The sequence below is a fragment of the Nematostella vectensis genome, chromosome 15, assembly GCF_932526225.1.
Source record: "Nematostella vectensis chromosome 15, jaNemVect1.1, whole genome shotgun sequence".
Taxonomy (NCBI): Eukaryota; Metazoa; Cnidaria; class Anthozoa; order Actiniaria; family Edwardsiidae; genus Nematostella; species Nematostella vectensis.
The window spans coordinates 3,816,588-3,959,034 of record NC_064048.1 but is presented as its reverse complement, the minus strand read 5'-3'; the positions used below and the strand labels follow the sequence as shown (position 1 = coordinate 3,959,034).

The 142,447-nt window shown below is 41.4% G+C and overlaps 11 protein-coding genes and 2 long non-coding RNA genes across 14 annotated transcripts in view; 6 read left to right on the top strand and 7 right to left on the bottom strand.

The window, feature by feature from the left end:
* LOC5515670 overlaps positions 1 to 3,948 on the top strand; it is a 17,071-nt gene extending 13,123 nt beyond the window's left edge. The window contains exons 13-18 of the mRNA XM_048722696.1: positions 735 to 871; positions 1,431 to 1,524; positions 1,881 to 1,925; positions 2,330 to 2,401; positions 3,002 to 3,049; positions 3,314 to 3,948. Coding sequence (XP_048578653.1) covers positions 735 to 871; positions 1,431 to 1,524; positions 1,881 to 1,925; positions 2,330 to 2,401; positions 3,002 to 3,049; positions 3,314 to 3,405 — 488 coding nt within the window. The 3' untranslated portion in view covers positions 3,406 to 3,948. The remainder of the gene's footprint in view (positions 1 to 734; positions 872 to 1,430; positions 1,525 to 1,880; positions 1,926 to 2,329; positions 2,402 to 3,001; positions 3,050 to 3,313) is intronic.
* A 513-nt stretch (positions 3,949 to 4,461) lies between these two features.
* Positions 4,462 to 16,551, bottom strand: LOC116619953 (prosaposin). Of its 2 annotated transcripts, XM_048722697.1 has the most exons (17): positions 16,395 to 16,551; positions 14,751 to 14,971; positions 14,073 to 14,135; positions 13,690 to 13,801; positions 12,758 to 12,858; positions 12,062 to 12,124; positions 10,786 to 11,001; positions 10,542 to 10,604; positions 10,119 to 10,233; positions 9,072 to 9,145; positions 8,240 to 8,305; positions 7,032 to 7,143; positions 6,356 to 6,513; positions 5,755 to 5,814; positions 5,600 to 5,677; positions 5,225 to 5,329; positions 4,462 to 4,791 (listed from the first exon to the last, which is right to left on the bottom strand). In XM_048722697.1, the coding sequence occupies exons 1-17, from the start codon at positions 16,435 to 16,437 to the stop codon at positions 4,753 to 4,755; spliced, it is 1,689 nt and encodes a 562-aa protein (XP_048578654.1). In that variant the 5' UTR covers positions 16,438 to 16,551; the 3' UTR covers positions 4,462 to 4,752. The 2 variants fall into 2 exon arrangements, with proteins under 2 accessions (XP_048578654.1, XP_048578655.1); XM_048722698.1 differs by lacking the exon at positions 5,755 to 5,814.
* Positions 16,552 to 17,167: 616 nt separating this feature from the next.
* LOC116619954 lies at positions 17,168 to 19,333 on the top strand. The gene is made up of 10 exons (XM_032385326.2): positions 17,168 to 17,238; positions 17,322 to 17,437; positions 17,571 to 17,737; positions 17,838 to 17,901; positions 17,993 to 18,064; positions 18,177 to 18,385; positions 18,478 to 18,669; positions 18,796 to 18,817; positions 18,894 to 19,044; positions 19,124 to 19,333. Exons 1-10 carry the CDS (start codon positions 17,183 to 17,185, stop codon positions 19,281 to 19,283), a joined length of 1,209 nt encoding a protein of 402 aa, XP_032241217.2. The 5' UTR covers positions 17,168 to 17,182; the 3' UTR covers positions 19,284 to 19,333.
* On the bottom strand, positions 18,380 to 20,615 carry LOC116614521. Its single transcript, XR_007306736.1, has 2 exons — positions 19,455 to 20,615; positions 18,380 to 18,733 (listed from the first exon to the last, which is right to left on the bottom strand). It is a non-coding gene; the product is annotated as an uncharacterized LOC116614521 (long non-coding RNA).
* Positions 20,616 to 20,788: 173 nt separating this feature from the next.
* LOC5515668 (collagen triple helix repeat-containing protein 1) lies at positions 20,789 to 23,350 on the bottom strand. Its single transcript, XM_001635700.3, has 4 exons — positions 23,270 to 23,350; positions 22,660 to 22,746; positions 22,167 to 22,310; positions 20,789 to 21,527 (listed from the first exon to the last, which is right to left on the bottom strand). Exons 2-4 carry the CDS (start codon positions 22,744 to 22,746, stop codon positions 21,165 to 21,167), a joined length of 594 nt encoding a protein of 197 aa, XP_001635750.3. The 5' UTR covers positions 23,270 to 23,350; the 3' UTR covers positions 20,789 to 21,164.
* A 271-nt stretch (positions 23,351 to 23,621) lies between these two features.
* Positions 23,622 to 26,217, bottom strand: LOC5500369 (zinc finger protein 391). The gene is made up of 2 exons (XM_032368799.2): positions 25,782 to 26,217; positions 23,622 to 25,138 (listed from the first exon to the last, which is right to left on the bottom strand). The coding sequence occupies exon 2, from the start codon at positions 25,118 to 25,120 to the stop codon at positions 23,903 to 23,905; it is 1,218 nt and encodes a 405-aa protein (XP_032224690.2). The 5' UTR covers positions 25,121 to 25,138; positions 25,782 to 26,217; the 3' UTR covers positions 23,622 to 23,902.
* Positions 26,218 to 35,864: 9,647 nt separating this feature from the next.
* On the top strand, positions 35,865 to 36,844 carry LOC125560740. Its single transcript, XM_048723073.1, has 2 exons — positions 35,865 to 36,596; positions 36,803 to 36,844. Exons 1-2 carry the CDS (start codon positions 35,865 to 35,867, stop codon positions 36,842 to 36,844), a joined length of 774 nt encoding a protein of 257 aa, XP_048579030.1.
* A 10,770-nt stretch (positions 36,845 to 47,614) lies between these two features.
* On the top strand, positions 47,615 to 68,604 carry LOC5515636 (very low-density lipoprotein receptor). Its single transcript, XM_048722735.1, has 17 exons — positions 47,615 to 47,820; positions 49,576 to 49,704; positions 50,076 to 50,198; positions 51,320 to 51,451; positions 51,755 to 51,877; positions 52,335 to 52,589; positions 52,936 to 53,052; positions 53,842 to 53,967; positions 54,718 to 54,837; positions 55,498 to 55,623; positions 56,307 to 56,498; positions 57,379 to 57,574; positions 59,902 to 60,308; positions 62,246 to 62,444; positions 63,584 to 63,735; positions 64,526 to 64,734; positions 65,943 to 68,604. Exons 1-17 carry the CDS (start codon positions 47,739 to 47,741, stop codon positions 65,985 to 65,987), a joined length of 2,733 nt encoding a protein of 910 aa, XP_048578692.1. The 5' UTR covers positions 47,615 to 47,738; the 3' UTR covers positions 65,988 to 68,604.
* A 2,174-nt stretch (positions 68,605 to 70,778) lies between these two features.
* Positions 70,779 to 79,118, top strand: LOC5515635 (wee1-like protein kinase 1-A). The gene is made up of 13 exons (XM_001635738.3): positions 70,779 to 71,490; positions 72,139 to 72,223; positions 72,490 to 72,601; positions 72,792 to 72,849; positions 73,352 to 73,473; positions 73,898 to 74,044; positions 74,705 to 74,809; positions 76,010 to 76,155; positions 76,593 to 76,642; positions 76,913 to 76,970; positions 77,194 to 77,283; positions 77,699 to 77,754; positions 78,116 to 79,118. The coding sequence occupies exons 1-13, from the start codon at positions 70,961 to 70,963 to the stop codon at positions 78,240 to 78,242; spliced, it is 1,686 nt and encodes a 561-aa protein (XP_001635788.3). The 5' UTR covers positions 70,779 to 70,960; the 3' UTR covers positions 78,243 to 79,118.
* Positions 79,119 to 88,606: 9,488 nt separating this feature from the next.
* Positions 88,607 to 91,584, top strand: LOC5515667 (DEP domain-containing protein 1B). Its single transcript, XM_001635737.3, has 3 exons — positions 88,607 to 89,385; positions 89,852 to 90,500; positions 90,879 to 91,584. Exons 1-3 carry the CDS (start codon positions 88,718 to 88,720, stop codon positions 91,212 to 91,214), a joined length of 1,653 nt encoding a protein of 550 aa, XP_001635787.2. The 5' UTR covers positions 88,607 to 88,717; the 3' UTR covers positions 91,215 to 91,584.
* An 811-nt stretch (positions 91,585 to 92,395) lies between these two features.
* On the bottom strand, positions 92,396 to 137,583 carry LOC116619961 (ubiquitin carboxyl-terminal hydrolase 47). The gene is made up of 38 exons (XM_048723072.1): positions 137,337 to 137,583; positions 135,381 to 135,622; positions 134,716 to 135,006; positions 133,663 to 133,890; positions 132,836 to 133,103; positions 132,232 to 132,455; positions 126,800 to 127,189; positions 125,964 to 126,190; positions 125,131 to 125,209; positions 124,709 to 124,775; positions 124,089 to 124,228; positions 122,285 to 122,374; positions 122,035 to 122,088; positions 121,327 to 121,368; positions 120,651 to 120,748; positions 120,358 to 120,415; positions 118,753 to 118,977; positions 118,227 to 118,376; positions 109,175 to 109,254; positions 108,967 to 109,018; positions 108,657 to 108,736; positions 107,811 to 107,979; positions 106,901 to 107,005; positions 106,568 to 106,666; positions 106,170 to 106,278; positions 105,642 to 105,757; positions 105,107 to 105,226; positions 101,805 to 101,940; positions 98,067 to 98,129; positions 97,364 to 97,539; positions 96,783 to 96,863; positions 96,392 to 96,510; positions 95,949 to 96,067; positions 95,278 to 95,408; positions 95,060 to 95,107; positions 94,530 to 94,660; positions 93,855 to 93,926; positions 92,396 to 93,180 (listed from the first exon to the last, which is right to left on the bottom strand). The coding sequence occupies exons 1-38, from the start codon at positions 137,566 to 137,568 to the stop codon at positions 93,090 to 93,092; spliced, it is 5,202 nt and encodes a 1,733-aa protein (XP_048579029.1). The 5' UTR covers positions 137,569 to 137,583; the 3' UTR covers positions 92,396 to 93,089.
* LOC116619962 lies at positions 129,095 to 131,519 on the bottom strand. The gene is made up of 2 exons (XR_004296946.2): positions 130,463 to 131,519; positions 129,095 to 129,428 (listed from the first exon to the last, which is right to left on the bottom strand). It is a non-coding gene; the product is annotated as an uncharacterized LOC116619962 (long non-coding RNA).
* Positions 137,584 to 138,207: 624 nt separating the features above from the next.
* LOC5515665 lies at positions 138,208 to 142,141 on the bottom strand. Its single transcript, XM_032385320.2, has 2 exons — positions 141,758 to 142,141; positions 138,208 to 139,915 (listed from the first exon to the last, which is right to left on the bottom strand). The coding sequence occupies exons 1-2, from the start codon at positions 142,052 to 142,054 to the stop codon at positions 139,592 to 139,594; spliced, it is 621 nt and encodes a 206-aa protein (XP_032241211.2). The 5' UTR covers positions 142,055 to 142,141; the 3' UTR covers positions 138,208 to 139,591.
* Positions 142,142 to 142,447: the final 306 nt, after the last annotated feature.

The window sequence follows — 142,447 nt, the reverse complement described above, 5'->3', positions numbered from 1 at the left end:
GACCGTTACCACCAGTAGAGCGTAAACATCAATATACTATAAACATATAGACCGCAAACACCAGTAGACCGCAGGTACAGTAGAAGGTATAAATAGACCGTAAAAATATAGACCGCGAACAACAGTAAAACACCAGTAAAGCGTTAACATAAAGACCGCATGAATAGAACGTAAAGATATAGACCGCAAACATTACACCGCAAACATCAGTAAACCGTAAGCATTGAACGTGAACATATAGACCGCAAACATTTAGTAGAATGTAAACATATAGACCGCAAATATTACACCGCGAACATCAGTAGGCCGTAAGCATTAGTAGAACGTAAACATATAGACCGCAAGCATTACACCGCAAACATCAGTAGACCGTAAGCATTAAGAGAACGTAAACATATAGACCGCAAACATTAGTAGAATGTGAACATATAAACCGCAAATATTACACCGCAAACATCAGTAGACCGTAAACATTAGTAGAACGTAAACATATAGACCGCAAACATTAGTAGAATGTAAACATATAAACCGCAAATATTACACCGCAAACATCAGTAGACCGTAAACATTAGTAGAACGTAAACATATAGACCGCAAACATTAAGAGAGCGTAAAAATATAGACCGCAAAAATTAGTAAGAAGTAAACACCAGTAGAACGTAAACATAAACACCGCAAACATTAGCATAAAAAAATCTTCAGGCTTTAATGAAAGTGACTCTTGTCGCTTGTAGCCCCGTTGGAGATGGAGCTTGATTTCCGTCCCGGTGCAAACCACACGGTCATCTCCGCCTTCGTGTCCCCCAAGAGACCGCGATACTTCGTGCTGCCTTCATCCTGGTTCTACGGGATTCCTGACATCGTCATTGACGTAAGTTTATCCACAGACGCTTGCATGACACAGGCGCATCGCCGTGCGTGACATAGGCGCGTCACCTTGCGTGACATAGACTCATCTCCTTGCGTGACACAGGCATAGTGTAGCGTGAGATAGACGCATCGCCTTGCAGGACAAAGGCGCATCACCGTGCGTGACAGACTCATCTCCTTGCGTGACATAAGCATAACATAGCGTGACATAAACACATCACCTTTCGTGACACAGTCACATGTTCTTGCGTGACACAGGCGTAATTTACATTGACATTGACACATAAACGTGACACATAAACGTGACACATAAACGTGACACATAAACATCTTCTTGCTTGACATATACATCATCTTGCGTGACATAGAAGCGTCACCAGCGTGACATAAATGCATCATCTTGCGTGTCATAGCCATGTCTCCTTGCGTGACAATGACACCGTCTTGCGTGACGTAGACTCATCTCCTTGCATGACACAGGCATAATCTAGCATGACATTGCGTGATACAGAGATATCTCCTTGTATGACATGACTGACTATCAGGTGATTGTGTTATAGGTCACGCCAGTGTACGGGACTGTCGCCATCTATGCGTCACGCAAAGATCCAACACCAGGACCGGACAGCTACCTCTACAAAATCGACCCGCTCAGTAAGCAATTTCAATGTCGCGTCACCCATGTCACAGCATGCATGTCACGTTATAAATGTCACGTTATAAATGTCACGTCACCTTTGTCACATCATCTATGTCCTATCGCCCATGACACATAATGCAAGTTATGTCACGCACATCGCGTCACCCATGCATATCATGCATGTCATGCCACTCATGTCAAATCACCATGCTCAGATCACTTTTGTCACACTTGCGCTGTAACGTAGCCGTCATGTCACGCCTCGTATTGTGTATATTGCAACCAAGTATCACGTCGGGTCACGTTACACTTAGCACATCACGCATGTTACGTTATATGCGAATCTCACTACTTTCTTCTTTGTGTTTAGGTGTAGGCGAGACAATGAAATTGAGAGTTTCTGACCCTTGTCACGGTGAGTAACGTGATCTCATTTCGCAAGGCAGCAGCTGAGTCCTTAGTAACGCAATCCCAGATCAAACCAGCCTACGTGCTCCGATTGGACATGTATCACGAGATGAAACCCAATCCCATATCTACTGTAATTAGGGTATACATGCAGAAAATGTTTGTGTTTGCTGTGTTAAGGAAGGAAACCGCACAGTAAGCCATGAGCGATACATTCCTGTTTAAGTCACGAAGAGTAACGCAATCCCATCTCAAGCCAGCGTACACGTGCACGGTAAATTTAAGTGTGTCAATAAGAATAACGCAATCTCTCTCCATATAAAGAATGTAACGCAATCTCTCTCCATATATAGGGTGTAACGCAATCTCTCTCCATTTATAGAATGTAACGCAATCTCTCCCCATAAATAGGGTATAACCGGACTGATTGTCCGCCAATCTACCTGGCGGTCTATGGAGGCGACGCGGAGTTCAACTGCGCAGGTCAGAGGGAAGCTTATTTACCCCCATCCCCCATTTTGGCCACGCCCAAAATAATGACATTTTATGTACCTTACATGAAGAAATTATTACCGTAAAGTACCGTACACAAATGGGTGATGCTGCAGTATTCAATAATGCATTCTAACACATATTCATATTATAATATCATAAATATTATAATATTAATTGTCCTGTGAAAAAATCTTGTCAAATGATTTCCTACTCCATACGTCCTTTCCTCCTTTAATAGCTGTAAAGCGCTTTCAAGGCAAAAAAAGTCAACTCCCAATTGCTTATTATCAAAGGGCCCGGGATAAAGCCAGGGCTTCCTCAAAGTCAACAGTGCTCGCAGAGTAGTGGGTCCATGTACGCATGTTTGCGAACTTTTTTCAACTGTGTACAACACGCATTGCATGTCTTGTATGGCGCGTACCCAGCATGCCTTGCGATGCTAGAATGTTCGCCATATAAGAAAAAATACTCGTTTCCTCGTTTTTACAAGGCTTTTATAACGCATGAATCTTAAAAAGTACTGATGCTCCGTAGGGTCATTTTATTTGGCAGGGGGCGATTTCATGTTTCTTTCTTTTATTTCAACAGAGGAATCGTGCATTGTCCCGAGTCAGATCAAGTTTAGAATTAACCAAGGTAACATGCAGCTACATGTCTTTTTTTTTTCGGGGGCAACATGCCTGTGACCGAAGGGGCTCTGGGAACGAGTTTGTGTTCGGACCTCGTTTTCGAGATGGCTGTAAACTAAAACGTAATAATCCCGAATCCTTCATGTTAACGCGTAAAAGAAACAAAAAAACCGTAAGTAGGCAGTTAGGGTGTTTCATATGAGGAATCGGCCACTAGCCCACAACATTTTCTCATGCAAACCGGATCAACGGGTTTTCAATGTGATTTTAGGTGTGTGGTCAAGCTCAAGTCTCGTGACACCGCTTGGGTTGTTCAGCTATCTGCTGGCAGCGATGATAGTGGCTCTCAAACACCTTACATAACAAGGAAACGAGGGCAAACACCTTACATAACAAGGAAACGAGGGCGAACACCTTACATAACAAGGAAACGAGGGCAAACACCTTACATAACAAGGAAACGAGGGCAAACACCTTACATAACAAGGAAACGAGGGCGAACACCTTACATAACAAGGAAACGAGGGCATTTCCTGGAGGCTATGGAGACATCTGGTGTATATATTACTAGCTTTTATACTATAAATTATCATTTTTTAGCTACCTATATGTTTTTCTGTTGTCGTGATCGAGTATATATCTACCATTAACCAACGCCTACCAGTCCCAAGTAGTGGGTCATTTCTTATTGAAGAATAAGATACCCAATCCACACCCCCCCCCCCACCTCTCTCGACAAATCCTGTCCGTATACGCGCCTACCTACATCCATCCTAATATACCTTTCATTCATTATGTTATACAATCTGATTTGGCCACCTCCCGAGTCTTCAAATATATATTTGTTATTAAGGCATTATTGTCAACTACAAGTCCAAGTCGAAAATAAAGATTATTTTAGCGATCGCTTGTCGTGTATAGCAGTAGTTACTCGTTTGACGTGCAATCAAGTACATAGCAGTAACCCATTGCCGATGATGAAATGATGGGAAAAAAAAAGTTTCAAACAAGCTCATTCCAAATAAAATTTTATGGTCTAGAATTCCTATAAGTACTAAACGAACAACAGTAACCAAAATATCAAATAGGACTGTTCAAATTTTAATGCGGTAAGCTTCAATTTGTAGCTCGACGGTCAAAAATAGACGTTTTGGGGTTATGGTTTATTTTTAGGAATCTTTATCACGGCTGCGGTTCTATATTTCTCAAATTTACGCTTATATTTATAATTATTTTTTTTGCCATTTTACAATTAAAGGATTTTCCATCATGTCATCGCCGAGACTCAAACCCTACCTATCACCTACCTGTATTTGCGGACAATAATAGGTACAATATAAAAGATACAGAGTACGTGATGCCCAACTGATCCCATACAAATGTATGAGAAATGGCCTAAAAAATTATATGACAACGATATGTGTAATATTTTTTTATTAAAGCAAACCCAAGCAAAACCCAAAAAGTACCATTTTGATGAATTGTGGTATCACTAACGAAATTAATAGAGCTGCGCTCAACTAGTAAATAGCACACTGAAAATCATCATTCCCTTATTCCCGCTGTGATTTTACTTTTCACTAAACAGCTAAATGGTTTAAATTCTTCGCTAATTATGATTGACAGCTGATAAAAGCGGTGCTTGATTGGATTGGCTAATGCTTATATAATCTTTTTTTTTATTCTGATTGGTCGCGGCTTTGTTGAACTTCACTCGTTCCATACGTACTTCTTGCAGTAACTCAGAGACTGAAAATAAAATCACCAGACGAATTAGACAAGGCATAATCGCTGGTTGAAATAGATAATCAACTGTTCCGCGAACCTTAAGCTTATAGTTTTCTGCTGCTTTCCCTTAAAACCAGATTGCAATGCTTTGATGCCCGGCTGATTTCCGCCGCCTTCCCATATATCCCTCGGCCCCTCCCCCCTTAGTATACTTAAATTACTTATCTCCATCGTTCCCGATTGTCTCCCAGCCCCCACCCATCCCCCCTTAGTATACCCACGTCGCATCGCTTTTCGGCTGCTTTACTTATCTCCACCGCCCACTCTTATGTCTCCCCACCCCTCTCCCCTTAGTATACTCAAATTGCGTCGCTTTGCGGTTGCTTTACTCATATCTCCACAGTTCCCTACCATGTCTCACAACCCCCTAGCCCTCTCCCCTTAGTATACTCACGTCGCATCGTTTTGCGGCTGCCCGACTGGAACAGCGGTACACGGCACCAAGGTGGCAGCGTATGTCAGTGAACTTGAATGACAGCTTGGGACACGCTCCGATATCCTAATGTAAGGAATAATTCATCCAAAGTTAAGAACTCCACGTGTGTGGTCACGTATTGTGTGTCTTGTCAAGTATAGCATGGTCACGTGTCTTTCGCGTGCATGGCCACGTATGTGTGGTCACAAGACTTTAATTTGCATGGCGACGTCTGTGGTGTTACGTGTTATTTCTGACGTGTGTAGTGCGGTCACGTGCCACTCATGTTCATAGTCACGTGTATAAGGTTACGTTGCCTATTATGCTTGGTCACGTGACGTCCACGTGAATTACCTGACAGATCTGTTTGGAGTTCAGGTTCTCGATCAACTTGAAAAGCTTGGGCAGGTTGTCATCAATAAATGCCGTGCACTGAAATTTCAACAAAAACGCGACTTTTTCTTTACTTCTTAAAACAATAACATCAAAGTCTGATAATTAATTTATACCTCTTTGTAGATAGGCAGCATGTAAATGCAAACCAACTTCATCAATGTTTCAAGACTTTTCTGTAAAAAAAAATGTTAACGGCGTCTTTTGTTTAATTGACGACGAGGTTAAGGTTTAAGCGGCAGCGGCGGATCAAGAGGACTGGTGTCCCCTCTCTTTTGGGTGGGGTCTTTAAGGGAATTTAAGATAATGACCCTTACCCCCTTCGAGAAAACCTGGATGCGTTCCCAAGTTGCATATTGTGTGTGTGTGGGGGGGGGGGGGGGGGGTAGAGAGTCAGCGAGGGAGTGGAGTGAGTGAGAGTAAAGCCCCATCTACACTAACAACTTTTAGTTGACAATTTTTATGTTACAATTTTTATTTGCTAGTGTAGATGGAGCAAAGTCGGCAATTTTTATGTGGCAACTATAGTTGTTCAAAAGCTAGCAGGTTTGCTTTTTCTCGGCAATTAAAAAATGTCACACATGGAATAATGTTAGTGTAGATGCCAACGAATATAGTTGTCAACTAAAAACTGTTAGTGTAGATGGGGCTTAAAATGGAGGATAGTTGGAAAGAAAATATCTCGTATTACAAACCTTAGATAGGCGTACATCATACCTGAGTTCGGTTCTCAGCGGCGATTTCCTTGAAGCCGTCAATTACAGCAATGCACACCTTGCATGATATGTTCCCTTTCACGGTCATTATGGATGAGATTCTGTCAAGCGACGTACTCGCTATCACGGATGATACCATGTCGAATGGCTTCCTCATCTCTGCAATGGATACAGAGGAAAGAGCGTGATATTAGCTGATGATATGTCATTTACGTGTATGGTGTTTGATAACGTGATCACGCTTATCCGCGTGTAATGGCCACGCTCATTCACCTGTAATGGTCACGCCCTTTCACGTGTATGGTCACGCTAATCAACGTTCATGGTCACGCTTATTCACGTGTATAGTCACGCGTATTCACGTGTATGATCGCGTTGACCCACGTGCACGGTCACGCTCATCCACGTGTAACGTTCACAACCATCCAAGTGTATGGATGAGCGTGACCATGCACGTGGGTGAGCGTGACAATTCACATGTATAGTCACGCTTATTCAGGTATATGATCACGCTCACCCACGTGCACGGTCACGCGTATGTAGAAAATAAAGGATAAAATGAAAACAAGTCGCAAATAAGGGAAACGCTTAAAACGCTCATTTAAATCCTTCTATTAGGGGCGACCAAAAAACGTTCAAAAGTGAGTGGTCACGCGTATTAAAGGGAATAGCTTTACCTTGCAAAAGGTTAGACGCTGGACAGACTTTGATGAGTTCGCAGGCTTTTTGGGGGCCAAGTAGCATCAACAGGTTGAATATCCGCTCCCCCACAGTGGCGAGTTTGTCACACTGCAGAAAAAAAGGAAAAAGGTACAAAAAGAGGGCATAATTAACAATAAGAACAATTACAACGACGACGATTGCAAAGGCAACAACAGCCGCATATGGCAACAACTGAAGCAGAAGTTAGAACAACTATTGCAGCATATGGCAACAACTGAAGCAGCAGTAAGAACAACTATTGCAGCATATGGCAACAACTGAAGCAGCAGTAAGAACAACTATTGCAGCATATGGCAACAACTGAAGCAGCAGTTAGAACAACTATTGCAGCATATCCTATACAATATCCTAAAATAATTATTCAATTACTTCTCGTTTTTTTGTGCCCTTATAATGCACATACAGTCAAAATAAATGATACTAGCGCTAAAAAATTAATATTCGATAATTTCGCCGTTTTAACCCGGGCCCAAATACAGAAACAAAAATGTTGCCGTCCTACAGTCCGTTTCTTAACCCTGGAAGCGCTTCAACGAAACATCAACACCATCACACTGCCATAATGTGGCGAATGGTATAGGTTCATGCAAACCTATCTACCACGCTGCCTCAACGGCAAAATGATCGAAGGGTGATTTTTGAGAACTAGTATCATTTATTTTGCATGTATGTGCATTATTAGGGCACAAATAAACGATAAGTAATTAAATAATTATTTTAGAATATTGTTTGTCATAAAGGGCTTATTGTTTGTACGGAGGCGCTAATGTTTGTAAGAAGCATGCAAATGACTTTCACAAAATACTATTGTTTGCACTTGCTGTAATAAAAATGTTGATGAATATTTCGTTTACTGTATTGATTGCGAGGTCTTGTATTATTGATATTTTGTTTGTGTTATTGTTATGTATCAACGCGCAAATAAAAATAGATTTTTTATTCCTGGTTGTCGAATAGTGTAAATGAATGTGAAGAAAATGCAATTGTGTGCACTCAATTATGTAAAGTTCGTTAATGTATTTCCTTTTAGTTCGAATGATTTTACTTTCGCTTAAATGACAGTACATCGGCGTAAATGTTTGTAATTTAGGCTAAAATGAATGCGTATTTCTTGGTAATGAAAAGAAAAAGGTGTAATGGGTAGTTAGATCATGGTACATACCTGGGTGCGGTAGGGGCTATCCGGAATAAGAGCGCACACTCGCTTCAGAGATTGCAGGGCTTGTTCCTAAACAGATAGGATCTTCATCATTGAAGGCTATGGATCAAACTAATGCGACACTTTTGTTCTGAATACTGGAATACTTTTGAGAAATGTAATTGCTTTTATATTGTTTTTCTTTGTTTGTTATTTTGCTTTTGTTATTTGCTTGAGAATAGAATTGAAGGATTTACTTCGCTAGTTGAATGCACATCTCGTTTGCATTATTGATTTTTTGCGCCACTTTAAAGATTCGTCTGACAGATTCGGATTCATATTATTTAACAAAACAGTCTTGATCGACAGAATGGAGGTCCGTAGGCGTTTTATGGCAGCGCAACCATGGCGGATGGCGTTATTCCTCCAGATAGTAAGAGGAGTATTCCTCCAGATAGTAAGAGGAGCTGTTTTCTGTAATTCAAAACTTTAATATAAGTAACAAAAGCAATTTTAACAAAACCGGGAAAATAAAAGTATTCTCGACATTTTGTAGAAGTATTGGTAACATGAAATATATATTCCATAAAATCTAAAAAAATCGCGACAGACTTTCAAACAGGTAACCTCCCCCCTTCTAATCCTAGATCCGCCACTGCATTGGTATGCATTGGTATACATTGGTATACATTGGTATACATTGGTATACATTGGTATACATTGGTATACATTGGTATACATTGGTATACATTGGTATACATTGGTATACATTGGTATACATTGGTATACATTGGTATACATTGGTATACATTGGTATACATTGGTATACATTGGTATACATTGGCCATTGTCTTACCGCTGTGGCGTTATTCTTGAACACTTCTGTCAAAAGGCCTACGCAGAACTTGCATTCCGTTTTGCTTTCTTGTGCTGCAATGTAAAAGATACGGTGATAAGAAACAATTGATATATTTGTGTCAGTAATAAAAGATATGTTTTATAACCTTTCATCAAGCGCGTACCCAGGATTGGCTGAGGTGCGGGGGGGGGGGGGGGGGGGGGGGGGGGGGAGGGCAGTCATTAAATATCATATGGAAAAAGCATAGTATTTGAAGATTCCTTCAGAAGAAGAAATGACCCACTTTTTGGCCGCCAAGGGGGGGTGCACGCGCACCCTTCGCACCCCCCTGGGTACTCGCCTGCTTCATAGCCTTTTTTGCAATCTGTCTGTCCGTCTGTCTCAGGCCTAGTTTAGACGCCGTTCTTTTCGTGTACAATGCATGCAAATAAAACAATTCGATAGTTCTATGCTCTTTTGCATTTCGACAGTATACATAAACTACATAGTCAATAGTTTTATACAGCCACATGTATTTATACAAGTACCGAGCGGGGCTTAACTTTCTCAGAGGGTAAGCTCTATCGGACAACCTCAGTGATCTTACACGGCAAGAATGATAGGATTGGTTCGAATCTGCATCAACACTGAGGAGTTTTAAATGGATCCAAAAGCGGTATTAAAGCACAAAGCAACGATTCTTCGTTCACTCCCTATATCATCTAACTGTACGCTCGACTTACACAACCATGTGACTAGGCCAAAATCCAATCAAAGACTTCGGCCTTTGAAGTTCGCCAGGTTTCGTAACCATTCCCCTCAGGCACATAATGTATTAAAATCTCAAAATAACCATCTAAAAACAAAGTTTGATACTTTATTTGCTAAATTCAATCGAAAAAATCGCATTGCCTTCCCCAAATCCGCCGATGGAAATTGATGCTTTTTGTCACTTGGTCCTTTCCTAGGATGGCAAAATGGCGGCTGACGGAGGCTGTTTAACTATGATGAAATGAACAGCGTTTGTCCTAGGCGTCACTGTCTTCACTGACATTTAATTGTCACCTTCCAAGTTCTTCCCTGTACACAATCCAATCTCCGCGCAGACCATTTCAGGTTGGAGCCCTGATACGATTGCATTTATAATTGCATCTGAATATTCATCCACCAGTGCGGTGCACTAAACACAAAACACAAAACTGTCTTAGTTCCACTTTAGCACGACGATCTTGACGTTATGTTTGGGATTCATGTGGCTGGCGTGAGGCAAGAGGGGCTTGGGAGAGGCAACTTGGAAAAGAGGGTTTCGGGTGACGTCATATCATCAACCACAGTAAACCCAAAAAGAAGGCTAAGGGCTATAATGGTTACTGTACTAGTACTTTAGGGTATAAGCACTGTGCACCTGTTATGCACGTTGACGAGATTGGTGCTTTTGTGTGACTTGGCATTGTTTGGTGGCGTCCCTTTTTGAATTACAACACTTACCTCTGATTTAATCGAGGATGGCAAATAACTGCAAACTTTATCTAAAGCCTCCTTTATTTCTTCCTGAAATATCAAATAAGTATCAAGGGAGGAAAGATGCACAGCACCGAGCTTTCCACTTTAAATTCTCTGGAATTTAGATGTATCAACAAAGCTTCGTTATTTCTGAAATTTAAGTCTGGGTTTTTACTTTTTAAATACATATAGGTCAATTTTGATAAATCCTTTTTTTTAATGGTCTAACCTCTGTAGCGTTCTCTTTAAGGGTGTCGTCCAGGTAACTCATAACAACCGTGCAAACTTCACAGGTCACGGAATTAAGCTGAGGCGCTTCCTCTAAGCCTTCTGTTTGTCTTTTCTGGGTGCACAGCCCTAGCTCCTTGCAGATGACACTTGGATCCAATTCCTGGACCAGTAGCTGGATTATCATGGGTCCATATTCCTTCACCAGGGCATCACACTAGAAATTTAAAACGAAAGATAGCGTTAGACGTGAAGAGACCATGTCAGGTTTTTATGGGCCACCTTGTAAACAACAGTCCACCAATGAGGGGGGGGGGGGGGTTGGGATATGAAAAAAGCACAGTCAACATAATTGTTTTCCTCCGTCATGCGCTTAATATATTGAAATAATCATAGATTTGCTACCCTTTACATGGCACACAATAAGTGGAATTCCACGCACAGACTCTATGCGTGACTAATCGAGCATTTGCGCGCCGTGGGTAATCGATGAGCCTTTGCGCGCCATGGGTAATCGATGAGCCTTTGCGTGCCGTGGGTAATCGATGAGCCTTTGTGTGTGGGTAATCGATGAGCCTTTGCGTGCCGTGGGTAATCGATCATTTGCGCACCGTGGGTAATCGATAAGCCTTTGCGCCCCGTGGATAATCGATAACCCTTTGCGCGCCACGGGTAAACGATGAGCCTTTGCGCGCCGTTGGTAATCGATGAGCCTTTGCGCGCCTTGAGTAATAGATGAGCCATTTCGCGCAGCGGGTAATTGATAAGCCTTTGCGCGCCGTGGGTAATCAATGAGCCTTTGCGTGCGTGGGTAATCGATGAGCCTTTGCGAGCCGTGGGAAATCGATCATTTGCGCACCGTGGGTAATCGATAAGCCTTTGCGTGCTGTGGGTAATCGATGAGCCTTTGCGTGCCGTGGGTAATCGATCATTTGCGCACCGTGGGTAATCGATAAGCCTTTGCGCGCTGTGGATAATCGATGAGCCTTTGCGCGCCGCGGGTAATCGATGAGCCTTTGCGTGCCGTGGGTAATCGATGAGCCATTGCGTGCCGTGGATAATCAATAACCTTTGCGTGCTGTGGATAATCGATGAGCCTTTGCGCGCCGTGGGTAATCCATGCGCCTTTGCGTGCCGTGGGTAATCGAGCCTTTGCACCTTTGATGGTTTTGTGTGTATATTAGTTCGATCAGAAAGAGATTTAAGGATAGATGTGGACCACACATCCTATTTTTATGATAATGTATATGAGCCTTGTTTATGAAAATCGTACTTACTTCGCTTCTGATGGAACTTGGTAGATAGCCGCAGACTTTGCTCAAGGCCTCCTCTATCTCTTGCTGATGTGAGATAAGAATATAATCATCAACAACAAGGTAAGGTGCATTGTTAATAATAATGCGAATTTCAAAGAAAATTATAATCATCAGAATTTCGCTTGTGATATGCGTCATGCGAGTCATAATGAATTAAATACAAGGAATTAGAATAATGTCGATGAAACATATTTAAACAGCCTATGCTTCTGTTTTGTTAGAAGTCTGTTTGCATGGGCGAATCTCGCTTTTCGCTTAAGAATGGGTTGGCTCAGTGGCAATTAAAAACAAAGTAAATACTATTTCATTTTATGCTGGTACTTTTAACGCAGCTTAAGAGATGGGTAGGGGCATGTATCTAAAAGGATACCTTTTTATGGAATCTTTTTCACATGTCAATTTTCTTTGACAGTCCAAGGGGTTAAAGCCCTTAAACACTCCACCTACATATGCTATAGGTTTCTGCCCCCAAAATTGTCGGATTTCTCAGCACCAACATCTATCACTTTTAGCCAGTGCTTTGACATAATATAAAAACAATGTCATTTCTTTTCAGCTCACGAGGTTTTTTTTAGCTCAATTCCCTATTTAGTAAAACGGCAGCTATTGATCTAAATGGGGACGATGATAAATAGGAAGTTGGTTGTATTTAGTAACCTCAGTAGCGTTGTCTTTCAGCTCATTGTCCAGTTTTTCCATCACGAACTCGCACAAGGCACAGTACGGTCCACCACCAGCCGCATCTTTAACCAGCACAGCTGTAAATAAACACTCGGGAACATTAATGCCACAGGTATCCCGAGAAAAGCGCGCCAAATAATCGCCACAGGTATCCCGTACAATAGCGGGCTAAATATCACCCGAGGTATCCCGTACAATAGCGCACGGAATATCGCCACAGGTATCCCGTACAATAGCGCGCTAAATATCGCCACATGTATCCCGTACGATAGCGCGCTAAATAATGCCACAGTTATACCGTACAATAGCGCCCTAAACATCGCCAGAGGTATCCTGTACAATAGCTGGCTAAATATCGACAAAGGTATCCCATACAATAGCGCACGGAATATCGCCACAGGTATCCCGTTAAATAGCGCGCTAAATATCGCCAAAGGTATCCCGTACAATAGCGAACGTTATATCGCCACAGGTGTCCCGTACAATAGCGCGCTGAATATCGCCACAGGTATCCTATACAATAGCGGGCTAAATGTCACCACATGTATCCCGTAAAAAGCGCCCTAAATAGCGCGAAAGGTATCCCGTACAATAGTGCACGTTATATCGCCACAGGTATCCCGTACAATAGCGCGCTGAATATCGCCACAGGTATCCCGTACAATAGCGCGCTGAATATCGCCATAGGTATCCCGTACAATAGCGCGCCAAATATCGCCACAGATATCCCGAACGATAAAGTGAGCAATATTACCTCAAGCATCCCGTCGGTAGCGCACGGAATATCGCCACAAGTATCGCGTACAAAGGTGCGCCAAACGAACGTCACAGGCAACCCGTGCAAAAAACGCGCAAAATATCGCCACAGGCATCCCGTACAATAGCGCCCGCCTCCCCTCACAGCATACCTTGTTTGACACCAGAGCAAAGTCCTAGTGATGTGCACACCATATCAGGGTTGAGCTCTTGAGAAAGGATCTTCAAGACTTCCTCCTCGTAAGTGTTGACAAAGCTGGCGCACTAAACAACGTGGAAGGTATAACCAATAACCCAATGAAAATGTGTAAACCGTAGCAGGCCACGTCAGATTGGGGGGGGGGGGGGGGGGGCACAATACAGAAACATAAAGAAAATATTGGGGGCACAACCACGCCTCTCTTCTGGTCATTTTCTAATAAAAAAAATTGGGGGGGGGGGACGTGCCCCTAGTGCCTCACCCCCTGCTAAGGCCCTGGTAAATATTTAACAAAACAGAACAAAAAAAACATGAAAATATCAATGTTTGCGATACCTCTTTCGAAATTGATGACGGCAACAAACTGCAGACTTTGTTAAGAGCAACTTTTATCTCATCCTGCAACGAGTTGAGTGTTGAGCTGAATTCATATGGATATATAACACAGCAACGTCATATAGATTTGACGTCACGCAACCCACAATCAATTGTCACACACAAAAAATTAACGGCAAAAATGGCGTGTTTTGAAAGCCAAAACCAGACAACGAATCAATGTTGTCAAACCACCAAGCACAAAAGCCACTCTATTTTTCAATGCCTGCGTAGATTGTTTTATGCCACATACTGGCGATCTTGCCCTCCCCCTATTTCGTCGAGAGATTCTGTAAGCCGCCATTTTGTCATCCTAGCAAAGTACCAAATGGAAAAAAAAAGCATCTATTTCCATCGACCGATTTGGGGAAGCCAATGCAATATTTTAGGTTTAATTCGGTAAATAAAGTTTTAGACTTTGTTTTTAGGTGGTTATTTTGAGATATTGGCACATTATGTACCTTAATATATTAATATTAAATGAAAACAATAACAAAGGTGTGGCTGACAAGATGATATTAGTGTCTCCAGACAAAGGAAAATTTCATAGGACCCAAACGAAGAGTTGCCGCTTGCTCCTAAAACAGTATTTATAAAAAGAAAAGGAGTTTCAACTCTCAAATAACTCTCAATACCAACCTGAGTAGAGTTTTGTCCAATTAAGCTTTTCAGCTCAGACATGGCGAACTCACAGATGACGCATTCAGCAGACTGCTCAGGCTCAGGGGATTCCTGTGCTATGTCATTACCACGAATTATTATGGGACCTGGTTCTAGTAGGCCTGGGATAGGTTTATACCTCTTGGGTCCGTCCTTAAGAGCGGAAAAGACGTCATTTACAGGCGGTGGGATGGCAAACGCTAGAAAAATATAAATGTGTGTTCAACATCACAATGTACGACCACTATTATCACAACATGCGTTATTACTATTGTCGTTATCATTACAATTTATCAATCTTATTTATGATAATTACCTTTATCGTAGCAGCCACAGAGTAGCACAATAATCATCATTCTCACAACCACCATCCATTCTCATCATCATCATTACCAATATCACTATCGGCATTATCATCATCTTAGTCGCCCTCACCATCATGTTCATAATCGCCATCAACATAGACATCACCATCATCACCATCATTCATCATTATTACCACAGTCATCATCATCGTCATCACCATCACCATCACCATCAACATCATCATCATCACGATTTCACACCACCGACACCATTACCACCAACCCACTATGTATCCTTGGTATCCTTGGTTTCAAGCAACTGAATTTTCTCCTGACTCCTGACGATTTGTCGACCTGGTTATTATGTCGTCAGAAATATTTGAAGTAAACAAGAAACCGTGAATATTTTGTGACGGAAAGACTACTCGCGCGTTTGGTACCTATATTCCTAAATGCTTCCAAATTCGATTTCCCGATATTTAGGAATATCCAGGATATCCTAGGAAATCCAGGATATTCTAGGAAATCCTAGGAGGTCCCAAATCTTGGGAGTTCATTTCGCACGGGTAATCTCGGATAGTAAGACGGGTTTGGGCAGATCACCATGAGCTGGTAATAAAAGCCAAAAGCAGAGGCTAGGCGCTTATCCGCCGAAGCGCATATATAAAAAAAATTCGTTTTATTTTCTGATAAAAATACAATGTGCAAGGAGCAAGAAACCTCCCAGAACCATAATAACAATAATAAAATGATAAAAATAAAACATAGGTAACCGGTACTCTTCGTAGCTTTTTTCAAGAATTTTTGAAATCAACATATGTCTCAAAAACATTTAATTAAGTGAATTTTATTGTATTCCCCGGTCTAGTCAATCGTTAAAAATCGATATCGACACAAATCGATACAAATCATTGATTTTTTTCGATTTATCGGTTTCTAAATCGGTATCGATTTTTAACGATCGACTAGACCGGGTGTTTTCCCGTATTTATAATGCAAAGATGGCAATAGTAAGAGACTTTAGGTTGTTCTTATCAGGTAGCAACTCAGACCACTGTCAAATGCAACTGCCGTGGCTGTTATGATTAAGAGAACGAAAAGCCTAATTCACGTGACAAGATAGTTAGGATTACTGACCTACGCACGTACAAAGAAAAGTTTTAATTTTGACCATCGTCACGAAGACTTATTGCGTAGGAATATATGTCAATTCCTCGGGGTCACCAGCATTTCATCTACCAATAGTATAGTGCTCGACATAACAGCAGTATCGTAATTCTGATATTATGTATTCTAGTAATTTTATGCCTTGGCTTACCCGGAACGGCGAGAAACACGAGCAGCAAAACCTTCCAAGCCATTGCGCAGAGTGTAATGCCCAAGGAAATCCGACCCGTTACCTTTGAGCTAACCGGAAGTCATGACCGGAAGTGTGGGTCCCTCGATGACAGCTTACGGATTTGTTGTTTTCGGTTCTCGCACATCTGTCTAACGCCAGGGTTAGTCAGATTATAACACGCACGCACGCCGAAGAAAGAAATGATACTGGAAATATCTTCATTTGTGTGCTTCATAAACAGTACAAAAAGGGGAAAAAGGAAAGGAAATAAGTATAAAGTACACGAGAACGTAATAGGTGCGCGCGCATCGCGTGGACCGCGGGTGACAGTAGCCTCGTCCCCCTCGTCCCCCTTCGCTTCTCGGCGGGCCTATCACGCTTTACATGGCTATGACGTCACTGGCCCTTTCATGCGTCCGCCATATTGGAAAGTGTGAGTCTGCGCGCAAAGCATTATGGATCTGTCAGCAAGGTAAAAACCTGGGGACGGGGCTAGGTTGACAGAGTTCAGTGGAGATTATGTATTACCTTAGAGGATGTACCAAGGCATTGTTTATATAACCGAACAATTGTAATCGGGCATGCGATCATCAAAATTTTGGTGTGACCATTCGAGGAAGATAAGCAGATAAGATTGCCAAAATCACTGCGTTACGAAGCACATTAACGCTGTAGTCCTTCATCGCATGTGAAACAATCTTTAATTTTAATTGGAACTCATCCCTTGTACACAATCTGTATAAGGACCAAATAAAAAGTATGTATGTATGGGCCTAGGGAGAACCGGCATTCTTGTTAATGGCCTTGAATACACTATTGATTGGTAGGTTTCATTTTTTTTGCAACCAATAATCTTATGATCTGGCATTAAACAGGACATATGTAACTTTTATCCCTTTTTTTAAGGGTGATGTGTACTGACTGGAAGTTCATGGCGTGTATTCTCGGAATTAATAGTCCCTATGCCTTGTACTTCTGCATTTGGTGCGAGTGCAGCAAAAGGATGATCAGAGACTTTTCTAGTAAGTTTATTTTGTTACTTATATAATGAATGTTATGTAATGAATATAATGATTGTTGATAATTTTGTTTTTATGAATTATTCCATTGTCAGCTATATTATAAATAACTAGATAAATTTGATAAAAATTTCAGTCCCACAATGGCCCATAACCAGAACCTTAAACCAGTGCCGTGCACGTGTTGGGTGTCCAAATGCCAAGGGAGTTCAATGTTTACCTCTCGTGGACATTGAATTTACCAAGGTCATACCCGACACCCTGCACCTCAAATTGAGGATCATGGGAAAACTTCTCAACCAGGTAAAATTATGCTTATTTAACAATTTGGCATTTTCACATTAATTCAAATCTCCATTGAGCCATTTTTTTAAAAAGTTTCTGGTATATATTAAACTTCTAGGTTGCTTGCTGGGCTATAGAGCAGAATGTTAAAAAAGCCATGGAAGAAGCAATAGAAGCTTTGGGTAAATAAAAATTTCATGTATAGGGTAAATGGGTATAGGGGATGTCTTATGGTGATTATCATTTTGTTTTCTTGCCATATTGTATTTGCAGGTGTGAGGTTTTGTTTCTATGATGTCCAGGATGACAGTGGCAAAACAACAACCAAGTGGAGCTCTTTGGATTGTAAGTAAATAACTGACTTAATAGAAAAGACTGTTATAATAACTGAAACTAATATGAAATTACTATAAAGTTTGGTTATTTATTTTCTTTGATACCTCTTTTCCTTATAAAGGTGATGATTTGGAAACTATCATTAGGGGGCTTGATCTTCATGCCTTCCTAGGAGACATGGAGAACAAGTCCATCACCAGCCTTGACTGTCTGACCAAAGCCCAGCTAGTGGAGGAATGTAGGAAGTTCCATCTGCGGTCGACAGGCACCAAGGACTTCCTACGTGCCACACTCAAGGATCATCTTGACCGCAACAACATAGTGTTTGAGGTATGATTTTTATTTTCATTATAAAAAAGACCAGCACACCCAGGATACTACTGTGTATAAAGCTAATTTAACAATTGCTTTGTGTTTTGTAGCCATCGTCCACTCCTACTTGTGAGAAAACAGTTCTTAGCATATCAGAGCTGACACAAGTGTGGAAACGTTTGATGGTCCTCACTGATGCTCTTGGGGCAAATCCTGGAGATGAAGCACATCTTCGAGCAGATGCTTTTCAAGAAAAGGCCCGCCAATGGGGAACCAAATTTAGAAAGGCCACGTTTGATGAGGTAATTCTACATCCCTGTGGTTAGTTGAACTGGCAGGACACAAGCCTTATTTGATCATATGTCACTGAAAAAATAAAAATCAGTAGATATATTATTTTAATTGTGCTTTCTTTTATCTCTCCACAGGATGTAATTCCATATATACATGGTAAGATTAAAATGAGATTCCTTAAGTGACTTGGGATCTCCGAGACCAAGTAATTTTATGCATTTTTTCTCTACAGTTCTTGTTTATCATGTCCCCCAATTTTTGGAGATTCATGGGATGATCCACCAGTTCAATTGCCAGACAGTGGAAAAGAAAAACCACATGCAAAACAAGACATTCCACAGGGGTAGCCAGAAAGGGGGGAAAATAGCAACTACACTGTACAGGTAATTCCAAGTGAAAAAAAAAAACGTCATGTTATCTAGACTAATCGCTTGCTACAACTGTGTATTTTTCTCTCTATAGATCATGGGGAGGGAAAACAGAAAACTGTTCAGTAGGGCAAATAATTTGGAAAGGGTCAAGAGAAAATATCAAAAGCAGTGAAGACAAAGAAAAAATGTATTTATTTATTTATTATATTTTTGGTGCTATTTATTACTGTTGTAAATATCACTATTTATAACTTGTATAACTATTTGTACCCACATTATTATATAAAGGCATTAAAAACATTAAAACAATCTGTATCATTCCCTGGATCTAAATTCCCCCTCTTTATTTTCGACTGGAAATTCAGTGAAATCGGTTGAAACAGATGTCAACAATTAGTTTATATAGAGAGATTTTATCTTACCGAGCCATAGTTGTGAAGCATATTCCGTCTACGCCGTACGAAGCTGATCTCCAAAAAGCTCAGCGGGGGATACTTGCGCTCTAGCGGTCGACACATACTAGGCCTTTCTTCCTCTGACCCATATTCAGAGATGTAAGTACAACGGGGGCACGAACTATGATGATAATTAATCCTTAGCTCGTATCCTCATGATATCCACATCTTCGAAGATGAGTCAACTTCACATATTGTACTCGAATCTGGCCGATTGCCGAGCCATAAACTCCGTACCAATAACCGTGCTAAACTCGACAGCAGTGCACGGGAACCGAATATTACGGGTCCCTGAAAAATCCAGCTTTCGTGAGTTAGCAAAAGAAAATGTCCCTTTACCAAACAAAGAGGAAAAACCTTCCTTTGAAAGGGGGACTTTCACTTGTACTCTCCGAATGAGTCCCGTGTCATTCTCGGGTGTACGAAATTGGAGCTCATCGAACAGTGCATGTCGAATCAGCCACAATTCTTTATCCTCGGAGCAAAAAATGGGAAGCTTTTCTTTTGCTACCTCACTACTGTCTGGGTTCCCAGCATTCACGGCTAAATAGCATGACAACTGCGGATTCGGTGAAAGAGAAAACGGAGACTTATATCTATCGCTGTAGCCTTTCCATTTCACAAAGGCATAGTCTCCCTCAACGTTTAAAACTCTCTCTATCTCCCAGACTTTTTCTTCTTCCTCTTTCTCTTCTTTCACGTACGTATCAACTGAGGAATGGTCTAAATATTTGACCAAGCGATCCGGTTTCTTTATAATTCTTCCACTACGAGTCTTTAGGGAATCAGTGTTTGCCGCCATGTTTGTTGGAGAAGCGCGAAAGGGGAAACTCCAGTACTTCTAAATATGGGCATATATGACCATATAAGGCACAGCGGACGAAGGACACTATCCGTGGGGAATATGTTTGATATGGGCTGCTCACAATCTCGTTCCCAGGGCCCTCCCCCTTTCCTGTCATTTGGGTCGATGGGAAATGGCCCTGGGATCAGCCAGTGCGTTCTACTTGTTGATTGGTCTGCGGATAAACGGCTTATTTATGCAAACTGTGCGTACAATTCTTAGTTTACTCTAAATCGAGTAAAAACGGCCGGGACTTCCGATTCTGCCGCCATCTTGTTTTGAAGACAAGCATTGAATTATTTATGCTTATGTATAACACCCAGAAATCCTGAGTGTAGAAGGAGTCACGTGACCGGCCGATCCCGGGGCCATTTTCCGCGACCCAAATGACAGGAAAGGGAGGGGGCCTTGGGGATGAGGTTGGGATGCTTGTACAATTAAATCTGAAACCATTAAATTTGAGGAACCTTTTGAGAAGGCAACCGTGCTTTGATGATTTAAACCATATCGACATTATTTATGAATTTTATTTATTATCACTATGATTATCTTTTATTTTATAATATAGAAATTGCACAAAATATTGATATATTGACAATCGGTTATTAAGCAGTACAAACATAATATTTTTCCGATCCCACTAACAACAATACGGTCTCGTTTTAGGCTGTTGGTGTTAGTTTGGCTATTGGCGATTTCAATATGGAATTATGGGAGGTATTACGAAGCTTAAAAATCCCGCCCTTTCGCTAAATATATTCCCTAACTTAGAAATCCGGGCTTATTCCCCTAGCATATTCTCTCAAGGAATTAGATGTCTGACCTAATTGTTTTTAAGCTTGTGGAGCTGGGACTTCTTCCACGATGATCCTCGTTGATGACATCCACCCAGTAGAGGCATCCGCATTCCCCATATTCGTACCAACACATTGCCCTACCCACAATCCCACACGAACTTGCCCCCGAGGGATCCCCTCACAGTAGCCTCCAAAGTGTCGATGCTCATGGAGGTTGAAGTTGGCGACGACTATGGACGGGTGTTGCACTGCGTCTATGGGGACTGGGTTCGAGCACTCGTTTTGGTTGAAGGTAATGTACCACCGTCGGCAGCATTGCTGACAGAAAGCGACACGAAATTCACCATCGAACGCGACACGTAGAGACGTACTGTCGTTTAACTTGTTGAAAACGCATTCCTAATAAACACGAAACAAACTTTGTGGTCCTTTTTTTCATATTAGTTACTTTTTTTTACAATAAGTGAACTTAATTGGCACACTAGCATACACACATTTGGACCAGTCGGGCCAAGACGGGAAGCTAGAGTCTATTGCCCGTGCATGGTTGCCGACTTGCCCGGGCCGACTGGTCCGAATGTATGATGTGCTAACGTTATTTCTTTTTACGGTATCGACTATGAATTGCTTGATGTTCTATGATAGAGATGTTGCAGGTCTCGAAACATTGAGCGGAGGGGTCACGATCTGGGCAAGATACATATATAATAAAAAAAAATTTGGGGGTACAGCAACGCCCCTAATGGTCATTCCCTTATAATTACTCTATATACTTCTATTTTAGGGGGGGGGGGTGGGGTGGGGGTGGGGGTGCCCTCTGCTATAACCCTCGTCCACCACTTGATCACTCTAACACTTGATCACGTGTGACACATAGTTCTATTAGTGGTGGATCCGCTTTTTACAGATATTTTCCAATTTATAACGAGGCTCAATAATTTGTTTGAGTTTCAACATGATTCGAATCCAAATGTTTCAAAAGGGTAGTTTAATGTTTCCCTAAGAAGGGCTAGCCTCACTTTCCATTGAAGCGCTCACCTTGATAAGCCCGCTGTCTTTGCCGTCGTTTAAATTCTTCCACGCGCATTGCTTCCAGTTGACATGCGCGGGAGTACCTGGTGGTCCAGCAGGACCGGCAGGGCCAGGGGCCTGGGCTATGAACGTTATCGGCCCAAAGCTATGCTTTGAAGATAGGGAAAATCAAAGTTAAATAAAACTTAGTTTAAAAGAAGAGGAGATGAGATTCATATAAACGCTTTCTAACTACTCGCATTTGGTCCCTACAATTCTCATTTTGCGAGCATGTAAATTAAATCGAAAAATAAGTCAGCGTTTATGTTGAACGTCTTTCTGAAAAATTGAGCAGCCCATGTGGTTTAGGCTTAGCGCAGATTTTTTACCCTCCTATAGTATACAAGAACTAGAATAGGTGGCCAGAAACAAAAATCAATGCATCATGGATAGGAACGTACAAAGGTGACAGGGGGCGAGTTTGCCCCTTCAAATAAGGTTTCAGTATCATATATACTACCTTTGCTATTACTGTATCAGGTCCGGGCTGGTTGGCGACGTAGCTCAAACCCAGTAGGAAAATACAAGTAGAAAGGATCACCTTCATCTAGAAAAGAAAAAAGAAGACAAGAACAGCATCAATAAAAGTTGAGAAACTGCCTAGAAACTAACTAGTGTTAGTAACTAAAAAAATATTTTTTTGGGGGGGATCCTTTTCTTCGTTAAATAACACTACTTTTTTACTTTGATTCAGCCCCCCTTGTTCCTCGTGAAGCACTTGCCCTTTGCATCAAAATCCAGGTAGGAAAAACAGGTAGTCGGAGTTGTTTAACTGTGCAGTAGTTCCTATCTCATTATGTTTTTATAAATATATATATATATTTTTCCCCCTCCACTAGAAATGCCATCTATCCTTTAAATAATGTCTGAGTCATTGTGTTTATCATAAAATGTTTGCCTTTTGTGGGTACTTCTCACGACCTATATATAGCAGTATAGGAGTCGATGGTCGGCTATACATGGTTTTACGGTATTTAAGGTTTCAAATCATGCTAAGACAGCTTAACTTGATTCGCAACTTAGAAACTTAATCATTATTCTTTAGGGTGATAATCTTAAATTCCTCCTACCTTGATGCTTCAGACCAACGAAGTGCAGTCTAACAAGTACACCAGTGTTTTTCTGCCCAGTGCAGACGTCTATACCCAGCCTTTAAAACAACCAGTAATCCAAAACCATGCTTTAAGCGGATATTCTTATTGAATTTTATCCAATAGCGGACACAAAATTATTACAAGAAAGGACAGATTCTCTGCACGAGGAAACGAGCAGAGTAGGAGCTCTTTGATAACGATAAATAATTCACTATTTACAGCACGTTTAGATGTGCATGCCCTAAATCGCGTCTACACGGGTAGCTATCCACAAGCACGCTTATCCAATAGAATAGAAGGAATAGTCCCAAAGCAAAAGCATGATCTGTGCAAGCAGAAAGAGACAAATTTTTTAATAACTTCTTGCTAGAGCGTCTTTAGATTAGCAAAAATATATTATAGTTTCTTGTATAATCTTTACTTTTGAAAGTCACTCATGGCTTAGAATACAGTTTCAAAGTGACAAAAATATAAAAATATTAAATAATCAAAACGGGTAAAAAGCACTAGTATAAAAATTGAAGAAGCATACTTTAAAGTTAGAAGTTATTATTTGTTATATGTTATTATTTGAAGAAGAAATAAGAAAAAAAAGAAAACTTTATAATATCACAATGGTATCCCTTTTGAATGTATTCGGCGATGGTGGTCTTTCATGTCAAATGAGCGCCAGAAACCCTTGCCACAGTAAGCACACTTGAATGGTTTCTCAGCACCAGTATGGGTTTTCATGTGACGCACAAGTGTACTTTTTAAGGTAAACTGCTTCTTACAATTAACACAGATGAAATTCTGTATTTTGACTTCGGCTTTGGTACCACTTTTTAGCTGTTTAGGCCTGTGAGTCCTCAAGTGATCATTTAGGTGCCCAACTTGGCGAAAGCATGAGTCACATTTAGAGCATTTATATGGCTTCTCACCCAAATGAATAAACTGGTGATGCTTCAAATGGGTTCTCTTGCCAAACATTTTACCACATTCATCACACTTGAATGGCTTTTTATCCAAATGTGTCCGTTTATGTGCTGAGAGATAACTTGATTGGCGAAAACCCTTGCCACAGTGTCTGCATTTATATGGTTTGTCGTACGAGTGAATCTCCAAGTGAGCCTTGAGATGTACAGCCTTGCGAAATCTCTTAAGGCAGAATGTACACTCGAATGGGTAGTCTTTGTGGTCTCGATGATTACTGTCTTTTGAAGTTGGCATTCTAATGTTGTTAATGGTGATGCTGCTGTTAATGCCAGTAACAATTGTGGTGTTATTATCACCGTTGTTTTTGGTGTTGTGGTGGCTACTGTGATTTCTGACAATGCCACTATCCCTTATAATAAAGTTGTTGTTGTTGTTGTTGTTGTTGTTGTTGTCCTTGGCAATGCTGGTATTCACCTTGTTGTTTGTTGATGGCAGGTTGTTATCGTGGAAGGTAAGACTGATCTTATTGTTGTTGTAGTAGTCATTGTTATTCCTGTTGCTGTTCTTACTATTGTCAGTTCCCATAATGATGTTGTTTCTGATGCAGCAGCAGCAATTGTTGTTGTTTATATTATTCTTGCAGTCGCTGTTGCTCCTGTAACCATGGCTGTTATTGTTGTCATCATTGTCATTAATAATGTTGTCATCTAGGACAAGATCCTCCTTTTTAACTCTCTGCTCTGCATTATTCCTGTCGCCATCCTGATTGCATTCCTGCCAACTTTCTGACATAGAAGGACAGTATTTTTGCTGCAAATCTTGCAAGATGCTAAAATATTCATCTTCAGTGAAATCATCCTTCCTTTCCTGCTTGACCCTGATCATCTTTAGTACAACATCACCTGTACTCATTTTGAGACGTTCTTGAATCTGGTTGAAACAAATATAGATAACACAGTTTATTGCTGGCTAGGGGGGTAAGCTGGGCATGCTACATGGGAGCAGTCAGCAGCAGTTGTGACATGAAATTTGATGGTGTAAAGTGACTCTTGTCTTTTCTCTAATAGGAGGGCTGCAGTCAACATCCACCCCTCCCCCCCAACCACACCACCACCACCCACCCCCCCTTCCGAACACCACCAACAACAAACACACGCACAAGCCCTTTTAGATTTGCCACACATTGCTAACAACAAACTAACAGCTAACAAATTATGGGTTCTAAAATATGATTGTTCGTCCTCGGGATCCAGGACTTTACAGGAACATTGCACTAAAACAACCCACCCCCACACACCTTGGCTAAACCTTATTTCACTCCTTTTTCGCGTTTATTCTTTAACAATTTCTCACTTGTTGTTCGTGATTTTTCTATTACATATACAACATATTGTTTTTGCCTGTTCATTGTTGTCGTTGTTACATGATTAAAACTTTCACGGGAAGAGGAACCTTATGACGATAATGGCCGTCATTTTTTTTAATCCAAGGCGACCCTTAACTCAAAAATCATAGCATGCACACAACAAGGCATGTGTTTTTAGAGAGACGGGTTAAAATATACATAACTTACCGTACACGGGCAAAGATATCCCTATCAATTGTCGTCCACTGAAGGCATTTTCGGTCAGCGGTAGGAGAACACAGGATACCCATGCATTCATGCAGGTTTTTAGCTCACTGGTGTTGTGGAATCTCTCCAAAATATCCAAATAACCAAAAAGTAGAAGAAACAGAGCTCGTAAGACTTAGTTCTTATAGCAAAACCACGAGAATTCCTCTAAACTAGATGCTCTTAGACCTTGTACTCAGGTATTGGTCGCCAACCACAACCCGGTGGATCTAAAGACATTGGGTGTAGGCGAAGTTTACCTTAGGGTGAAGGTTCTGAAGGTGTGCCTTTATATTCTCTCATTTGCAGCTATGGACAACTTAGTACCGTAATAAGTTCAAAATTCAAAATAACAGGTCAAGCATAAAACTGCTGTCTATAAATTTTATAAGTGGTTTCCATAAACTTGCATGGGAGGCGGAAGGGGAGGGGCAGGGGGGGAGCGCCAGGCCCCACCCCCTACTCTGCAAAGCGCCCCCCCCCACATTTCTGAGCGGATGTTTCTTTAAATATATTATATAATATTTTTTTTTAAACCAAAGGGTTTCAAGGGGTATATGCATATATACCTACAACAAATTTTTTGAACAGTTTAAAATCCCCATGTTCTTATAAATAGGATTTGGAACCACCACCCACCCTTCCCCCCTGAAACCACCAACCACCCCTCCCCTGAAACCACTACCCACCCTCCCCCAACTTTCGCCCCCCCCCCCCCCCCCCCCCCACTTATGGGACCACTCCACCGCCCCTGACTTAAACAAAAAAGAGAACAAATATAGAGTAATGGTGATAAATAAGCAGGGGGGTGGGGGGGGGGGGGTGCAGGGGGTACGAACACACCCCCCCCCACACACACACACACACACACAAACAACGGCCGAAGGTCCACTTTCGGTTCTCAATAAACGTGCTATTTGTAGGATGTATCCAAATCCGACAATAAATGTCCCGTGGAGATACTGCAAAGGCATAAAAAAACCTTTTTTTGTTGCTGTTTTTTCGGAGGTGGTCAGATTTTTATCAGAGAACTCCCTTCCCCCCACCCCCAACTTTTTTGGATTTCGCTACCCCCCTCCCCTCCCCCCAAGAAATATCCTGTGTACAGGCCTGATAAGGGACGGGCCATAAGAAAAGTGAAAGGGGGGGAGGGGGTGGGTAAGGTGGGTAAATCCGAATTTATAACTCGGGCCCTAGGCCTTGATTTGACATTTGGGCAAGGGAGAGGTTTGCTTATATGATTCGCCCTTCACACGTCTCTCATAAACTCCGTCAACAGATCAATGTTTTCAAAAAAAAATACCCACCTGTTTGGAGAAGAAGGGATTGGGACATAGGGGCATGTACACTCGTTTATTTCAGACAGGTTTTCGACTGTCACGCTAAGGGGCTTTTCTTATGTGTGAATGCTGGTTTAGTGGCGGATCTCTGGTGTGGTTATTCGGCCGAAGTTTACTGACGCCAAATGATTCCTGATCAAAACAAAACACATCTGCTCAAGTGGGTGCGGTTAGCAGACCATGGGCCAGGATCTACCTCTCTGTGTGGAGAAAGTAGATAAATAAACCAGATTAATACCAATGTACTAACGGATTTTCTCATTTTCTTCCTGGAAATGTTGTTTTGTTCTTCCGTCGCTTGATCTTGAATTTGATTCTGATGGCAACGTAAAACACAAAATACTTGCGCATAACTTAGTGCAGACAAGATCAGTCCTACGGCAACAACGATTGTAACGAATATATAAAGCTGCTTCTTGGCTTAACCGGTTAAACGCCAAATATTTACAAGGACTGACACGCCCAAGTCCCTCCTATCGCGATTCCAACCCGCTTGACAGTGACGACTGATTCATAGCGAAGATGGAGATTGACAAATAGGAATCTTTCTAGCGTAGAAAGGCAAAGGGTTGGAAAGGAGACCCCAGCTAGAACGTTTGAAGACGCTTCTGAAATCTCGAATAGCGGACAGTATACGTCCTCACCGGAAATTCTGAAGGCTATTTTAGCTGAGAAGCTTAATACCAACAGCGAGATCCCTAAACCAAAGTCAGTTATTGCTAGGTTCAGTATTACTAAGTTTGAAGGCGTTCTGAGTGACGGAGTCCTAGCAATGGCCAGCAAGACACTGGCGTTCAGAAGAATAGCAGATAAACCAAAATGCTAGGCAAAACGCGGAGGTAAATATTATTAATTAATTCCTCAACTGCAATAACTGCTGGTGTTATGACATACCCAGGAAAGATAAGACTTGCCCCCAATCTGGTGGTGTTATCAACCTCCATTCTTGACTCTAAGCAGAATGCAATAAACCAAGTTACTCTGGTGCCGCTACACTTTGTGTCGTGTCCTATAGAGTTTCACAGTTTGTCTCCACACCGACCTCGAAATCGTCCTAGCAAAACTACCAAAACCACCAAATTTGCTGTTCTGCTGAGATTCTAACCATGTACTTACTCGTTTGCTGGTTAAGACGAATTTAAAGTGCTCTGTGCTAAGATCAAACTCTTTAATAATAATAATAATAATAATAATAATAATAATAATAATAATAATAATAATAATAATAATAATAATAATAATAATAATAATAATAATAATAATAATAATAATAATAATAATAATAATAATAATAATAATAATAATAATAATAATAATAATAATAATAATAATAATAATAATAATAATAATAATAATAATAGAAACAGGTGAAAAGTGTCAAATTGGAATTTGTCAACTGAAGGATGGTCATCACGCCTTTAATTTTACCGAATTGTACTCGTTCGTGTTCTTATCTACTTCGAATGATGCTTTTGTTTCGAAATAGCCTTCCCAAAATAAGCATCCATTTAAACTGCGGTAACAGCACTAGCTTGCTTGCAGGCGGTACTCGGTGTTATTATTGCGGAAAACCCTCTCCGCTCGGTGATCGGGCGCCATCTTGTATTCTAAGCCACGTGAACACCGAGCGGAGAGGGTTTTCCGCAATAATAACACCGAGAACCGCCTGCAAGCAGGCTACAACAGCACGGAACCGGTGTAGTTGCAGGGATTTATTGTTGTGCTAGTAATTTTACATAATAAGGTTATTTAAAATACAGTTAGTAGACTAGACGAAAATGCATAATAGATCACTATGATTTGAGACTATCCCAAGCATAAACAAAAGACTCATCATTTTACTTTTGGGAATACTTAGATATACCACAATTTAAGATTATTAATGTGGTCATTGGGACCGTTTTGCTTTTGAGTAATATCCCCATACCGATTCAGGTAACTTAAATACTTAACAATCTAGGGCTAAAACCATCCGGCGATTGATTCCGCTAAAACCTCTCAAGAGAGCATTCAAACTTCTGAAGCACCATCTAAGAGATGTAAAACGACGGTTTCCCTTATCATTCACATATGAATTGCACTGAATTTAATGGATTTGCGTGACGTTTTCTACTGTTTTTATTTTCGCCTTTTTGAAGAGACCTATACCCATCAAACAAAATTTCCTCGGCTCCAAGGTTAAAATTGGTCTGGACAAAGACTATATTTAAAGTCCACATCATCTTGAATATTGGCCGGCTCACGTAGCATATCATATCAGAATGTTTTATAGGAATTCTATAGGACTCTATTGTTATTTTTCATTCTATCATATTCTTGTTTTTCATTGCATAACGAAATAAGTAAGTTGCATGAGTTGCGTCTGGGTCCAAATATTTCTCTATCAAAAACGTTGTTCTTTTCTTTGAAATTTAAAGTAGATAAAAAGAAGTAACCAGGTAAAAAATATCTCGAGAGCACATAAACGTCATTAGCTCAATAAAAGCCAATAATTTCAAGATAGCATTCAAAATTTCCCAAGCACCATGACAATGGGTTGAACAAAATATAACGGTTTTCTTCATCGGAGATAAAAAAAAAGGACTGGAAATAGCAATAGTTAACGAATGTTTTCAATTGTTTGCTTTTTTTTCCTTTCTAACATCCCCAAAAATGCTTTTTCTTTGGGGTTTTGATTTTTTCTGGACAAACACCATTCTTTAGTTGTCGAGTATTGCTCGAAAGTTCACAGTGAAAGACTTGCGGAAAACATGGTTTTAACACTTGGGGGGAGGACAGGTGGAAGACACGATGTATTCACCTTATTTTCCATGTGGCGAAGATTCTGTAATGTTTGTTAATACCTTGTCCATATACAGTCATAGCTGACATATATCCGAGATAATGTGGTCGTCAAACTTCAACTGGACACCCTGGCTTCTAGCCCTGTACAGTTTATACCAATTTGTTAGCTGCTGGAGATCGGGAGAACGTCAATTCGTCCCACCTACTGGAATTCGAGGCGGCCATGTTGGAAATGACACCGGACCAACATCCTCACAAGTTTCAGCACGGCTTCAATAAAGTTCCTCCAGCTTAAGATCCATCGGGAAACGCCAGCATAAATAACGGATACCTGAAGAGTTGTTCAAGGAACTAGGAGACTTAGGGATACGGAGAAAGTTAAGATCAAAGCGAAGTGGCAAACGACATAACTGCATGAGCCATATTGGTAACCCTGTGTTGGAAACAACAAACTCGTCAAACTCCACACCTGCAACCTCACCAAGGTGCTCTGCCCCGGATTTGCATAATATTCCTACTGTAATTTCCTATCGCGAGCCACGAGAGCGTCACGCGAAGAATCGAAATCAATCCCGCACACTCACGGCAGTGAAAATCGTAAAGTTTGCAATAGCCCCTAAGGTTATTCCTAAATGTATGGTGCTTAACCCTCGTTCTCTGGCGAAAGTGGATGCGGCACCTGCTTTGTTCGCGGAGCTAAACAGCAATAACATCGACATTTGTTTTGTTTCGGAATCGTGGCTCAACAAGGAAATTTTGTCTCACATGATTTGCCCTGATGGCTACCTGATGGTCAGAAAAGATCGACCTGGGATGCGGATGGGAGGAGGAGTTGCTATTATATGTAGAAATAACTGGAAGATTGAAGTGTCAAGGCCACGGATGATTTTGAGTCCATTTGGTGTAAAATAACAACTCCAAATTCAGTATATTATGTGGCCAGTGTGTACCATCCTCCTGATCCTATCTATTAGCCTAAAGACTTACTGGACTTTCTATCTGACACCTGTGATGAAGTCCTGCTTGCTGATCCAGATGCTAAGATAGCCATCGCAGGCGATATCAACCAGCTGGATATAAAGAATCTGATGCAGCATCATGGGCTACATCAAAAGGTTAATGTACCGACCAGAGGGGATAAATTACTCGATGTCTTTCTGACTAATCCTCCACTTCTCTGGAAGACTGGTAGAGTACACAAAGGCCTGGTGAGATCGGACCACTTAGTTGTCACCGTTCCACCCACAATCCCCACCAAACCTCAGATTAGATATGTTACTTTCCGTGATACTAGAGACCATCGAAAACTAGCTCTAGAAGCTAGACTAAATGTTTTCGACTGGAGACCTATTAACAATCTTGCTAACCTAGAGGGGAGTGTGGAGCTGCTAAATGCGAGCCTGTGGTCGATGTTCAGCTAATCATGTTTTCCGCTCATTAGGGTCAAAGTCTCATCCAGAGACCCACCTTACATGTCCCCCCTGGTTAAGCATCTTTGTAACATCAAAAACAGAATCGCGCATAAAGGAACCCGTGCTGAGATCCTGAGGCGCCAAGAATGTATCAACATTCTCATTCGGAGAAATCAGGTGGAAGCTGTTCATAAGGAACACAAATGTGGTTCGAAAGAATGGTGGGAGACAGCCAATAGAATAACTGGCCGGAAGACAAAGGGAACGCCCATCAGCTCGGTGATTCCACCCGACATCATCAACTCACATTTTCAAGCCACCAATACTGATAAGGCATATGTTGTCCCCGTGCGCCGGGAGATAACTGAAGGCACCCGAACCCCAACAGTGTGTGAGAGCGATGCAATGAGTTTTTTATCGGATCAGAAAATAACTGCCTCAGGGCCTAATTAATTTCCGTACTGGCTCTAGCGCGACTTTTCTCACCATCTTGCACCTGTTGTCACAAATGTCTTCAACTGTTCACTCAAACAACAAACTGTCCCAATGGCTTGGAAGTTAGCGAACATCTCGCCCATCCCTAAGGAATCTCCTCTGACAGAGTGTAGTCAACTCAGACCAATCTCACTGACTAATATCATCGTGAGGATTTTCGAGCGTATTGTCTGCAGAAACGAACACTGTTTCACTCTTAAGTCGGAAATTGGCCCTGACCAATTTGCCTACAAGGAAGGCCATAACACGACAATGGCCCTGATCAAATGCCAACACTTTTGGCTCAAGCAGTTAGACAACGATGCAGATTTTGTTAGAGCCTTGTCATTCGATTTTAGCAAGGCCTTCGACACTGTCCCTCAACATATTCTCTGTAATAAGCTGGCAAAATACGACATCAACCCTTACATCAAGAACTGGATAACGAGCTTCCTGTGCGATCGCCAGCAGCGAGTTGTGGTTGATGGGATGGCTACCAGTTCCCTTGGAATCAGCAGAGGAGTCCCCCAAGGGACGGTGCTAGGACCGTTGCTATTCTCTATTATGGTAAATGACATTCAGCCCGCTAGCGCCAACTCCCTATTGATTAAATATGCGGATGATATCACAATAAGTACTCCTGTGATATCTGGCTCAGACACGATTGATTCCTCGCTGGAGGAAGTTTCCAACATCAAGCGCTAGGCGGTGGAGAACCGAATGGAGTTGAACATGAAAAAGACTTTCGAGATGGTAGTAAAAGGTAAAACTAGGAAGCCTATTCCAGAGTCCATTGAGGGTATCGTTAGAAAGAATGGAATGAAACTGTTAGGGATCACGATCCATGAGGATCCATGTAACTGGGAAAATCAATTTGAAAACATCGAAAGCTAGTTCCCGATTGTATATTCTTAGGGTCTGTAAGTACTATGGATACTCATCACATTACCTCACGGTGCTTTTTAATAGTCTTATAATGTCACTTTTTACCTACGCAATGGAGGTCTGGGCCTCTGCCCACCATACTAAGTATCTCTCACGTTTAGATAAGTTTTGCAAAACAGCTTTTCGTTATGGTTACACTAGCGAGTATTTTTCCATTGCTGATTTCATCTCTGAGAGAGACAGACGTCTCTGGGTCAAGATTACTGGGAACAGCAACCACCCACTCCACGATTTACTGCCCCCTCAAAGGAATAGGTGTCTGAGAGCTAAAGGCCATAACTACATTCTGCCTCGTGTACATACTGAGCGCCTTAAGCGTTGTTTTATAAACAGATGCCTTTTCAATTTTGTAAAGACCTAATCCGGTACATAGATTTCTAATGTAGTATATAGTAATGTTTATGAATTTACAAATAATAGTTTTAGTATTTTTTCACTAGAATTGTAAAGTTACACTGTAACTATTGTTTTAATATCCATCCATCCACCCACCCACCCTCTGCTATAAGGGGGGAAGGGGAGGGTAAATATTTCTCAAATCTGTTGTTAAAAATGTCACTAGATTTTCTAGATGACGTTTTAAAGCTAATATTATGTATTTATCATTACTATGAGTAGTAATTCATGCATGCAAATACTTTTTTTTGTAATAATTCCATATTTTTTTGGCAAAATTCATAAGAATCCAAGATGGTGGATCCAAGATGGTGGATCCAAAAGATGGAGGACCCAAGATGGCGGACATTCTTACTTTGATTATAAACGTTTTTATGGCCTTTTTGCATTGTAAAGCCGTAAAAAGGTTACTTCTGGATTATCCGAATGGTGCAAGGTGATTTTAACCTGATATTTGACAATTTAGGCAATATTTGAAAGAATAGCTAAAAATCGTATTCATTACGTCATTGTGACGTCATTATTGATTCGACCACACCTAAAATAGGGCGTGACGATTTTTTAGCATAAGCGGTTCACGCCCCCCCTCCCCTCCAGTCACAGACAGCTAAAAAAAGCCCAGTCTGAATGGGGTTAAATCTGCGCTCGGAGTATATTTGAGAATACTTGACTCTTTTTGCCGTGGTCTCGAGTAAATTTTCTATTATACATATAGATAGCTGTAGAAAGCTGCTTGGCTTTTAGGAAAATGTTTGATAGTAATTTAAAGGATTCTTATTGATTTTAAAAAACACTGAACCATCACCAGTCATCGTCCGTCATATCACAATAAAAAAATGACTGATGAAGGGAGGGAAGGAGATTTGTAAGTGACCCATTGTGGTTTTATCGTGTTTTGCACATCTAAACCTAGGGGTACTCTGGTAAAAAAAAAAAAAATAGAAGGATACCAAGCTATTAACATAACAATTTGTGGATTTACTGCTATAAGCAATGAGCATTGAAAAATTTTAAAGTACCTTATGAATATCTAGTTTTAGAAATTGTTTGCTTTATGCGAGCAAGTAAATTTAATTGTTTATAAGAATGCTTCCAAGAGTATATTTTATAAGAAACCATACAATCGAACCAAATGTTTTTTACTCTTTAATGTCAAGTGTCTCGAGAAAAAGGCCATACTGTTGGTTCACATCAACCATTTGGAACCTATTTGGAACACTTTTAAGAAATAATAAAAACTAGACCCTGCGCACAGGGTTGACTGGGATACCTGGAGGGGGGAATGTTGGGGTTCCTGTGTTGCAAAACTGGCGGCCATTTTGAAAAAGTTTGTCTCTGTCATCAGTGATGGTGTACTTGTGCAGAGAATAAGTCTAAATCTCCTATTGGATAGACTACATAAGAATTCAGGGACTCATGCCAGAAATAGGTCAATGGTACAAACAATGTATTGAAGGACTCCTGAACAAGCCTGTTAGATTAACACTGTTAGATTATATAAAGTGCATTTACTTAAATGAATAAACAATCATTTGTTGCATTATTAACCATACCTAAGTATTACTCTACTGGTTTGTGACATTGTTAACAAATGACACATCACTGGATTCATTTAAAGGGTCTAATCTTTGTTCTTTTCCTCCATCACATGAAGCTTTCACTGTGTAATTAGAACATTACTTCAGTAAGTTAGCTACATGGCGCAAAAACACTACGACAACGCATAAGTTAAACTTCTAGTTTTTTAATGCAAATATTAACGAGAAAACATATAATGACATTCAATGAGGGATAGAGGTTTGATTTTAGAAAAGAAAAGCTTATCGAAAGGAAACAACACGTGAAAAACTAAACAGAAGCCTTTATGAAAAAACACAAAATGGCGATTTATATATAGTAGACAGTTCACATCAGCTGATTCAAATATCTACTTCCGAATAGACCAAGCAAATTGAGGTAAATACCTTTAGCTCATTCTTGAGTGTTCAGGTCACAAATAAGGTCTTGAGACTTGATTTAAACCCACATTGTCACCAGTTCACTTCCGGAGATCCGACGGAAACCTCGACCGTTAAAAGACAAAAGAATCTATTAGAATCCGAGATATTTACATGCCATCCGCTCTAAATTATCAATCACATCCTCGAAGAAACTTGCAATAGACAAACCGCTTTCAATATTTTGAAATATTTTTCGCGTTTTCTGTTAAAAATCATCGGAGATTGTGTTACGTAATCGACCGGAAGTAAACTAGTGACAATGCGGCTTTAACTGCAAGTTTGAAGTTTACACGGGTCTCAACGCGACGTTAATGTACAACACAGCGAAATTTTCCGTAATCATTCCGAGTTTAACACGACTTTCCACAATAACTTGATAGAAAATAAGCTATGGTGTAGTATTTATGTTACGTTAAGAACCTTGAACATTGAATGCCCCCGTGCTCAGACTTAACCTCTAACAGAGGGGTGAATGTAGTATTTATGTATGTTAAAAACCTTGAACATTACGTGTTGGGCTGCCTGTGTTATGTTTATTGTTGTACAGCGGTTTTACCCCATAGAATCTCTAGGGGCAGCCATCTTGCTTAGTTTTCGGTTTAGTTTTACAAGCTGTAGATTTATGTTGATTAAAGCCTCAGTTTAGAGGCATACCTTCTACTACAATTTAATCAACATATTTTCTGAAGTCCCATGGATAAAGTACTGCGTCCTGAACGCCTAGAAACCGATCCAAATAGCAGCACGGCCCAGAAGGAATGGCTCCATTGGAAAAGGACCTTCGAGAATTTCGTACAAGTTCTACCTCAGACGGGCCTGGACAAGTTGACCGTTTTAACTAACTTTGTTTCTCCAACACTCTTCCAACACATCGAAGATTGTACGGAATACGATGCAGCAATTGAGGCGCTACAAGCCCTTTATGTTAGACCACGGAATGAGATCTTCGCTCGCCATCTACTTGCAACGAGACGCCAGCAACCATCGGAAAGCTTAGATGAGTACTTGCAAGCTCTGAAAACACTGAGTAAGGACTGTGATTTTAAGAGTGTAACCGCAGCGCAGTACAGCGAAGAGAGCATACGGGATGCGTTTATTACAGGTCTGCAATCCAACACAATCAGGCAACGATTGTTGGAGAACAAAACACTTGATCTAAAGACCATGTTTGACCAGGCTCGAGCTCTGGAGTCAGCTATGAGGAGTTCAGAATCATATGGAGCACCACAGATACCTATAAATGCAGCACTACCTTGTAACAGCACCTCATTGTCAGCAGAACAGCCTGACGAGTCTACTGTAGCTACAATGAAACCCGATAAAGCTACTTGCTTTTTCTGTGGAAACAAGAAACACCCTCGACCGAAGTGTCCTGCCCTGGAGGCTATTTGCAACAAGTGTCAAAAGAAATGCCATTTTGCTAAAGTTTGTAAAGGAAAGGCGGTTCCAAAAGAAAGAGTTTCGCCAGCAACTTGGTCCCCGACACTCGCCACATTGACAGCTAACCCACCAAAATCCCTCTCTAAATCATGTGGTGTCGTCAATATCCAAGGATTGCAAGGCAAGGGGCCCTTGAAATCAATCAAGGCCCTGTTTGACAGTGGGAGTAGTGAAAGCTATATCCATCCCAGTCTAGTAGAGCAAGCAAGTCTGACAGTCCAGCCCTCATCTAGTACCGTATCCATGGCAACCTCCTCGACAGGCGCCATCAAGGTTAGTGGTACTTGCACAGTTGATCTTACCTACCAAGGACGGAGATATGAAGGCCTCAAGTTTTCTGTACTCCCTGGGCTATGTGCAGACCTCATATTAGGAGTAGACTTTCAGTCAAAGCACGAAAGTGTCATCTTCCAGTACAAGGGCTCCGAACCGCCCCTCTCCGTCTGTAGCTTCAGCACTCTGAATGTAGACCCGCCTGAGCCATTTGCAAACCTGACAGCAGACTGTCATCCTATTGCCACAAAGTCACGCCGCTACAGCCAAGAAGATTCCACGTTCATTGATGAAGAAGTTAAGAGGCTGCTTAATGAAGGAATAATTGAGCCCAGTCGCTCTCCATGGCGAGCACAAGTTGTAGTAACCAAGGATGAGAATCACAAGAAGAGGCTAGTAATTGATTACTCACAGACCATCAACAGGTTTACCCTCCTCGACGCATTCCCATTACCACGAATAACCGACTTGGTTAACCAGATCGCCCAGTACAAAGTCTTCAGCACTATTGATCTACGCAGTGCTTATCATCAGATCCCTCTCAAAGATGAGGATAAACCGTACACAGCATTCGAAGCTAGAGGTAACCTGTATCAGTTTAGCCGACTCCCATTCGGCGTCACCAACGGGGTGGCCTGCTTCCAGAGAGAGATGACTAATTTTGTGGAAGAGAACAATCTCAAGGCGGTCTTCCCTTATCTCGACAACATCACAATCTGTGGGAAAGACCAAGAAGAGCATGATTCCAACCTTCAGAGTTTCCTTGAAGCTGCTAAGAGCAAGAACATCTGCTATAACAACGACAAGAGCATCTTCTCCACCAGGAGTCTTCCTATCCTTGGATATGTGGTTGAGGAAGGGAATATCAGTCCAGACCCAGAACGTCTACGCCCTTTGCGAGAGCTACCCGTTCCAAGTGACTCAAAGTCTCTGAACAGATGCCTCGGATTGTTTTCCTACTACTCACAATGGATACCCGCATACTCGGATCGAATCAAGCCAATAACCTCCTGCAAGGTTTTTCCATTACCCGAGCCCGCTGTCGCGGCCTTTGAGAGTATCAAGAAGACGGTGGAGGAAGCTTTTGTTAGTGCAATCGATGAAAGCATTCCATTTGAAGTTGAGACGGATGCTTCAGAGGTGGCATTAGCTGCCACTCTCAGCCAAAATGGGAGGCCAGTTGCATTCTTCTCAAGAGCCTTACAGGGCAGCGAGCTCAAGCACGCCTCAGTTGAGAAAGAGGCACAAGCGATTGTAGAAGCTGTCCGACACTGGAGGCACTTCCTAACAGGGAGGCACTTCACTCTTAAAACAGACCAGAAATCAGTATCTTACATGTTTGACCAGTGCCACAAAGGGAAGATCAAGAATGATAAGATCATGCGGTGGAAGATCGAACTCTCCTGCTATAGTTTCGATATCATTTACCGTCCTGGTAAAGAGAACATTCCACCCGACACTCTGTCCAGAGCTACTTGCGCCACGTTGAGTGAAGATCCCCTCTACCAGCTCCACGAGTCACTCTGTCATCCAGGGGTCACCCGACTCAACCACTTCGTACGCACCAAGAACCTCCCTTATTCCCTTGAGGAGATCAAGAGCATGACAAGTAAGTGTCCAGTTTGTTGTGAATGCAAACCACAGTTTCATCAACCTCCCAAAGTTCCTCTCATTAAGGCTACTCAACCTTTCGAGAGGATAAACATTGATTTCAAGGGCCCCTTGCCAAGTAACAATGGCAACAAGTTCTTCCTCAATGTGGTTGATGAATATTCAAGATTCCCTTTTGTCTTCCCTTGTCCTGATGTGTCTACACCAACAGTGATCAAGTGTCTTACCTCCTTGTTTACGATGTTCGGTATGCCAGCCTATGTACATTCGGACAGGGGCTCCTCCTTGATCAGCCAGGAACTGCGAGACTTCCTGAATGAAAAAGGGGTAGCCACAAGCAGGACAACTGCTTACAATCCCGAAGGCAATGGGCAAGTGGAGAGGTATAATGGAGTGGTATGGAAGGCAATTTCAGCATCCCTGAAGTCTAAGAATCTGCCAGTAAAGCGCTGGCAAGAAGTCCTCCCTGATGTTCTACACTCCATTCGTTCTCTGTTGTGCACGGCTACCAATGAGACACCCCATGAGCGATTCTTCGGTTTTCCCAGGCGATCCTCTTCCGGATCTTCCATCCCAACATGGATGAGTGAGCCTGGACCGGTCCTACTCAAGCGTCACGTCCGTGCAAGCAAGACAGATCCGTTAGTTGATGAGGTGGAATTGCTTCAGGCGAATCCTCACTACGCCCATGTGCGCTATCCAGACGGCCGAGAAACAACAGTCTCTACCAAGCATCTTGCCCCCAAAGGTGAAGTACCAACAATGTACCCACTCCCTCAAGTTAAGCCTACTGTTCCAGGAGAGCATCACCCTGCTACTGGTAGTTCCCCACCTTCCTCGGAGATAGAAGTGGAGATAGGTGTGGGCGAAGAAGTGCAACAGGTCAGTACAGGTCTTGATGGGCAGCCTCCCTTGCGACGTTCGGAGAGGACCCGACGTCCAGTGGACAGACTTAACCTCTAACCGAGGGGTGAATGTAGTATTTATGTTACGTTAAGAACCTTGAACATTGAATGCCCCCGTGCTCAGACTTAACCTCTAACAGAGGGGTGAATGTAGTATTTATGTATGTTAAAAACCTTGAACATTACGTGTTGGGCTGCCTGTGTTATGTTTATTGTTGTACAGCGGTTTTACCCCATAGAATCTCTAGGGGCAGCCATCTTGCTTAGTTTTCGGTTTAGTTTTACAAGCTGTAGATTTATGTTGATTAAAGCCTCAGTTTAGAGGCATACCTTCTACTACATATGGTGAAATTTACAGTAATAGAATCGCGAATCTGGCATTTTCCACTGCACAAATAACCACAGGTAGCCCAGGCAATGGTTGCTTGTTCGTAGCTCGGAATTCGGCTGTTCTGAGAGGGGACGAGTAAAGCGTTTTTTTGTGTGAAATGTTGTCAATAAAATTGCCTTAGAACTTAAAACATCCCTTGTGGTTGTCAAATTCACGTGTAATACACGATTTTGGGGGTGGGTTCTTAACGGGATTTATGACTTCTCTCCCCCTACTAAGAAAAGAAACAAGTTTGGAGGCGCCATTTTCGGTAGCACTCAAATACCGTCGAAATTCGAGAGGAAAAAACAACAAACAAAATATTTTTATCTCGCAGACCTATGCCAGGGTACACTTACATTCGATATGTGGCAAAACATCCGAGCTAAACTATTTTCCCTGGCCGCTAGCCGTATTTTAAAACGAGAAAGTAGCCACAAGCATCCTTTTCCGACGCCGTTGTACGATTAGTTACGCTTGACCGCGCTGGAAGGAGCACAGGTAGCCCAGGCAATGGTTGCTTGTTCGTAGCTCGGAACTCGGCTGATCTGAGAGGGGACGAGTAAAGCGTTTTTTGTAGAATGTTGTCAAAAAAATTAAGGCATGTTCTAAGTTTCAAGGCAATTTTATTAACAACATTCTACAAAAAACGCTTTACTCGTCTCTCTACGAACAAGCAACCGTTGACTGGGCTACCTGTGAAATAACATGGATCTGAGAGGTGGAATTACAAAATCCAAGATGGCGACCATGACAGAGTTTGCAGCGTAGAGCTGTGCATTCCTTTGTCATTTGTCATGACAAATGGCGGAAAATGGCGTCGCATGGAATCGAGAACGCCGGACAGTGGCTTATGCAAATGAGCATCTGTTCCGTAGACTGTTTTTGCCGCCATCTGCATTTTGCTTCTCATGCATCCGCGCAAAGCAGGCTGACTTCAAGCATGTGACCAGAAACGCCCGCGAGCCCAGTTTGTCCCTTGAAGCCCGCTTTTTATTGATTAGAGGTGCTGTCTCTACTCGCCTGGATGCATCATGGGAGTGATTTTTGTTATGCGGACGATATCGGTTCATTTTTCAAGAATGACCAGGTGTGTTATTACACATTTATCGCAACTCCCTTGTTACCATTTACCGTCATGTGACAACCACTGGTGACAACCACTCGTGACAAAACCTCTCGTGTGACAGCTACTATTTGAAGACCGTTCGTGACAATAATTTTCTTCCATTACACATAGGCTTTTTCTCAATCGCTTATTAGATACAAACGTACAATTTAACTCAATACTTTAGCACTATAAAAAATAGCGTAATTATTAATTTGCTTCATTGTTACACAATTATAAGTTTGTTATCGGCATTTATCAGCAGCTTAGATTTTTCGAAGCAGGAAAAAATGTCATACCATAAACATGAAAAGTATTTGTGTAATTGAATCCTTAGATCAAATCTTTATACGCAACTTCGTGTCCAATTCTATATTCTGAGAAACATGAAAGTAAATGTTCATTTCATACTATTTCATTACGGTTACCTAAGTCACTTGGTAACGAGATTTCAGACTTCGAGGGGAAATAAAAAAAATTCTTAAAAATAGTAATGTTTTTTTTTTGTAAAAAAAAAAAAAAAACAACAACAACTAAAACTCGCTGCGGGTTAAAACTCCACGGGTTTCTTTGGTATTCTGTTTAGTATCGCGGTGTTATTTATATGCATTTAGGGCGCCTGTCAGGGAATGCGGCGCTTATTCATTCATACTAAGATATGGTGGGGGGTGCTAGAAAATTTACTTCTAATGAGGCTGTCAATACATACTACAGTGTATTGCCCCAATTACGGACAGTTTTTGCATTTAGCACCATAACTTTATAGCAATAAATGGAACACTTTTGATTTATTAGCCAGTAACAAGATTAGACGTTAACCTAGAAAAATACTTATAATATATATACATATTTTTTTCAAGTTTAGGGCGCCGTATTCGAAAAGTATGTGTCACTGATTTGCCCTAATCCCGGTCTTGGTAAGATCTTTCATCCACGTTAATTACATTGAGATCGCTTTATTTTCCTGGAAGAAATTAATAAAATACCACTCGTGACAATTGGCTTTTATTCGATAGCAATTGATCCTAATCAAACCAAACTCATATAGATGATGGGTCTTAGTAAGGTCTCTCATCCATGTAAATTTTTTTGAGATCGCACCATTTTCCAGGAAATAATTAACAGAATACCACTCGTGACAATTGGCTTTAATTCGATAGCAATTGATCCGAATCAAACCAAACTCATACAGATGAAGAATCTTAGTAAGATCTTTCATACATATTAATTACATTGAGATCGCACCAATTTCTAGGAAGAAATTAACAGAATACCTCTCGTGACAATTGGCTTTAATTCAATAGCAATTGATCTTAATCAAACCAAACTCATGCAGATGAAGGGTCTTAGTAAGGTCTCTCATCCATGTTAGTTACATTGAGATCGCACCAATTTCTAGGAAGAAATTAACAGAATACCACTCGTGACAATTGGCTTTAATTCGATAGCAATTGATCCGAATCAAACCAAACTCATGCAGATGAAGGGTCTTAGTAAGGTCTCTCATTCATGGCAATTACATTGAGATCGCACCAATTTCCAGGAAGAAATTATCAGAATACCACTCGTGACAATTGGCTTTAATTCGATAGCAATTGATCCGAATCAAACCAAACTCATGCAGATGAAGGGTCTTAGTAAGGTCTCTCATTCATGGTAATTACATTGAGATCGCACCAATTTCCAGGAAGAAATTATCAGAATACCACTCGTGACAATTGGCTTTAATTCGATAGCAATTGATCCGAATCAAACCAAACTCATACAGATGAAGGGTCTTATGCTGTGTTTACACTTGAGCGTCCAACCTAGTCTGAGTAACTACGAAACCCAGGTTAGACTTATAGTGGGTGTGAACACGCTCCAAATAGCCACTTATGTGCCGGCAATTACAAAGGATCCTCAACCTAGGTTCGGTTGAGCTCAACCGAACCAGGAGGCATGGTTGAGCGTACTCAACCGAGGTTACAGGCAAATCTGTTGACAGTTTTTGTCAGCTATCGCATACCGATGTCAGTCAGATTACCACATGTTTTTGAGATCCGCGCATTTTGCTGGACATTTTACACAATACTTTACAACAAACTAGTTTCCAAGTCAAGGGAATGCGAATCCCTAACGTACAAGCGCTAACAATAAAAACAAAAACGACAAACATCAGAGAAAACATCAGGCAACGTGATCCCTAAAAGATCATTTTGAATTATAGTGAATCTTGAAACGAAAGCCACCACAGAATAACAAGAACGTCCAGAAAAACCTCAATAATCGCAGCAGCAATTTGACCTCAGAATTCAAATTGATAACACCGGCGCTGTTCCAGCTGAATGATCAACCGAGGTTAAGTTTTCAAGTGTAAACGCATTTTTCCTAACCGGGGTTCAGTTAACCACAAACTGAACCTAGGTTGACGCTCAAGTGTAAACACAGCATTAGTAAGGTCTCTCATCCATGTTAATTGCATTGAGATCGCACCATTTTCCAGGAAATAATTAACAGAATACCGCTCGTGACAAGTGGCTTTAATTCGATAGCAATTGATCCGAATCAAACCAAACTCATACAGATGAAGGGTCTTAGCAAGGTCTCTAATCCATCTTAATTATATTGAGATCGCACCAGTTTCCAGGAAATAATTAAAAGAATACAACTCGTGACAATTGGCTTTTATTCAATAGCAATTGATCCGAATCAAACCAAACTCATATAGATAAAGGGCCTTAGTAAGATCTTTCATCGACATTAACTACATTGAGATCGCACCAATTTCCAGGAAGAAATTAACAGAATACCACTCGTGACAATTAGCTTTAATTCGATAGAAATTGATCCGAATCAAACTACACTCATACAGATGAAGGGTCTTAGTAAGATCTTTCATCCACATCAATTACATTGAGATCGCACCAATTTCCAGGAAGAAATTAACAGAATACCACTCGTGACAATTGGCTTTAATTCGTTAGCAATTTATCCGAATCAAACCAAACTCATACAGATGAAGGGTCTTAGTAAGATCTTTCATCCACATTAATTACATTAAGATCGCACCAATTTCCAGGAAGAAATTAACAGAATACCACTCGTGATAATTGGCTTTAATTCGATACCAATTGATCGGAATCAAACCAAACTCATACAGTTTCGCAAAGTTGTTTACATTTTTTAGGCGCACGGTGACAGCTAAATGTCAAATCATTTGACAGAAAATAAACCTGATTGGTTGGTAGGGAATCCCATAAAATGATGTTAGCCGTGATTGGCTAACTTCTTATCGGGAAGTGGAATGGTTTCCTCAAGTGATGAAAAATCACTACAACTCGACACAACTTGAAAATGGCGAGATTTAACCGGAAAAAAGGCACCAAATTGGATATTTCAATTCGGCTAATTCAAGATGAATAGTTGATCTTTAAATTCAGCTAAAAATATTAAAGAAAAACATCGTTTTGGGTATCAATTTTCGCATTAAAAGTAATTCCCGGTAAATTAACGGGAGCTCTTGAGCCATAGCAAAGGAGCCAACGGATCGACACTCCTTTGTCTCTCGTGGGAGCGAGTTCCAGAGTTTCCAGAGCACTCGAATGTTCTCTTTCCATAATTATGTTTTATCCTCGGTAACACGAGATCGTTCTTTGCTTGGCGAGTGTTCTTTAAGTGAACGTCAGCAAATCTCTTGAATTTAGCCATGAGGTGGTCTGGAGCCATTCCATTAAGGACTTTAAATACTTTTGTACACTTGATTCTCCTAGCTCGTTTAGTGAAAGGCTCTATGTTGAGCTCTTCAAATAGCGCCATCGAGTGATCGTACCATTTCTTGTAAGCTATTATTCGTGCTGCCCGTTTTTGAAGTAAGAGCATCGTATTGTCGTGCTCTATGAGATTACCCCCCCAAACTGTTATACAGTAATCCATTAGAGGCTGTATTAGAACATTGAAAAACATTTTTCTTGCTGTCATTGACAGGAAGTGCTTTGTTCTACGGAGAAGCCCCAGGCGTTTCCGGATCTTTTGGGAGACGTATTCGCTGTGCTTAGATAAGATTTAAACCAGTTACACGCGGGGTTTGACAAGCCATACATATGTAGTTTTCTGAGTAGGATGTCGTGGTCAACCAAATCAAAGGCCTTTCTATAGTCAATGAGGGCAAGTCCATTAATCAGTCCGTTATCCATGTTCTTCAGAAGAGTATCGACGAGCTCTATAATCGCAGTCTCACAAGAGTGGTATGGCCGGAATCCTTATTGCCTGTGAGTTATTAGTTGGTGACTGTTTAAAAAAGCATACAGTTGCACGTGAACATGGCGCTCAAGGATCTTTGATAGTATTGGAAGAATACTGATAGGACGATAATTGTGGATATCCAGGTGATCTCCTGCCTTGAATACTGGTGTTACTCGCGCCTGTTTCCATATGGTAGGAAAGATGGACTGCTTGATACGTAGATTAATTATTTTACAAAGAGGCATGTCGATGGCCGGTCCTGCTAATTTCAGAAGCTTTGCACTGATTCCGTCAAGACCTGTCGCCTTACTGATCTTGATAGTAGGCAGATAACGACCGATCAAATCAGGTGTCATTTCGGGAATGGAAAAACGCTCCTCGAGTTTGAGCCTCTGCCCGACAAATGTCTTTAAGCGCTCCAAGCAGGTAGATGTTCCGGGAGGTGTCGCTCGGTACTTAGAAGCACATTGCAGAAAAACTCGTTGAATGCATTCGCTATTTCTGTTGGGTTTTGTGAAATATTCTCACCTATTTTAACCTTGGATATTGAACTCATACCTGTGGATCCCATAGCACTCTTGAGGTTTTTTCAATATTCTTTAGAACTTTCACTTGTCTCTAGTGCTTCTTGGAAAAAGCTTCCTTTTGCTTTACGGATTAGCTGAAATGTCGCGTTGCGTTGTTGCTTGTATGCACTCCAGTCAGCCTGGTTATTTGACGCACAAGCTTTCTTTAGTAGAGCATCCCGGTGCTTGATGGCCTCGTATATCCCTGGTGACGTCCACTGAGGCTGCTGGGGTCTTCCTACCCGTTTTGTCAATACTGGGGCAAAAATGTCGGCTACATCAAGAAATGTCTTGTTGAAGAACTCAGCGGCATCGTTTGGATCGTCATACATATCTAGCACACTCCAAGGGCAGTGATCAAGTTGTTCTTGGAAGCCTTCAGCATCGAAGTTTTTAAATCTGCGATAGGTGATAGTTTCATGGATACAATGATTGTTGGTCTTACAATATTTTCTTACGGTGCCCACGGGGATGTGATCTGAAAGACCTATGTTGGGAACTTTGATTTGGGAAATGTGACGAGGATGGCTGGAGTAGACATGGTCAACACAGGAATTGCTCTCTGGACGAGTTACTTGATTAACGAGCTGATACAGACCAAGTACTTGATAAGACGATGATCATGGAATTGTGGTTCTAATGCATTCACGTTGATGTCACCTAGGATTAGAATTTCTTTGTTCTTTACGTAAAGACGTTCCAAGACTGTCCCCAGTTGTATATCCCCATCAGATGTTGTATCAGGCGGTCAGTAGATCCCCACGATAAAAATCGGACAATTAGACTTGAAAGGAGTGGCGCGTATACAGTAACTCCGTGCCGTCTTCCTCCAGTTCAGTCATTCGCTTGTAGTTGAGATGTTGTGCGACATACATCAAGACTCCACCACCATGGTCTCCATTTGACGATCTTTCCTTTCAATTCTATAACCAGGAATGTGTTTCTCGCCATCATCATGCGTAGAATTGAGCCAGGTCTCCGTGATTATTAACACGTCCACGTCAGACTTTGTCAGACAGAGAAGCCCTGGTAACGAGGTTGCATATTTTATAAATAGTGAAACGTCGACGCCATATTGAAAATTACCCAGAATAGCCTGAGGACAAGGTTGGTGTTGCAGTTGAGTAGCACGTTTTACGCCCTCGATGTCTGGAGATAATGGCGCCAAATATACTGCCAGCCCGACTTCCTCAAATGCGCTTATCGTTTCTTGGCTGCTGAAGGCTTTCTTCCGGCTTGCGTGTTTCTTATTACAATGGCAATTGTGCTGAATTTTCCTTCTTTGATTGTTTTTCATTTTAATACTAATTTCGTTCCAGAAATACGCTTCTTGGTACATTTGAGGAAGCGTTTCTCTATGACTGTTCAAAATACTGTATAAGAAAATTAATAGATTTTGGCCTCATTCCGGAGGGATTAAGATATAGACAAAACATTGCACTGGATTTCCGAGCCAAATATAGAGTATAAAATCTATTTATACTGAAATTTATTCCCCTTTGCTGTCAGCACATATTTTTTAGTCGTTTACTAAATCCGTGATTACTTATTGCATGTGTTGGAAGTGAAACAGCGGAAATGGTGGTACATACATTTATTCCACAGGGGATTCTCGCTGATGGCAGAGTAAAAATCTCTTTCATGAGACCACGATTTTCTAAACAAAGACAAGGAAAGCCCGAGGCGATAGTCTATTATTGTCTCGTCTTGAATTTCAGAGAGCTTATTTCTTGCGCAAGGTATTTCGTGAGAATTGCAAACGTTGCAGACTCACCGTCTCGTTCAAATAAACAAGATATTGTGCTAGGTGTGAATTCTGAGTTGCTATGCCCTTAGATTAACAACTAAAAATTCACTCGGGGTATGTAAAATTGTGGGGGCGTGCTCGTTACGTCACATTTATTCGCGCCAAGCAACGTATAATAGAAATGCATTGCGCGCGTGTCAACATAAACATTGTAGTCTTTTGAAAGCAACGACCCTCGAAACTAGACACCGGCTTGAGGGCGCTTCAAGCGTAAACCTAAAAGAAATCACAAGAATTTAGCCCCCAAAAAGGAAGGCCTCAGCATGAGCCTTTTAGGTCCAAAGGTTGAGACCTTTCTGGCTTTTTTAATATTGGTTAATTTGTGTGGGATTTTTACTACGAACGGTAAGTGAGAATCGGTGTGTCGTGATGAATGAAATGAACTACCCTCGGCCACGTGTTGTATGGTGGCTACAAAAGCCAGTATTCCTTTCACTAGATTTACCTGAAATTTAACAGTATTCGGTCATAAACTTGCGTTTTAAGTTCAAGGCGTGGGTTTTTGTACTACGTTTTCATTTGTGTATGACGCATTTGTATTTAACTCCGATAGCCAACCGGCAAACGTTTTCAAACTCAGCTTAATCAACACAGACAGAATAAGCTTAAATTTTTGTCTCTTTCTTTCTCACTTCTGGACTAAAGGAATACTCTTAATTATTATTTATCCTACCTATTATTCTATTATTTTCGTTCCACAGAGTTCTTGATTTTGGCTTTTTTCTCTCTTTATCTATGTACTCGACGTTTTGCGTGGGGATTTTTACACAATTTTTCAGCTCCTTTGAAAACCTTTTTTTTATGAATGGTCCTTGTCTTCTAAAAATCGACACATTAGCACGGTTATACACGTACTTATTTCATTTTGATTAACAGAGCCTTGTACATTTTTGTCAGCTAGACAGTAGTGTTTTACAATTCAAATTCTTCAAAAATCCCACGAGACTTGTTAGAATATTGCATCAGTCATTGTTTACAACCAAAACTCACTATCAAGTCTTTTGTGCGTACAACTTTTATTATCTTTAATAAGCACATTTTTTTTCATCCGTTTCAGTTTTGCTACTAGCTAACCATATGAAAGAAAAGAAACTCGATTCTTTGAATTCTACGCGGTTAATTTTTAACATTTTTATTTGAGCAAATTCGCGCGCTTTTGTATTTCGATGTCAACAAAGCCTCGACGGATCTATTTCCGCTTTGAGGGCACTCTAAAAGAAAATGGGTTTCCTTTAATAATTCTCAAAATAATAGTTTGTAAAAGATTTTTGCCACAGGTATGGTGAAACCCAAGCTTCTCGCTTTCAAAGGCGACAATAAAACACCGGTTGATAAATATTCAAACTGCATTATCAAACATGTCGTAGTTGCTACATGACGAAATATCCTGCTTTTAGAATTAATACATTCTTTGAGTCCTTTTACACTTAGCAGGTATAGAATCGCTTTTTCAAGGCAGCATTGTGTTCAAACAAACTATAGCGTCGGTAGCATTTTTAATAGCGTCTTTCAAGACAGACATTATTTAAGAGGTCACTTCGAGTTAAGTGAAATAAATTTTGTGGTTATATAGGAGGTACTCCTCAAGGCTAAATTCTGAGTTGAGATTTTTGTGAAGCTCTTTTTGAAGATATAGGCCATTAAGATTATTTACTGGTTGATTTATTTTTTATCAGAACTTGAATTATTTGGGTTTCCCTGTTATTTTTAGCCCTCTTTGAATGTTTTAATGAGTGAATATTTGAGTGGGCGAGCCTGTGAACTGTAATTGGTTCTGCTGATTTATAAGCTATATTAATACAGAAATGTTTTTTTGCCTCTTTTTTTTTGATCTGACATGGTATGAGCAGTGCCTTAGTGATGAATTGTAAATAAATTGATTTAGAATGAACCATAAGATATTTGAAAATTGGGCGTATCTTTTTGTTGTGCTGGCTAGCTAGTTCATAAAATCTTTCGCAATGTTTTCACCATGCTGTTTTGTTTTTGTTGTGATAGTGCATGACCAATCCAGTGTTAGTCCTTTAAATAAGCTTCAGGAAATACTGCCTTCGCTTGATGCACAAATATAGGACTGACTATATTGTACTTGACTTCCAGCTGCAAGTAGCGGGTTCCACTGTTCCCATGGCCAGTTTGAGTGTGTCTCCGACCAGAAGTGTATAGTCCTACGATGGAGATGTGATGGAGAGGACGATTGTAGTGATGGATCTGATGAGCAAGGCTGTGGTATGTCCATGTCAATCTAAGGGGTACCCTCACAGGTTGATTTTAGTGGTACCATAGGGGTGCTCTCATAATGGATTGATGAAGAATCCAACACAGGAGTCCAACACATGTTTTTTGCTATGAATATTGCATTTTGTTTTCTAGTTGTGAAATAAATTTAGACCATTTTTAAATATATGCATTATCTGTCAACTTCAACCCTCTAAGGAAATTTGATTCTTTTTTGGCATTGGTGGGGAGACTGAAAAGATGATTAACCCATGGAAACACAGTTGAAAGACATCAAATAAATTATATTGTTTAAATGGAAACAATGCATATGAAGGAAAGCTACTCTGATCCATAACCTAATTTTTTCTCTTTAATGTCAGCGCCCAAGACCTGCCTGCAAGACCAGTTTACTTGTAGAAATGGGAAATGCATCCAGGCAACCTGGAAATGTGATGGGGAGGATGATTGTAGAGATGGATACCGATCAGATGAGAGCAATTGCGGTAAGTTGCCAAAGGCAAGGCTCAAAATAGTACCTGAACAAGTGTCGTTTTTGCAAAAACATGATACATTTCAAGATATTTAATAAAAAAAATTGAAGTATTACTTTTTTAATCTCATTTTTTCTATAAATCCAGGGCCGTAGCAGGGGGGGGGGGGGGCAATGGGGTATGTGCTACCCCTTGTTTAAAAAAATTATAAGGAAATGACCAGTAGGGGTGTGGCTGTGCCCCCCAATATTATCTTTATGTTTCTGTAATGTGCCCTCTAATATTTCGCGGCCTGCTACGTCCCAGAAATCCCTAAATAATAAGAAAATATTTTTTTAGTTCTACTTGATATTATTGGGAAAGTCAATATTCCCACACATTTTAGCTCCTATTTTTGAGGGTAAAACAAGATCTGTTCTGTCCCTTTCTTACCTTACCACCCCTCCCTTATTATGTTATCCCTTGTACAGCTCCTCTGTACCGCATATCTCTTATCATGTTATTCATTGTACCACCCCTCCCTTATCACGTTATCCCTTGTACCACCCCCTCCCTTACCACGTTATCCCTTGTACCACCCTTCCCTTATCACGTTATCCCTTGTACCACCCCCTCCCTTATCACGTTATCCCTTGTACCACCACTCCCTTATCACGTTATCCCTTGTACCTGCCCTCCCTTATCACGTTATCCCTTGTACCACCACTCCCTTATTTACGTTATTTCTTGTAACACCCCTCCCTTATCACGTTATTTCTTGTACCAGGACTCCCTTACCACGTTATCCCTTGTACCACCCCCTCCCTTATCACGTTATCCCTTGTACCACCCTCTCCCTTATCACGTTATCCCTTGTACCACCCTCTCCCTTATCACGTTATCCCTTGTACCACCCCCTCCCTTATCACGTTATCCCTTGTACCACCCCCTCCCTTATCACGTTATTCCTTGTACCACCCACTCCCTTATCACGTTTTCCTGTGTACAGCCCTTTTGTACCACCCATCCATTAATACATTATCCCTTGTACAAGTCCTCTGCACCACCGCCCCTTCTATAAGATCAATTGACCTATTACATACATACTGTCTACCATATATCTCTGACAGGTGTATTATCTCCTTTCTATATAGGCAATGTGACTTGTGGAGCTGATGAGTTTATGTGCTCAAATCGCAAATGTATATCAAGATCTTGGACGTGTGATAACCAAGATGACTGCGGGGACAACTCAGATGAGGATAGGAATGGTGTCTGCAAATCAGGTACATGTAAACAATAAATGTGTTTCTTATTACAGAAAACAGTTGAACTACCTCTCACAACTGGCCATCTGTCGACTCAACGAGCAGCCTCCTCCTGGATGTTTGACAGTGGGCGTGTTTGGCAACCAAACCGCCTCAGAACTCACAATAGCCTGCTCCTAAAAATCTTTTTGAGAAGGCTGCCTCTCAAATTTTTTTTTGCTAAAAATGCCTATATATCGAAGTTTGACTGAGAATTTTTAAGACTTTGTGCCCACTTTTGGCCAATAACAATCTGATCTTTGGTTGTTCTGTGTTTTTCAGTTCAACGGACCTGCGCTTCCAACCAGTTCACATGCTCCAATGGTGATTGTATATCAAACAGCTGGACTTGTGATGGAGATAATGACTGTAATGATGGCAGTGATGAGAAGGAGTCTCTTTGTGGTGAGTCAGAATAGCAGTAAGTTATCGGAATTCAACTGAGAAATGAAGATATATACAAAACGAGACATCTGGTGTTATTCTCCTCTTTAAAGCTGTGACCACGAATCACAAGAGCACATTATATGATATGGCTGCGTAAAATATGTAGGAAAATCACTGTAGGGAGGGTGTGAACTGCCCCCTTAAAGCCGCTTTGTCATCAGTTTACTTCCAGTCGATTTCATAACAATCTTCGATGAATTTTACCGGAAAACGCAAAAAAATATTTGAAAATTTTAAAAGCAGTGTTTCTATTGGAAGTTTCTTTGAGGGTTATGACTGATAATGGCCTGTTTAATAGCGCGAATTCCGATAGATTCTTTTCTCTCTTTGCGGTTGAGGTTTCCATCGGCCCTCTGGACTTCTGGTGACAATGGTGCTTTAACCATCTGTTGCTCATATGATTTTGTCCCCACAGCCTCTAAGTCGTGCAAAATCACAGAGTTTACATGCCGTACCTCAAGGAGAAAATGCATCCCCAGCCAATGGAAGTGTGACGGAGACAATGACTGCCCAGACAGCTCAGACGAAAGTGGCTGTCCAACGGCATCAGTGTCCCCAAGGCGGTGCTCAGTTGGCATGTTCAAGTGCAGGAATGGGGAGTGTGTGCTGGGTCACTGGAGGTGTGATGGGGAGAAAGACTGCTCAGATGGCTCGGACGAGAAAGGATGTCGTAAGTTTTGAAAAAAAAATGCAACAATAGTTGCGGTCTCTTGAGTGGTTAGCGTGAGAGAAAATGAAACAAGTAAAATATTTTGTATGGCTCACTTTAACAGCATGAGACATAATCAAATGCACATTGCATGTAACTCTACATGTAACAAATGTGAGTTAGTGTGTCTTGTCACTGGTCTCCAATGTAGACAGGCAGTTTTATTTTTCGAAAGAAGGTTAGGGGTGCAACAACTGTAGAATATTTTACTGTGTAACATCCATATATCAAACATCCTCACTAACCTAAGTTTTCTAAATAAATACTTCACTTTTTTTTGTTAGTATTAAATAAGCTGTTTTGACAGGAAAATCAAATTGCGCAAGTTCTGAGTTCACCTGTGCGAATGGACAGTGCATTACAAGCTCTCAGAGATGTGACGGCACCAGCAACTGCCGAGACAGCTCAGATGAAAAAGCATGTGGTATGTACTTCTTTGCACGCATAGCCATACCAGGCATTGAATTATTCTGGGGGCACAATACAGAAACATTAAGAAAACAATGGGGGCACAGCCACGCCCCTACTGGTCATTTCCTTATAATTTTTGAAAATATTAGGGGGGGGGGGGGTAACCCCAGTGCCCACCCCCTGCTACGGCCCTGTCACGATAATAAATCTTTAGCCTAATAAATAATCCTAATAATTTTTATCCTAATAAATTTTTATCCTACTTGCCTGCTGATTGAGCTCAGATGTATACCCACTTATATTTGCATTCTTTCGCCCAACAGTCATATTATCTGCATTTTAAGCCACACTCTTGCTTACAGTGTGCTGTATGGTTAATTTGCGTGCAAGATGTATTCTTTCCATTCGCTGGATTTACTGGGTTCCGTCATAATCTGAAGAGCACTGGAGACGTTTCGTTGTCTCGCTGGTTGGCTAGTCTAGCTGATGTCAATCAGATAGCACGTTTTTTTTTTCGCATTTCGAGCTTCCTTCACAAAACTGTCAAGGTGTCCTTGTGTTGTGCTGTAAGGCTAGTTCGTGTGCCTTGGGTATACAGCGGCGTAGCCAGGATTTTTAACAGGAGGGGGCCTGAAAGGCCCTTTAAAGGCATTTTCTCCTGTATTTTAGATAATGTCTCATACATTTACTGTATTTTTGGCTGCTAAAAGGGGGGAGGGGGCTCCTGGCTACGACCCTGGTATATCTTTTTAATTGATTTTTCTCACTCTATATCTCACATTTTTTGCTGTGTCTCTTTTAGTCACACCACCACCTTGCATGCCTGGTGAGTTCAAATGTCAGAGTACCGGCCGGTGCATTCCAGAGTCAAAGGTTTGCGATGGAACGAGGGACTGTCAGGATGGGGAGGACGAGCCCTTGAGATGCAGTAAGTCAAAAGGGAATAGAGGACAAGCGCTCAGATATAACGTGACTTTATCGGTGGCGCGCGATCAGGCTTTAAAGCCGCATTGTCACCAGTTTACTTCCGGAGGTCCGACGGAAACCTCAACCGTTAAAAGACAAAAGAATCTTTTAAAATCCGAGATATTAAATAGGCCATCCGCTCTAAATTATCAATCACATACTCAAAGAAACTTCCAATAAACACACAGCTTTCAATATTTTGAAATATTTTTCGCGTTTTCCGAAGAAAAGAGATTGTTACGTAATCGACCGGAAGTAAACTGGTGACAATGCGGCTTTAAGCGGCAAAATAACAGTAACAAAAAAAAACAACCTATTTAGCCGTTACAAACGAAGCAAGAAAGTTTTTTTTAGAAAGGGTTTATTTTCATTTAAATTATATTATTTTTGTCTTTCTCTGGTGTGACGGGTGCAGTAATTTCTCTGTTTATTTTGGCTTAAACTTGCCACCCAAAAGGTCCCATGTTCTCTTAGCGCACGTTCCCAATAATATTCCATAGGGAAAATACAATTACTCCCTGTTACATACGCCAAATCTTCTGCTTCCATTAGAATAGACCAGTATTCACTAACTCCCTCGTTTTGATGATGAATGGTACCAGGCTTGTGTACATAGAGGGTCCGGACCCCGCCCTGCGTTTTCTCTAGATACGCCCCTGGGTCATGTCCGCCACAGTTTCATGATTTCATCTTATTTCCTCCTGTTTTCCAGACATAGATGAGTGTAAGGATCACAATGGTCACTGCAGCCAGAAATGCAACGACCTCACCTTGGGGTACAACTGTAGCTGCTTCTCAGGATACAAATTGCAGGGCGCACGCCTGTGTGTCGGTGAGTCCAAAGTCCTAAAGAGTCCTACTCGGCCATACCTTTGATCCTGTTTTTTTTTTAAATTTTTAAATTTTTTTTTAGAACAGTTTATGCAAGAAAATCTTGAAATAACCATATTTTATTGCCATTTTTCCGTATAACAAAAACCGAAACCAAAAATATTTTAGCAAGTGATCTACGTCACTTAATTGATTCTTCTAGCTTCTTCTGCATTCTTCTAGCTTGCACAAGGACTCACGTAATTAATTTTCAATTGATTTACTCGCGTGAAATTTACACTCTACGAATGATTGAAAATATCTCCCGATTACTCGGTTGAATTAGCCGATGGAAATGGATGCTTTGTGTGACTCGCCATTGAGCCGGAGCATAAAATGGCGGCGTGATTGGCCTTGTTTAAAGCCTCATTGTCACCAGTTTACTTCCGGTCGATTACGTAACAATCTCTGGTGATTTTTAACGGAAACTGCGGAAAATATTTAAAAATTTTAAAAGCAGTGTGTCTTTTCTTCGAGGATTTGACTAAAAATTTAGAGCGGATGGCCCGTTTTATAGCGCGGATTCTATCAGATTCTTTTGTTTTTTGACTGTTGAGGTTTCCTACGGACCTCCGGAAGTAAACTGGTGACAATGCGGCTTTAATGCTTGCTATGCTTCTAGATATCGACGAGTGCGCAGAGTACGGTACATGCAGTCAGGTGTGTGAAAACCTGAAGGGAAGCTTCAAGTGCAGCTGTCTGCCAGGCTACCGAATTGACGGAGATGGCAGGACGTGCAGGGCAAACGGTAAGGGATGGTTTTCATGCGACATAAGAAAAACGATAAAGTTAAGCACTTCTGAGAATGTTGCGCAGACTTGACGGGGATGGCAAGACGTGCAGGGCAAACGGTAAGGAATGGTTTTCATGCGACATAAGAAAAACGATAAATTTAAGCACTTCTGAGAATGTTGCGCAGACTTGACGGGGATGGCAAGACGTGCAGGGCAAACGGCAAGGGCTAGTTTTCACGCAACCTAAGCATAGCGTAAGTATAAGCACATTTGAAAACAGGACACAGATTTAACGGAGAAGGCAAGACGTGCAGGGCAAACGGTAAAGAATGGTTTTCATGCGACATAAGCATAGCGTAAGCATAACCACGTGAAAACAGGACACAGATTTGACGGAGATGGCAGGACGTGGAGGGGAAACGGAAAGGGATGATTTTTACGCGACATAAGCACAGCGTAAGCATAAGCACGTAAAAACAGGACACAGATTTGACGAAGATGACAAGACGTGCAGGGCAAACGGTAAGGAATGGTTTTCATGCGACATAAGCATAGCGTAAGCATAAGCACATGTGAAAGCAGGACACAGATTTGACGGAGAAGTGTGGGTAGATTACGTTTTATTGCTTACAGTAATTGGTGGACAATCGCATATTGTGTTAGACAGCCTATATTTCCATCTCTTTTCATTGTTCAGGCACCCTTCCCTCGTTGGTATACTCGTCCCAGTTCTCCATCCGCAATGTCACTGTATCCGGGGGAATATCCCAAGCTATCGTCTCCGGACGCAAGGGTGTGGTCGGATTGGATTACGACTACAAGTCCAACTTGATTTTCTGGACAGACGCAAAGGCTGAGAAGATTAACCGCGCTAGGCTGGACGGATCAGGTAAATTTGTGCTGATAGAAAAACGGGTGGATCCCGTTCATTCTAACATTCAAGAGAAACAGAAATGAATGTTAAAGTTAGTGGGGGTCAGTACGCAGTTCCTACGAGCTACAATTTGATTGGGCAAATGAACAATATCCGCACCTCGACACAAAGAACGAGAAGAATAGAGACAAAAGAACTCCTTTGTAGAACAAAGATAATAGGAGACAAAGCAGCTGCGTACTTAATCGTTAGTGGGGGTTTCGTGTTATCCGAGTAGAAATCTCTAGGGAACTTTGCCGGTTCGATTTAGCAGAAAGTTCGTGTAGGCAGAGTAGAAATAAGAAAGAATTAGTATTTAGGGGTCCTCCTAAAGCCAGATCGAGTTAGCGGGGAGTTTAAATGACATAAAATTAGTCTCTAGGGAACTCGAAGGGCAGTTTGTGTTAGCAGGGAGCTCGTGTTATCCGAGTTGACTTATTGGGGGACCCAATGTATTGCCCTAACTTTAGACACGATATTCCGGTAATGTAAAATACCGTTATTGGAAGCTGCTCACATAAAAGAGCATTTACGGTTCAGAATGGATTGACCGCAGACGAAATTATATACCCCTCGGCTATGAACAAGGGGCATCAAACGTAAGATTCTGTGAGTTTTACTTCGGACTGTCTGACGCCTGTCTGACTGTGCTTGTACGATTATCAGGATCTGGTACAAAGGGCATAAAAACGTAGGATTCTGTGAGTTTTACTGTTTGGGGCTGTCTGAAGCCTGTCTGACTGTGCTTGTACGATTATCAGGATCTGGTACAAAGGTCACAAAAACGTAGGATTCTGTGGGTTTTACTGTTCAGCTCTGTATGACGCCTGTCTGACTGTGCTTGTGCGATTATCAGGATCTGTTGAAGAGATAGTAGGTGACGTAAAAGTCCCTGATGACGTCACGGTGGACTGGTCCGGAAGAAAGATTTATTGGACGGACGGAGAGCAGAACATGATCGAAGTTGCGGAGCTGACCGGGGCTCACCGCATGACCCTGTTCTCCTCTGGACTAGACGAGCCGCGCGCTATCGTAGTCGACCCATCAGCGGGGTAAGTTATGCCTGGTGCACACTAGTGACATAACGAAACGACATAGGCGTGAATGGTTCGACAGAAGACCGACATAACGTCAGAGAAATACGCATTATGTTCATACCGTTATGTTGGGCTCAACATACGAAAATAAAAGCGTGCGCGCGCCCATCTCGTTATGTCACTAGTGTTCTCCAGGCATTAGATGGCTGACCTCGTGTTTAACTAAACATGGTTTTGTTGTGAATACAGCATTAGACCCCGTCTCGACGTATCCGTTTTCGTTTGAAAACGCAACCTTTTTGTTTCGTTTTCAAAAACATCTGCGTCCACGCGAATCGTTTTCATTTTGATACGACCCGTCCCGACGAAAACGCAAAAACGACAGAAAAACGATAACAAGCTGTACAGCCCATGCGTACTCGCGCGCCAAGTGGACTGCACCTTAGTCATCACGCCATCGTTTTCGAAAGGTTCCGTTTTCGTCCGTCCCCACGGCTCCGAAAGGGTATCGTTTTCAAATTGTTTCACTCTAGAGATCGTTTCAAATTGTTCCGTTTTTGATCATCGTTTTCGCGTTTCCGTGTGGACGATACCCGTATCCGTAACAAAAAGGTTGCGTTTTAAAACAAAAACGGATACGTGGAGAAGGGGTCTAATGCTGTATTCACAACAAAACCATGTTTAGTTAAACACGAGGTTCCGCTATAAAAGTAAAAGCTCCTCCCAACCCCGGGCTGAAATTTGCAATTATAACCAGAACACTGCCACGCTAGCTGTCACAAATTAAAAGTCTTATGTAAAATTGCTTATCTCTGAGTCTAAGTCGGCTGGAGTGAAATTATTTTTGCACAGGTAACAAGACAGTTGTCATAAGAGATTGATAAATTAGTTATCTGCTCTTACTTACGTTTTCGGTGCAAAATTTTGAATTTTGCGCTTTCCATAATCTAGCGCACCTGCATAAATTATTCTCGCGCTGTGATGAAAATGCTCGTATTTTAGAGCGCACACATCTTGGTATAGCATTATTTTACGATAGATAGAAACATTTTTAGATGGACAACTCTAGGAATGATATTTATTTTGGTTTAGAATATAAAATTTGAATTTAGCGCTCAGAGCAATTTCCCTGACATGTTCACTCATTGACGGCTGATTGATAACTGATTGTTCTTGAGCCCGGGGGTGGGAGGAGCTTTCCCTTTATAGCGGAACCTCGTGTTTAAAGCACTATTTCATTGTGGCAGCGGTCAGTGTATCGGGCTGTTATTTATTTCAATGGATTACATGGACTATAAGAAATCTAATAAGAAATCTTTTGTCATTTTAATAATTATTTAATTAACAACGGATTACACCATTTATTTTTGCCTTGTTTTATCTTTGGGAGAAACAAAAGGTTTTAGTTTTATTGACCCATTTTCTCCTGTACCAGCCTTAGCCGGCCAAATGTGATAAGTTGTATCAATTTCTCTAAATTAGTTTTTATACAAGTAGAACCTGCTTTGCCAAAAAAAAACAAGGTTTTTCTTTGCCTGATAACCTGCCAAGTTTCTCATTGTGCTGAATTCTTACTAGCTAAATGATCACTAAGTAACATGTACAGTACAGTCTATTCAGTTGTGTTCTTGGTTCTGTCCACTCTTGGGAGATTGAGATTTAAACCACTTTAATTAAACCATCTTTAAACTGGTTTAAAGTGCTGGTGTGAATGCGGTATTAAAACCTTTAGATATGGGAAAGGAGAGCTAACTTCAGTGGAACTCAAATATAACAAAATGGAACTCAAACATAACAAAATGGCAAGGGAGCGAAAAATAATCCTTGAAAGTCACAAGAAATAATTACATATGCACACAATTATTCCCTTCTTTAAAAAGACAACAACTCGATTTTTTTTGTCTGTGTGCGTGTGTGTTTTTTTTTTCGAGGAGTTCCTTTTTTATTGGTCAAGTGGCCAAATGGGTAGAGGGGCTTTATTTGGCTGACCCCCCTCCCCTCTCCCCATGAGGCAACATAAAGAGAGCAAATCCCCACGCGGCCACTAGACTATATGGGGTATTATGTTTTAAGATTATTTTTTTATTTCATCAGTATAACTATTTGTAATTATCTAATAGTGCGCTTTGATTGGCTCGTATTAACTTAATTGATAGTTTGATTGCATCGTCCAATAGCGCGCTTTGATTGGCTTGTACGAACTTGATTGATAGCTTGATTGCACTGAGGTTCAGTACGAATGTAATTCTTTAGAATGCCATAAGAATGTTATTGCTTTCAAGTGAAAACAATAATTAAGCAGAGGTTGATCAATATTCTTTAACATCATGTATCACCCCCAGGTATCTGTACTGGACGGACTGGGGATATAACGCGCGGATTGAGCGAGCAGGAATGGATGGCGACGCGTCTACTCGAACTATCATCATCAGTGGTGAACTTGGCTGGCCTAACGGGCTTACTATCGACTACACTATAAAAAGACTCTACTGGGCTGATGCCAGGCTAAAAAGGATCGAATCGTCACGATTAGACGGCTCGGATCGTCGCCTAATTGCAGATATCGCCCCACAACACCCATTCGCTATCACAGTATTTGAGAATTATTTGTACTACACTGATTGGAATAGGGATGAGCGCGCGCTCCGGAGGGTTAACAAGTTCACTGGTGGTGAAAGGACAATCGTGAAAAGGGTGCTATGGCCGCACATGGATATACAGGTTCTACATCCGCTCAAGCAACCATATTGTGAGTTAAATTACCTTTCCCCTTCTTACACACACTCTCCCCCCCCACCCACACACACTTCAAACCCCTGCCCCCCTGGTGAATTGGGCGTATCTGACTACATCCGCTTCAAGCAACAATACGGTGAGTAAAACTACCTTTCTCAACATGAGCACACGTGCTATCCTCCTATCACAACCAGTCCTTTGATGCATTTGGCAAATCTGCGCTTGTCAGGGTCCACCTTGACGTGTGAGAGCACAGGTAGCCCAAGCGTAATGTTAGTGAACTGCTATGTACTATGGGGCTTATAATATAGGGGGTACTTATAACTCCAATGTTTTTAAGAAATTCACAATAAAATTGCCTGAAACTCATGGTGGTTAATCCGTGATGTCCTTGATGTTCATGTTAACTTTTAAGAATCTTCCCTGGATTAAAAACTCTATATTATAAGCCCTTGGCTTGGGCTACCTGTGGTGAGAGGAGTAGACCCGGACGTGAGGATTGCGTTCTACTCTTTACTTTCTCGTATCTGTCTCAAAAGAGCGACACCCTAAAATAAGCGCAGCAGTCGTCACTTCACGAAAAAACACCCATATCTGTTGGCTAGCTCGAACAGAAACTGAGACACTTTCACTCATATCGTGAATAAGGTGTCTGAAATCATCGGTGGTTATTTGCTATTTAAGTAGTCCGCTGTATTTTCAAAAAGAAAGCTATGAGTGGCGACATGACGGAAAAACCCTGAATATGCGCACTTCGAAGAGATGAAGAAAGAAGATACAATTTCTTACAATGGCCATAATTTCCTTGTATTCCGGACTGAGTTTCACTTTTCAAAACACATATAACATGAGGCAGAAATGCACATTCCCAGATTTTGGCTTTATAAGATAATTTTTTCTTGATCATCCTTGCGCTATGTACCAAAAGGGACCAAAAGCTCAAATTTCAATGACACTTTACAATAAGTCGCATCAATTTAAAAAAAAGTATCATTTGATATTTTGTTTGATATTACTCACTTAGTAATTAGGGGAATTTTCCGCCTTATTTGATGTGAAATGGGCTTATTGGAAACGTCAAGTCATGTTTTTCGATATTTTTCATAATCACCGCGGGATTTCTTCTTGATCACCGAGTAAATACCGATCTGTCACATCCCAACTTCCAGTATACATACATGCTTGGGGCAAAAGTATAAAGCTTCTTTTCGTAAGATGCTTTTATAATTTGTGCATTTTTCTAGTGCATATGAACTTTTTTTTTGAAAATACTCACCTGTTAGCCGGCTCTCCAATGGGTTTATTGGGAAATTTCTTATTACGGTGTTTAGAAATTCCTGTGGAATACAATAATTACCGAATCGACCTACTCAAGAAAACAAACTTGTTTTTGTTTTCACTTATTAAAATAATTGTTAGTATCAATTACCACAAGTATGTTATAGTCTGACACACCCCTATACAATTTGTTGTTGTCGTTTTTGTTTTGACTCTTCCTAGCTTCGCATCTGCACGCCTTCTCACCATAGCCATGGCCATGAGTTATAAAACTGTCAAAAGTCATGTTACCCTCGTGGCTCTGATACCCAGGGTACCTCTTTCAACTGTCGAATCCGTTGTATCGCGACCCGCGTTTTTCAAAACACGATTTGTTTTGGTTTTCTGTTCCGTCATTCTGAGCCAATCAGAGTCTCGCTTTGTGCACTTCCCTGGCTATCCTCTGAACGAAAACCAGACAGTGTCGCGACAGAAACCCAGGTAACTGCACTCGGCGAGAGATGGCAAGAATCCGATTGGCTTAGAATAATTTGACTGGCGGAACAGAACATCCAAAAAAGACAAAAACAAATCAATGTTTCGAAAATGCGGCGTCGTGGTACAACGGATTCGACAGTAAATAAAGTTTATTGTATTGTATTGTCACCATTGATCGTCTCTGTGTTGTTCTAGTGCCAAATCGTTGTGGCGATAACAATGGAGGCTGCAGTCATCTCTGCCTGCTGGCCGCTGCACCACGCAAATTCTCGTGCAAGTGTCCAAATGGAATGAATATGTCGTCGGACGGGAAGACCTGTACCGGACAGCCCATTACCGGACAGCCCACCCAGCCTGCCACCACTAGCACTACGCCTACAACAATGCCTACACGGTAAGACCTCAAATTATCCCTTGTTTATGTGTTTAGTAAGGAAAAGAGTGACCAGATCAGATGTTTAGGTAGATTTCTGCTCGCAGGCGTTTGCGTAAAAATCTTTTATTTTTTCTTTGGATTGGACACATGAACAGTTTGATGTCGGAATCAATTAGGTGCGGCACGGCGCTAAGATTGGCCGCACCAGTCGTGCTGCTCGGGAAAAACATGGCATCAGTTCAAACATCGAGCTTATGATGTACGGAATCAAATATCACATTTTGATTTTTGTGCAATAGAAACCTCAATTTCAGTCAACTTGCTTCTTGTAATCTATTAACCGCGACTCGTTTTGTTTGGATGACTTCTCCCCTCACCGCCTAATTGGCACAAAACAACAAGAAAATGCCTTTTTATGAACAGCGTAGCAGTTTTTGTTTAGCATCGCTTTTGCAACTTTTTATGTTGCGCACTAGTAGGGTGACTTAGCGCAAAAAAAGGCTGTTTTGTGCACTTTTTATAAAAGCACCAAAACTATGTTCCTTAGGTCAAAGAAAATAACTTGGTTCAGGGGGGTGCCAAAAATCTAAGATTCAGGGGGGAGGGAGGGGCAATTTTGTCATTATCAAGAAAACAGTGATTTCTCTATCAGTAATGACATTAGAGCAACCAAAAACAGCTAAATGATACTCATTACACGTTTACATAGTGTAACGATCTGTTTTTAAGATGTTTTTAAACTATTTCACCCCCCCCTGAAAAAGTTATTTACTTGACCTAAGGGACATATGTGCCAAGTTTGGTGCTTCTACTAAAAAGTACACAAGTGCTAAGCCACCCTGCTACACGCTAAAAAAAATCCCCGCAAGTACGAGCCTGAAATCGTTTAGCCTGAAATTATGCTATCCACATTTGAACACGAACCTGCTAAGGATAATTCTAAAAAATGTCAGGTTCTTTAATCACGGGTTTTACTTTGTTTTCAAAAACAACGATTTTCAGTTTTTGCGGAGTTTTTATGTCGGGCAATGTGAATCCCCCGATGTTTTTTCCCCCTATTATTTGGAGTAGCTTAAATTCTACTTCTAACAATAGAAGACTTCGTCTGCTCCTAGTACTAAACTTTTGCCGTATCTTTGATCCCTTTGTATTTACAGTAAGCCCTCGACAGCTCAACCTTCCGTGTCTACCACCAAGCCCAACGACGTGGTAAAAACGCATATGACAAGCGTGGTCACCAAGCCCAAGCCGACAAGCATTCCTCCTACCACAGGGAGCCCAAAAGATGGCGTACTTGCTAAACGTGAAGGTACAATCAAGTTAAATTTGATTTCTTGCCTAAGGGCCTTGGGATGTATGATATTGCCTTACCGTTTACTCGGTAAAACGAGTTAAAGTAATTGAAAAATAGGCCAAAGTTAATGCAAGCAGAACATTTGTCTCTTCCGCACCCGCTGTCACATGTCACACAATGCATCCCAGCCAACAATAGCTCTCGAGTTTGACCCTGAAGGTCTCACCGTCTACAAAAGAGAAATTTTAAAACGAAACAAAACAACCTCAGAATGCTTGTATCATTCTGTTAATCATGAGAATTAAGGGCGCGTTTTTTCCCCTTTCATTCTGGAATGGGAATGGTTAGTAAAGAATGTTCAGAATGCATTCGAGGCTTTCTGCTACGGGTAGCAGAATGGGAGGAATGGCCTCCATTCCATCCGGGATGGGAACGCGGGATAAACGAACTAACGCTTTTTCTTTTCTAATCATTCTCATTCCGGAATCACGAGTAAAAATATGCACCCTTAGTCGGTGGATTGGCCAGGAAGTCATGAAAAATCAGCCAGTTGGTCGGTCGTGACAAATAAGCCAGTCGGTCCATCAGTTGGTGAATCACTCACAAAAATTGGACAGTCTGTCGGTCATTTAGTCTGTCATTCAGCCAGTCAATACAAATCAGTTAGTCGGCGATGACAAATCAGTCGATCAGTCAGCCAATCATGGTGGTTAGTATTTGGAGGACCTCAGAACCTTTAGGAGTACCAAAAACCCTAGGTGCTGTGGGCTGTATGTGTAACTTATCTCCATCCGTCTTTTCCCAGGTAATAAAGATACTGGTGGCAGTAGTGTCCCACTGAAGGTCATCATACCAATAATAGTCGTTCTCATTCTCCTCGCGATCCTGATTGGCGTTGGGGTCTGGTACTGGCGTAACCGATGCGGCTATCATAAAGCCAGCACCATTAGTTACTACAAGGACATGTCGACCAAGCCACTGGAGGAAGACTTCGATGACAATGAGACCACCAAGGTGATTAGTTAAAGGGGTAGTGTCATGATATTTTATGGGCCACGGTTTACTACGCCTCGCTCCTCGTAGCCAAGACAGGCGTGACAGTAAACGAGTGATGCTCGAGCCCCTGGCACCTAGAGTAACAGTTTACTCAATAATCAACTGAAGCTAATAATTAAAGGGGTAGTGTCATGGTAATTTGCCAGGCTGACAAAATGGCAGCTGACTCGTTAAAGGGGTAGTGTCATGAGGTTTGGCCGTGGGCCACGGTTACTCGATAATCCACCATTAGAGGAGAGACAGGAGCTATCAATTAAAGGGGAAGTGTCATGAGTTTTCCGTGGGCCACGGTTTACTCAATAATCCACCATTAGAGGAGAGACGGAAGCTAATAATTAAAGGGGTAGTGTCATGAGTTTTCCGTGGGCCACGGTTTACTTAATATTCCACCATTACAGGAGAGACGGAAGCAATCAATTATATAGGGGTTATATAGATATTTTAAAAAACGTTGCCCAGAGCGACACGCGAATCGTTTAGACCATAACGTGACTTCGCCATGATACATATGAAGTCTAAATATGTTGCTCTGTCTTCAAACAGGCAGATAACTCACTCCCCCTACACATTAGAAACACCGACTGTCTCAACAAATTTAAATCGTCTTTAAAGACGTACTTATTTTGTAAGCACTACGACAATTGATTAGTTTTAACCATTAGAAATATAAGTAGAATAGAGTAGGATGTTTGTAAAGCATTGAGATTTTTATAATGCTATATTAAATTATTATTATTATTATTATAAATGTTTGAAATGCATTCGAAATCATTTTGCTTGTAGAATATTGGAAGGTGAACAAATCTTCCCAGACTGCCTCGCGGTCTTGGCGCGTACGCTCTAATATAGACAACGTTTCTTGAAATAGCTATATATTTCGTGGGCCAAGGTTTACTGAGATCCCTCTCTTTTAATAACCTTACGTATGAGATAGTTGTCAAGTTTTGTCATTGAAGATGGCCCCACGGATTATGGTCCCCATCGGCTCTTATACGTCCACTAGTGCTTATGGGTTGATAATTTGTAAACTGCGTGAAGCAGTCCATATCTATATATATATATATATATATTGATAAGTAAGTAGCATGGAAGTTAATCACTATTAAATCTATTGCTATTTTGCTTCACCATTTTTTTTTTGTGACGTGGCGTGTTCTCTATTCCAGGTATTTGACGATGGCGGGCCGCGATGCAAAGTGGAGTTTGCGTAAGATAATAAAAACGACCTTAACGTCTTTATTTGGGACTTGGACCTCTCCCATATGGTACCAGGTAGGCGATTGTGGTCCCCGAGGTCCATTCCAACACGTCGTGGATCAGCACCAACGTGAAGTTGGTCTAACAACCAAGTGCGCCTTTTCAAGAATTAGAGGCTACATAGGCAGATCCAGATATTTTTTTACGTTTTCTCTTCACTATCAGCTTTCTTCCTATCACTCATAATATTTATGTGATGGCTACAGTCATCATGATAGCTACTCCTGTGACTAAAACTCGATTTATTCTCCGCTTTAAAGTTTCATTCAAACGTGGAGTATTTTTTCTGTAGTCATCAATTTTAAAGCGGTCTTGCTGCTACTAAAGCTAAATAAATTGGGTTGTGTAGATAAGCCTTAAAAACAGAGTAATAAGCACTCGAGAACGCTCGAGATAAATTATAAAAGCGTTTGCATAAAATAAACTATAAGATCAAAGACTTAAATTCAGGTCCTCAGAAAACACTTATAAAAAGAATAATTTAAAATAAGGTAAAAACATTTTTTCGCTGCTGTGCTTCAAAATGTGAGAAATAAAAAAAAAATATCATAATTCCCTTCCGTTAACAGGGTAGCGTGACACTAGCGTGACATTCTCTCGTAGCGTGACACTAGAGCGGGTTCATTTGGTGTTTGTACATAATTCATTGAGCATGCGCAGGTAGCATGCTGTCCAAGAATCGGGCAAGCGCTAGGCGCTAGTCTCTCTCGCAAAGGGCTCTCATTGTGGTTAATTTTTTGTCGCCTCTTAGAGTTCATCTTCATCTTTCAGTTCATCAAAATGTTGCTTCTTCGAATTCATCAGATCATTAGTCGCAACCTTCATTTGGCTCAAGAAGACACAATAAAAAAAGAGGCGCGAAAACACTGACCATACAGAGCCTTTTACTGAAAAGCATGACTTGTTGTTTGTAAGGAACAATCAATGATTACTATGCGACGCGCGCTAGCGTAGTCACCTTGATATCTTTGTAAAGTAAGCCATTGATAATACGAGAATGTGTTATGACAAGAACTCACTATACAGTCAGGTAACAAAGAAATGCTTCTGTGTGCATCAGAGCTCATATTTATTAAGATCGTCTCAAGCAAAACTGTAATCCTCGCTATCTGATTGGCTATTTCTCCTAAAACTTTGTCAAGGTGGACACGGTAGCGCTCGTCGCACTGTTACGCTCCTAATAGCTAAAAAATAAGTTTAGTATAAATATTTATCATTAAGATTATTTATTCGTAAATGTGTTGAACGCATGACCCTATAGGATAAATTAAATAAGGCGCTTTAAAGCTTTTTGGATTGCATATTTTTGGATGATTTGTAAAACGACTGGAAGTATTTTTGCAGTTTTGAATATTTTGCCATTAATAATTTTGCACAATAAAAAGCTAAAATAAGTTAAAATTTAATAGCTCTTTGCGTCTGCGGATGGGGTATTATTTAAGGTATGTGAAACATTGGCTAAGCTTAACAACAGAACTTTGTGAAGCCTTTCGCTTAAAAAAACAACGTTGCCCTTTCAGATAACTTTTTTAAAATTTCTTGCTAATATGCGCTAGCAAACGGTATAAACAAATGTCGCTGAAACATTTAGCTGCTTTGTCTGTGGTTTTATAAGGCTTACGCGATAATCGAAAGTATTTTTCTCTTTGAATGGTATAAATATTGTATGGATATGATAAAACTGCGATTCGTAAATGTTAAAAATTATTTATAGCATGTAAGACACTGGTTTTGGAACCTGAAATATAATGTAAATTTTCAATATAAATACATGTCTGTTATTTCGTATGATCAGAAAAAAGCATATGAAGGGATCAAGAACAACAACAACAACAAAGGCATGCTATCGGAATGCTTCTCCGAGTAATTGTCTCGAATTTTTGAAAGAATTTCTTAGATGTGCATGCCCCACTCAACCATTGCATCGTGTTAACCAAGCTGTGCGGAGAAACTGTCATATACTTAACATTTCCTTTTGAAATAGATCGTAGTTTCAGCTCGAAACATGGCCCAAGCATATGCACTGGCAGCACTTGAAGAACGCGGACAGCACAGTGAATGAGAGTTACGTGAGGTTTCCTGTCCATATCCAACATGTATTTATAACAATGGCGACACTGACTAATGGTGACTGTTTTCCTGATGGTAACACTAGCTGTTTTCGGTACCTAATCACCTTATTCTGTCGCTCTGTTCATTGTTCTTTCCTTGGCTGATACCAATCAAACAATGGCTTTGTCAAGTCATTAATGCACAACCGCTGTAAACCATTTCACTCCCAAGCGGAGACAAAATCAATTTTTTCTCCAAACTATATCGATGTGCAGACAGGGATATTTTACTAAATTGATATAAGCTGCAATAAAGAACATTAAACACAATTCCCAACCCTACCCCTAGGAAATGTACTTTACTCTCGAAAGGAGAATCCCGTTTTAATGTGGTGGTAGATGTGCGCTTGTGTATGTGCTGGGCCCATAACCTATAATAGATGTGTGAATATATTCGTATCAATTTGTAATTATCTGGATAATGATTCTATATAAAGTAAATAAAAAGAATATATCTGAATTGTTTATATTTATCTTTAATTGATCCACATCCAGCCCCATATAAAGTCTTCCAATAGTGTTTCTTTTGTGTCATTTCTAATATTTTCTGACGTAGCCAGGTGACCCCACCTACCCACATCTCTATCCAATTTTTTTTTTTTTTTTTTGGGGGGGGGGGGGGGGTGAACATCACAGGTTTCTCGTGCACTCGCCCCAACCTCTCTTTTTACCATATAGGAAAACGACAGCTATTGGAAGATGTGATGGCAATAAGATACGGGAATAAGATACGGGAACTTTCCTGCGTGGGGAAAGGCACTCAGGCGTTCCTTAGTAATGCCCCAGATTGCACTGAAATCATTGACGACAACGAGGAGCAAACTGGTTTTACGAGCTTCATTTTAATCCGACAGTCAAAACAAGAATAGCAGACGAGATTTTTATGTATTTAGAATAAACATGCAGTTTAAATCCATATTTTTTTACATGACTGCTAGAATTGTTTGTAGAATTAACAGGATTAGTATAAGCAGCCTAAATACAATTTTTATTTGAAAGCCATAAGAACGCTTAATCTCTCCAAACTAATTGTGTTTGTTTACAGTTATTTGCTTACGCCTAGTGCACACTAGCAAAATAACAACATAACGACATGGAGCAATGTAGACCAGCCATCTTTTTTTGATTTTCCAATTTCCTTTTTCTTAATGTTGAGGCGGAGAACCATCCTTGCCGAGGATGGGGGGCCCAGGGCGTCGCGGGATCGAGGACACAGGAAGCGCGCGAGAAAGAATGAGGAGGAAAAGACGTCATTTCCTTTCCTTTCTTTCGTCTTCGCGCGTACGTTCGCTTCTGGTCTCCGTGTCGCCCCGAGGATTGTTAAGACCAGGTAATACTAGTTGAATGCGAAGGGATGATTATTGCTGTTAGCTATTGCTTTCTTCGAACCGGGCATTTTCCGACCTAGCGCTCTCTCTCGCCTAGCGCCGACTGCTTGAAGTCTATGGAGTCCTGGGTTTTGAGAGCATACCTGTCAACTCTCCCGCATTAGGCGGGAGTCTCCAGATTATGGACCCCTTCTCCCGCTCTCCCGGGTTGAGCACCAAATCTCCCGCTTTTTGGCGATTTTTATCGCTTCCGAAAAATTATTCTATAGAAAATCATCATTTTGCCAATTTTCTATTAAAATATTTCAAACAATAATTCCCTTGCGTAGCGCAATTTGTCTAACACCCTCGTGAGATCTATAAGTGGATTTGTTCGCGAGAGCTTTCTATACTGCAAACGCCTGCAAGGTTAAACCTACCCCTCCCCCAAAAAATTATCAAGCCTTGATATTTTGGGAGGTTGACAGGTATGTGAGAGTACAATCTTTTTTACTATAATTTTCTGTTTAGGATTGGCCTTTTTCGGAGAATAAAGATAATAATTCATGCTATATATAACAAAACCTTGTATTGTTACGGTATCGCAAACTTTTAGCGTCCATCTACCATCATGGTATTCTCAAAATAAGCAAAATATTTAAGATACGGATGGCTAATAATCACGAATCACGTACTGTGTATGGCATCTCAAACAAGATATTGGCTCACGCTATTTAACGCTCAATAACAACTCTTTACAACCTAATATGGGTAACGCTTATAGCGTTACCAAGAGCATTCGTCTTTGGACTATCTTGGAGCGTGTGTGAAGCGTGTTCGAGGGAGTTCGGTTGAAAATAAGCACATCCATACAAAACACTTGTAAAATAAATTTAATGAGAATTTGGTTATTCAAGAAACAATACATTTTCATTGTAATATCTGGATATTATACCTGTTTAGTATATTCTCGCGTTTTGGATGTTTTGTAAACATGAGAAATCACGTTTGTCACGTTTTATGTTGAATGGAATTTTTCACGCGTTACGGTGTTTCTAAAAATAGATCCACATTGAACCAAAACATCCATTCTTGGCCAAATTAATGCAACTTAGCTATGATGCCATATGGGAACTTAAAGAAATCATCTTAAGTAAACAAGAAAAATAGTTTTCAATGAAATTTTTATAGCGAAAATAGGAATAAAACTAAAAAGGGTTCTTTTATCGATTTCGCGCCAAAAATGATTGACGAGGCTACCTAGGGATTGTACTGGCCGCTGATTGGTCAGTTCCTCGACGGTTTTCATTTCATATTCAGAAGCGGCCAGTTTGAATATCATTCAAGAAGAACGACCTACTACGTTATTACATATCTCCCGGTTACGAGCCCGATTTCCTCCTCAATTCGGCTGAATATCGCACTATTATAACATTAGCCAGGTATCTTGGCTCCTAACAAATCAATTACGTCTGTTTAAACGGGTTTTGATACGTTTTATTTGAGAAAATGGCATTTACAAGTTTGCGACGAAGACCTCTAGAATTTTTAGACGAGAGACTTGAGCATGAAAACAGCGATGTATCAATGGAAGAAAACGACAGTTTTAACGAAGATAACTTCCTCAGGACAAATATAAAGACGCCTGATAATGCAGATGAGCTCTGGGATCCAGGTTTTTCAAGTCCACCATCAAATCGCCGTGCTTTCTTCGACGATGACTCACCGACTAAAATGGCCGAAGACGACAAAGAGAATGCCGTATTTTCGCCTCCTTCTATTGTCGGTTTGAGACTCTTTGATACTCCGCATACTCCTAGAAGTCTCCTACAGCGGTCAAGTATTTCCAGAAGCCCAGAACATGTCCCCGATAATCGTAAAATTTCCCGTCTTCGTCGTGGTTTGTTGGGTGGAAGAAAAGCCGAAACGGAACCTCGCAACTTGGGGGCGAAGTCCCGACTTACGGCGAATGTGAATCCGTTCACTCCCGAATTAAGCAATAGCTTAAATGTAAATAACAAAAGAACTCGGAAAGTCAGGTGAGAAATCATGGCATTAGTTTTTAATTGCGAAATATATATTTATATTTCTGCAAGTCTACAAGTTGTTTGGGTTTCACAATGATTAATTTACATAAAATGGTTTTACGAGTTTCATTTCAATCCGACAGTCAAAACAAGAATAGCAGACGAGATTTTTATGGATTTAGTAGAAACATGCAGTTTAAATCCAAATTTTTTTACATGACTGCTAGAATTGTTTGTATAATTAACAAGATCAGTATAAGCAGCCTAAATACAATTTTTAATTGAAAGCCATAAGAACGCTTCATCTTTCCAAACCTCTAATTGTTTTTGTTTACAGTTATTTGCTTATTATTTTTTTTATTCCCATGAAGCACTACAACTATAAGGTGCATGACTTGTGCAGCGCAGGAGTTAAATTAAAATGATTAACAGTGTATAAGTGATGATAAATTATGAAATGGGCAAGATGGCCCTACAGCAGTCCCTAAAAAGACTTCAAGGCCACTACCACAGAATCTGGTGGCACATTGATTCTATAAATGCAACATTATTTGATGAGTATACACATCATTGGGAAGCAATTTTATTTAAAAATATTCAAAAAGGGGTTTATAGGATGGGATGTAAGTAGTTTCTGATTGGTTTTTAATTTTTTTGAAGAGAGGGGCTGATGAATGATGATGATGATGACGATGAAGGTGACAATGGGCTGGTGGATAGTGGCATTTTTGGGAATCCTGCAAAGGTAGCTATGACAGTACTGCAAAATGCAAGACTAGAATGTATGTACAAACACCATTCAATGCTGTCCTCTGATGTGCAAAGAATTTTTTATCACCTAGTCATGAGTGTACATTGAAAAGACATTCAACTATATAAAAATAGTCCTAAGTTTTATCAGCACCATACCCATTAACTGACCTTTTGACCTTATTGTGCTGGATAGAAAGAGGCCCTGTTATGCGATATTACAGTACTCAGTGACAATTGTTTTGGTTGTCACCTATCCAGAGACTTGCGCTGCACGAGAGTAACATCTCTCGATTCCACGAGGAGTTCATTGAGCTGTGTACTGTTGGCTCTGGTCAATTTGGCTCAGTCCACAAGTGTATTAACAGGCTAGGTGAGTCATCTCCTGGTATTGAACCTTTAGATTCAACAAGCATGTTTTGTTTTGATCACATATGCCCTCTAGACAGGCTGTCAGAAAACCTTTCAAGCAGGCGATGAGTCAGTGTCAAGTAGTTTGTGGTCTTTTTCGGGTAGCCTTATGTGTGCATGTTTTGTTGACAGTTTTTGTTGTTGTTGTCTAGATGGCTGTGTGTATGCACTGAAAAGGTCTCTGAAACCAGTAGCAGGATCAGTTGATGAGTAAGTATTGAAAGCCTGGGTGTTATCTTAGCTTTAGATTTTCTCATGGTGGTGGAGGGGACACCTCTAGCCACTAGCAAAAGGAGTTGCGAGCAGCTAGAGGCATCTACTTTCGCAGGCCAGTAAAAACCTGGCTCTTTATAGTCAGAGAAGCACATTTTATCATCTTGTGCTATGTAATACATCCTGTTTTGGTTTGTATTAATTATACCTTTCAGCACTTGGCTTGCACCTGTTTCTCAACATTACTGTAATTTGTCAGTTATTGCCATGGCTCAGAGGTTCGACCTGTTTGCTGTTCAAAAAAAAAAAAATAACCCACAACTGTATTTTTCTCAGGCATGAGTTCTATGTTTAGCATCATCTGTATTTCAACTGTTTTCCTTTTTTATTCCGCTTCCCAACTGTAATGAGGGTAGTATGCTACCTGATATTATCTATCATGGTCGTGAATAGAAAAAAAAAGCTGGCATTATTTGATACTTGTTCTTGTTCTTCCCAGGCAAAATGCCTTGCGTGAGGTTTATGCTCATGCTGTTCTTGGTACCCACCCACACGTTGTGAGGTATTATTCTGCATGGGCAGAAGACAACCACATGTTAATACAGAATGAATACTGTGACGGTAAGAGTAGCAGACACACTCTAACCTCTTTATATTTTGGCTTTGGTTTTGGTCTTTATATTGCTTGCTTTTCAATCCCTTTCACAGCAGTTTATGCTCCTATTGTTTCATTTTCCCAGCCGCCTTCCAATCTTGTCTTCTCAGATAGTGTTTACCATAGAATTCTTGTTGGTGACTCTTTATGTGTAAAGAGGTTGAGTCTTGGTTTTATTTTACCCAAAAAAGTGTTCTACCTCAAGAATCATACACTGTCATTATTGTCTTTTTTGTACCAGTTTGTAGGTTTTTTTTCTTTAAGTTTATTTATTTGTTTTTAAATTTTGTTGATATTTTTGTCCTTGATTTTGAAATTTCTGTATTGACAGCTTCAAGTACAGAATTCAACATAGTTAAATACTAACATGTTTATTTTCTGAATTACCAGGAGGTAGTCTTGCTGACCGCATTCAAAGTAACAACAAGCTAGGAGAGAGGTTGAGCGAAGCAGACCTCAAAATGCTGCTTTTACAGCTTGCCCAGGGGCTAAAGTACATTCACTCATTACACCTGGTCCATATGGACATTAAGCCAGGTCAGTGCTGACATGATTATGGGTACAGAGCTGTGGTATGTAGCTGGGGGGTCCACTAATTACACATGGTCCATATACAGTTTCTAAATAAATTAGAAAATATCATGTTCAATTTAGTATTTTGTAGTGTTCAAATTGCGCTGAATTGCCTTTTTTCTATACTAAGTTTCCTGGAATCTGCACTGCTCTCTGCCAGTTAGAATCAAGTAATTTTGCTGTGTATATTTAGGAAATTAAACCAGGTCAGACAGCTGTTATGACTGAAGCCCAGGTTATAGTGACTTCATATTGGGGTCAATAAGGACTCCCGGGATATATGTTGTTTTTATGTAATGTAGGTCAATGGAACAGTTCATTTGAGACTATGAATGGCATTGAATTCTGTGGGTAATATTGGAACAGCTGCACTTCTAAAACATGTAATAATGATAATCAACTGTGAGGATTTAAAAAACATGATTAGATTTTTAATCATGCCACCATTTTATGCTTATGCTAAATTTAAAGTCGCACAAAGCATCCATTTCCATCAGCTAATTCAAGCGCTAAATAACTGCAGTATATTATAAACTATAACAAAGGAGTGGTTGATTGACATTCTTTAAGTCCTATGACTGTATAACCTTGTGATAATTTCTAATATCCCTTTCATGTTGCCAGGTAATATCTTTATCAGTCATAGCAAGGATACAGATCATAGTTGTGATGAAGGCTTTGATGATGATGAAGCCAACAAGGAGAAAAAGATGGTTGACTACAAAATAGGTAAAGATGGTGATTGTGGTGCTTGTAGTTGTGTATGAAGTGGATGATTGTAAAATAGGTATTTCATTGAAATGTGTTGTTGCTGATGGTTGCTGTAGTGGTGATGCTGTTGATTATGATTATGGTCTGCTGCCGATGCTGGTGTGAGAAGTGATGAAGGCAGTGGTGGTTTCAGAAGTGATGATGGCAGTGGTGGTTTCAGAAGTGATGAAGGCAGTGGTGGTTTCAGAAGTGATGAAGGCAGTGGTGGTTTCTGAAGTGATGATGGCAGTGGTGGTTTCAGAAGTGATGATGGCAGTGGTGGTTTCAGAAGTGATGATGGCAGTGGTGGTTTCAGAAGTGATGATGGCAGTGGTGGTTTCAGAAGTGATGAAGGCAGTGGTGGTTTCAGAAGTGATGAAGGCAGTGGGGGTTTCAGAAGTGATGATGGCAGTGGTGGTTTCAGAAGTGATGAAGGCAGTGGTGGTTTCAGAAGTGATGAAGGCAGTGGTGGTTTCAGAAGTGATGAAGGCAGTGGTGGTTTCAGAAGTGATGATGGCAGTGGTGGTTTCAGAAGTGATGAAGGCAGTGGTGGTTTCAGAAGTGATGATGGCAGTGGTGGTTTCAGAAGTGATGAAGGCAGTGGTGGTTTCAGAAGTGATGAAGGCAGTGGTGGTTTCAGAAGTGATGATGGCAGTGGGGGTTTCAGAAGTGATGATGGCAGTGGGGGTTTCAGAAGTGATGATGGCAGTGGTGGTTTCAGAAGTGATGAAGGCAGTGGTGGTTTCAGAAGTGATGAAGGCAGTGGTGGTTTCAGAAGTGATGAAGGCAGTGGTGGTTTCAGAAGTGATGATGGCAGTGGGGGTTTCAGAAGTGATGAAGGCAGTGGTGGTTTCAGAAGTGATGATGGCAGTGGTGGTTTCAGAAGTGATGAAGAAGGTGGTGTGATTACGAACTAATAGTCATGGTGGTAAAAGTTATGATTGATAATAGTGAGAATGTAGGTAGTCTCCGTGATATTGATGGATGGAGGTGCTATGTCTTTGGAAATGCTGATTGTTGGTGGCGATTATGATCTGATGGTGGTGGTAGTGTCGGGAATTATGATAATGATTATCGTGGTGGTGATACTTTTTCTACTTTATTAGACCCACATTATGAAGGATGACGTGTCATGAATTAGCATTATTGTTTACCAGATTTTGGTGTTTACTTGTTCAGGTGACCTTGGTCATGTAACATCTGCCACTAGTCCAGAAGTTGAAGAGGGTGACTGCCGTTTCCTTCCCTGTGAGATACTACAGGAAGACTATAGCTGTCTGCCAAAGGCTGACATTTTTGGGCTAGCTCTCACTGTTTACCTAGCGGTGAGTAGTAAATAGTAATCAGTCAATAAGAAAAGAAAAAAATAGAGGGGATAGCTGTCTGCCAAAGGCTGACATTTTTGGACTAGCTCTCACTGTTTATACCTAGCGGTGAGTAGTAAATAGTATTCGGTTAACAAGAAAAAAAAAGAGGGAATGGGGTTTCTCCTCTATCTTGCTTGTTTATTGGACAGAAAAGGTATGTGCTGTCACAACAGATAGCAACAGAAAAATTACATCTTTCAATTAAAATATACCATTGCTGACGATGAAACTTTCTGGCTAGTTCATAAGTTCTGAATAAGTTGCTTTTTGCTGTTATTGTTTTGCTGCAAGCTGGAGCACACAGGGGTTTGCTACCAAAAAAGGTCGTGTTTCTTAGTGCAAGTTGTCCATTATTGCCATGCTGTATTGATGACAGGTTCACTTGTCTACTGTAGGGTGGCGGCTCTGAGTTACCAAAGAATGGAAGCGAGTGGCATGAGATAAGGTACATATTATACATCATGTCTTAGTTCTGTCAGATTGACTGTCCAATATGCTTTCAATCCCACTTACAGTAGTAAATGCTTGTCTTTAGCACCCAGCTTCCAATAAGCACCATGCTTCAAATTTGTACCCCGATAAGGCCAATATTATTAAATTGATTTAGTTCCCTCCTTCTCATGGAAATCAAGCACTTAGGGCATTAAAAAAATAATTACTCAGGGTGCTCAAATGCAGACTAATTTTTTTTCTTTCTCATAATTATCATTATCAGAAAAGGAAATCTTCCACCGCTGCCAAATGTGTCTGCTGAATTCAATGCCTTGTTAAGAGTAAGTATAGCTTTTTTAGAAATAGTCTGTGCAGAAAGTGGACAAGGCAGCCTTTTCTTGGACTGTAAATGGTTATGCCAACAAGCTGTCTTCTCTATTACCGTGGGTTTATTTGGTGTATAGTTCTGCCAGAACTTTACAATTACCTTTTTCCCACTGTTGTGTGGTTTCTATTGTTGTTGTTCAAATGTATCTATAACTTTTGTGATAATTGCCTTTTTAGCGTATGATTGACCCAGTGCCAAGCAAAAGACCATCAGCAGTAGAATTACTCCAAGACCCAGTGATCTGCCCAACAGGAAACAAATCCAAGGTATGCATGTCTAGCGTGTGGCCTTGGGGAAGAGGGCGTGGGCCCGGGAGTAGATGTCAGCATAAGAGTCTCTGGAAGCATGGTAATCTATCCAAAAGCCAATCCATAGATTACATATCTCGGGTGTGGTGTTGGATGAGGTGGTGGGTTGAGGTTGTGAGGTGAGTAAAACACTCAAATGTTTGCTTGACTAGGGTTGGTATTGCTGTGATTTATTGGTTTAGATGAAAGCTCTTTTAGGAGATAAACCTACACCTACAATAGAACTTACACAAATGGGAGCTGCTCAATAGTCATAATACGAATCTTATCTTACATTGCACATGATTGGTTTCATGAATAGGGGAAATAATCGCGTAGGTCACACTCGCAACTTTCAATTGCTATTTATTTTGACTTTTTCCTTTTCTTGCAGAACCAATTGAGGAAGGAATTGAACAATGAGAAATTCAAGAATGAAATGCTGTCAAGGTAACAAAATAATATTCTGTTTGCTGATATATTTTTATAGCTCAAAGGACGTTAAGCCTGAGACTTCCACCTGCCCCTCCCTATCCGCGGACTCTGATTCATATTGTGTTTATTATAGTATCCTAAAATATTATTGTTATCATGTCTTATTTTGATTTTTGATTGGCATTATGTTCTTAGATACACTAGTAGCTGGTTTGTATATTTCAGGGGGCGACGTCAATGAAATTTAAGAACAATCCATATTAACATTTTTCAATAATAATAACAGCCCCTCCTAAACTGACAATTACACTAGACGCCCCCGTCAAAAAGATTCATAGATTGAAATGAAATTTGGTAAAATATTTCGTTACTCCAGAGAACTCAAGAGAGCACAGCAAGGCATGTTAAACCAACAATCCGGAGTGCCCAACTACCAACAGCGCAACTCGAGGGTGATTGGCCACAAAGTTAATAGAAGTATGAGTCTTAGCGTAATAATGTAGTTAACAAATAAATAGAGGAATTCAACCATTATCCAACGCACGCGATCAATTGCTTGTAAAGGCCTTCTGGACTTTTTTTTACCAAATTAGTGTTGCCGTAGGGGCTTACACCTAACACTCACAATTCAATAGAGATGGTATAGCCTGACGTGGCTGAAAGAAAGCCAGTACCGTGAAACCTCCATATGACGGACACCTATCAGGCGAACACCTCTATATAACGATCCCTATTTCCAACGCCCCTCTCAACCTAAATAAATAAAGCCTCATTAAGGCGGACAACTTTATATAAAGACATACATTACAGTCCCGAAGGTGTTCGTTATATGGGGATCCCACTGTACAATAATATTCGAAAAATCCTGAAGCAGTCACGAACCAAGCATTTGGGGTATTCTGTCTACATAGCACTTCTCGCATAAGAATGATATCTCTGAAGAGCTCTGCAGCTATTTAGCATCGCTCTATCGGAAGGGTTACCGTTGCTAAAATTTAATGGATCGGTTCCATATTTATATAATTCTATATTGATCAGGTAATTAGTACAATAAGAAAGTGATGCATTTCAGTAAATTCTTGAAATATTTTTCTGATATTGCAAATATAGTTTTATATGATTGTAAATATTGTAATATAGATCAATTTTTACATTTTAGGCTAACAAATCACATTTTTACTTAGATTTAATACTAGATTGTCACAAAGCTAATGCTTTTACTAAAATAGTATTGCCGGAACTGAACTGGGATTATTACAATTTTAGTAAGAGGTCGCTTTGCGCCGATCTATTGTTGCTGTTTTCATCGTTTCATTATAGATTTTAAGAACTATTTACTTTTACGTTAGAATTTTGAATAAAAATTGTTTTTATCTTTTTAAAGCTGTCTCGTTTTTTTCTATATAATCATTGAATTCTCTGATCTAAATAACATTAGCAACAAAGCCAGCATAATGCGCTTTGGTTATTTAGGTATTAGTATAAAAAAAACCCCGTAAATTTTCGTTTTAGCGTTCCCCGCTCCCCGCAAGTGTCCTCAATTGGACCAGGGGCTTAGCCAGTGGGCGGTCCGACCCCCCACCCCCTTTCTGGTCCAATAAAGCTTTTACGTCTTAGTCGCTACGCATCAGTTTGAAACTGACTGTTCTTGAGAAATCACTTTGCCCTCTCCTGCACAGAGCTTTCTGTGGCGCTCGTTTACTTTGGAGCGACACAAAGCTCTGCGCAGTAGGGTATCTTCCTCCCCCCCAAAAAGGAAAAAATCCTACGCGTACGCCTTTGTGGACAGTAAAACGAGTTTCCATAAATCGTACACGATTATATGGGAACCAGTTGGGAATCTAAAAGAACGTATTTTTACGTGCTGCTCTTGAATTCTCATCAATCCCATTCTTTTCTATACTACCGTCGCCGTTCTCTTGGCAGTCTGTATCTTAAAAGTCCCTAACGGAATTACTGTGTATGGCTTTTAGATTTCTTGGAAATGTCGGGCACCGGACCAGGAAATTTCATTTTAGTTGGACAGCCTGTTAATTACTTCAAAAACTGAATAATCAACCAGAGACTTCAAAATGTAAAGGCATGACTAAACAAGGCCCATATACTACTGTTTAACTGTTTATTTTATTTATAACTGCCCACTAAGAGTATAGAAGTAAGTTTTTTTAACGCCCGAATTTGTACCTTGTGTACTTTATTCGCCCCAATGTCTTGCGGGCTATCTTTGTACTCACAAAAAAAGGGCGACTCCAATATCTGACTGCCTGTGGCCCAAGCCCATGCCAAATAAGCGCGGTGAATTGTGGGACTGCGCTAAACTCGTCCATCAACCCCACAGTTCCATAATCCCACACTCATTATTTGAATTTCTTTTCTATAATAAGCTTGTAGGAATAGGGGTTACAGTATAAGTCATCTATTAGCAAATTATTAAGGCTTTTTCACTCGCCAGAATTCGTATTAGTTCGAATAATTATCCTAAGCCTTTAGATGTTTCCCGTACGCCCGCGGAAATACAAACGGAATAATCCTGTCTCTTCGTCTCCATCGCATGAAAATGCCCGATATCGCCGCCTTTAACTTTACGGGCCTAGTTGGGTTGTTTATCTGATTTATCGCAGAAATTCCATAACTCTGATAGCATGCGATAGGCCCTTTTGTTGGTTCTGCTCTTTAAAAAAACTGGAAACATGATTTCGTTGTGCCAAATTCGACCCCATTTGCTACCGATTACGAAGAGGCTCATATCTTTCATTCATTCTGCCTAAAGCCGGTCAAAACATGCTCAGTATTGACCTCCATTTGACTAGAAGAGATTGCTTTAAGCTGTCACTTCTCCTCACGTTTAAAAAAACTATAACACCATAATCATTAGCTAGCGTATTTTTTCTCTTGCTGGCTTGTTTCTAATGAGCCGCTGAGTAGTTACGTTGAACTTTTCAAACGCACTCAGATGAAAGTTCCCGATCATCACAAGCGTTTAGGATGGTATCACTAAAATGTGACGACATTAACGAGCCCCTTTCCGCCGAACATGGCTCCAAACCTTGCTCAACTGTCAAATAATTATCCACAGTTTTTACCTCTCTGGATTTAGCCTTTTTGGTAATACTTTTCAAGGCAGATACCTGTTCCTTATTATTCGGCCCTTCTAAGTTCTTTAAAGGTTCATAGCTTGACTCAAAATCGCTGTTTTCGTTGACTTCATACGTGTGAAGTTGGCACGAGGGGTTGAAGCTGACAGATGGAGTCCCTGTGTTTTTTCGAGTCCCTTCCACATGTTCTCTCAAAGGTCGAGGCTCCAGATTTTTCCTCAGTAGGAAATGATTACAAACGTAGTATAAAAACCCAACAATCATCACACTGCCCCCAACACTGAGTAGAATATCGCCAATAATCGCGCAGTCTATGCAAAGGTCTTCGTCACTCAGGGGTTCAGAAGTACACGGGCATCCAATAACTACTAACAGAAACCCGGGCACAATTGTAAACACCATGCAAACCATCCATATACAACAACAGGTCACAGAGCAAGCTACTTCGGCAAGGGATTCGGTACTGGGCGAGTAATACCGTGGCATTTTTGGCGTAGTTGCGCGTCGAACAAGCCGTCATTTCGTTGCGCCAAGCTCCGAAGCTGTCTGCTTTGGTAGATGGAATTGAATCTGGTGATTACTATCTCGGGGGAAATTTAGATCTTTTGAGAGAAAGACAAGATAAAATCTGTCTTCAATCCGACCCGTTGGCGTCACAAAATACTCTGATTTCTCATCGGACTTTTCACATGCTAAACTCCACGCGTTTTCATTGTTTTAGTGTCGATGCGTTAAGAGCGCTAAGTGCTTATTTGAAAAGAGTTAGGTGTTAACTGTTTTGTGAAAGGGCTATTTAGGGGCGTTCAATCGAGCGGCGAGCGTTAAAAACAAACATATCAGTTACATCGTGATAAAAGAAGGGTGAATAGAGGTCACATTCAAAATGAATGGCTTATCAAAAACAATCCCAACGTGATCAAACTCTGGTGTTTTCCGCAATATGAACCAAAAAATATGCACTGTTTATGCGACGAGGTGCACAAATGGCAAGAATACAAAGCAATACAAAAATTGAACAGAAAATGGATTGGAATGCTTGTTAGACTTAATAGAAGTATGATGTTTACACATAACAATATCCTGATATCGCAAACAATCATATCCTAATATCCCTGCTTCTATTTGTTTATTGTTTAAATTTTTCCAGTCCTCAAAGTGGTCTTTGTTAGCTGCAATAGATTTTCAAAATGGAAAACGGGGCGACAATTGACCTCTTTATAGACACCAGAGTGTTTTATTAAATTGAAAATTTTTAAATTGTTTTTCCTATTTTCAGCGCCCGTCTTCTATAAGATCTCACAAAAAGGCTCCATTAATTATTCTAATTACCAATTTCGTTCCCTGTAAAAAGGGCTTGTCTTTCTTTCCGCCATATTCAGGCCGCAGCCAGGATTTTGAGCGGGGTGGTTTGTTTTTCCATTTCATCGGACCAAATTTCCGGTATACCCCTCCCCTCGCCTTATTAAATTTGGCGATCAATACTTCAAATAAATTCAATCTTGTATTTAAAATGTATTTTAAAGCACCCTACTAATATGGTTCTTTTTAACATATAGCGGTAACAATCAAGATAATTATTAAAAAAAAATTATAGTCATTTTAAAGACATACTGATGTGCACGGTAATCCAGCCAAACGTTATATATTTTTTGTTTGCTCTGAGCGGACCTTCAAGCCGAGAGAGGGGGGGAGAGGGGTTCGTCCGAACCCCCCCCCCCCCCCTGACTACGGGCCTGATATGTTGTGGAGTGCAAGGCCATGCTTATTCTGGCAACCCCCTCTCCTCTGTTGCTCATCAAACCACTGTCTTGAAAACCTGAAGACTTTCGTCTTTCTAGCTCGGACGTTTCCTTATTCAGAACGTTACATATACTATATTCTTAAGTCAACTTTGTGTGATTCTAAAGAAGCCCCCCCCCCCCCCCCACACACACACACACACAGGCACACTATCACCACACATAGACAACCAACCACCACCATTATGGTTACGACCAGACAAAGAAATTAACAGAAATATGCACCACCCGTAATAAGTAAAGCCAGAAATAAATTTAGGTGGGGTACAAGCCTGGAATTATATCTGTATTGTGTCACAGTTGTAATTATACTCTTATCCAACCGCCCACGAACAGTATCGACACTACCGTCGGAGTATCATCACTAACCCATAAGAGATTACCCTATCGCAACCAAGTGGTCCAATAACACAGGAGGCCCAAAGCTACAAATTTCAACATATGCAAACGCAAACAAGTTCACACAAAATCGTTAATAACTAGAAGTTTCTAATAGAAAGTGAATGCTCGGAGGACGGGACGAACATGTTTCAGTACAGGGGTTCTCGAAAAAGACCGCTGATCAGCATGAAATCAAAATACAAATCAGCCGACTGGGAAGCCTGTGGTGTGAACATGAAAAATTACATCCACTATATGAAACTCGCGCATGCGCTGAAACACCGCTGATCGATATGAAATCAATATAAAAATCAGCCGACTGGGAAGCCTAGGTGTGGACGAAAATAGACTAAATGAAACTCGCTCATGCGCTAAAAAAACACAGATCCGCATAAAATCAAAATACAAATCAGCCGACTGGAAAACCTGTGGTGTGGACACGAAAAATCGCATCCACTATATGAAACTCGCGCATGTGCTAAAAAGGGCGCTGATCAGCATGAAATCAAAATACATATCAGCCGACTGGGAAACCTGTGGTGTGGACACGAAAAATCATATGCGATACCAAGATTAGACTTGCTCTCCGGTCGCTGCGCTCCCTCATCCTTCATAGCAAAAATATCCCAGATAATATACAAATGACAGTGACAAAACGAACTATACTGATCTTTCAATCATATACTACTGGGCCGTAGCAGGGGGTGGGACACTGGGGGCATGTGCCTCCCCCCCCCCCCCAAAAAAAATATATATATATATATAAGGAGGCCAGTGTAAGCTGCTCGAGTTTATCTAAAATATAGACGTTTATAGGAGTTTTCCTGCGACTTGGGAAATAAAACAATGTCACCTGATGGCACGAATCCAGCTCTAAATACGAAAACTTGGAAATGATAAGATAAAGCGGGGCTCTTTTCAGTAGGTACTATGTGCTAATGTGCTTTCAAAACTATTTTTGTCAACTTGCAGTTATTTAAGTGCGGGGAAAAGTAGAAGAGAATAACTAATTCGCTGTTTACGCCTGACTTTTAACTACAAGTTTTATCAGCAAACGTCAAGATTGAAGAAAACTCCTCGATTGTATATGGTCTTTTAATAACAAACAAGCTCCATCCAAATTCCATCCAGCTAGCCCGTGATAGGACATCCGCCTCCCTTCCAGTGAGCTTATACAGATGAAGGCGTTACAATAGGTAACTCTGCCCCCCTCCCTCCCCCCCCCCCCCCCCCCCCCACACACACACACTCGATTCATACGTGACCTTACCACAGGGATCTTTATATCCGGGCCTGGTTGCAACCTTCCCATTTCACCCCCACCCCCCCTCCCCCCCCCCCCCCCCCTTACCACCGGCCCCAAGTCCTAGCCAGCAAGCTTTAGGTATTAGGCGACCATTAAGCCCATGCCAGTGAGGGCAGGCCAGGGCGGCCATTAAGCCCATGCCAGTGAGGGCGGGCCAGGGCGGCCATTAAGCCGATGCCAGTGAGGGCAGGCCAGGGCGGCCATTAAGCCCATGCCAGTGAGGGCGGGCCAGGGCCGCCATTAAGCCCATGCGAGTGAGGGCGGGCCTGGGCGGCCATTAAGCCGATGCCAGTGAGTATGGGCCAACGAGGACGCCCAGACAAACGAGGACGGGCCGGTGCGGCCCCTGCGCCCAGGCATGAGAGGGTGGGCCAGCGCAGCCTTTACACGTTTTTTCTCACGGACGGGCAATCAAACCTAGCCCAATCTATCGCGAATGGGTAATCGAGGCCCTTGCCCATTCAATCCCGGGCAGGCAAAGGAAGTCATGCGCAGATACTACCGTGGGCGGTAAACCGAGTCCTTCAGTCCAAAATATCGCGGGCGGGTAATCGAGACCCGACGCCTATTCCATCGCGAACGGGTTAGCGAGGCCCACTACTCTTACTATCGTGGGTGGATAAGCAAGACCCTATGATTACTTTGGTTTGGCGCTTAACTTGCCCTGGGGAAGGGCTATATATGGTCATGCTGTGCACTCGGTGCCGCACTGGCAAGCACAATCGCCGTTTCTTTTCCACCAGGGCGAGCTTTAGGAGGCAAGCTTTAGGAAGCAAGGTCGTTAATGGGACTGCTAATAGGCACTGCTATTAGGGACAGAGAGATGAATTGAGAGTGAAGTCGGAGTGAACCATTGGTCCTCGAGACTTGCGTCACGTGGAGAATGACGGTTGATTACCAGCTGAATCACCCCAGGGGAATCCAAGCCTCAAAGGGGCTCTTCTCCTAAGAGTTAAAGGGGCATGGCGGGGACGTTGAAGCCCTCTCGCGACGTAAGGTGCCCGTATTACGCAAGGGTTCGTGCATTTGGGTGTGAGGCAGTGTAATAGGCGGCTACACGGATATCGAACTCTTTCTGTAATGGTATAGCGTTACAATACATTCAGAGTACACGCATTTCATTGTCTCGTCCTAGGTCTTTGTTTTTGGCTGTTGTTCCATTGTGTTTTTGGTGCTGGTGCTCCGTAACACCAAGGAACTACCGTTTTTCTCAAGCGGGCGTACGGAATGCATGGTTATGGTAAACCGGATGGGTAGGGCCTGCCTGTTGGCCACAGGGCAGGTTTGCGTGCCTGGTAGATAGGCATACCTGCTGGCTTTTCATTTTGCTGGGCTCCCCGTGGTGACCCGACCTTGGGTCTTCAAGTGCTTGTTCTCCGGTGGTGCTTGGTTATGTTTGGGGTCAGGAGGTACCATTCCCCGGTCCTCAGTCCCTCCTTTTCAAGCACCTGTTTGGGCGGGGAGCTGTGGCCCGGAGGCCCGGCTCCTCGGGTGCGCTTGGTTAGGAGGTCACCAAGCTATCCGATACCTGACCCCAAACTTATCAGACGATGAGTTTAAATGTATGCACATTAGCATAATTTAGCATAAGTTAAAATCGAGGATGACCGCTGGCGCCTGGGCCCATTTCCATTCAAGCCGTGGCACGTTTGCACTCTCTCTTCAATCCCTGCAAATTAATGACTCAGCACGGGATTCGGGGATATTTTGCCCCTCCCACCACTCCCTTATGTGGAGAGTTTCTATTGGGTAAGTATATTCCACCGAAAGATGTGACAGGTATCCCCCCAGGGGGGAGGGGGGGGAGCTGTGTCCCGGAGGCCCGGCTCCTCGGGTGCGCTTGGTTAGGAGGTCACCAAGCTATCCGATACCTGACCCCAAACTTATCAGACGATGAGTTTAACTGGGTCCTGTGGTATGGTTTGTGAGCTAGTGTGTACGCGCGTAGGAAGCGGCGATTTCGTAGTGTTACGCGTCCGGAGCCGTCTTCCTTCACACGGTATTATGGTCGTGTCCTGCTGCCTCGACGACTACCCCTGATCTGTTCCACTTGTTTGGGTTAGGGCCCTGCTGGTTCTGCAGAAAGACTCTTGTGCGGATGGCGAGTGGGTGGAGGGGTCGCGAACGTGGCGAAGAAGGCGAATTAATCCTGTACTTCCTGCAAGGTTGGTCTTGGCTAGGGAACTTAAGACTTCTACCCAGCAGGAGAGGCGGTCTCCTACGACGAGGTAATGGCAGCCTTTGTAGTAAAAGAAGTCGGCGAACACTGCTTCGGACGGGGTTGATGAAGGCGCAGTGGTAAGAGGGGGCATTCTGGCTTGTGACGGCGCGTTCCTGTTACAGTCGTGGCATTTCTCCCTAGTGACACGGATGTCATTCGACATGCCAGGCCAGTATACGATGGACCGGGCCCGCGCTGTTCCATCGTTGAGGTTCCTTGGTGAGCGGCATAGATCTGGAGTACCCGCTGAAGTAGGGATGGGGGGATCACCACTCGATCTTGGTACATGAGGACCCCCTCCTCCTGGAAGATGGATTCGTAGATGGGTCCAAAGTTTGCCAGGGTGTGGTCGTCTCTATTAAGTTGGGTTCCTTGCTCGATAGAGTTGAGAAGATTGTCCATGCAAGCGTCTGTGGCTGTTTCCTGCGCGAGGAGGGTCCAGGAGATGGCACCTAACCCATGGGCAGTATCCCGTATGGCGGTCATTAGTTATTAGCATAATTTCTGCGGCGTCATGGGGACTCGCTGAGCGTGGGGGGGGGGGACTTCTGTCCCGTGTGTGACTGGGATGGGTGTCTAGACGTGGCATCTGCTGCGTAGTTTCTTTTTCCAGGCAGGTGGTGTATCTCGAAACGCCATGGTAGGGTGCGCTCCTTGAGGCGGAAGATCTCATCCAGCGTACGATATCGCCGAAGATCTTTACCAGCGGTTTGTGGTTGGTGATGATTACAAGGTTGTTGTACCCTTGTGTAAAGTAGCGGGTCTGTTCCAGGCCCCAAGCAACGGCGAGGGCCTTTCCCTCGATGGCAGCGTAGCCTTGCTCGGCGGGCGACAGGAAGCGGGAGCCAGCGAGGGTGATTCCCTATCCCCCGGGACAGCAGTTGGGCATGCCGGAACTGCAACTGCAGTGCTGCTGTAGTAGGAAGTATCCAATACCTCGCTTGGAATAGTCGGGGCAGGTGCGCTTCTGTATGTCAAAAATCTCCACTCCCTCGCGGATGGCTTTGACAATTTCTTCTTTAGAGGCTTGAAATGCTTCTTCGAGCTCGGTTGACCATGATTACTTGTAGCGGGGGCTTAGGAATGGCTTAAAGGGTGTCATCAGATCGTGCAGTTGCGCGTAAATGGACACTTGGTTCACCAGGCCGAAACAACTTCTGATGTCTGTTGTGCTAGTTGGGATGGGGAATTCTCTGATAGCGTCGAGGTATTTGGGTAGTGGCTCGATGGTGTTGTCTGAGACGTGGAATCCCGCAAAGGTCACGCCCCTCCCGGCGAACTGAAATTTGTCGGGGATTTAAAACTATCTCAGCCTGTCCAACGCGAGTGAGGAATTCGATTGTCCTCCACCAGTGTTGTTCCAGGTCTTGGTCGTAGTGACTGTATCGTCAACGCATCCTTCTTTGCGCTCGAATTCAGCTAGGATGGCTTCGAACCTCCGATTGTATCCGTCCCCTGAGGAGATGAAGCCTTGGGGTATCCGTGTGTAGCGCCAGCGGCCAAATGGAGTCATAAGTGGTCAGGTGGCGGTCTGACAAGCGTAAGGGTACGCTGTGGTATCCGTTCCACGCGTCGGTCACGGTCTTCCACGTGTCGTTGGGAATGCGGCGCGCGATTTGAAACGGTGATTCCATCGCATACGTCTCGCATTGGCTGTACTTGTTGAGTGGCGAGAGGTCCACTGTGCGGCGATATGATCCGTCGTGCTTTCGTGTTACTACCATTCTGTGGCACCAAGTGACTGGTTCGCCATAAGGGACTCGCTCCACCACGCCAAGGGCTTCATTATGGAGTAGGTCTTCGTACACGCGTTTCTGTCAATGAAGAGGTATGTTGGCCGGTGTGTGGCAGGCAGTATGCTATAGAGAAAATTCTTTCAAGTAATTCAGTGATGTAAATGGTTTCGGGCCAAAAATGACGCAAGTCAAAGCTCTTTTTAAATATTCAAATAATTTTTCCCCTCCTTTTATTGCGTTGGCTATTATTTGAACAGCCCCCAACTTTTGCGCGCTTCTTGGGCTAGCTGTGGTGAACGCTTCGAATTTAACTGGCACTACTCATACCCAGTCCCTACTCCAATGAGCCAAAACGGAAAATGGCGGTTGCTTCAAACATTTGTTGATCTTCTGATACTGAATGTCATCACTCAAATTTAGATGTTCTTAAGTCGTACAATATGCCAATGGAATCTGCTCAGAGAAACAGTGCGTGCTCCGAGCCGTTTAAAGCAACAAAAATCTGGAATACTTTAGTGGATCATTTGAAGATTCGTTTAGAACCCCGAAGACGAAGATGGAAACTCCAAATTTACGAGGAATGTTTTCGAGGTTGCGATGTTATGGAAGAGCTTCAGAACATCTTATTCGATCACCCGGAACTTACTAGCGATCCATCAAGAGTCCATGTAAAATCTCTGTGCCAGTTTCTCCTGGAGAATCGAGTTATCGAATGTGTATGTGAAGATCTGAAGCGAGAACCGTTTGAAAATGGAAGGCTCTATCGATTTGTAAATTCCTCGTCGAGTTCCAACAGCGACACAATATCTTCAGTTCTAAGCGTCGAGAAGTCGGACAGAAAAAAGAAGCGTCGTAGTTTCGATGGATGGGGATTGCATTCTAAGTCTGTTCGAAGGAAATCTTACCATGGTTTTAGATCTCGAGATAAAATGGTCGCTTCTGCTGTGAAAGACGATGCAGAAAAAGAAAATGACGAACAGCAAGCAGAGCTCGACGATAAAAGGAAGAGAAGGCTTAGTTTCGGAGGCAAGGATAATCTCGGCTTCTTGAGCCCATGGCAAAGGACACCAAAGAGGAGCAAGCAACAAGATACAGAAGAGTTAGAAACGTAAGATTGAGACACACTTGTGGCTGGAGAAGTTTAGGGGTTTTGGCTAAATATGAGGAAGAACTCTAAAGAGGGCTATTATTGAAGTAAATTGCATTGCAGTTAATTTTAACCAAATTTGTTGTTTCCCGTCTGGGAATTGCACAAGTCCATAATATGCTGTTTGCAGTCAAATTGCTTTTGACTCGATATTGAAAACATGAAAGCCATCAGTTGGTTGAGATAGTTGATTAACTACAAGCAATTCCCGAACAAAACAAGGATTTTGGATTTGCGAAGATCGGGCAACATTGTATTCAGCTATAACATCTTTTGGCCTGTTTTGCTTTAGAAAGATGATACCAGATATACACATTTTTCTAGTTCAACACTCACTATTAATTAGACATAACAAAAAAAAAAAACAAAGAGAGTTTTTTTTTTCAAATATTGCTTTTAAAAACATTTTGCTTTCTTTGTCCATTAGGCACCAAGAAACACCTACCACCACCAAGATTGATGTGTCTGGAGCTAGCTTCAAGGAGGTCTGGTTTGAGGTTACTCTTTCAAACCTTCTTAAACTTCTAGACATTTCCTTTCTTGAACCAATTCTACAGCCAGCGTCAATGAAAACCTCTCTCTCAGCTACAGTTTACAATTACTCATATAATGAACTTAAGGATTCATTAACAAACAGCGACAAGACTGGTGGTCGTAGAGGACAGGACATTATCTGGCAAAAAGCTGCCCTGGATTGCTTTAGTGCACAAAGTCAGTTCCCTCTTCCACGGGGGGATTGTGGGTTTCAGAATATTACAAACCTGACTGAAGCAGAAATTTCAAATGCACTTGCGGAATTCTATGGCTCCCTCAGCGATACCCTGATCCCCGGTGGCTTCATGGAGCTAGTTTCTGGTATTATTGGTTTACTGGAATGTAACAGAAGTGTTGCTGCTAAAGCGCTACAGCTATTGATGGTGCTGGTTCCATCTGATCAAAGAGAGCATCTAAAGAGATTACTTAACTTCATGGAAAAGACGTTAACCTGTCGACCTGGGAGATCCAAGCGGACACGCATGAGGTTTATCTGTAGGAATTTCATCAGCGGCATATTGCCTGGTAAACTATCAGAGCAGGTAATATAACATTTTTATCACAAATATAAGAACCCCGTTAATAAGAACACCAAATGGGACCTAGAAACCTTGTTTACATAGTGTCCTTGTAACACTTTACCTCAGTAAATGTTTTGGGTGTACCTCATTAAATGTTTCCATTTGGACAGTTAAGTTTAGAAATTAAAAATAGTGAAGGGATACAATTTATTTCAGCAGGGTTTATCAAGGTTAAATTACACTAGTTTTCATGGGCTACACACTATTTTAGCCTGGAAATCTCTTTATTTAGGAAAAGTGTTTACAATCTGTCACAATGTGTTACAATCTGTGTTTATAATCTATCACAAATATATGTGCTTTAAATTGATCTCATAGTGTCATAATTTTATTTTACAGCAAGCAACTAGCAATCTGATCCGGCTTCTGATCACTGATCATAATCAAATCTGCACTGTCCCGCTTGAACTCAGTAATGAAGTAAAACGGCAAGTCCAGTCCATTCAACAAGGGGAATCTGAGCCCATAATTTCTCGCTCATCATGTCAGAGGATAACCCCTTTGGAGTACAAGCATGAAGGTAGAGTAGCTACTCAAGAAGGAGTACGTCATCTTATGAATCTTGTCATTGACGACTTGAGCTTGAATCTACGCACCAAGGAACACAAGCTAGCACAGTTCAGGAAGCACCATGTTGATGTATTCAGTCAGGAATTCCCTTCTGGCATTTTATAATTAAAGGCTCCCACAGGGTTTAAAAAGCTGTGCCAGGGTTCAAAATAGTGGCCGGCTGCCAGCAATAGGCCGCTGTTGTCTGGTCTTTTCCAGATCTTTTTTCTATATCTCCTACTCATATTTTTAGTATGCAGGCTTTTTTTCACCAAAATCCACAAAGCTGGCATGTACTACATATAATTCCCATTTGCTGTTACCTGGTGACACAAAGTTTTCTGTAAATATCACTTTTTAAATGTGCACCAATTACTGAGTTTTATATTTTGTGTCAAATTGAGTGAAGACCAGCCAATGGTGGAAAAACAACACCATGCAACTGACAGCTAGTAACACAAACAATCAATAAAAAATATAATTGCTTTTGTCAAAATGTGATGCTTAATGCTCCCCCCCCCCATTTCTTTTCTACCCTCTTGCCAGTGGTGAGTGGTGTGGTAAAAGTTTAACCTATATGTACCCTGAACCCCGTAAACCATAGAAAGGATGGACGTAGTACTTTGCTGGGCAGGCACGTAGCCAGGGGGGACAAACCCCCCCCCCCCCACCCGACTTGAAGGCCCGCTCAGTAAACAAAAAAATATATGTTTGGCTTATGACTTTAAAAACATCTTTTTATAATGATAGTCTTTATTATTATCTCTATATGTTTAAAAGCACTCTTTTAATAACATTTTAAATACAAGATTGAATTTATTTGAAGTATTGATTGCCTGATGCAATAAGGCAAGGAGAGGGGTATACCGGAAATTTGGTCCGCTCAAATGGAAAAAACTAACCAACCCGCTCAAAATCCTGGCTACAGGCCTGCAGGGACTATTTTTATGAGATTTACTACAAAAAGAATGGTACTAAATGGTTTCCAAATGCTGGCAGCTATGCGAGTGTGTGACCCAAAAATAACTTGAGGGGGAGGGGTGTTATCGTACGAGTGGTGATTGTTACTAGCTATGTATGCACCTCTTTTAAATAAGGTTACACTCGGAGAATCAGTGTGTCATAACCCGCAGTGCTTCACGGGCATCAAATAAGTAATAAAAGAAGCACAAATAAAAACAAACACACTTGTTTATGTACCATTTATATGTTACATTTATCACTGAGGGTTACGATGCATTGATTTACGGGTGCAACCTTAATTGAAATACTAGGTGCATAAGCTAGGATTGACCACAACACTTCAGTGATAGCACAATATTTTATTGACGTTCAAATCATTACGTCCTATTTTAAGAATATTTTACAGCAAATTGGCAGTTTCCCTAATATGAAATGCAAATAAAGATAATGTACAAATGCTATAAAAATAGTATAATACACTAAAATGCTAGATAATCACTTGTATTGAGCAAAACGTTATAAAGTGGGACAGGAGGCGAAAAAAATTAAACCAAGAAATCTTTGAGTTCCTGATACTGAAACGAAAAGGATAGTTCCTATCATTGCACCAAAGAATTCATGTGTCATAGCTCGTGTTGTATATTGGGAACCAAATTCAAACTAAAAAAAAAGGTTAATGGCTTAAAGAGCCTAAAGGGATGCATGCGGAACCTGTGATATTCTAAATCGTTAGAGTATTTACTTACTGATTTGTGGGACCCTGGTGAAGTAAATTGGGCCTAAACCAAATACCTATTGCATAGAGTCAGATATAGAGGTTTGGCCACATTGAGTGCATGTACACAAAATACTATCATCAAATATTCACGGGTAAAGCTGCCTTCACAGAGGTGAATAAATAATACTGGGACGTATTTGATAGAAAATAGTTTCTCCAGCCTTTAGTGGTTTTGTTCCATCCATGTATATTTTGAGAGGAAGTGTTGTCATTCGGCTCGGATTTTCTTCCATTTGCTTATATTTTGAGAGATAATGTTGTCATAATGACTTGGGTTTTGTTCCATCCGTGTATATCTTGAGTGCCCTTTCCTTGTATGAGTAACTAGGTTTCATTGGTGTTGTGCTGGATCTAAAAGGGAGTGAACAATATACTTGTAAGAATGTCTTTTCCTATTTTCACCGCACTATTTTGTGGTTAAATTTTAAAGGTGATTGACAATAATAATAATAAGAAGAAGAATAGAATTTTCCTTTGCAGATATTTGTGGGAATATAAAAAAATAAGATCTCTCTTTTCTAAGTTCTGAAAACAAGGCAGAGTACTTCCCATTCATTCATATACGCCCAGTGGAAAAACTGTTATATTTCCCTAATTTGGTGTCACAAACTTTTGACTTTAAAACTCTAGTTTAGTTCATTGTCAAAAGAATTTGATACCTGAGAATGCGTCCTACAAACATTCCGACGTTTGACAGCACTTTAAATTGACATGTTACTTCGACCAATCATATGGCGACGCCGCCACTCAAACATTGTCACGCTAAATCCCAAAATAGCTCAAAATGTGTTTTCCATGTCTCGCCACAACAGAAAATTACCACTCATCAAATCCCACTTTTCTTTTACCTAACAACATTCAAAGCTCGCCTTGACAGCATGCTGGCGAAAGAATGAGGTGAGGTGTGATGGGAGACTTTGGAAAAGGTGCAAGTGATAGGGTGGGGTAAGGATGCATTCTGGAGGCCCTGTGTGCCACAAGACATGAGAATGACTGGTAAAAGGTATCATTTTTCTGAAACATACTTTGTTGAGTCTTTCTTTGATAATTCTTTTTTCTTTTCTTCAGATAATTCCATAACTGACTCAGTCTTATCTCTGAAAAACAACAATTATTTCAACACATTTCTTTCAAATCAACATAAAATTTAATGCTGTTAACAATCTCCGATTATTTTTAACGGAAAACGCGAAAAATATTTGAAAAAAATATTGAAATAGTGTGTCTATTTTAGGTTTCCATCGGACCTCCGGAAGTGAACTGGTGACAATGCGGCTTTAAAGTAAAGAGAAAGGGGAAAAATCATTGTCAATTTCAACTTCAACTGCAAGCATATCACATTATTTGGAAATTACTGCAATATTAAATATTTTTCAAACTCTCATCAAAATGCCATATTTTGCTACTTTTTGATTGGTCAGACAAAACCTTGTGGAGGCGTGATGTTATTAGTGGAAAGGATTTCAGTGATGGCAAATGAAAATGCTTCAAGGATTTTTAATGATGATAAAACCAGAAGGTTAAATAGCCATTGGAAATCTATGGCAAGCATTCATAGAATATCTAGAGATTGGCAAACACCCAAATATGGTATGTAATGTCCTAACAAGAAGATATGATTCTTATGTTGCTGAAAGTCAGACTCTTGAATCCATACTCTGGTCAACACAATGCCTGTGGGGATTGAGCCAAAGACTTACCGGTAAAAAATGACTGCTCCATCATCACATATGTACAGCGGTGTATTTCCTAGACTTTCTACATCCGGGTTCCATTCCAAGCCTTCTTGGACTTCTAGGACTGGAATGCAGCAAGGATAGGGTCCACGGCCCTGAAAGGTAAGCAGCATTTCTTAGAACACGGCACTGAAAAGCTTTGGGTGTTTCTCAGAACTCAGTACCGAATCAATGTTTCTGAGAACACAGTACTGAGTATTTCCTGCAATGTTAAAACTGAGTACTGAGTGGAAAGTGTTTCTAAAATCCTATGCTGGGAGCTGCAGGGCTTTAAGAACGTAGTTCTGCAAAGAATGTGATGTTACAGTAAGAAAATGAACAGAAGATAAACTAATGACAATTAAAAACATATATGTTTCTAGAAGTCTCTAAAAATTACTTAAAATTTTCTAATGTTTTTTTAAAGTTACTTTAAAGTTTTTGCTTTGTTTTGCAGTACTGATTCTGGGAAACACTTTATAAGCATTTATGTCAAAAGACGAAACATACTTTACCTTTGCAAAGTCTATACAGTCCACAGGAATGTTGCTGAGTTTACAAATCTATCAAGAAAAATACAGAAAATCACGAAATTTAAGTGACATATAATATTGCACCAATAAGGAATATTGCATATATGATAGTTGGTTATGGGAGTGCGGCGTAATAGAGTATTCATGGTATATTAGTACTGGACATAATGTATTGTTTAATGGCTTTCTCACCCACTCACCTCCGTCTTGAGCTCGCTTACTGAGCTGTCACTCAACACTAGCTCATGTAGTGGACCAAGCTTGAGAATGGATGGTTGCCAGTGACAGACGTACACAGATCTCTGCAGTGTTGTCGACATAGGCTCAGGACCTGTCAATCAAACAGTGTGGTTATGTATTGGCTCTAGCTCCTCAACAAACACTTTAATATTCAATCAATGTAATTTTGACTAGTTTGGGGCTCTTTAGAAAAATGTTCAGCCACAATATTGCTCCATTGACTTTTCTAAAGCCTACCACTAACTAGAAGATTTTGCAATCACATTGGAAAAATTAGACGTCTAGATATCAGCGAATTTACTTCTGTGGCAGCAGACTGACCTGGAGATTTCCAGCCAACAACTGAAATTCATTTGTACGAGTGAACAAAATCGCCTAGTGTGTCTTATACTGCAATCACACCAGCACTTAAACCAGATCAAAGGTGGTTTATATAAACTGGTTTAAATCTCCCAAGAGTGAACAGAACCAAGAACAAAACTGAATACACTGTGCTGTACATGTTACTAAGTGATCATTTAGCTAGTAAGAATTCAACACAATAAGAAACTTGGCAAGTTAAAAAAGAAAAACCCTGTGTGATATTTTGTTTTCCTAGGGCAGTAGTCAAGGGACCCTTCTCCATTCTTACCCGGTAGCTTCTCGACAAACACTTCAAAGTTTGCATAGATAGCAATGTCTTCGTCAAACACCTGGGTGTCAAGGAAGATAGTGCTAGGGTTTTTCCACGTTTTCTTGCGCAGACGCAAACTAGATAAAAAAGAGAATGCAGGTTTGAGATAGTCCATCAGAAATTGGGGAGAGGGGAAGGGAGGCAAGCAAACTAGACAAATAAGGAAGTAAGGTTAGGGACAATCCATCAGATATTCGGAGAAGGGGAGGCAGACGCAATCTAGTCAGAGGAGAGGTACGTTTGGGTACAAGCTATCAGGTGAGTAGCAAGGAGTTTCTTTGAAGGGAAGATATCAGCCAAAGGTGATGAATCGCTCGCTCCCTATGGGTCTGTTTATTACAAACCCCTTATTTGAGATAAGTGAAATAGTAAGGCCATTCCATCAACTGTGTATAACTTACTGATCAACAGGGCAGTTAAAGCCATATCTCTGCTGTAATTCCGGATGCAGTAGCTCCTTGCATTCACGGACACTCATCCCTTTGTGCACAATCCAATCAAACACGTATCTAAATGGCTCCTTCAGTAGATAAAAAGAGAGACTGTCCATTAGTGGAGCATTCACTGTGCTGTAGTTAAGCGTGATGCTGGTGACATAACAACATATTCACAACATGTTTTTTCCTAATATGTTGTTATGCCTGCTCTATGTCATTGTTATGTTGTTATGTCTTGGATAAACATAGAAACCATTAAGAACCATAAAGCAAACATAATGCACCCATTGCATCAGTTTGAACATTGTGTGTAACAGCAATTCCATGCTTTTACAAACTGGCTGATTTACTTTACCTCAGGGTCCTCGCAACTTAACATAAACACTTTTATCTGGCATTCCCCTTTCCTCAAGGCTCGCCCATATTTCACTAGAACCTGAAAAATTAAAAAGTATAACATGTAAATTGTGATCTAGCTGTTGCGTTACGACCTCATGTTTACTCAGCATTACTTGAGGTCTTGTTGGCAAATTGTAAAAGGTCTACAGAGTGTCAAGTGACCGCAATCCACTCAAATATAGCATATTGTTATGGACATATTTCACTTTTCATCCTCAGTACTTTTGGCAGGTAGTTGTATGATTATATGGCTTATTGTGACAGCCTCTGTCAGTCCCCATTTTGTCATCCTAGCAAAGTACAAAGTGTGAAAAAGCATCCATTTCCATTGGTGGATTTGGGGAAATGTGTTATTTTCGATTGACTTTGGGATGTTTTTAGATAGGTTATTTCGAGAAGTTAACACATTATGTGCCTCCAATATTAAATGAAAACAATAACAAAGGTGTGGCTGACAAGGGCGCTTTAAAAACAATGAATAGGGAAGTAATCTGATATTATTAAAAGTCTCTTAACCAAAGTAGAAACCACTTGTACCTTAGTGTCATCCATAAATGCTGAAAGGGTATCCTGGAGTCTGGTGTTCTCGATTTCCTGGTTATTGCAATACACCCTGTAGATCCTGAAGAGTTCAGAGGGGCATTCGACAAGTGGCTCAAGCTTCTTCTTAAGACCGGCCAGCGTCTCACGCTTGTCTATCAACAATTCTACCTCTGAAAGAGCAATCCACATCAATGTTTACAGAAAGGACAGTTTCAAAGCTTTCTTCCTGTTTGTTTCTATCAGTTCACTTATTCGTGTCGCAACTCTATTATTTCGCGTTGGAAGCTAACATGAAGAAAGCTCTGCTAACAGGGCAGGCTTAAAGGTCCAATTCTAAAGAAGGAATTTTAAGTACCAATGCCAGCTGGGATGAAATACCTAAGAGAAAATGGAATGCTAAATGGGTAAACAAACCCCACCTCCTCCTCAAAATCATGGCTATGGGCCTGCAGGGTACCATAAGAAAGGTTGAGTCAGAGTAGATTTGTATATATGGCCAAGGTATAAAATAACATAAATAATAATACAAACGCATATGAAGGTCTTAAAAAAATCAAGCACAACAAAAAATCCTTTCAAATTTTTAATTGCTCGCCTTGGGAATGGTTCAGAGCATATAAGAAGTTTGGCTGAATTCTCATCTTAAAAAAATAACGAAAAATACAATACCAATACACATATCAAAAGCTGTTTATACCTTTATGTTTAGAAGTAGGTGATTCCTTCGGTTCTTCAAATATGTACCTTGATGTCTGAGTATCTGTAGATGAATATTTGGCATAAACATCTACAACACAGCATCATTACAAAAACAGTAACCACAACCACACCACTACAAACGACAATGACAAAGAAGGGACAAAGAAGGTGTATTACTAGGTGACTAGAAGCAAGCATGTAAAATTATCTATTACCTGTATGCTTGTTGGTCGGACTACACAGGGTGAATAGAAGCAATCATGTATATTTAGCTCTAACCTGTTGGCTTCTTGATCGAATTATGCAGGGTGACTAGAAGCATGCATGTTTAAATATCTATTACCTGTTGGCTTGCTGGTCGAATTATGCAGGGTGACTAGAAGCATAAATGTATATTTATCCATTACCTGTTGGCTTGCTGGTTGGATTATGCAGGGTGGCTAGAAGCATAAATGTATATATATCCATTACCTGTTGGCTTGCTGGTCTAATTATGCAGGGTGACTAGAAGCATAAATGTATATATATCCATTACCTGTTGGCTTGCTGGTCAAATTATGCAGGGTGACTAGAAGCATAAATGTATATATATCCATTACCTGTTGGCTTGCTGGTTGGATTATGCAGGGTGACTAGAAGCATAAATGTATATATATCCATTACCTGTTGGCTTGCTGGTCTAATTATGCAGGGTGACTAGAAGCATAAATGTATATATATCCATTACCTGTTGGCTTGCTGGTCTAATTATGCAGGGTGACTAGAAGCATAAATGTATATATATCCATTACCTGTTGGCTTGCTGGTCGGATTATGCAGGGTGACTAGAAGCATAAATGTATATATATCCATTACCTGTTGGCTTGCTGGTCAAATTATGCAGGGTGACTAGAAGCATAAATGTATATATATCCATTACCTGTTGGCTTGCTGGTCGGATTATGCAGGGTGACTAGAAGCATAAATGTATATATATCCATTACCTGTTGGCTTGCTGGTCTAATTATGCAGGGTGACTAGAAGCATAAATGTATATATATCCATTACCTGTTGGCTTGCTGGTCAAATTATGCAGGGTGACTAGAAGCATAAATGTATATTTATCCATTACCTGTTGGCTTGCTGGTTGGATTATGCAGGGTGACTAGAAGCATAAATGTATATATATCCATTACCTGTTGGCTTGCTGGTCAAATTATGCAGGGTGATTAGAAGCATAAATGTATATTTATCCATTACCTGTTGGCTTGCTGGTCGGATTATGCAGGGTGACTAGAAGCATAAATGTATATAATATCCATTACCTGTTGGCTTGCTGGTCTAATTATGCAGGGTGACTAGAAGCATAAATGTATATAATATCCATTACCTGTTGGCTTGCTGGTCAAATTATGCAGGGTGACTAGAAGCATAAATGTATATTTATCCATTACCTGTTGGCTTGCTGGTTGGATTATGCAGGGTGACTAGAAGCATAAATGTATATATATCCATTACCTGTTGGCTTGCTGGTCAAATTATGCAGGGTGACTAGAAGCATAAATGTATATTTATCCATTACCCGTTGGCTTGCTGGTCTAATTATGCAGGGTGACTAGAAGCATAAATGTATATTTATCCATTACCTGTTGGCTTGCTGGTCGGATTATGCAGGGTGACTAGAAGCATAAATGTATATTTATCCATTACCTGTTGGCTTGCTGGTCGGATTATGCAGGGTGACTAGAAGCATAAATGTATATTTATCCATTACCTGTTGGCTTGCTGGTCGAATTATGCAGGGTGACTAGAAGCATAAATGTATATTTATCCATTACCTGTTGGCTTGCTGGTCGGATTATGCAGGGTGACTAGAAGCATAAATGTATATTTATCCATTACCTGTTGGCTTGCTGGTCGAATTATGCAGGGTGACTAGAAGCATAAATGTATATATATCCATTACCTGTTGGCTTGCTGGTCGGATTATGCAGGGTGACTAGAAGCATAAATGTATATTTATCCATTACCTGTTGGCTTGCTGGTCGGATTATGCAGGGTGACTAGAAGCATAAATGTATATTTATCCATTACCTGTTGGCTTGCTGGTCGAATTATGCAGGGTGACTAGAAGCATAAATGTATATATATCCATTACCTGTTGGCTTGCTGGTCGGATTATGCAGGGTGACTAGAAGCATAAATGTATATATATCCATTACCCGTTGGCTTGCTGGTCGGATTAGGCAGGGTGACTAGAAGCATAAATGTATATTTATCCATTACCTGTTGGCTTGCTGGTCGAATTATGCAGGGTGACTAGAAGCATAAATGTATATTTATCCATTACCCGTTGGCTTGCTGGTCTAATTATGCAGGGTGACTAGAAGCATAAATGTATATATATCCATTACCTGTTGGCTTGCTGGTCTAATTATGCAGGGTGACTAGAAGCATAAATGTATATATATCCATTACCTGTTGGCTTGCTGGTCGGATTATGCAGGGTGACTAGAAGCATAAATGTATATTTATCCATTACCTGTTGGCTTGCTGGTCGAATTATGCAGGGTGACTAGAAGCATAAATGTATATATATCCATTACCTGTTGGCTTGCTGGTCGGATTATGCAGGGTGACTAGAAGCATAAATGTATTTATCAAATTACCTGTTGGCTTGCTGGTCGGATTATGCAGGGTGACTAGAAGCATAAATGTATATTTATCCATTACCTGTTGGCTTGCTGGTCGGATTATGCAGGGTGACTAGAAGCATAAATGTATATTTATCCATTACCTGTTGGCTTGCTGGTCGGATTATGCAGGGTGACTAGAAGCATAAATGTTTAAATATCTATTACCTGTTGGCTTGCTGGTCAAATTATGCAGGGTGACTAGAAGCATAAATGTATATTTATCCATTACCTGTTGGCTTGCTGGTCAAATTATGCAGGGTGACTAGAAGCATAAATGTATATATATCCATTACCTGTTGGCTTGCTGGTCAAATTATGCAGGGTGACTAGAAGCATAAATGTATATTTATCCATTACCTGTTGGCTTGCTGGTCGGATTATGCAGGGTGACTAGAAGCATAAATGTATATTTATCCATTACCTGTTGGCTTGCTGGTCGGATTATGCAGGGTGACTAGAAGCATAAATGTATATTTATCCATTACCTGTTGGCTTGCTGGTCGGATTATGCAGGGTGACTAGAAGCATAAATGTATATTTATCCATTACCTGTTGGCTTGCTGGTCGGATTATGCAGGGTGACTAGAAGCATAAATGTATATTTATCCATTACCTGTTGGCTTGCTGGTCGGATTATGCAGGGTGACTAGAAGCATAAATGTATATTTATCCATTACCCGTTGGCTTGCTGGTCGGATTATGCAGGGTGACTAGAAGCATAAATGTATATATATCCATTACCTGTTGGCTTGCTGGTCGGATTATGCAGGGTGACTAGAAGCATAAATGTATATATATCCATTACCCGTTGGCTTGCTGGTCGGATTAGGCAGGGTGACTAGAAGCATAAATGTATATATATCCATTACCTGTTGGCTTGCTGGTCAAATTATGCAGGGTGACTAGAAGCATAAATGTATATATATCCATTACCTGTTGGCTTGCTGGTCGAATTATGCAGGGTGACTAGAAGCATAAATGTATATATATCCATTACCTGTTGGCTTGCTGGTTGGATTATGCAGGGTGACTAGAAGCATAAATGTATATTTATCCATTACCTGTTGGCTTGCTGGTCGGGTTAGGCAGGGTGACCAGAAGTCTGATTGTGTGTTGATAGGAGTCAAGCACTTTGTATAATTGAGACTCTGTGAATGGCAGCTGCTTGTCTTCAGATCCGGAGCATTCTACAAACATCTGAAGAAAACAAACAGTCAATGCAGACTTGTGAGAAAACTTACTATCACCTTGAAAGGTGGCAAAAATGGAAGGGAACAGGGAGGCTGGGTAAGCAAGAAAAGGTGGGTGTGGGGGTGAGGCAGGGTAATGCAAGGAAAGGTGGGGCTGGGGGTGATGCAGGGTAATGCAAGCAAAGGTGGGGCTGGGGGTGATGCAGGGTAATGCAAGGAAAGGTGGGGTGGGGGTGAGGCAGGGTAATGCAAGGAAAGGTGGGGGTGGGGGCGAGGTAGGGTAATGCAAGAAAAGGTGGGGGTGGGGGTGAGGCAGGGTAATGCAAGAAAAGGTGGGTGTGGGGTGAGACAGGGTAATGCAAGGAAAGGTGGGGTGTGGCAGGTTAATGCAAGGAAAGGTGGGGGTGGGGGTGATGCAGGGTAATGCAAGAAAAGGTGGGGGTGGGGTGAGACAGGGTAATGCAAGGAAAGGTGGGGTGTGGCAGGTTAATGCAAGGAAAGGTGGGGGTGGGGGTGAGGTAGGGTAATGCAAGAAAAGGTGGGGGTGGGGGTGATGCAGGGTAATGCAAGAAAAGGTGGGTGTGGGGTGAGACAGGGTAATGCAAGGAAAGGTGGGGTGTGGCAGGTTAATGCAAGGAAAGGTGGGGGTGGGGGTGAGGTAGGGTAATGCAAGAAAAGGTGGGGGTGGGGGTGAGGTAGGGTAATGCAAGAAAAGGTGGGGGTGGAGGTGATGCAGGTTAATGCAAGGAAAGGTGGGGGTGGGGGTGATGCAGGGTAATGCAAGGAAAGGTGGGGGTGGGGGTGAGGTAGGGTAATGCAAGAAAAGGTGCGGGTGGGGGTGTGGGTGAGGCAGGGTAATAAAAAGAAAGGTGGGGGTGGGGTGAGGCAGGGTAATGCAAGGAAAGGTGGGGGTGGGGTGAGGCAGGGTAATGCAAGGAAAGGTGGGGGTGGGAGTGAGGTAGGGTAATGCAAGGAAAGGTGGGGGTGAGGCAGGGTAATGCAAGGAAAGGTGGGGGTGGGGGTGAGGCAGGGTAATGCAAGGAAAGGTGGGGGTGGGGGTGAGGCAGGGTAATGCAAGGAAAGGTGGGGGCGTGGTGGTGAGGCAGGGTAATGCAAGGAAAGGTGGGTGTGGGGGTGATGCAGGGTAATGCAAGGAAAGGTGGGGGTGGGGTGAGGTAGGGTAATGCAAGGAAAGGTGGGGGCGTGGGGGTGATGCAGGGTAATGCAAGGAAAGGTGGGGTGTGGCAGGGTAATGCAGGGAAAGGTGGGGTGTGGCAGCGTAATGCAAGAAAAGGTGGGGGTGGGGGTGAGGCAGGGTAATGCAAGGAAAGGTGGGGGTGGGGGTGAGGCAGGGTAATGCAAGGAAAGGTGGGGGTGGGGGTGAGGCTAGGTAAGCAAGGATAGGTGAGGGTGGGGGTGAGGCAGGATAATGCAAGGAAAGGTGGGTGTGGGGGTGAGGCAGGGTAATGCAAGGAAAGGTGGGGGTGGGGTGAGGTAGGGTAATGCAAGAAAAGGTGGGGGTGGGGTGAGACAGGGTAATGCAAGGAAAGGTGGGGTGTGGCAGGTTAATGCAAGGAAAGGTGGGGGTGGGGTGAGGCAGGGTAATGCAAGGAAAGGTGGGGGTGGGAGTGAGGTAGGGTAATGCAAGGAAAGGTGGGGGTGAGGCAGGGTAATGCAAGGAAAGGTGGGGTGTGGCAGGGTAATGCAAGGAAAGGTGGGGGTGGGGTGAGGCAGGGTAATGCAAGGAAAGGTGGGGGTGGGGTGAGGCAGGGTAATGCAAGGAAAGGTGGGGGTGGGAGTGAGGCAGGGTAATGCAAGGAAAGGTGGGGGCGTGGGGGTGAGGCAGGGTAATGCAAGGAAAGGTGGGTGTGGGGGTGATGCAGGGTAATGCAAGGAAAGGTGGGGGTGGGGTGAGGTAGGGTAATGCAAGGAAAGGTGGGGGCGTGGGGGTGATGCAGGGTAATGCAAGGAAAGGTGGGGTGTGGCAGGGTAATGCAAGAAAAGGTGGGGGTGGGGGTGAGGTAGGGTAATGCAAGGAAAGGTGGGGGTGGGGGTGAGGCAGGGTAATGCAAGGAAAGGTGGGGGCGTGGGGGTGAGGCAGGGTAATGCAAGGAAAGGTGGGTGTGGGGGTGATGCAGGGTAATGCAAGGAAAGGTGGGGGTGGGGTGAGGTAGGGTAATGCAAGGAAAGGTGGGGGCGTGGGGGTGATGCAAGGAAAGGTGGGGGTGGGGGTGAGGTAGGGTAATGCAAGAAAAGGTGGGGGTGGGGGTGAGGTAGGGTAATGCAAGAAAAGGTGGGTGTGGGGGTGATGCAGGGTAATGCAAGGAAAGGTGGGGGTGGGGTGAGGTAGGGTAATGCAAGGAAAGGTGGGGGCGTGGGGGTGAGGCAGGGTAATGCAAGGAAAGGTGGGGTGTGGCAGCGTAATGCAAGAAAAGGTGGGGGTGGGGGTGAGGCTGGGTAAGCAAGGATAGGTGAGGGTGGGGGTGAGGCAGGATAATGCAAGGAAAGGTGGGTGTGGGGGTGAGGCAGGGTAATGCAAGGAAAGGTGGGGGTGGGGTGAGGTAGGGTAATGCAAGAAAAGGTGGGGGTGGGGGGGAGGCAGGGTAATACAAGAAAAGGTGGGGTTGGGGGTGAGGCAGGGTAATGCAAGGAAAGGTGGGGGTGGGGGTGATGCAGGGTAATGCAAGGAAAGGTGGGTTTGGGGGTGAGGCAGGGTAATGCAAGAAAAGGTGGGCGTGGGATGAGGTAGGGTAATGCAAGAAAAGGTGGGGGTTGGGGTGAGGTAGGGTAATGCAAGAAAAGGTGGGGGTGGGGGGAGGCAGTGTAATGCAAGGAAAGGTGGGGGTGGGGGTGAGGCAGGGTAATGCAAGGAAAGGTGGGGGCGTGGGGGTGAGGCAGGGTAATGCAAGGAAAGGTGGGTGTGGGGGTGATGCAGGGTAATGCAAGGAAAGGTGGGGGCGTGGGGGGGTGTAGGGTAATGCAAGGAAAGGTGGGGGCGTGAGGGTGATGCAGGGTAATGCAAGGAAAGGTGGGGGTGGAGGTAAGGAAGGGTAAGGCAAAAAAGGTGGGGGTAGGGATGGGGCAGGGTAATGCAAGAAAAGGTGGGGGTGGCGGTGAGGCAGTGTAATGCAAGAAAAGGAAGGGGTGGGGTTAAGGAAGGGTAAGACAAGAACCTTAGCTGCTTTAAAGAACCCAAGGTCTTTCAGTGCTTTATCTGGCATTTCTAGAAGCTTCAACTCGCGTTGACCAACTTCAGTGACAAGCCTCATATGCTCTGCAGGTTGATGAAGTTTCTGCAAAAAAAGATGAAAGTCATGTAAATATTGTTGGTAAGTAGTGCTCAGAGCTAGGAAAATATGTCATATCAGTTGGTCTCATGGGGTAGCAGCAGAGCACAGCAGTTGTTCATAGATCACAATAAAAGCATTGATTTGCGAATTGAGCTGTGTTTATAGTATCATCACATGGTATTCTTAATTTTATTTTGTGGAGAATCTTTTTTAAAAAAAAATATGAGTGGTTTAGGGCATTAAAGGATACAATGGGTTAAGTAACAGGTAGCCAAAGCTCACCTGGCAGACCAAAAATAAGGAAAAAATGCCTTACTGCTCTTCTTTGCTTAACATAGTGTACAGATTTGTCAGAGCAATCCAGGCACTGTTCGCCACAGGTCTTAATAAAGTATGTAATGCAGCAGGGTTATATTACCTCATGAAGAATCCGTTTGATGTCATTGATGGTCTCATCAGGGCATCCCCTGACCGTGAGAGCAGGCGACACCTGTCCTGTTACAAGGTCCACCTTATGAACTTTTATGGTTGTGCCTGACAAATGGACCAAACGAATGGTTTCAAACATGGTTTCATTAAAAAGCAAAAAAAAATATGCACTGAAGGTCCACCTTTTGAACCTTTATGGTTGTGTCTGGAAAAAGGACCAAACTAATGGTTTAAAAAAAGGATCATTATAAAGCAGAAAAAATATGCACTGAAGGTCCATACAAGATCCACCTTATAAACTTTGATGGTTGTGCCTGGAAAAAGGACCAAACTAACGGTTTCAAAGTTGGCTTCATTATAAAGCAAAAAATATGGACTCAAGGCATATTCACGATACTGAAAATATATTGGAAGTGCCAAAGGGTGGTAGGACACTTTATGGTATATAAGTAGAAAAAAAAATACAAAAGTACAAGGATAATGGAGAGAAAACCTAGCACAAATGACATTAGCTTACCTCCAGGCTTATATGGGAGGAAAGATTCGTTTGGCTGTCTCGTTTCGAGGAGGAGCTCAAACATATAAGAAGACTTGACGCCTCCAAGTAATTCACCCATGGAGGTATTCTGAGTACAAGATAAAAAATTAATTTAGTTGGCTTCAAGAGTGGCATGATAGCTGAGTGGTGAGGGCTTTGCTTTTCCTTTATGTGCAAGGTTGGATTTTTGTGGCGAAAAAAGCCTGCGCCACAAATTATAAAAGGGAAATACAGAAAAAAAAAGAAACGGCAAAGACCAGAAAACAGCCGGCCACTTTTTTTAACCCTATAAATTGTGATAAACAAATTAACAAAGTTAGTCAAATATGGGGGAAGTAGAATTTTGCATATTTGATACAGATATTCTTTACTCTTACCTCATCCCCATCGTAGGATTTCTCAATTGAATCATAATACTCATCATACTTGACTAGACGACATTGGTTCGCCGGGTACACCAGCTCTACACCAAATAACTGAGGAATATCAATGAAACCTTTGTCAATTTTGTTGATCTGACTTGGTACAGTACATGTGTAACTAAGCCCCTTTCAGGCTATCCATCATACAGCAGTGTTTTGGGATTTAAAATTCTTGATTTCAAAATCTATTTGCAGCCAGCATTTTGTGCTTGGGTCTACTGGCAAAGACATTGTATGTAAATTGTCAAGAATTACTACACGTCCGAGAATTATCAAAGCAGCAATCACCTCCCTGGCCATATCTGTAGCCTCTGTCAAAGTCTTGTCCATGTGAACTTCAAGTTTTCTTTCCAAGACTTTTCTTAGAACAGGGTTATAGAAGAACACCTTGATCTGTGAGGATGTAAGGAAGTAATGTCTGATTAGTCAATTACACCATATATCACATAAAAGAAGCCAATTTAGAAAGAAAAGATCACATAAAACAAGCAAGAAAGATAGTACCCTTCTCCCAGAACTTTGCATGTCTAATTAAGGTGGCCCACATCTAAGAACTGTTATTGTATAAATTGATCATAACAGTTTTCTAATTGACTTAATTTATAACAAGATCAGCTCAACAAATTATTGATATTTCAACTAAGGAAACCCAGCATTTTAGAAGGATCTCACATTTTTCTTTGTACTGGGATTAATTTTTTTCAAACTTTAATCTTCAATCAAACTCAATTATTCTGGAATCTGTTTCAATTTAACCTAGCATTACAATGAAAACTCAGAATTTATGGTATTTCTTCATAAGTATTTGAAAGAATTAGAGATTGCACAAATATTGATTGCATGGGAGTGCTTTGAAGATGGATGAAGTTCGTTTGTGCATCCAAATAACATGAAGTCTACCAAACCCAATGCAAATCCTTGTAATAAGGATTTTTCTCTTCCTACCAATTCCCTTCATATACTACTCATTTCATACTAGCCTGAGTATCAAGTGATTTTATTTCTCTAAAGCTGGTTCCGGGTCTAGATACTTCACTGGAAACAGAAAAGGGCTTTTTAGTCAGCCTAGCTTTATTCTGGTACTCAAACATTTTTTTATCCTTACAACGCAACAGCCTTCCTCTCAGAGACTTGCCCATACTTCTCAGTTTGTTCAGGTGCCATATTGTGAGTTTTATGCTATCCCCTCTTGACTTACCTTACAAGTGCACCTGTCTTCCTCCCGACGTCTTCTTTCAGCCTCTTCCTGCTCCTGCATTCTCTTCATGTGGCGTTTAATGTGTGATGGTACCTCAGACATGCTAAGAAACTTGCTGTTTCTGCTTGGCAACACTTGCCGGTACATCAACATGTACGCATTTGTTGAACTAAATAAAGATGCAAATTACACCATATGTACTGTACATAAAGAAAGATTCATCTCAGGTTCATCCAGGGGCATTAATAAGAAGAATATATCGGTTGGGAAAGGGCAATCACTAGCTAGATTATATTTTGTGGGGACTCAGTTAAATCCTTTTCTACAGCCAACTGCCAATTTCAAAGCCAACTGCCAGACAAATATTTTAGGGACATCCCATCCTCTCAGGACAGAAACAAAAGAAATCTTCAGAAACACAAACTTCTTAATAAAGCCCTTTCGCAATATTTTAATATCATCACAAGTTTGACATTTCTAATTTGCAGTCCATACACATCCACACAGAGAAATTATTCGCCAATGCAGTGAGCACAAGATTTCCTCGGTGTGTCCATGTTAAGGTTTGTTCATGTTTCATGTATTACTTGATGTATATCTTTAGTGATTTCTGTTTTATGGTGCTGACCTATGGACGCTAAGCTCGTAAGGGACCTAATGTCCTACTTTTCTGCCTTCTTTGGGTAAAATCCCGTAAACATAAAAAAAATTAACACAAGCACCACTAATGAAGGTTTTCTATTATTCTTCAACTTGTTTAAATTTTTCTTGGAAGTTAGATTTACTATCAGAAGCCAGTCGTACGCAAAAATACAAAACAATCATGCTATCAATCCCTGAATTTACCTTGAGTATAATGAGGAATAATAACCCCTTGGGCCATACTCGGATCCTCCAAATGTTCGCTCAATCTCATCATCACCAACCTTCAAAACATGGAATATTTTATCTCAGTGGTGTGCTACTGTAGATAAGTAAATGAAATAAGATGTATATGATGGGATAAGTAAATGTGATAAGAAGAATTGCAAAACATCTAGAGGATGATCAATGAAGTTAGCCCTGTTTGCAGAGTGAAAGAAAATTCTTAAGGCTGGAACTACTCTAAGATACTGGGCCACTTGTTATTCCAACAGATCACAAGGATTTTTTTTACCTGAGTGACATTCTGATCATTAAAGCAATACCACTGATTATCAGCAAATGACCTGAAGATAAAAAAAACAATACCATGTTAACAATGACTTTTATCACAAGAGGGTAACATGTACTTGGTCAGTCAAGTGGGACTTTGCAGGTAATGCTGGCTTGCACAGGGCTTGATATAGTTTCTACCCTATAATCTGGTTTTAAACACAACTTACTTAATGTAGGCGTAGTAATGACCACCGCTCGCACTTCCTGAGTGAATCATGATAGAGAATAGCTCGTAGACATAAGGGCCCTATGGATTACAAAATAACCGTCAACATGATACACTAGTAGCCCTACCTAAGGGCTCATAGACACAAAGGCCCTAGGGATAACACAATAACCCTCAACATGATACACTAGTAGCCCTACCTAAGGGCTCGTTGACACAAAGGCCTTAGGGATTACACAATAACCATCAACATGATACACTAGTAGCCCTACCTAAGGGCTCGTAGACATAAAGGCCCTAGGGGTAACACAATAACCCTCAACATGATACACTAGTAGCCCTACCTAAGGGATCATAGACATAAGGGCCTAGGGATAACACAATAACTGTCAACATGATACACTAGTAGCCCTACCTAAGGGCTCATAGACACAAAGGCCCTAGGGATTACACAATAACCCTCAACATGATACACTAGTAGCCCTATCTAAGGGCTCATAGACACAAAGGCCCTAGGGATAACACAATAATCCTCAACATGATACACTAGTAGCCCTATCTAAGGGCTCATAGACACAAAGGCCCTAGGGATAACACAATAACCCTCAACATGATACACTAGTAGCCCTACCTAAGGGCTCATAGACATAAAGGCCCTAGGGATAACACAATAACCCACAACATGATACACTAGTAGCCCTACCTAAGGGCTCATAGACATAAAGGCCGTAGGGGTTACACAATAACCGTCAACATGATACACTAGTAGCCCTACCTAAGGGCTCGTAGACACAAAGGCCCTAGAGATAACACAATAACCGTCAACATGATACACTAGTAGCCCTACCTAAGGGCTCATAGACACAAAGGCCCTAGGGATAAAACAATAACCCACAACATGATACACTAGTAGCCCTACCTAAGGGCTCATAGACACAAAGGCCCTAGGGATAACACAATAACCATCAACATGAAAAACACTAGTAGCTTTACCTAAGGGCTCATAGACACAAAGGCCCTAGGGATAACACAATAACCCTCAACATGATACACTAGTAGCCCTACCTAAGGGCTCATAGACACAAAGGCCCTAGGGATAAAACAATAACCCACAACATGATACACTAGTAGCCCTACCTAAGGGCTCATAGACACAAAGGCCCTAGGGATAACACAATAACCATCAACATGAAAAACACTAGTAGCTTTACCTAAGGGCTCATAGACACAAAGGCCCTAGGGATAACACAATAACCGTCAACATGATACACTAGTAGCCCTACCTAAGGGCTCATAGACACAAAGGCCCTAGGGATTACACAATAACCGTCAACATGATACACTAGTAGCCCTACCTAAGGGCTCATAGACACAAAGGCCCTAGGGATAACACAATAACCCTCAACATGATACACTAGTAGCCCTACCTAAGGGCTCGTTGACACAAAGGCCTTAGGGATTACACAATAACCATCAACATGATACACTAGTAGCCCTACCTAAGGGCTCGTAGACATAAAGGCCCTAGGGGTAACACAATAACCCTCAACATGATACACTAGTAGCCCTACCTAAGGGATCATAGACATAAGGGCCTAGGGATAACACAATAACTGTCAACATGATACACTAGTAGCCCTACCTAAGGGCTCATAGACACAAAGGCCCTAGGGATTACACAATAACCCTCAACATGATACACTAGTAGCCCTATCTAAGGGCTCATAGACACAAAGGCCCTAGGGATAACACAATAATCCTCAACATGATACACTAGTAGCCCTATCTAAGGGCTCATAGACACAAAGGCCCTAGGGATAACACAATAACCCTCAACATGATACACTAGTAGCCCTACCTAAGGGCTCATAGACATAAAGGCCCTAGGGATAACACAATAACCCACAACATGATACACTAGTAGCCCTACCTAAGGGCTCATAGACATAAAGGCCGTAGGGGTTACACAATAACCGTCAACATGATACACTAGTAGCCCTACCTAAGGGCTCGTAGACACAAAGGCCCTAGAGATAACACAATAACCGTCAACATGATACACTAGTAGCCCTACCTAAGGGCTCATAGACACAAAGGCCCTAGGGATAAAACAATAACCCACAACATGATACACTAGTAGCCCTACCTAAGGGCTCATAGACACAAAGGCCCTAGGGATAACACAATAACCATCAACATGAAAAACACTAGTAGCTTTACCTAAGGGCTCATAGACACAAAGGCCCTAGGGATAACACAATAACCCTCAACATGATACACTAGTAGCCCTACCTAAGGGCTCATAGACACAAAGGCCCTAGGGATAAAACAATAACCCACAACATGATACACTAGTAGCCCTACCTAAGGGCTCATAGACACAAAGGCCCTAGGGATAACACAATAACCATCAACATGAAAAACACTAGTAGCTTTACCTAAGGGCTCATAGACACAAAGGCCCTAGGGATAACACAATAACCGTCAACATGATACACTAGTAGCCCTACCTAAGGGCTCATAGACACAAAGGCCCTAGGGATTACACAATAACCGTCAACATGATACACTAGTAGCCCTACCTAAGGGCTCATAGACACAAAGGCCCTAGGGATAACACAATAACCGTCAACATGATACACTAGTAGCCCTACCTAAGGGCTCATAGACACAAAGGCCCTAGGGATAACACAATAACCATCAACATGATACACTAGTAGCCCTACCTAAGGGCTCATAGACATAAGGGCCTAGGGATAACACAATAACTGTCAACATGATACACTAGTAGCCGTACCTAAGGGCTCATAGACACAAAGGCCTTAGGGATAACACAATAACCCTCAACATGATACACTAGTAGCCCTAACTAAGGGCTCATAGACACAAAGGCCCTAGGGATAACACAATAACCCTCAACATGATACACTAGTAGCCCTACCTAAGGGCTCATAGACACAAAGGCCCTAGGGATAACACAATAACCGTCAACATGATACACTAGTAGCCCTACCTAAGGGCTCATAGACACAAAGGCCCTAGGGATAACACAATAACCCTCAACATGATACACTAGTAGCCCTACCTAAGGGCTCGTTGACACAAAGGCCTTAGGGATTACACAATAACCATCAACATGATACACTAGTAGCCCTACCTAAGGGCTCGTAGACATAAAGGCCCTAGGGGTAACACAATAACCCTCAACATGATACACTAGTAGCCCTACCTAAGGGATCATAGACATAAGGGCCTAGGGATAACACAATAACTGTCAACATGATACACTAGTAGCCCTACCTAAGGGCTCATAGACACAAAGGCCCTAGGGATTACACAATAACCCTCAACATGATACACTAGTAGCCCTATCTAAGGGCTCATAGACACAAAGGCCCTAGGGATAACACAATAATCCTCAACATGATACACTAGTAGCCCTATCTAAGGGCTCATAGACACAAAGGCCCTAGGGATAACACAATAACCCTCAACATGATACACTAGTAGCCCTACCTAAGGGCTCATAGACATAAAGGCCCTAGGGATAACACAATAACCCACAACATGATACACTAGTAGCCCTACCTAAGGGCTCATAGACATAAAGGCCGTAGGGGTTACACAATAACCGTCAACATGATACACTAGTAGCCCTACCTAAGGGCTCGTAGACACAAAGGCCCTAGAGATAACACAATAACCGTCAACATGATACACTAGTAGCCCTACCTAAGGGCTCATAGACACAAAGGCCCTAGGGATAAAACAATAACCCACAACATGATACACTAGTAGCCCTACCTAAGGGCTCATAGACACAAAGGCCCTAGGGATAACACAATAACCATCAACATGAAAAACACTAGTAGCTTTACCTAAGGGCTCATAGACACAAAGGCCCTAGGGATAACACAATAACCCTCAACATGATACACTAGTAGCCCTACCTAAGGGCTCATAGACACAAAGGCCCTAGGGATAAAACAATAACCCACAACATGATACACTAGTAGCCCTACCTAAGGGCTCATAGACACAAAGGCCCTAGGGATAACACAATAACCATCAACATGAAAAACACTAGTAGCTTTACCTAAGGGCTCATAGACACAAAGGCCCTAGGGATAACACAATAACCGTCAACATGATACACTAGTAGCCCTACCTAAGGGCTCATAGACACAAAGGCCCTAGGGATTACACAATAACCGTCAACATGATACACTAGTAGCCCTACCTAAGGGCTCATAGACACAAAGGCCCTAGGGATAACACAATAACCGTCAACATGATACACTAGTAGCCCTACCTAAGGGCTCATAGACACAAAGGCCCTAGGGATAACACAATAACCATCAACATGATACACTAGTAGCCCTACCTAAGGGCTCATAGACATAAGGGCCTAGGGATAACACAATAACTGTCAACATGATACACTAGTAGCCGTACCTAAGGGCTCATAGACACAAAGGCCTTAGGGATAACACAATAACCCTCAACATGATACACTAGTAGCCCTACCTAAGGGCTCATAGACACAAAGGCCCTAGGGATAACACAATAACCGTCAACATGATACACTAGTAGCCCTACCTAAGGGCTCATAGACACAAAGGCCCTAGGGATAACACAATAACCATCAACATGATACACTAGTAGCCCTACCTAAGGGCTCATAGACATAAGGGCCTAGGGATAACACAATAACTGTCAACATGATACACTAGTAGCCGTACCTAAGGGCTCATAGACACAAAGGCCCTAGGGATAAAACAATAACCGTCAACATGATACACTAGTAGCCCTACCTAAGGGATCATAGACATAAGGGCCCTAGGGATAACACAATAACCCACAACATGATACACTAGTAGCCCTACCTAAGGGCTCATAGACATAAGGGCCTAGGGATAACACAATAACCCTCAACATGATACACTAGTAGCCCTACCTAAGGGCTCATAGACATAAGGGCCTAGGGATAACACAATAACTGTCAATATGATACACTAGTAGCCCTACCTAAGGGCTCATAGACACAAAGGCCCTAGGGATAACACAATAACCCTCAACATGATACACTAGTAGCCCTATCTAAGGGCTCATAGACATAAAGGCCCTAGGGATAACACAATAACCCACAACATGATACACTAGTAGCCCTACCTAAGGGCACATAGACATAAAGGCCGTAGGGGTTACACAATAACCGTCAACATGATACACTAGTAGCCCTACCTAAGGGCTCGTAGACACAAAGGCCCTAGAGATAACACAATAACCGTCAACATGATACACTAGTAGCCCTACCTAAAGGCTCATAGACACAAAGGCCCTAGGGATAAAACAATAACCGTCAACATGATACACTAGTAGCCCTACCTAAGGGCTCATAGACACAAAGGCCCTAGGGATAACACAATAACCCTCAACATGATACACTAGTAGCCCTACCTAAGGGCTCATAGACACAAAGGCCCTAGGGATAAAACAATAACCCACAACATGATACACTAGTAGCCCTACCTAAGGGCTCATAGACACAAAGGCCCTAGGGATAACACAATAACCATCAACATGAAAAACACTAGTAGCTTTACCTAAGGGCTCATAGACACAAAGGCCCTAGGGATAACACAATAACCCTCAACATGATACACTAGTAGCCCTACTTAAGGGCTCATAGACACAAAGGCCCTAGGGATAACACAATAACCCTCAACATGATACACTAGTAGCCCTACCTAAGGGCTCATAGACATAAGGGCCCTAGGGATAACACGATAACCCTCAACATGATACACTAGTAGCCCTACCTAAGGGCTCATAGACACAAAGGCCCTAGGGATAACACAATAACCCTCAACATGATACACTAGTAGCCCTACCTAAGGGCTCATAGACACAAAGGCCCTAGGGATTACACAATAACCGTCAACATGATACACTAGTAGCCCTACCTAAGGGCTCATAGACATAAAGGCCTTAGGGATAACACAATAACCCTCAACATGATACACTAGTAGCCCTATCTAAGGGCTCATAGACATGAGGGCCCTAGGGATAACACAATAACCGTCAACATGATACACTAGTAGCCCTACCTAAGGGCTCATAGACATAAAGGCCCTAGGGATAACACAATAACCGTCAACATGATACATTAGTAGCCCTACCTAAGGGCTCATAGACACAAAGGCCCTAGGGATAACACAATAACCCTCAACATGATACACTAGTAGCCCTACCTAAGGGCTCATAGACACAAAGGCCCTAGGGATAACACAATAACCCTCAACATGATACATTAGTAGCCCTACCTAAGGGCTCATAGACACAAAGGCCCTAGGGATAACACAATAACCGTCAACATGATACACTAGTAGCCCTACCTAAGGGCTCATAGACACAAAGGCCCTAGGGATAACACAATAACCCTCAACATGATACACTAGTAGCCCTACCTAAGGGCTCATAGACACAAAGGCCCTAGGGATAACACAATAACCGTCAACATGATACACTAGTAGCCCTACCTAAGGGCTCATAGACACAAAGGCCCTAGGGATAACACAATAACCCTCAACATTATATTCTAATAGCCCTGCCAACTTAGAGCTCATAGAAATAAGGGCGCAGGGGATTACACAATAACCCTTAACATGATACACTAGTAGCCCTACCTAAGGGCTCATAGACATAAAGGCCCTAGGGATAACACAATAACCCTCAACATGATACACTAGTAGGCCTACCTAAGAGCTCATAGACATAAAGGCCCTAGGGATTACACAATAACCGTCAACATGATACACTAGTAGCCCTACCTAAGGGCTCGTAGACACAAAGGCCCTAGGGATAACACAATAACCCACAACATGATACACTAGTAGCCCTACCTAAGGGCTCATAGACATAAGGCCCTAGGGATAACACAATAACCGTCAACATGATACACTAGTAGCCCTATCTAAGGGTTCATAGACATAAAGGCCCTAGGGATAACACAATAACCATCAACATGATACACTAGTAGCCCTACCTAAGGGCTCGTAGACACAAAGGCCCTAGGGATGACACAATAACCCACAACATGATGCACTAGTTGCCCTACCTAAGGGCTCATAGACATAAGGCCCTAGGGATAACACAATAACCATCAACATGATACACTAGTAGCCCTACCTAAGGGCTCATAGACACAAAGGCCCTAGGGATAACACAATAACCCTCAACATGATACACTAGTAGCCCTACCTAAGGGCTCATAGACACAAAGGCCCTAGGGATAACACAATAACCCACAACATGATACACTAGTAGCCCTACCTAAGGGCTCATAGACACAAAGGCCCTAGGGATAACACAATAACCCACAACATGATACACTAGTAGCCCTACCTAAGGGCTCATAGACACAAAGGCCCTAGGGATAACACAATAACCCACAACATGATACACTAGTAGCCCTACCTAAGGGCTCATAGACACAAAGGCCCTAGGGATAACACAATAACCGTCAACATGATACACTAGTAGCCCTACCTAAGGGCTCATAGACACAAAGGCCCTAGGGATAACACAATAACCCACAACATGATACACTAGTAGCCCTACCTAAGGGCTCATAGACACAAAGGCCCTAGGGATAACACAATAACCCACAACATGATACACTAGTAGCCCTACCTAAGGGCTCATAGACACAAAGGCCCTAGGGATAACACAATAACCCACAACATGATACACTAGTAGCCCTACCTAAGGACTCATAGACATAAGGGCCCTAGGGATAACACAATAACCGTCAACATGATACACTAGTAGCCCTACCTAAGGGCTCATAGACACAAAGGCCCTAGGGATAACACAATAACCCTCAACATGATACACTAGTAGCCCTACCTAAGGGCTCATAGACACAAAGGCCCTAGGGATAACACAATAACCCTCAACATGATACACTAGTAGCCCTACCTAAGGGCTCATAGACACAAAGGCCCTAGGGATAACACAATAACCGTCAACATGATACACTAGTAGCCCTACCTAAGGGCTCATAGACACAAAGGCCCTAGGGATAACACAATAACCCTCAACATGATACACTAGTAGCCCTACCTAAGGGCTCATAGAAATAAGGGCGCAGGGGATTACACAAAAACCATCAACATGATATGCAAGTATGTAGCCCTGCCTTTTTATGAAATACAAAGGCCCTAATAGTGAGGGTGCTCATAGGAACATTGTTTGCTATTGGAGATTAAAAACAGCATCCGAGTAACATGCCAGTAGTTACAGTATGACCAGGGCGGCAACAGGGTTTGGACCATTGGGGGTGCCCCCCCCCAATATTTTCCAAAATTATAAGGAAATGACCAGTAGGGACTTGGCTGTGCCCCCACAATTTGATGTTTCTGTACCATGCCCCCCCCCCACCAATATTTCGAGGCCTGCTATGGCTCTGTTGACTTTAAACTGCTATAGAAGCCCTGGCTTACCTGGTAGCTGATGCAGGTATCATATTTCTACGGGCATGATTAATCAGAGCTGCACTGCTGATATACTCTTTTTTGTGATTTTTCTATACAAACACTGTATTTTGGCCTCTACTAGCAGGCCCGTACCCAGGGGGGTGCAGGGGTGCAAATGCACCCCCTCTCCCCCCACAACGGCCGTAGGCCTACTTTCGGTTCTCAATAGATGTGCTATTTGTAGACAAAACTATAAAGCATAAGCTAGATCAGTCTGGTAGGTAGCAAAATCTGACATCACGTGGAGATACTGCAAGCATAAAAAAAAATCTAAACACTCCTATAAAAAACAAAAAAGATTTTTTTTATGCCTTTGCAGTATCTCCACATGATGTTTATTGTCAGATTTGGCTACATACCAGACTGATCTAGCCTATGCCTATATCAGATAACTCCCCCCCCCCCCCCCCCCAGGAAAATTAGGTCTAAATTATATCTAGGAGCATAAAGCCGTAAATCATCGCCTCACCAGACCCTCCCCCTATTCCCCCAACATCCATCAGTTGTTGGTACCTTTGCTTCAGCAAAATTTGTGTAGTTGGCCTCTTCCTTGTTGGACTCTGGTGGTTCCCCATTTTCTGTGGAAGTGCTTGGCAATCCAGCGTCATCATCATCTAAGCTATGATCATCTTCTGTATGGCAAGGGCCACCCTTTATAGTATTCTAGTAAAAAAATACATCTCTAAGCTTTAATCACTGAAAACTGCAAGCAAATACCCATGTAATTTCCTAGAGACCGGACTCTATAGTATTCTATTAAAAAATACATCTTTAAGCTTCAATCACTGAAAACTGCAAGCAAATACCTATGTAATTTCCTAGAGGCCGGACTCTATAGTATTCTATTAAAAAATACATCTCTAAGCTTTAATCACTGAAAACTGCAAGCAAATACCTATGTAATTTCCTTATGCCCTATTATCTTTTTCTGTACATGAAAGAGGGAGAACTCTATAGTATTTAATTTAAAAATACATCTTTTAGCTTTTATCACTGAAAACTGCAAACAAATACCTATGTAATGCCCTAGGTACTGTACCTTTTCACTCTCTTCGCTGCTCGCATTGAAACATTCTTTGGCATTGGGCAGATGCTGAGCTGCATCATTAGATGCCCTGACAGAGGGCTGCTCGTTGTCAATATTACTGCCAACGTCATCATCATCAATTGACACCCCATCGGAGTAGCCTTCGCTGACGCCACTGTCTGTTTCAGTGCCGCAGGGGGAGTCCCCCTTTGAATCCAATTCATCAGCATCTGAATTCTAAGGTAAAAGAGGGAAAATTTGCTCAGTGCTTATATTAAATATCTAATGATATTAACCTGGTTAACTATTAACCACGCCTAGCGTCTTCCTACAAACTGAAGAAAACGAGAGACAAAGACGTGAAATTTGTCAGCGAACTGGTGAAAAGCCACTGCTGCACTGGGTTTCTCACTAATGCTAGTTCTGTTAGGCACTTAATAAAGAACGTTTGATGAAATTTTTTTAAAAATCTATGTCTCGGTTTAGGATGTACTAGCGTCCAAAGTTGCCCACTCATATTATGCTATCTAGGTAATTGAGACCACCGAGTCGTTCCAGTTTGGAATGCAGGTGAGAAATCAAACTCTTTTGAGAGAAACGCGAATATAAACATGTCTAAACTGAAGTGAAGCTATGAAGGTGTGGGAATATCTAATAATATTAACCACGCCTAACGTCTTCCTAAAAAATGAAGAAAACGAGAGAAAAAGACTCAAAATTCTTCAGCGAACTGGTGATTAACCCCTGCTGTACTGGGTTTCTCGCTATGCTAGTTCTGATAGTTGCTTAATAAAGAACACTTGATGAAAATTTAAAATAATCTACGTATCGCTTTAGGAGATACTAGCGTCCAAAGTTTCCCGCTCATATCACGCTATTTAGATAACTGAGACCACCGGAGTCGTTCCAGTTTGGAATGCAGGTGAGAAGTCAAACTCTTTTGAGATAAACCTGAATATAAACATGTCTAAACAGAAGTGAAGCTATGGAGGTGTGGGAATATCTTATGATATTAACCTGGTTAATTATTAACCACACCTAGCGTCTTCCTACAAACTGTGAAAAAGACGCAAAATTCGTTAGAGACCTGGTGTAAACCCCTGCTGCGCTGGGTTTCTCACTATGCTAGTTCTGTTAGACACTTAATAAAGAACATTTGATGAAAATTTAAAAAAATTCTACGTCTCGGTCTAGGAGATACTAGCGTCCAAAGTTGCTCGCTGATATTATGCTATCTATAAGATAACTGAGACCACTGAGTCATTCCACTTTGGAATGCAGGTGAGAAATCAAAACTCTTTTGAGAGAAACACGAAAATAAACATATCAAAACTGAATATTTTCCAAAAAAGCTGGTGATATGACACAAAACTACAGAGAGCATTTGCCACCCACCCCTCTGTGAAGAATACCTGCTAAAATATGTAGAAGGGAGTTAAATAAACATGCAAAATTTATCTCATAATCTTAATTCTAATTTTAAATAACACAAAATATATGATAATTTTACAGCAGTTTTACACTAATCTGATTAGTTTGAGAACACGTGTGTTAACCAGACCATATTAAAAAAAACGATTATTATTATAATTATTATTATTAGTATCTTATCCTTACCATTTCTCTATCAGCTGATGCAAATTTATTGAGATCTAAAAATTTTGCGAAAGTCATCCTGCAAACACAAAAAATCAAGAAATTTCACAGGAAATTATTGTCATTAAAAAAACACAAAGTCAGAAATATACTAAAATAGTATAAGTATAAGTTTTATAGCAAGATTATGTCATGTTCCAATATACATAGGATGTAGTTCATCCTTATCGGCTAGCTTTGCAAAACAGTTAAGGTTGCCATGTGAGGCAAGTCATGCCATAAAAAAATATGTCACAAATAAATGTCTCATGTACCTGTCGTTAAGCTTGATCCTGTGAAGTGTTACATAGTCAAATGCAAATCTTTTCAATTGAATCGTCAACAGATAGGGAAATGTAAGAAACTTCAGTCCCTGGAACACACAAAAAATGGATTTTAAAAATGTAATACGATATCGTAAGATACGGTATCCTAAGAGTGTAGTACTATAAGACACAACTGAGTTTACTGTTCTTTTTCCATGTTGTTACAAGAGAGTGTGAGTGCGTGTGCTAATTAGATTGACATGTCTTAATTAACAATGACACAGAAATACTGAATATTTCCAACATACAAATTGATAGAGTAAAGAGTAAGAAAATCAATAAAAGGTTTGGGGCAGATGCAAGATTTCTTGAAGGGGGCACCATCCACACATTCCTATACATTTAAGTCTGAAATTCCAGGTTGAGAGGAGGTAACTGTGAAAAGTGTAGACACAGCGGCAATAAAATGTTGGTACAAAAGTGCTACCCTCCCCCATAGTAGAGAATCGGAAAATCTGGGTGGTGGTAGGGCCATGCTGAAATTTCACAAACATAGCATTTGAATTTCTCATTGGAACATGGCCTGGAGCAAAATGTTGTTATTTAATTGCATCTGTACTGTTTTGGTTTGCTAATAGTCGCATGAAAAAGTGTATGCCACAAAATGATAAACAAGCTACAATACCTTATGGGCATCACATTTCTTGTTGCATTTTTCACAAAAGTACTAGAAGAGAAATATCAGATAAAAATGAGTCATAATGAATGACATATATGAATACAGCAGGGCTTCTGGAATTACGCGCTTGCGCGGAAGCGCCTAATTTGGCTTTTTCCACGTAATCCACAAATTTCCGCGTAATCCCGTGTAATTTTGCTAAATTTTGAAAGACAAAACATTTAATTGCACAGCCGATGTGTTCTTTAAGGGTTGTTACCTCTAGTTCTCGTGAAAAAAGAGAGATATTCTTCATAAGAGTGCGATATTTCGAACTGAATTTCTGAAAACAAATAAAATGACTAGGCGTTCTTTGCTCAACCGCGAAGGCCTAGGACTAATAATAAAATACCTTTTTTTAATTGGCTGGTGGCTAGGAGCCAATGAAAACTCGCCTAAGATATTTTCACGCAAAAATCTTTTCAAGTTATTTTGTGCTTTCCTTCGGTACAAAATGTTGTTTGGGTATAACAGTTGATATTCCGTGTAATTTAGCGCGTAATTCAGTAAGAATCCCTCAAAATTTTGATTTTTAAAGCGTAATTTAGTGCGTAATGATTGATTTTCCGTGTAATTTAGCGCGTAATTTAGCCAAGAATCCCGCGTAATTTTGAGTTTTTTTTTTCGCGTAATTCCAGAAGCCCTGATAGAGGGCAGAGTAGACCTTTTTCTCACCTGATTTGATCCATCAAGAGTTTCAGGGGCTGCAAATGCTTCTAAAGATTCCATCTGAAACCAGCCAGCAAAATACTTTAGGAAAATTATTAGCATTTATTAGAAGGCATACAATAGCATCCAAATTTCAGGGGACCTCTTGGGGCCCTTGTACATATATAGAAGGCAGTTTTTATTTATCATTTTCCCCAGAGCCAGCAAAATTAAATGGATTTTGACAAATTATTTTGAACCCTATTGTGATACCCACCACGCTTCCAAAGGCCTTGTTTTCACCAAATGGTCTGATAGTAAGTGGTACATCAAGGTAAGAATCAGTTCTAGCACTCTCATGACCACACTATATATATAAAAAAAGATTATATTGACATAAAGGTTAACTAGTGAAATGTTAGGCCAAAGCTGCAATCTGCGCCAAAACAAGTTGACCCATTCACTGATTAGTCTACACCTTCGCAAAATCCCATTTCTGGCAATCACATGTGCCACAAATAAATGCTCCCCCCTCCCCCCCCCCTCCCCCATGCCAAGGTTGAGCGGCTATCGTTAGTATGTGATAGCTGAGTTATAGGCCTAAGTCAACAACATTGGTTTGGGGGGAGGGTATTGGTTAACCAGTATGCACCCATACGCGTGAAAAGGGGTTTCGATTTTGCGAAATGGGTCAACGGTTTTGGCAGGGATAGTGGGCTGGTATGTAGACAGCCCAAACAAGCAGCGAACATGTTTGGTAATTCTTCACATGTTGTGTGCTATTGAAACTATGCCATCTAAGCTGTACTATTCTCAGTTGACAACAAGACAAAGGAAATATTAGCACAGTGTTGAACGAACCTCACAACATGGTTTCTAAGCAGTGCCATCGATGTTGCCATTATTTTGCAATTTCTGATTTTTGGCAATAAAAATTATCTTCTTATATGTCTAGCTGCTATTTTGCTCCACTTGTTTACTTAAACACGAATGTGCACTATAAAAGGGACCTGCCTTAGGCAAGCTGTCATTAGTCATTTGACATCACTGAGTGCAGAGCTCAGTAGAGAGAGACCAAAATGCTACAATAGAGTTCTAGAGTGGCCTATAACACACTATTGACGCAAACATAGCCTTATCACAGCTGTTTCTTGAAACAGAACGAAAAATAGCGAGGATTAGATAGGTTTAAAGCAATGAATAATTCAAATTCGTTGTTTGCATGTGCATATACTATAATGATGCCATTTCAAAAGAGCGTGTGCACTCTTTTTGGATTTTATTTTTCAATTCAAACAAGCGTGCGCCGTGTTAGAGAATGGGCCCCAAACACTTTCACGAAAATGCCTGACAGCTATTTAACACTCTTTTGTACTTAAAAGTTGTCGTAATTTGTTGTACAGCTTAACTTTTGGCGAGTTTTCTTCCGGCAGTTACAGAGATACGCACTCAATGAAGTGTAGTTGTGAATGACGACGACTTGCGTGAGAGCATGCAAAAAAGGGGTGGAGCTATCCCTTTTAAAACGTGCCTTCGTGTTAAAGGTACGGTAGTACAAGCAGAGAAACAGTACAAAATTTGTGGCAGCATTTGCAAAAAAAGTTCAAAGGCAATGTTGTGCAACACGTAACGTCTTTTACCAGGGCTTCTGCAATTACACACTCAAAAGTATGCGGGATTCTTTGCTGAATTACGCAGAAAATCAACTAACATGAGCTAAATTACACGGGATTTTGCAATACATTTTTCTTTAAAAATCAAAATTTTGCGGGATTCTTTACTGAATTACGCGCTAAAGTACACGGAATATCAACTGTTACGTCCAAACTACATTTTGTACCGAAGAAAAGCACAAAACAACTTGAAAAAGGCGGAGAAAGCACGAAGCATGGAAGAACGTAATTCCAGAAGCCCTGTTTTACCAACTTTTGTTGGAGCAATGCTGCCACAAAAGTTGTACGATTTTGCTGCTCGTATTACAATACCTTAATTGAAGAGCTTTGTACCTAAGTGTTCAATCTAAGTCAATCGTACATTTAATCAAGTCCCCCCCCCCTCTCTTTACAGGTAACCCTCCTTACTTCTAGACATTTGACATAATCCTTGAGCTTCCCCTGGTAGAGCTTATTGATAAGGTCCTCTTGCTCTGTGCCTTTGAACTTGCCTTCCAGGGCATCAAACATCACACGGCACAGTTCTTGCACATCATGCTGCTGCCAGGCTGAAACAACAGCAAACTTCAGTTCATGTGCTTGACATGAAAAGCAGGATACTGCAGTAGGTTTTAACAAATGGAAGCTTAATTTTTGTAGTTGGAAAAAAGAGGTAATCGCCTTGATTTATGAATAATCATAATTAGGATCAACACTCTGTTATATAACTTTTTCTAGATCAATTCCCTAGATAACTTTCTGATAGTATTTTTAAGGGACAACTCTTACAATGTGGGCTTCTATATTTGTCATCTTTCACTCTAATTCAATATCAAAATTATTTGGTTGTCTTGATTTACAGTTCAGTAATCTTTTCAGAGACAGATTTAAAGGGGGTGTTATATGGTAAGGTAATTTTAAGAGTTTATTTGTTATCTTATACCAAATCAAATAGAATAATTCTTCCTGTTTTACTCAAATAGGCAGTGGGTATCCACCAACCCCCCCCCCCCCCCCCCCCTGTATCCATCCCTGATTTTCTGGTTCACCTTCACTGCTGTCCCAGCCAAAGCTCCGTGTTAGGTCAGTCGTCTCTACAGCTCTCTTTGTACTCGTCTGAAAACAATACATTACATACAAGTGCCATATTCAGCCATGTCTTTGTTATTGTTTTGAACCAACTTTTCAAGAAAAATCATGTAGAAAAGCTCAAATTAACCACCAATTTCAGCATGGCAAAACTCTTTAGAGGTCTTAATGTACCATATAGGTGCAAAGAACACAGGTAACAGGAAACTTGGATGATTGGATGAGAAATGATCTTAGCATTATTTCAAAAAGCTAATAAATATTTTTTTCAAGTTTGTTTGATTGTTAAAAGAATATTTTAAGTATCATTCCCTTATTGGCTAGCTTAAAGAGTACAATATTCCCAACCACTTCCCATTTTGGGTTCCCTATTTCTCAGCACCTGTAATTTAAGAAAGAGTTTCTGCAGCTGAGAAGGAATGCATTTGATGTCTTTTTCTTCCTCTCCTGTTGCCTCCCACCTGAAAAGATTAGATTATTCATATCACTATCATCACCTTATTAATCACCATTATTGTTATCCCTACCCGTCTCATCACCATCAATATCTCCAACCAGGGGAAAATCTAGGGTTTGGCCAAGCCATCCCCCCCCCATTTTCAGATAATTGGCTTGAAAAATAACAAGAAATAAAAGGAAATCAAAATCCAGAAGAACAATGAATCCAGCCCTCACTTTCTTGAAACCCTTGCTTCCCCCCTTTTTGGGACTCATGTCCTTTACCATGAATGATCACCCCTTTTATCAACATTGACATCATCATAACTATTATCACCACTATTCATATTGCCACACCATACAATGGTGATCTTGGGTTCCCAATACCAAGACCATATTTGTAACTCGACACACCTCATAACACTCATTTAAGTATCAAACTCAATGTACTCAGTTGGGCATCGCCACCACTACATTGTATCCAACTCCTTAATTGTCACAGCTGTCACCAACACAATCATCATGCCCATATACAACTGCTTTATCATCATGTTTACACCAAAATAACCACATACAACTTCTTCATAATCACTGCCGCCACCATCACTTTATACAACTCCTTCATCGTCACACCACATTGGGGAGGAATTAGCATTTTGCAAAGCCGAAAGCACTAATCTTCATGGAGCCATCATCATCAACGCTACAATCGTCATGACCAAATACCAGTCCATCATCGTCACTGCAGTCAGCACCGCAATCATCATCAATATTTACTTGTAAATGGCATTTCTGAACTCCGGCGTCATGTACAGGGTCTGGAGTAAGCTGTTCAGGTAGCAGGTCATGGCCTGATTGACAAGGCCGACAAACCCTGTGTTAGATTTTCCATAGGTATTCTCTCCAGCGTAGTAAGACCCTGTGTAGCTAGCAGTACTTGAAAGGCTAGTATTCTCATTGAACATAGCACTAACACTTCCCTCAATGACTTCGTCAGTTGTTTCCTAGGATATAAAACGATGTGAATCAAGATACCTCCATAGGTACCTGCAGAGTCATTTATTGAAGTGTTATTTTAAAGAAATTAAAAACAGTCAAAATTAGGATCATTTGGTCTTACAGAGCATCTGGTTAATCACTTGGATGGACAATCTCAGGCCAAGGAGATAAGTTTGGATTCAAAATAGTACATTTAAAGTTAAGCAAGATTTAGAATTAGTGCAGTGTGGATTTTGATGGACCATATTAGGAAAAATGTGTAGAATGTACTTCATTTTTAGGTAAATTTAGTTTCCCATTTTGCTCTGTCCAAGTGACCATCGGACAATTGCAGCTTCTGTCGATAACAGTACTTTTAGATTTTGTTACAGACTGTCTGACTTAGGAAAATTGAAAAACCGAATGCCAATATTATGGACAAAAGCCTGATAATGATTATTGTTTTGTTTTGAATGTTAAAATTCAAAACAGTTCATTCAGTATTCGTAACCTTGAGATCTTCTGAACTGTGACTTTCTAACATTCAATTAATCAATTCTTTATTCGTAATATTCAAGATCGTATTACAAGAAAAGGAACTAATCTTGTATAAATCCACACTCTCTTAATTTTACCTTTACTTTTATTGGAGCAATCCCATCTTTATCTTTCACAAGGAAATTATTTCTTGCATTTCCAACTTGTAACCCAAATTGGGCCAAAGTCGTCTCTTCCTCGTCGTTGAGTTGAATTTCTCCCGCTCCCGGTTCGCTCTTGACATCCAGCCATACAAGTAGAAAGCTTTTCGCCTCGTATCCAAATTCTTTAGCCACATGATTGTAGAGTTTTTTGATTTGGGTAGACGCCGGAAGATTGACTGTTATTCTACTACTTTGCCAGTCAACGTTTGTCTCATCTTTTACGATGCATAAAACTCCCGGTTCTTCTGCCGTACTTGACTTTTCGACAGCCACGACATCTTTGGAGTTCCCATAAACCATTCCTAGGGGCAAGATGGGTCTGGGCTACTAGACTTTGGGAATTTTTTTACGGTTCATTAGAAGGCATTGCTTTTGGATGGTATGATTTCGAAACTCTTGAACCCTTCGGCAACTTTCAGGGGGGATCAACAAAGCGCTGAATCTATCACAGAAATAAACAAATCAGTCGTAATACAGGTATTGGATCACACAATTCAGCTATTGCAATGGGAGTTTACCCCTGTCCGACATTTCCTGCTTGCTGGTTTAGTATTTTATGAACATGAAGCTAGAAATTCGACTGCATCCCCCTGGACTTGATTGCGCTTACCTTAGCTTTATTAGCCGCTGACCAAGTTACCTACACAGGAATCCCAAACTTTGCATCTGTGCGTCTTTTTTTTTTTTAACAAACCCAAAGAAAAGACAGCTTTGATTATATTGTATATTTAAACCCCCTTAATAATATGCTTGTCGTTCTGCGGTTTCAGAAGATATCTATTTTTTGTGCCCTATCTGCCCGCAACAGCAAAATATTCTAAGATTCCCTACGTATAAAGTACAGTGGCAAAACTGTCTTACTTACATGTACTTTAATCTACTGGTGCCAATCTACCGGAATATATCCCCTCCCCTTTCCGAGAAATCCTGGATCTAGCCCTGCGTTTTGTCTCTGAGCGCATCCTCCTTCACCAAACAGACGCAACTTTTATTTGTTTTTAAAACACCAGACAGAAATGTGCACTGGACGAAGGACGCTAAAATGACAACGCGCACTTTTAAAAAGGGAGGGCAAACAGCGAGCACTGATAAGACCACAGGAATCTTGTTTATTACATCAAAAGGAGGTCGTAGACTGTATAGACCTAACCGAACAGACAATGCGCTTACTTCACAGACCTCACCAGACAGTGCACTGTACAGACTTCACCAGACAGACACCACACACTGTACAGACCAGACCTCGCCAGACAGACAGCGCGTACTTAACAAACTTTACCAGACAATGCGCACTGTAAAGACTTCACCAGACAAATCGCGCACAGTGTACAGACTTCACCAGATAGATCGCACTGAATGTACAGACCTCGCCAGATAGACAGCGCACACTGTACAGACCACACCAGACAGACAGTGCGCGCTGCACAGACCTCACCATTCAGACAGCGCGCGCTGCACAGCCCTCACCAGACAGACAGCGCAAGTTGTACAGACTTCACTAGACAGATAGCACGCACTGTACAGACTTAACCAGACAGATCGCGCACACTGTACAGACTTCACCAGACTGATAGCGTACTCTGTACAGACTTCACCAGACTGATAGCGCACACTGTACAGACTTAACCAGACAGTGCGCGCTGTATAGACCACACCAGACAGACAGTGCGCGCTGTATAGACCACACCAGACAGACAGTGCGCGCTGTATGGACCACACCAGACAGACAGTGCGCGCTGTATAGACCACACCAGACTGAGAGTACGCGCTGTACATACCACACCAGACAGACAGTGCGCGCTGTACAGACCACACCAGACTGACAGTGCGCGCTGTATAGACCACACCAAACAGACAGTGCGCGCTGTATAGACCACACCAGATTGACAGTGCGCGCTGTATAGACCACATGGACAGACAGTGCGCGCTGTATAGACCACACCAGACTGACAGTGCGCGCTGTACAGACCACACCAGACTGACAGTGCGCGCTGTATAGACCACATGGACAGACAGTGCGCGCTGTATAGACCACACCAGACTGACAGTGCGCGCTGTATAGACCACACCAGACTGACAGTGCGCGCTGTATAGACCACATGGACAGACAGTGCGCGCTGTACAGACTTCACCAGTCAGACAACGATGATTTATAGGTACTGCATCTTTATAGGCCTCAAAGGTAAAATGATTAAAAGACCCTAGCAGCAGAGACATGACAGTATCACAAAAGGTGATAACATTCTTTTATTTCCATTTTTTATATATAAAGTTTGCAGTGAACCTGGTTGAAGCGTCTCTCATTTTACTTAGTCTTTTCTTTGATCGATCTTGTTAAGGAATTACCACTCCTTAAATCCCTTACACTCTTGAAAGCAGTGATACCGTAGTTTTCTAAAGAGCTGCTAACGCAAGGGCTTCCATTCCTGTAATATTTCGATGAAATGTTCATGGCCATAGTTGCAAAACTCCCCCTAATTTTAAAATCTTCCCGTGTTTTTAAACGATTGTGTGATTCTTCGCTTGCAGTACTTATGTGTTGTTATTACGTAGAAAATGAATGCTGAAAAAGAAAAAAAAAATGGTTAACTTCTAAATCGCCCGGAAAAGTAATCTGATTCAATTATACAATAAGGATTTTTATTTTCAACAGTGCAACGCGCGCTAGTGTGGCCATCATGACACTTCTGTAAAGTAAACAAATTTAGATAAGAGGTTTCGAGAAACGAACCATTTGATTGACATGATGATGGAATCCCCCTAGTTATTAGTTCATGTCTGTCAAACTGTGTTTCACGCATGCTGATTGACTTACTTTAATAAAAATAAACTAGCCACGGTAAAGGCGGTTTCCAGTCGTGGCGCTCTGCTCCTCCACTCGGCCCTCCGAAACCACCACGGCTGGAAACCGAGCCTACCACGGTAGCGCGCACGCCCCCCCCCCCCCCCCCCCCCCCTCCCTCCCCCACAACGGCCAAAGGTCCACTTCGGTCCTCAATAGACGTGCTATAGACGTGCAGGATGGCACTCGGTACAAAAGCATGTTTATTATGCAAACAATGTAGAATATAAGAGATTACAGCCACCTGCCCTCATTAAACAAGTCAACAGTTCCCTCATTCTTCCCTTGTTCAATTGAGTTCTTCGATGCAAACTGAATCTAAATGAGGACTTTGTCTGTTAACGTTTGCATGAAGCTGCCAAGTTTTTAAACGTGTTTTTCAAGCCAACGAGTTCTAGGATTGTTACGTTTGCAAATCAGGATTTTAAGATAAGAAGAGCTTTTTTAACGATAATTGATAGACTGTTCTAGAAATCTAGATAATGGTGTTTATTATCATGTTAAAACGAAATCGAAAAGAATCTAGCTTTATATATGATAAATCGAATAGACTCTTACTTTAAACATGATCAATCGAATTGAAATGAAGGTAACACTGCTGCTCTCAATCCAAATATCAGATTAATTGATGTAATAAAACTAAAGTTAAAAGAGGTCACAGAGTTAATATCAAACCATATTTGAATTTGTTGAATGGTCGTGTGTATAGCTGCACAATATGTCAATGTTTACAGAAGCAATTTACTCTCACTTACTTGTAAATAATCAAACCTCCACACTAAAAGATTTCTCTTGTGTTCGTTCCCCAGAGTGTCGTACCATAGCCTCTTTTTCTTCTTCTTCTATATCTCGTGGCGGGGAATACATGTTTCGCTCACTGTTCTTAGCTTTCGGAGATCGACACTTGCAACAGATAATTGTCATAAGCCATCCAATAAAAAAAGCAACGAAGAGAATTGAAGAAACCACAATGGCGGTCGTTGTCTCAACCATATTTACAGCTTGGTTTTGCGCCTTTTCGCGGTATGCGATACCTGCGCGATCTTGATATAATCACACTACAAAAACAGCGTCTTGCTAGGTTAATTTATTCAAAAAAGCCAAACTCCGTGAAAATTAATTGTCGTCGAGACAAAAGGCAGCTCTGTTCTCCCATATGTTCTCTGTGCCCCGTAGAGGTGATCAATTACTACTTTACTGTGTCAAGGATCTCTGGCGTAAAATCAAACACTTTACTACATACTTTCTAAAAAGAATGTGAGGACAGATTGAAAGTTAATTGAAATCCGTATAGGGATAAAGAGAGCCACTTGTGTAAAAAGCAAGTAATCACATTATTTTCATTAGGCTTATACATCACTTCAATTCTAAATTGGAATACAATGAACGTCATTTCACGCATTTCATCGAAATAATAAATCATACACAGTTAGCAGATATATCTTTCAATGTTACATTTGTGGACCTTTGCTACTCTATGGAAAGTTAGAATAAATATAATATTATTCTACTGTAAGAATGTAAAGGGGGCATAACACGGCCTATCTCCAATCTCAGGCCACGGAAAAGCTGTCTGTACAAAAGGATATGTTTTTTGGGGGGAGGGGTGGGGGAATGATTTGAGGGTGCTTGTAGTCTGCGAGCCGGTACTCCTGTGTGTTTTCGGGGTAATAATCGTTTTCAGGGTTTTGCTCACCACAGGAATCCCGAAAACCGAATTTCCAAATTAACCGACTGAAGAGCCGGCTATAGGGCTTGGGGAGTAGGTTAATTTATCAAGCGGACCCCGTCAGTATTCCCTTTTTTGAGGTATGCTCTGTGGTTAATCGACATAACCACCCCCTCTTGACGAATCGTTTTTCTCTCAATATATTTAGTATCCAAACGCTTTGAAATTTTACTCTGAGAAATTATTTATTTTCATCAAGGTACAGAACTTGACACCTTAAACACTGTATTGTAAACGGGGTTTATATTAAGATGTTTCAATTTTTCCCTGTGGTCCAAATCTGAGACTTACGTAAGTGCAAGTGAATACAGTACAGAATGATATCTTTTTCAGATAGCTAATATGAGAGATGGATCCATGATTGTTAAAGGGCAGGTTCAATTTATGAAAACTGTGTTTTTAGTTGTCTCCCCTGATGGAACATCACTTTTAAGTTTTAAAACATGTTTTATTGAATCCACGTACCCACCCCTGTGTACCCGCCACTGAAATTTCCTGGCGTGGAAGAGGTACAAAAAAAGTTATACACATCTTTGAAACTCAAGCTGAAGATGCTAACGTAAACAGCCTATCGTCAGCCGCCATTTTGTCATCCTAGCAAAGTACCACGTGTTGCATCTCATAATTTTTCTTCCAGTTTTGGTTGAAAACAGTAACAAAGGTATGGCTGACAAGGCCTCTGTTTAAAACAGGGCTCTGACAAGGGCTCTGTAACATGTATTATGGTTTGTTGCGATTGCTTTTTGCCATCTTTTGTTTGCGAACTGATTGAGTCAAATTCACTTAATGTCAAAGTACCCTTTTCTCTAAAAAAAGCTCAAGTGGAGGATCAGGCCTGGTTACCAAGCGGATAAGTGGCTTTGCCTGTAAGCCAGGCGGCGCAGAAAACCGGAAGTGACGTAATAATTCAGCTAGGATAATCTTTAGCTCCATCATAGCGAACTTGTAGCCGATGCATGTGCGAGGGCCACCAGAGAACGGAAGGTATGTGAAAGGCTTGTAGGGAGCACTTCCGTCATCTGAAATAAAAGAAATGTACTTGATGACAGCACATTCATTGAAAAAAAATTGGGAGATGCCACTATTCGAAATCTAGCGACCCTACAACAAGGCAGGCGCGTACACAGGGGGGTACGCAGGGTGCGCGCGCATCACCTCCCCCCCCCCCCTTGGCAGCCAAAATGTGGGTAATTTCTTATAAAGGAATAATCAAATACGTATGCTTTTTCCATATAACACCTATACCCCCCCCTCCCTCAGCCAATGCTATGTACGCGCATGCGAGGCAATCCAGATCAGACGTAATCAGACGCTGATAACGGGCGATAGGTTATTGATATACGCCTTCAGCGTAGAATTGGTCCTTTAGATTTCTAGATAGAATTGTTATTTTCAGTACCATTTTCAGTGAATCGCTGCGGATCAAATATGAGTGGGTCGGTCCAGTACTTGTCAGACTTGTGAATTGAGTCGATGCCGATAGCGACAAAGGTGCCTTTGGGGATGGTGTACCCTGCAAGATTGTCTTCCTTGACTGTTGCACGATGCGTGAGGAATGCTGGAGGATGTAGGCGGAGCGTCTCTTTGATCACCTGACCAAGGTATTGGAGGCTGTGGACATGTTGCCAGGTTACCGATGATTGACTTTCAAGGACTTTCATTGCTTCCTAGGTATGAATTGTTATCATTTGTCATTGATAATGATAAACAGTGCCATGTTCATCGAAGTAATTAAGTGAGTGAGTGAGTAAGTGAGTGAGTGAGTGAGTGAGTGAGTGAGTGAGTGAGTGAGTGAGTGAGTGAGTGAGTGAGTGAGTGAGTGAGTGAGTGAGTGAGTGAGTGAGTGAGTGAGTGAGTGAGTGAGTGAGTGAGTGAGTGAGTGAGTGAGTGAGTGAGTGAGTGAGTGAGTGAGTGAGTGAGTGAGTGAGTGAGTGAGTGAGTGAGTGAGTGAGTGAGTGAGTGAGTGAGTGAGTGAGTGAGTGAGTGAGTGAGTGAGTGAGTGAGTGAGTGAGTGAGTGAGTGAGTGAGTGAGTGAGTGAGTGAGTGAGTGAGTGAGTGAGTGAGTGAGTGAGTGAGTGAGTGAGTGAGTGAGTGAGTGAGTGAGTGAGTGAGTGAGTGAGTGAGTGAGTGAGTGAGTGAGTGAGTGAGTGAGTGAGTGTGTGAGTGAGTGAGTGAGTGGGTGAGTGGGTGAGTGGGTGAGTGGGTGTATATCTGTGAATTATATACCTGAGCAGCCTTCTCTTGTACGTCCCTGTGCCTGCACAATTCATACAATGCCCAGCACACGGTCGCTGTGACCGTCTCGTGGCCCGCCAAGGCAAAGGTCAGCACTTGGCACCTGAGTTCCTCGTCATCCATGTGGGAACGCGTCTCCTCATCATACATGTCGAGCAGGAAGTCGAGGAGATCCTTGTTATTACGATTCGATTGAGATTGGCGACGCTCTTTGATCACCTTATGAAAAATAACAAACGAAAAAGTGTACTATCGAACAAGAAATCTAGGATTTCCTTGTTTGTGGCGACTCGATATTTTAGACTTCCTTGATATTTTTTATTATCTCGTAAACCGTAATAATTAGATGTGAAAAATAATTATTTACATCGCCATCGCCACCACCACCGCCATCACCGTCACTACTACCACCACCACCACCATCACCGTCACTACCACCACCACCACCATCATTGCCACTACCACCACCACCACCAACACCACAATCACCGTCACCACCACCAGCACCACCGTCACCACCACCACCACCACCATCACCTTCATCACCACCACCATCACCATCATCACCACCACCACTACCATCACCACTATTATTACAACAACAACACCATCATCACCATAACTATTATTACCACCATCATCATCACCACCACCACCATCATTACCACCACCACCACCACCATCACCATCACCATCACCATCACCATCACCATCACCATCACCATCACCATCACCATCACCATCACCATCACCATCACCATCACCCCATCACCATCACCATCACCATCACCATCACCATCACCATCACCATCACCATCACCATCACCATCACCATCACCATCACCATCACCATCACCATTACCATCACCATCACCATCACCATCACCATCACCATCACCATCACCATCACCATCACCATCACCATCACCATCACCATCACCATCACCATCACCATCACCAACACCAACACCATATCACCATCACCATCACCATATCACCATCACCATATCACCATCCCCAGCATTATAATCTTTCCTTTATTACCTTCATCACCGTATCATTTGTTATTCGAGTAGCATTCCTCATGCGTATACTATCAGGGAAAGGTAGATATTTATAGAAAGGAATCAGACGTCTTCTTATGATGGCGCCATAGCTCATCCCTTGCATCAACTCCTTGAACGCACGTGACACCTCGCTATCGCCTCTTGACACCGTGTTAAAGTTAAACCCGAACGCCACACGCCCTATGATGTCCAGGGACAAGTGCTTAACGTCCTCGTACACGTTGTTTTTAACATATGTGATCTCGTTATTTAGCTTTAGGTTCCAGATCTAGTAAAAAAAAAATGTTGATACATGACGTGTAGGATTTTCTATTTGAGGAAGATTGAAAATTCGCCTGACTGGGAATAACGGAGTTAACAGGGAACGGGAGAGAACTTGATTTGTGGCTCAAAGAAAACAAAAGCTAGGAAATACTTGCTAGTGTTTTATTGGCACTTTATGAAAGCAACCCTTACCCCCGGTAAATTTGATAGGGACGCTCGTCGTATAGGGCTTCCGAGGTATTCTTTAGGGTAGCAATTTTTGGTCGTGCAGGTATTTTTAGGGGTATTTTAAAAATTTCCCGACGAGCATCCCTATCTCTATCAATAAAGGTGACATGGAAAGACGCCCCCCCCCCCCCCCTCTCCCCGTGCCCTTACCTCGACCAATTTCAATGTTTCTTTTTTCATCACCGGCATTAGTAGCTCTAGCCTGCCAGGGCTGAACGCAGGGGTTACCATTCGACGTTGACGCGCATGCGCCGAGCCAGCAGACGTAAAGAGACCGCTGGTCAAATTTGGCACTACCTCGCGGACAAAGTCAGGCTTCTGGTATTTGTGGAAATTCGTCAGCAAAACCTGTTTGACCAGTTTTGGGTCTGTGATGTATACCCTGTTCGCGCCTAAAGAAAAGAGGATACAGGAGTAGGAGTAATAAGAAAATAATCCGCTAGACTGTCAATTAAATAGCGATACTCAGTACTTTTTTTCCAGAAAGGAAACTATATGCCAAATTTTAAGCCCTTTTTTTATATTAACCCTTTCGCGCCTAGAAATTGTCCGTTTTTGCTGTATGCCTCTTTGTCATTGGACAAAAAGACCAAAAGGACTGCCTTATATGGAAACCTAACAAGTGGAATCGATAGAGCATGAAATTCTGCACGTTTCTCTCTTACAGCTCAAGTCAGTACAATGAACCGTTCGTCATGAAATTTTTATCCAAAGTTAAAACTTTTTCGCGCGTTCGAAATCCATCCACGACCACGGTCCTTGCCTTTAGATCATGGACTAGACTCATTATATTTTGGGTGATTTTGATAGCGATTTAAAAGAGTTTTACGGCCTGGAAGAGACAGATTCACAATCGGTAAACAACGATGGCCGTGGGCTAATTTTTAGCAGAAAAATGTAGGTATTTTGCGATCCAAAGACCAACTTTGGTACAGAACGGTACTGCCATTGAGGAACAAGAAGCTACTCCATTCATCGGACCGAAGAATCATCCAAATAATGACTTCGAACTTTTTTTTTTATATTTTCATCATTCTGAATTGATTGAATTTCTTGTCAATCGAACAAACTTCTTAATGGCAAAAAGGAAACGAAGAGAAAGATTCTGAGTGGTTTGAGAGCAACAGCGAACGATGCAGGAACTAGCGGTGAATAAATTCAGCCACCATCTCGGTATTTTTGTAAGTACTCATGGCATCGGACTATTGCCAACAATTCGCAAATATTTGAGTGAAAAAGACTTGTTTCTCGTCCAGTTGGATATTGCAAAACCAATAGCAAATAATACTTTCTTGCAAGCCTATTTTGGCCGCATCTGAACCACAATACAGAAAATTCTTCACAATACCATCTTGAATTTGTTCAATAGTCACCACTCGTTCCGCTCGATGATGTTCTCAAATCTTCGTGTTGTTGTGCTATACTTGATTTATTCACAGATTATGGCCAATTGTCAATCAATTAGACAATCATGAGCAAAAATGTACAGTTGAGTTTTGTTCAATCCATGAAATAAAGCCGCTAAAATTTAGAAATGAAATGACCATGCAAGCCGTGCTTTTACTGCCGCCATGTTGATGCTGTATTGTGCAGAAACGGTGCTGACATGACTATCACAACCAGCTCGCTTAAACCTGAAAAATAGCTATGTATAATACTTGAGTATGCTTCCCTAAAGAGTTAACTCTGAATCTTTGAAGTTAATTTGATGTATTTTATCTGAAAGCATGCATAAACTGGAACTAACAAATGACGAGCACGCGGTTAAATTGCGCTAAATGCAAAAAAGTTTGCCTGCTTATAAAAATTGTTGCAATACAATATTCGGAAAACCAGTACTTTATTCCTATCAATAATTATGTGGGCAATATTTGTTCTTACTATGTCAGCCCATGAAATTCTAAGGAAAAAGAGAAAATCTATAAAAACTGTAGACCTGGTGTCATTTTATGTGCGTCAGTCAAAAAAAAACTTGGGCGTGAAAGGGTTAATCAAACTTGAAAAGCCTTTTACACGGACGTATATTTTGCCTATGCAAAACCGAATGAGACAAAAAGGGAATTATTTGACCTCTATCTAATCTTCCGAGAAAAGAAATTATCTTACCTATACCAAATCCGAAGCCAGGACTGTACCGAAACACCGGGCCATACTTTTCACTCCAAGTTAGAAGTAACGAGAGAAGATTACGCTCCTTTGCGAAAGTCAACAAGTGTCCAATAAGAGGAAATCCTCCTGGCGGTACTGGGATCTTGCTAAGTGGAGAACATTTCTCTTCCACTATCTTGTACAAAATCCAGATTGGAATGATAGCTAATAAACAGTAGAGTAAAACCATTGGGAAATTTAGCAATTTCCTCTGGAGAGTTTCTAAAATTTCTTCGAGTGCGCTCGGTAATTTTAACACGTCACAAAAACGCCAAATACACAAGAAACAAATATTGTCCTAGGAACACTTTTTATAGAAATAATAATTAAGTATCATAGAAAAACGCTCTTCATATATACTGCGCATTAAAAATAGCTCAGATTGTATTTTTTTTAGTTGATATTCCCTTTCAACTTTGGTAGAAGAGGAAATCTGAGAGAATTTGTGTTGCCATTGACAACCTACCGCTTCTACTGTAGGCATTGCTGAAAAGGTTATTGGACATATTTCGTTTATTTTATAATGTTAAAGCGCGTGGACGTTTATTTGCTCTTTAAGTAGATGATAACTTTTTCGCACGGTTATACAAATAATAATAAGTAGGGAAACCGGTTTGTTTGGGTTGGATAAATCCTTTCTAAACATTCGAATTAAACAAAGGAATGAAAGTAATATTAACTCAAATGAAAGTATAATAATATGAAATTTATTCAGCATTTCATGCTGAATAAATTTCATATCACAAATGGTAGTAAAAGCCAAAAACAGATGATCTTGAAAAAAAAAAAGATTAATTAACTTGATCCCCAGAGAGCAAGAGCTGACACATTAGTTATTTCTCCTTTATTATTATATTGTCAAAACTAAGGCTCATATATCTCTTTTAGTAAGACCTACAATCTGTAACAAAACTAATGGGACACTTTCCCTCCCCCTTGCTCAATGTTGGAGGGCAAATGATCACCTTGCTACTGTTTGTGTTCTGAGCTGAAAAATCGCCTCTAACCAATATTAATCGGGGGGAGAGGGTTGGCGGTTGTTCGTATGGGAAGTGTCCCACTTACTTTTGTTGAGGATTGTAGCTCATGTTATCTCATTTGGTAAGGCCTAGCTCATGTATCTCTTTTAGTAAGGCCTATCTCATGTATCTCTTTTGGTAAGGCCTAGCTTATGTATCTCTTTTGAGCTCATGTATCTCTTTTGGTAAGGCCTAGCTCATATATCTCTTTTGGTAAGACCTAGCTCATGTATCTCTTTTGGTAAGGCCTAACTCATATATATCTCTTTTGGTAAGACCTAGCTCATATATCTCTTTTGGTAAGGCCTAACTTATGTATCTCTTTGGTAAGGCCTATCTCATATATCTCTTTTGGTAAGGCCTATCTCATGTATCTCTCTTGGTAAGGCCTAGCTCATACATCTCTTTTGGTAAGGCCTAGCTCATGTATCTCATTTGGTAAGGCCTAGCTCATGTATCTCTTTTGGTAATGCCTAGCTCATATATCTCTTTTGGTAAGGCCTAGCTCATGTATATCTTTTGGTAAGGCCTAGCTCATGTATCTCATTTGGTAAGGCCTAGCTCATGTATCTCTTTTGGTAAGGCCTTGCTCATATATCTCTTTTGGTAAGGCCTAGCTCATGTATCTCGTTTGGTAAGGCCTAGCTCATATATCTCTTTTGGTAAGGCCTAGCTCATGTATCTCATTTGGTAAGGCCTAGCTCATGTATCTCTTTTGGTAAGGCCTAGCTCATGTATCTCTTTTGGTAAGGCCTAGCTAAGCTATACTATCCCTGCATTTCCTCTCAACTGTCTTTAACATAAGTCTTTCGTTTCCAGATTGTTTCTACAGTCAAAAGTTACCCTTTACGTACTGTAAAAGATTGTTATTTTTTGTTGCCGTCATAAAAATGCAGCTTTTTAATGTAGGGAGATGAAATCCAACCAAATGAAGAGCACGTTTTTCTTGATTTTTATGCTGCTTTATTTTTCCCCAAAGAGTGCATCAAATAATGCTAAAAAAGCTAATATGATTTTCGTCTATTGTGAATCCTGAATTCTCTTTGTTTCTCCATCTGACACTCAAAGCACCTAGCAAACATCACAGCTTTTCTAGGGGTGGTTAATCAATTGGCTGCTTTGTATGGCTGACGCATTTTAAACCCAATTCTATGGTCTCCAGTGTTCAGACCCGAATTGACGGTCTCCCTGCATTCAAACCTCCAACGACCTCTGACTGGACGTTGACATATCAGTACTCCCTTTCCCAATCTCGGAACTAGACCCCTTAGTGATCATTATGGTCGGAATCGGCCGCGTCTTCAGGAGAGCCTGGGTACCACGGTCCATCTCCGTGAGAGAGCCATTGGTACTGTCTATAGATTCCGCATTCGAGGACTCTTGATTCTTTTGTTTGCCTTTGAGAGGAATATCATCTGCAGTAAGACCGGCCAGCGGTGTGCGTATAAAATATGAGGCGCTGCTGTCGTCCATCATAGCTTGCTCACGGGGGGAGGGGTCAGGAGGGTGAACACCCTTCTGTGGATTCAAAACAGTAGAGACCTTATTAAGGCATGGCGGCTGTGGGCGTATTTAAAGTGTGTCAATCACCCAACTCCTTTGTTATTGTTTATCATTGAAAATGCAGCGGTTTATTCGCAAGGAAACTTCAAAATAATAATCTACGAAGGAACTCTGATATGTTATTGACGATATTCATTAAAAGTATCTTGGTTGCTTGCTTGATTTAGCCGATGGAAATGGATGCTATGTGTGACTCGTCATTAAGCGGGAGCATAAAATGGCGGCGTGATTGACCTTCAATAAGTATGGAATCAATACTATTATTTGTACGGGAGCATGTATTGTCTCAGATGCTAGTGGGGCCTGGAACAAGCGCTAAAAGCGGCATTTACGACAGTTTACTTCAGGGGCGGGGGGGACTGGGCCGACGGAAACCTCAACCGACAGAAGACACACCAAATCTATTGTATTCCGCGCTATTTAATAGGCCATCCGCTCTAAATTATCAGTCACATCCTCAAAGAAACTTCCAATAGACACACTGCTTTTACAATTTTGAAATATTTTTGGTATTCCGTCAAATATTATAAAAGATTGTTACAAAATCTACCGGAAAGAAGTTGCCAGATTTCCTTCCTCGGGTCATCCTAGAAAAAAAGCTAAATTCGAGTGCTTCTAGCAGTAAAATGAAAAGAATAAAAAAAAAATATTTGAAATGATATTAGTACTATATCTGAACTGCAGGTGGACATACTCCTGTGTGTTTTCTGGGAGACTTTTTAGCTTCGATTTCTTTCATTATTTTTTTTAACTCACCTTGAAGTGGTCACACAAAAAACGGCGTCCGTTAGTGTGTTGTGTGAACCTCGATAAAGCGATATTTGATATCATAAGGGGGGGGGGGGGGGGGGGGGGGGCGTAAGGGTTTGCGGTGGATCCGGTTTTGCTTTATATGGCGCAGTTTTTCGTATTATATTCCGCGGTACTGCAGTTTCTCTAGACTGCGCGGTTTATGGTTATTGATTTGTTTTGACGGTTTTGCATTTTTCTGTGCATTTTTTCTGTGCAGTTTTGCGGTTTTCGCATCCCCCCCCCCCCTTACGTTCCCTCTATCAACATAACCTCTGTACAACATACGGTCATTATTTCTGGCCGCTAACAGTAAAATGTTACAGAAATTATCGCAATTTCATGGTTTCCTTGATATTAACTAAACATTTTTTTTTTTTTTTTATTCTGGCTATAGATGTTTTTTTTAGGTATAATAGATCTGTTAAACTCTTGAAAAAACAACCGGGGTCTGTCATCTTACATGCCGTGACACTAGACAGATTAAAAAGGCATAAGTATGTCGTGGGGCCAAATGGTTATAAACACAAAAGACTAAAGTATTCGCATTACCATGTCAAAAAAAAGTCAAACCTCTTACATTCACCTCGATCTAATATCATATCTACTGTAATAACCACTAAATCCCTCTCAGATAAGCTTAGAAAGGTGCATTTGGTTTTGAATAAATATTTTCTAAATTGTGTTTATGTGAATATTTAATATTTCGAATATTTTTTCCCTTTTTGAGCCTCGAACTAGTCACAGAATTGATATTCCATAAAATATTTCTGCTCTAAAGGTTAACTGCAATCTGTGTGATTATCGGGCTGCGGTATTTTTAGATGTATGGGATACTTTCAATTTTCTCGATTAGAAAACCCGTACCACACCACAATAACCTTGATATGAAAATGTCTACCGTCTATAATAAATAATTCTACATTTAAACTAAGAAAAAAATTCAAAACTAGTGAATACGTGTTATCAAATTGAGTATTATGTTTTCTATTTGAAGAGCTCACTTACCAGAAGACGTTCATAATAAAGATCATATTTTTTCTTGATTGCAAAGTTACGTATAGCAGGATCCAAGTGTGCCTCAAACGCTGACTTCACTGGTCTGTTATAGTCTACACATGGCCCTCTACACCAGCAAATAGCTATGAACCAGAGAAGGAGAAACGAGCAGAAGAGAGCAAGAGATATGTAAATGGCGAGAGAGTGAGACAGATCCATGGAGAATTCTTCGTTTATACGGCGGTTCAATGATAAGCATACTTTGACATGTTTGGAGAGTAGCAAGTTGACGTCATAGGCTAGCATGAGTTAGAGGGGAGGTGTAGTGATGAAAATCGAAGAAGAAGAAGGCAGCTGGGAGTGAGACAAATCCATGTATGCGCAGGGTGAAGACTCCGGTAAGGGGGGGGGGGGGGATGGGTGTCTTTAGGGTAAAGGTGACATGGATGCTCGTCGGGAGATACACATATCAATATTTGAGTATTAAAACCCGCTCGGTCAATCTCTTGGAGGCCTGGGGCTGAGGGCTTTTCAAGATTCAACATAATTAATATAAAGGCATAAACTACACAATTAAAAAATTTAGAAATCTATCAGTCCTGATCGGACGGAGACGTTGTTGACTGCCTGACTTTAAAGAAAACGGTGAGAGAATAGAAGGGGATCTGCTGTTTATTATAGGATAAAGGGGATGTTCTG

Coding starts and splice junctions, on each gene's coding strand:
- LOC116619954 (XM_032385326.2), top strand. CDS start 17,183: ATGGGCCTAGGGAGAACCGGCATTCTTGTTAATGGCCTTGAATACACT. Junction 17,438..17,570: donor GATGATCAGAGACTTTTCTA/GTAAGTTTATTT, acceptor TAAAAATTTCAG/TCCCACAATGGCCCATAACC. Junction 18,386..18,477: donor GCAACAACATAGTGTTTGAG/GTATGATTTTTA, acceptor TGTGTTTTGTAG/CCATCGTCCACTCCTACTTG.
- LOC5515636 (XM_048722735.1), top strand. CDS start 47,739: ATGAGCCTTTTAGGTCCAAAGGTTGAGACCTTTCTGGCTTTTTTAATA. Junction 54,838..55,497: donor GGGCGCACGCCTGTGTGTCG/GTGAGTCCAAAG, acceptor CTATGCTTCTAG/ATATCGACGAGTGCGCAGAG. Junction 56,499..57,378: donor CGCTAGGCTGGACGGATCAG/GTAAATTTGTGC, acceptor TGCGATTATCAG/GATCTGTTGAAGAGATAGTA.
- LOC116619953 (XM_048722697.1), bottom strand. CDS start 16,437: ATGGCTTGGAAGGTTTTGCTGCTCGTGTTTCTCGCCGTTCCGG. Junction 12,859..13,689: donor TTGCTCTGGTGTCAAACAAG/GTATGCTGTGAG, acceptor GTTTATTTACAG/CTGTGCTGGTTAAAGATGCG. Junction 9,146..10,118: donor TACAGGGAAGAACTTGGAAG/GTGACAATTAAA, acceptor TTTACATTGCAG/CACAAGAAAGCAAAACGGAA.
- LOC5515665 (XM_032385320.2), bottom strand. CDS start 142,054: ATGCTAGCCTATGACGTCAACTTGCTACTCTCCAAACATGTCAAAGTA. Junction 139,916..141,757: donor TTTATTATGAACGTCTTCTG/GTAAGTGAGCTC, acceptor TTGAATCCACAG/AAGGGTGTTCACCCTCCTGA.
- LOC5515668 (XM_001635700.3), bottom strand. CDS start 22,746: ATGAAGGTGATCCTTTCTACTTGTATTTTCCTACTGGGTTTGAGCTAC. Junction 22,311..22,659: donor CTGATACAGTAATAGCAAAG/GTAGTATATATG, acceptor CTATCTTCAAAG/CATAGCTTTGGGCCGATAAC. Junction 21,528..22,166: donor AAGACAGCGGGCTTATCAAG/GTGAGCGCTTCA, acceptor CGTGTTTATTAG/GAATGCGTTTTCAACAAGTT.
- LOC5515667 (XM_001635737.3), top strand. CDS start 88,718: ATGCCAATGGAATCTGCTCAGAGAAACAGTGCGTGCTCCGAGCCGTTT. Junction 89,386..89,851: donor GATACAGAAGAGTTAGAAAC/GTAAGATTGAGA, acceptor TTTGTCCATTAG/GCACCAAGAAACACCTACCA. Junction 90,501..90,878: donor CTGGTAAACTATCAGAGCAG/GTAATATAACAT, acceptor TTTATTTTACAG/CAAGCAACTAGCAATCTGAT.
- LOC125560740 (XM_048723073.1), top strand. CDS start 35,865: ATGGATAAAGTACTGCGTCCTGAACGCCTAGAAACCGATCCAAATAGC. Junction 36,597..36,802: donor AGAAATGCCATTTTGCTAAA/GTTTGTAAAGGA, acceptor TATCCATCCCAG/TCTAGTAGAGCAAGCAAGTC.
- LOC5500369 (XM_032368799.2), bottom strand. CDS start 25,120: ATGAGTACAGGTGATGTTGTACTAAAGATGATCAGGGTCAAGCAGGAA.
- LOC116619961 (XM_048723072.1), bottom strand. CDS start 137,568: ATGGTTTTACTCTACTGTTTATTAGCTATCATTCCAATCTGGATTTTG. Junction 109,019..109,174: donor CATTACTACGCCTACATTAA/GTAAGTTGTGTT, acceptor TTTTATCTTCAG/GTCATTTGCTGATAATCAGT. Junction 95,409..95,948: donor GTTTGTCGAGAAGCTACCGG/GTAAGAATGGAG, acceptor TTTGATTGACAG/GTCCTGAGCCTATGTCGACA.
- LOC5515635 (XM_001635738.3), top strand. CDS start 70,961: ATGGCATTTACAAGTTTGCGACGAAGACCTCTAGAATTTTTAGACGAG. Junction 74,045..74,704: donor CCATATGGACATTAAGCCAG/GTCAGTGCTGAC, acceptor TCATGTTGCCAG/GTAATATCTTTATCAGTCAT. Junction 76,643..76,912: donor AGCGAGTGGCATGAGATAAG/GTACATATTATA, acceptor TATCATTATCAG/AAAAGGAAATCTTCCACCGC.